Source organism: Sciurus vulgaris (assembly GCF_902686455.1).
Source record: "Sciurus vulgaris genome assembly, chromosome: 14".
NCBI classification, from domain to species: domain Eukaryota; kingdom Metazoa; phylum Chordata; class Mammalia; order Rodentia; family Sciuridae; genus Sciurus; species Sciurus vulgaris.
In genome coordinates, this window is record NC_136475.1 from 27098025 (window position 1) to 27209634 (window position 111610).

At 48.2% G+C, this 111610-nt stretch overlaps 4 protein-coding genes across 4 annotated transcripts; 3 read left to right on the forward strand and 1 right to left on the reverse strand.

The window, feature by feature from the left end:
- The first annotated feature begins 15102 nt into the window (after positions 1-15102).
- On the forward strand, positions 15103-43141 carry VAX2 (ventral anterior homeobox 2). The gene is made up of 3 exons (XM_079110027.1): positions 15103-15398; positions 32331-32518; positions 42449-43141. The coding sequence occupies exons 1-3, from the start codon at positions 15152-15154 to the stop codon at positions 42890-42892; spliced, it is 879 nt and encodes a 292-aa protein (XP_078966153.1). The 5' UTR covers positions 15103-15151; the 3' UTR covers positions 42893-43141.
- Positions 43142-45312: 2171 nt separating this feature from the next.
- ATP6V1B1 (ATPase H+ transporting V1 subunit B1) lies at positions 45313-69277 on the forward strand. The gene is made up of 14 exons (XM_079110026.1): positions 45313-45521; positions 51874-51929; positions 62367-62465; positions 62662-62755; positions 63227-63304; positions 64197-64336; positions 65222-65323; positions 65900-65997; positions 67053-67176; positions 67445-67595; positions 67836-67918; positions 68606-68710; positions 68890-69019; positions 69103-69277. The coding sequence occupies exons 1-14, from the start codon at positions 45404-45406 to the stop codon at positions 69264-69266; spliced, it is 1542 nt and encodes a 513-aa protein (XP_078966152.1). The 5' UTR covers positions 45313-45403; the 3' UTR covers positions 69267-69277.
- A 10492-nt stretch (positions 69278-79769) lies between these two features.
- On the forward strand, positions 79770-87379 carry ANKRD53 (ankyrin repeat domain 53; the record flags this gene model as incomplete). The annotated part of the gene is made up of 5 exons (XM_079111536.1): positions 79770-80039; positions 80335-80534; positions 81223-81387; positions 81828-81948; positions 83900-87379. Coding segments are annotated over 5 exons (1458 nt in total), but the record flags the coding sequence as incomplete, so codon positions are not given.
- Positions 86947-94456, reverse strand: TEX261 (testis expressed 261). Its single transcript, XM_079110566.1, has 6 exons — positions 94282-94456; positions 93280-93359; positions 91750-91903; positions 88822-88889; positions 88066-88168; positions 86947-87884 (listed from the first exon to the last, which is right to left on the reverse strand). Exons 1-6 carry the CDS (start codon positions 94349-94351, stop codon positions 87769-87771), a joined length of 591 nt encoding a protein of 196 aa, XP_078966692.1. The 5' UTR covers positions 94352-94456; the 3' UTR covers positions 86947-87768.
- Positions 94457-111610: the final 17154 nt, after the last annotated feature.

Here is a 111610-nt window from a genome sequence, read left to right on the forward strand (position 1 = left end):
AGAAAGGGGAGGGAGGGAGGAAAGAGAGAGAGGAAGAAAGAAAAAGAGGAAGGAAGGAAGGAAGGAAGGAAGGAAGGAAGGAAGGAAGGAAGGAAGGAAGGAAGGAAAGGAGGGAGGGAGGGAGGGGAAGGGAAGGGAAGGGAAGGGAAGGGAAGGGAAGGGAACGGAAGGGAAGGGAAGGGAAGAAAGAACTCTAAGAGTAAAGGGCATGAGCTGGGTTCAATGGTGCAGTCCTGGAATCCCAGCTACTCAGGAGGTGAGGCAGAAAGATCACAAGTTCAAGGACAGAGTAAGCAACTTAGCAAGACCTGTCTCAAAATAAAATTAAAAAGGTTGGAGATGTAACTCAGTGGTACAGTATCCCTGAGTTCAGTTCCCAGTTCTGGGAAAGATGAAGATGATGATGAAGAAGAAGGAGAAGAAAAATAAGTATCGATAGTAAAGAGGCATGGTGTCTGCAACTTTTTCTCAAATGTCTCAATAACAATAATTTTAGCTATATAGAGAAAAAGTGGCAAATGCAGCTAAAAGGCAGGTATACTGGAGTTCTCTCTATCATTCTTGCAATTTTTTCATGAATTTGAAAGTATTTTAAAATTGCTTTAATATTAAAAACAAATGAAATATAAAACTCAACACCCAGTATATTAATTAGAAACACATGTATACAACACAATGCATATTTTGTGAGACTATAAACAACAAAGACAAACACAGTAAGCGTTATCCGGTGATTTTAGAGGAGGAGCCAGACACGTAGGGAGAAAAAGAATGGAAGTGTTCAACCTAAAGTTTTTCTGAAAGACTAGCAAGGAGGTCTGGCAGAGCAAACCAATAATTTCTCACATCGCACTTCTGAGAAACAGAAAAGCTTTATAGTTTATCTCCATACTTTGGCATTGTTTCCATTTTATGACATAAAATACATCCACATGTTCTTTATGCAGTTTTTAAAGTGGGGAGAAAATGGAGAAATATCCATATAATTTATTCTAGGCTATTAAAAGTGAGATCAAGCTATAGTCACTAATAAGACCACAACCTGTGGTTAAGCTTCAGGAATAGAATGACTCATTATTGCGAAAAACGTATAGTTAGCTATCAGCTATACTTTTTCTGGAGGGAGGATTAAAGAAATGGACTTGCATATACATCGGTCTAATTATTTTGTGAGTTTTACAATTTTTAAGTTAATCATGTAATACATGAATATGTTCTCTTCATGGCAAAATTCAAATAATATATGCATTGTGTTGATGATTTAAAATATATTTAATTGTGACTTAGAGAAGACATTGTTTCTTACAGGACAATTTGTAGTTTTTAAAAAGTTAATGTAAACTCCCTTTCAATATAACACAATGTACACCAATGATTATGGAATTATGCCTCTATTAATGCGGTAACCTTTTCAAATAATACAAATGCCCAATGGTAAGGTTGTCTGTTTCCAATTTCCTTGAGCAAAATGGTGAAGAGTCTCACGTTCCCGGAACTTCCCTCCTGTACGAACACTCTGAAAATGTGTAGGCTACTACAGCGGGTATCTTTTCAAAACTCGAGGCCTGTGCACGCTAAGATTCCTATGTTTCTCCCTTGCTTCTACCTCCTAGAGCATGGTTTTCACTAGGAAACCTTACCCGATTTTCTCCAGGCTGGGGAAGGAACTCCCACCCCAGGCTTCCATTGCCTCCTCTTCCCTTCTAGGCTCCCAGCTTTGCGCAGTAATTCTCAATCCCGAGGCCTGTCTCGGCAGAGATCTGGGGTGCAGAGAAAGTGTTTTCAGGTGGGGGCTGATTCTTTGTATCTGGAAGTTTAGCTAGCACCACACTCTGCCCATAATAATTCCACAAGAAATATCTGTGCAAATTGCTTTGGAAAGCAGTTCGGCAATATATTTAGCAGCCTAAGCCGGACGCGGTGGCATGCCTGTAATTCTAGGTAGTTGGGAGACTGAGGTAGGAGTATCGCAATTTGCAGCCAGCCTGGGCAACTTAGTGAGACCCTATCTTGAAATAAAATTAAAAGGGCTAGAGATGTAGATCAGTGGTATAGAGCGCTTCCTAGCATGCCCGAGGCCCCGAGTTCCGATCCCGGGTAAGCAGAACAAGAAAAAGAAGTCCCTATCCCGGTGAGCCAGTAAGGCTCCTGAAGAAATTATCCTTCCCGAAAGAGAAAGCTATATACATGAAGGTTTTGATTTGTGCATTAGTTTAATGCTTAAGAACTGGAATAAATGACAATTGAATGGTTAAAGAAATTACATAGTTAAACCTAATAGGGTATTAATCGGCCGTTGAAAAGTCTACTTTTGAGGATCATAGCACACGGCAAATATTTAGGTGTGAACTCAAACAGAAAAGGTTGGATACAAAACTGCACGTTCGCCAGGACTCAAATTGTGCGAAATAAGGATGCACATGTAAAAAAGAACTGAAAGGGTCTGTGCGGGGGAATAGTGAGGTTTGTTTTTTTGTTTCCTGTTTTCATTTCTATTGTTCTATTCTTAAGACCAGTGTGCAAAGATTGGAAGCAGCGTTAAGAAGTGTATCAATCTTGCTTACAGGATTTGAAAACAGAAGACAGTATTGTCAGCTAGAGGAATGCGTTTCTAATGGAGGATTTCTAGCTCCTCAACCGGCCCCTGAGACTGGGGGCCGAGAAAGGCATTCCCAGTGTCCTTCAGAGCAAAGTCACAGCCTCCGAGTCCACCTGGACCAAAGTGCAAGAAAGGGCTCTCCTGTCCACCACCCATGAATCCGCGTGGGCGACCCGAGTCCATTGAGGCGCAGCTGAACGTCGGTTGGTTGTTGGGGGTTTTCTCCCGGGATCAGTCCCTTTGGACTTATTTCCCCCTGAGCAACCTGCAGGTCCCCACCAAGACCAACCCGCCGGTCTACCAAACGGAAGAATTCGGGAGACATCTGGAGGAAAGCGGCTCTCCCAGGGTGGAGCCCCTACCGCGCTTTGTTTGTTTGGGTGGCTCGCGGCCTCCCAATTTCCGGCCCCGCCCCTTCCCACTCCACCGCCCGCTTTCCCCCAACTCCGCTCACGCTTCTCCGCTTCCTCGCACCCTGCCTTCGTGTCTTCTACTTCTCGCCCGGCCTCCTTCCTTCTCCTTCTCTTCCAGCCATCTTCATACCCACCCTGCCCCTACCCGTCACCATCTCCCCGGCAAATTTGCAAATTTCGCCCCCGCAGAACAGAGTCGGTGGAAAATCAGCCTGATCCATTCTGAATGGGCCGGGATTTGGAGAAACCAAGCAACTGGGATCCAGTTTTCCAGGCTGCAACATCGGGGAGGGAAAGCCAAAGGCTGAGGCTGCGGATGGGAGAGGCAGATCCCTGAGGGAGGAATGACAGAGGCTGGGAAGGCTGAAGGTGGCGAATCGAGTGGGGTCACCTCCACCCAGAGACCTTGAGAGTGCTCATCTATCCGTCCGTCTGTTTTGGGGGGTTTTTCTTAAATCATCCACTAAGAGTGGAATTTCCGAGTGCAGCACCCACTTCGCATCCCACATCTCCAAGTTTGTTCTCCTTGAGAATCCAGGAGCTCTGTAAGAAGGGGTCAGGGAGAGAACCCAAGTAATTGATAAATATTCTACTTAAAACTGTTCGAGGCTCACAGTCTCACACACACTTCACCTCTCTTTCGGGAAGAGCGTGTCTCGCTCAGCTGTCCTCCCAACTGTACCACGGTGCATGTACAGGATGCACAGAAGAATGGACAATGAGTTGCGATTATTTTTACACAAATGGTATCACATTCCATGATTTGTTCCATAGGGAGGTCACAGATGCCAGGGACACGGAGAGAGAAAATTCCTTTGCACTGTTCGGTGCGTTTTATTGGACTGTTTGCCGAAGAGAAGTTTCACCTTATCAGAAAGAAAAAGGTATTATAAAAATAAAAGGAAACGGGATTAAAATCTAAAAGAAAAGTAGGTAAACCCTGTTCTGCAGACTGCGCGCGCTACAGTCGGAAGCTCGACACGTTGCTTGAAGTCGCAATTTCGAGTTCTCCTCGCCACCCATTCATTCCTTGGGCCAAGGCCCAGGTCCGCGAAGTCCTTGCCCTGCGGTCGCCAGAGGAAGAGAGGTGGCGGACCAGCCCTCCGTGCGCTCTGAGCGCGGCTTCGCGATCGCAATGCCTTGCTGCGGTTCCCGCGTGGGGTCTGGAACCCGCCTCTCTCGTGGACCTTGACCCCAGCGAATCTCGTCGCCACGTTTAGCTCTCCCTGACCTGATTTTGAACCCGCTAATCCCGTCCCGAACTCTCGCCCCGCGGCGATCCCTCGTCCCGGCCCGGCGCGCTAATTCCAGCTGACCCTGCGGCCCCGCCGCCTCTCGCAGCTCGCGCAGCTTTGAACAGCGGCGAGGGCTTCCGGCCTCCGAGCAAGGGCGTGATCCCGCGCGCAATCTGCACCTCCCCGCGTCGCCCCCAACCCACGCTCCAACACTCTCGACCTAAACCAACAGTCTCTAATTACAAACATTCCGCCCTCTCGCTTTCTCTGGGTTCATTTGTAAGTTTGTGTAATTAAATTTGTTTCTTTAAGAAAACGATCGGCCTCACAAAGATCAAAATCTTCGGTAACACACTAAGCTGGCGATGCTGTGGCGCTGTCGGCACTTTCGCGGTGGCTTCTCAGCAACGAGGACCTCGGAAGAAAAAGCGAGGAACCTGTTCGCGAAGCAAGCTCCAAAGCCAAGTCTGAAAAGGCTGGAAGTAAGTGGGCAGCGCGAATTCATTCCTGTTTTCGAAGTGGAAGTGGATGTACGTCCCAGATGAGACAAGAACTTGGGGCATCCAGGGGTGGGGCTGAGGATCTGGACAACTACTTGTCATTTTATAATCCTTTATACTTTTTTTAAAAATTTTTTCTCCGATGCATGTTGTCCTTCTTTAAAAAGCTAAAAACGATGAGTATTTTTAAAAGTTGGTTAAATTTTTCCACATCACACGCTTTTACACACACCTGACACATCCGCTGAAGGCGTGGGTCTGCTCGTTGGTTCGCAGTTGTTTCGTTTTGTAAGCCACCTGAACAGAGCACAGACAACGTTTCTCTCTGGCCTTCAGAAGGCCACTGCGTCTTCTTCATGACAGCGCTTCCTGATAGGGAGTATTTTTCAGAGGTTGTTTTCTACGAATGAAAACAAACCTGAACTTAGAGTCACCAGCTGGTTTGTGCATATCTGTATGAACCGTCAGGTGGAGTGGCCCGGTAAAATCCATCTCCATATATCCAACCTTGACACCAAAACGGGTCTAATATACAGGAGAAGGTTGACTATCTCCAGTGATGTAGGTGCTACCACTGTGGGGATTTGAGTGTGTTTGGCTCACATCTGTCCCCTAGTGCCTGACAAGCTGCCCCTGCACATAGTAGGAGCTCCATAAAGATTTATTAGATTTATAGACCAGAATATGCAACCACTCCTGCAGAACTGCTCTCAATAGGTATAAATTCCTAGTGTCACCTTGGGGTGAGGGGGTTGGCTCTGTAGGCTACAACCTCCAGGGGCTTCAGCTAGTGGCCAGCACCTTTCAGTAGTCCCACAGATCCCAACAAGTCACCCAGCACTCACTCAGCTCCTCACCCTTTCGTTTTGGAAGTCCTTTCCCAGGGTGAAAAGATGGAGAATCCCTTCAGCCCACTCCACCCACCCTTCTGCTCCCTGCACCACAGCCTGAAATCTCTGGGTAATCCCCTCCTGTGCCCCCGGGCACAGGCCAGGCAGCAGAGAGGCCAAGGGCACTGTGTCCAGACCCACTTAGGCCAGAGAGCCAGAAAGTCTCCAGTGATAAAGAGGTAAGGGGAAGACACCGGAGTCAAGGTGACCGAGAAATGGTGCCAGAGAACTCTCTTCTCCCTCATCTTCGATTACCAAGCTCAGTCTGGATCCACCTGCAGGTGACACTGATCACAAGTGATCATTTCTTGGAGCAACAGGTATGTGGATTCTTCTGAGCTGAAATATGGGAGAAGAGTGGTTGATAACCTTGAATATGCAGTGTTCCCGCAAATGCAAAGGGTACAATAAAGATAAAACGGAGCCACGTCTACTTAGTAAGTCACTCTCCAAAAGCTTTCTGAGGTACAATGAGAGGACAATAACAGAAGTGTGGAAATGAAATGCCACTGTGAACCCATTCTAATGCCAACATTCATATTTTTTAATTTTTCTGTATTCTTTTGAACTGAGTTCCACAAATTCAAAAAGGTATCAAAGGACATGAACCCCACCACCACCAAGGCTGACCTGGAGAACAGTCCCAGCAGTTCTCCCCCCATAATCCCCTTCTGGCCTCTCTGGTGTACCTTGTGTGAAATGCCCAAGAAGGAACATGTATCCTCAAACCCCTATTGCCTCCCCACAGGGTCTCTGATTCCTGAGTGGGCACTTGGGGATCTCCAGCTAAAAAGAGGGCAAAATCTCATTTCCATGCAGAGACCCCAGTAAATTATAAATGGAGAAATCTCCACACAGTGTCTGTGCCAGGTCCCTGAGTTGGATGATTGAAGACAGGGTTTTAGTTTGGGCCTCACAGCTCACTGTCCTGTAAGTTCAAGGTTCATTTTTGGGAAGCAGAAGTTCGAACCAGACGAGCAGAGTTGCTGTCCTGAGGCCTTGGTGGCCCATGACTTTTCTCCTAAACCTTCGCCTGAGACACTCAGGCATTGCATTTGAGGGCTGGAATCTAAGACCACATCCCTCAGGCTCAAAAAATTGCCCTCTTTCTCCTTGGACATGGCTAACCAATGGCTAACCTCCTCAATCTTCATCTTCCTTGGCCAGAGAAGGACAGGGACCAACAGATGCTATAGTGTTCTTGGCTATAAGTGGAAACTAATATAAGCTTAAATTTTCTTTCCTCCAGCACCTACAAAGTACTCTACACAGACTAATTTACTCTTCATAACAACTTCAGAGGTTGGCACTGTTATCATTCCCATCTAATGGCACAGAGAAGTTAAGAGACCTATTAGCAACTAGTTAGTGGCAGAACCAGGCTTTGAATCCAACCTAACCAAGAACCATGACTCTGAACCATTACCCCAAAGCCTGTAATTCCTACAGCAGTAACAATGACCCCGCCTCATTGGACAGAATTGGAAAGAAGACTAGGGACACATAGCCATCAGATGATACTTCTCTGAGCCTCTCCAGGGTCCTCCACTTGCTACCTTTTCTGGCTGAGCTATTGGTTGGACACCCAGAATCAGGGAAGCACAAAACACTCTCACACAAAAAGTGGAAATAATTCAAATGTCCATCAATAATGAATGAAAAAACAAAATGTGATATAACCATACAGTGACTATTATTCAGCCATAAAAAGAAATGAAGTACTGATACCTGTTTCAATATGAATGAGCCTTGCTGGGCATGGTATTGCATACCTGTAATTCCAGTGACTCTGGAGGGAGCCTGAGGCAGGAGGATTGCAAGTTTGAGGCCAGCCTTAGCAATTTAGCAAGGCCCTAAGCAAGTTAGTGAGACCCTGTCTCAAAATAAAAGGGCTAGGGATATGGCTCAGTGGTAACGGCACCCCCAGGTTTAATCCCTAGTGCCAAAAATTAATTTAAATTCAAATTTAAAAATATAAATGAATCTTGAGACATGCTTTAAAAGAAGCCAGGCACCAAGATCACATATTATAAGATTCCATTTAATGAAGTTGGAGAATATCATGCTAAGTGAAATAAGCCAAGCCCCCAGAACCAAAGGCCGAATGTTTTCTCTGATAAGTGGATAATGATACATAACAGGGGGTGAGGTGGATGGGGTAAGGGAAGAGTGGAGGAACTTTGGATTGTGTAGAGGGAGGGGAGAGGAGGGGGCAGGGTGAAGGAAAGATGGTGGAATGAGACAAACATCATTACCCTATGTACATGTATGATTACACGAATGGTGTGACTACATCATGTACAGCCAGAGAAATGAAAAGTTGTACTCTATTTGTGTACAATGAATCAAAATGCATTCTGCTTTCACGTATAACTAAACAGAACAAATAATTTTAAAAATTTTTAAAAATAAACATATGCTATATGTAAGCAGCATTAAAAAAAAGATTCCATTTATATGAAATATGCAGAGAAGGCAAATCAATAGAGACAGAAAGATTAATGGCTGCTTAGGGCTGACGAGAAATGGGAGGTGGGGACTATGAGTTTCTTTCTGAGTTAATAAAAATGTTTAAAGTAGCTGTACACAATGGCACATGCCTGAAATCCCAGCACGTGAAGGCTGAGGCAGGAGGATTGCAAGTTCAAAGCCAGGCTCAGCAACTTAGTGAGGCTCTGAGCAACTTAGCAAAGCCTCAAAATAAAAATTAAAAAGGGCTAGGGATGTGGCTAAGTGGTAAAGTACCCCTGGCTTCAGTTCCCAGTACCAAAAAAAGGAAAAATAAGTTTAAAGTTTATAGCAGTAACCGTCACACATGTAAGTACACTAAAAATCTTGAACTATATACTTTAAATGGATGGACTGTATGAAATATGAATTAGAACCCAATATAACTGTTACCAAAACAAAAACAAACAACACCCATAGTTTTAAGACCTTGAGGTCACCCGCCACTGCTCAACTGCAGACTTCCTAATGGTTCCTACTGGGCACCCATATATTTAAAAGATTGCTAGGTGATGCCTGGTTGAGATGCACAAAATCGGGACAAGTGTGTGCGTGTACGAGCTCACACGTGGAGGTGCAGGGGGGCAGGAACTGCTGGAGCAAAGGCCAGGAAGTGATCCTATGTGGTGATTCAGGAAACAGAGGTGGCAGCCTTGGCCAGGGGTTTGGGTGGAGTAGGGGAGGAGGCAGGCCAGGAGAGGTGAGCGACTCCTGACTTGGTGATTCTTCTTTTCTCCAACCAGATTCCTCCCAGAGCAGGTTGCTGCTTCCTCTCCTCCTTGGGGGTGGTATCTGGGAATCTTTCTCCTACTTCCTCTGCATCCTTTTCTCCTTCAGTTCTCATCCTTCCTCCCTCTTCTCTGGATCCCTTCCTGGGCAGTCCCTTCCTTCGGTCCCTCAGAACTCCGCAGCAATTTCCCTCTTGTCCCTCGCTCACCCATTGTTCTCTTGTTCCTCCTTTCTTTGCTCACTCCTTTATTTCCTTTCTTGTGTTCCTCTTTCTGAACTTGCCTAGACCCATAGCCTCCCCCAGAAAAACCTTGAACTACATCCCTAGCCTTTATGATAACAATAATTGTTATCATAATTAAAATTAATATTTTGAGACAGGGTCTCACTAAGTTGCCCAGCCTGATCGTTAACTTTTGATCCTCCTGTCTCAGCCTCTCATGTAGTTGGTATTACAGCCGTGTGTCACCATGTCCAGCAGTAGTGATCCCTTGTGCTTCTCAGTCTCCCATCCACCCTCCTCATGTTCCTCAGCCCAGAGCAGAATCCCTGGAGTCACTGACATGCCTCCATCATCTGGTATTAGCTGAAGTGAGGCAGTGACTGAAATCGCAGGCAGCTAGTGATCCAGGAGGGGCCTAATCGACAGAATTTGAGGAGCCTCACCAAGACCCCAGTACCTCTTCTGCCACCAGAAAGAACTGCCTGTGAGCTCACTGTAGAAACTGCCCTGCTAGTCCACTCAGAAATAAACACATTTGTATTGTTTTACAAAATAACAATGCCCATTGTAAAAAAAAAAAAAATTCCATTAGCATCCCACCTTCTTTTAAAATGTCAACAACCTCCTACAGTGAGGAGGTGGGACAGTGGATCCTTCTCCAGCATGCTAATGCAGAAGTCTGGCTTCTAGGCACATAAGGCTGGGGTGCAGGCAGGAGGTCAGAGAAAGAAATGGGATATAGATCCTTTCTCTCAGCTGTCTTGTGCTTACTAAGCTATGTCTTCAGTGTCCCTCACCGCTCACCCCAAGTTCCTAGCATCTTTCAGCTGAAGGGGAATTCCCATTCTAACTGTTGATGGTCCTGGGAAATGAATTCTCTGGGGACAAAGCAAGTACTGCCCAGGATCTCCCAGTGACCTCTGGGAAGGCAGCAAAATCAGTAGAGAAGCAGGCAGGAGACCCACACAGAAAGTAGGTGAAGCTGGGCAAAGAAGCCCAACCCTTTTGAGCCTTCAGGTAAGGGTGGGGAGATGCACAGGCTGAGAGAACACAAGGGGCGAGAGAGACGCCAAGAGGAATAGAAGGAAGTGTGAGCCCATGAAGACACCCCTGAGTAGGAGTCTCAGGGTAGAGAGGCCTGCCTCACCCGGGCCTCAGAAAGACACAAGCAGCAAGAACAAAACTTGCTAGGCTGGGTCCAGGTTCAAGCCTGGAGAACTGGCCTGGTACAACTGTCAGAGCTTCTTGAAGAATACAAACAAGAAAAAAGGGTCAAACACAGCTGGACTCGGTGACACAGCCTCTAAACCCAGCCACTCCAGGAGGCTAAGGCAGAAGTGCAGGCTGGTGGCCAGCCTCACCAACTCAGTGAGACTCAGTCTCAACTAAAAAAAAAAAAAAAAAAAAAAAAAAGGTGACGATGTAGATCAGTGGTAAAGCACCCCTAATTTCCAATCTCCAGTACCCAAAGTGGGGGGCAGACACAGGTCTGCCCCATAAACACATTGGGAATTGAACACAGGGGCTCTCGACCACTGGGAGGTATACTCCCGGTCTTTTTAATTTTTGGTTTTGTTTTTGGCACCCGGGATTAAACCCAGGTGTGCTTCCCCACTGAGCTACATCCCAACACTTTTTATTTTTATTTTTTAAATTTTGGGACAGGGTCTGGTTAAGTTGCTGAGGCTGGTCTCAAAACCTACCTCAGCCTACCCAGTCGCTGGGAATACAGTCCTGTCCCTAATACGCCAGGCTCAGGCACAGGTTCTAAGCACTTGACAGGGACGCTGCACTGAAGGTTGTGGCCAGAGCTACCAGGGAAGATTATTGGGCTCCAAAGAAAGGTACTGGGTAACCCTTAAGAACCCAGGTAAGCTTTGTCTTCTCCCCTGCCCCTGCCAGGCACACACCTTTGCTCCCCTAGCACCAGGCCGGGCCTCCCATTTCTCACCCTAGAGCAGGGGGCTCCAGGTTAGGGAAGGCGGGTGTTATTTATTCACAGGCAGCTGGGAGCCAGCTCTCAACACCACTAAGGCTCAGAAAGTCCGTCTCACCGCTGAGCTGCCCAAAGTGAGGAGGAGGTGGGTGGATCCCGGTGAACATTCCTCAAGAATGACCGGAAGGGGCCCATGCCCTTTAGAGGCAACAGGGATTATGACTCCCAGCAAGTGAGGCCAGACAGGATGGCCACTTGCCCCAAGTTAGGCTGATCCTTGGAGAAACCTAGATCTAAGTAAGTGGTCACTGAATGGAGCTGGGAGATGGGCGACCTGCCCTGCCCCCTCTTTCCGCGTTCCTCCCACTAACCGTGGAGGATCTGCGTTATCGTGGATAAGGAATACATGGTGGTAATGTCACATGCCTCCAGTTCAGGACGTAGCAACTGACTGGGCCCAGAACCTATTCATTTCGCAAGGAGAAGACCCCTAGTTTCTCCAGACCAGCGAAAGCTAATATCCGGTATTGTGCTATGCTGTGCTATGTTTATCAGGCTGCGGCGGTGGTGTGGGACCAAGGAAGGATCCGCCAGCACCTGGGGTTTATCTACACTGAAGTTGCGCCAGGGCCAGAGCCACTGAATATAGGTCATTGCCCTGCCCGTCACCTACTGCGATCCTCTTCCCACCTCCTTCATGTTCAGGTTCCTCAATTTCCAAAAAGTGAGAGGAGGTAGAGAGGCTGGAGGAAATTCTCTGAGTCCCTAGGGTCTTGGCCAGGTGGGGATGTCAGTGAGGCTGCAGGTGGAGACTGATCCCGAAGGCGAGATCAGTAAACTTAGGACACTGGTTCTCTGGTCCCAACCACAGGATAAGAAATTTCCATCCCAGCGAATTCGCTCCAGACGGACTCTCAACGCCTCCGACTCTGCATCGCTCTTACGCTAGACAACTGGGTAACCCAGAGACAGACGGCGCTGTAACGTGGGCGCCCCCGCCACATCACATTCAGGAGAGACCGACACAACTCCACAATCTACTACCTGGCCCTCCGCCCAGCCCACATACGACCTAGCCAAGGGGCGGTATCCCGGCACTCGTGCACTGAGCCTGTCTTATCCAGGACCAGCAGGAGGTACGGCGGAAGGACGCGGTCTACTGGAATGGAAGGACGCGCTAGTGGGAACCCAGTGACCGTGCATTGCCAGCCTCCTGGGTAAGGAGCTGGGCCATAAGGGCAGCGTGCCGGGAAATCGTTGGGGGCGCCCGGGCGGCCTGGAGTTCGAAAGCCTGGGTTCAAGCGTCTGTCCAGACTTCTTCCTCGGCCTAAGGTCTCTGTTAGGCCAGGGGCGCTGCTTGGCCCGGAGACCCAGTCCCCACCCCCACCTCCATACGCACTCTGGCCTGCGTGCGCAGAAGCTCTGGCTTGCTCATTCGATTCCTGTGAGCGCAGCCCTACAGCTGGGGTTCGACTGCCCCGGCCTTCGGAGAACAGAGAGCCCACATTTCTGCCAAGGTCGAATCCCGTATCGCGAAAAAAGAACAAGAGAAAGGAAGAATAAAGGGCGCGAGAGAAAGGAGGCTGGGAACTCCCAAGACACCACATGCTGGCCCTGCTGAGCTTCCCCGCAACCAGCGACTGGAAGCTGTCGGAACTCCCAGGTTCGGGCTTCGCGGGACTTGACAGGAGGCCACCGGCCTCTCCCTGGAGAATGGCCCTGCTTACCGGTGAGTAAGCTCAGAAACTCAGCCACGGACCCCAGAAAAGCACGCTGGAATGGAGACCTGAGTCACTGGTACGGAAAACTGCCATTAGTGAAATAAAAAATGAAGACGGTGAAAACAGAATCCCGCAGGGTCTAGCAGGTGCTGTCCCACTTTCGTTTGCCCAGAAACCCAGGCCTCGTGTGTGGCAGGTGGAACTGTGAGGTCTGGGGGTGGGGAGATGGTGTTGAGTGCTTTCTGCTTGTAATACAATTTTATGTTGCACACGTCTTACTTGGATAAAAATAAACAAACTTGGGAGCCAGAAAGGAGAAAGACTAGAGTGCAGAGTGGAGGTGGCCGGCGGATGAGATGACCAGCATCCTACTGCCCTGATGGAGGTCACTGAGGAGCTTGGCTACCTTCCAGGGGCCAGGCTGGGAGGGACCCAGTACAGGGCTTACAGCACATTAGCTGCAGGAATCCCCTTCAGCCAAGCTTGATTTGGCTGGGTCACACTTCCCTCAGAGCCATTCTGTAATTCTATCAACCTCCTTTCTCACCTGTCTTCCCTACACACACACTCCAACAACCTGGTTACTTGAACTTATGAACTCTCAGCTCTCATAGTTCACATTGTTCTCCCTCTGCATACAATCGCCACCTATCCTGGGCACAATTCTTCTCTAGTCACCCACTCAAATAACTTGTGGCTGCATTTCCTTCTTCTCTTCCTCTTTTCCTTCCACCCTCCCTCTCTCCTGTCTTTTTTCCACTAATATGGACCAGCAAGCCTTCTCCTCTACCCTCTTTACCTTCTCCTTTTCCTGGGTCCCAAACTCTTAAAGAAGTAATTGAGAATTACCCAATTAAGTAATTGGTGAACCCTCCACCTACCTCTCTTTTGACTAGGGACATCTGGGATTGGACCTGTACACACAACCAGTGGCTCACATGCACACTGCACACACGTGTAGCCTCATATACCTGCTCACCTCTCACAGGAGTCATAGAGGCACTCAGCCATGCCACAGATACTTACACCTATGTATCCACAGCCTCACTCTCACAGAAACCTCAACCAGAACCTGGTACATACTGAAACACCTTCACTAGTACTTAGCACCTGACACCCCGCATTTCAGAGAAGGCAAGGGACTTCAAAGCTTAGAGGGTTTGTGGGGAGGGTACAGATCCTCTGGCACACACATATTTGCACGCACACTTTCCCAGGGCATTCTTTCTTTCATGCCCCTCTCTGAGTCAAAGAAAGGGAAATCCGGGCCTGGCACCTCCTGGCACTGTCTAGAGTGAAGATAAACTCGAAAGTACTGCCCACGTGGACGTCTCAGAAAGCCAAGCGCTGTGCCCAGGGTCCCTCACTACTCAGCTTTTCACAGCCAGACTCTGCCGGACTCCATCTGTGCCCACCTCCGCGCCCGAGAGCTTCTTGCCCGCGTCCCAGCGGGGACCGTTCCCAGGAGGCTGGACGCAGAGCAAGGGGCAGGGGGAGCTTCGCAAAAGAAAGAGCAAGGAAATGCCCGAGCTCTATCCCTGTTTCTAGGTGCAGTCCCCTTGAGTAAAACCCTCAGAGCTTCAGGGTAGACGGGGCGTTTGCTGCCAAACAAGATCTGAGTCTCATTCTTGACTCCCGGATCCGGCGGTCTGTTCGCACGTCACCCCTCCCCCACATACACACCCCAGGGTGCTGGTGTGTGGGTCTTCTCCGTGCCCGTCCTCCCAGGCTCATTTACCCCACTCTCGTTCTTGCTCTCCTAGAGGGGCAGGAAGGGGCTTGTGTTCTGTGTTCATGAGTGTAGGTGTGGGTATGAATCTGCAGGGTGGCGCACTGAACCCCCGGCCTGTGGCCCTGTCTCCACCCCACCCCCACCCCGCCAAGCGCTCGAGCAAGTCCAACCTCCAGTGCTCTGCTGGATCTCGCCTGGGCCGCCTTCCTCGCGCACTTTGGTTATTGATCCAGCTGAACCGGCGGGAGCGCGGAGCGGCGCTTCCCTAGGGACGAAGGGAGTGGGGAGGGGAGTAGACTAGGGAGATAGTGAGGGGAGGTTGATAAACTTTAGGAGGAGGTGTGGGGCTTTCCTCAGAACCCCAAGGCAGCCCCAGCCTCCCTCTGCCGGGCTCCGAGCCGAGCAGAACCAGGGGTGAAAGAGTGGGGTCACCGCCCCCTCCCCCTCTTCCTCCCCTCTCCGCCTCCCGCGCGGAGCAGAGCCCCAGTGAGCCGCCGAGAGTCGGAGAACCCTGACTCCTGCCCAATCAGCAAGGAGGGGCGGAGCAGCCAGGCAGGGGCGGGGCCGAAGGGAAGAGCTGTCGGGAGGGGGGCTCGAGGGGCGGGGAGCCGCGGGCTTGGCCAGCCCAGGCGGGCTAGGCTGCCGCGGAGGCAGTGGCGGCCGACATGGGCGATGGGGGCGCGGAGCGCGACCGCGGCCCTGCACGCCGGGCGGAGTCTGGCAGCGGCAGTGGGCGCAACGGGGACCTCAGCGGAGCTGTGGAGTTGCAAGCTGACGCGGGTGGCGGAAGCCCAAAAGAGGTTGCCGGGACCTCGGCCTCCAGCCCTGCGGGCTCCAAAGAGAGCGGCGCAGACAGTGATGGGCAGTCCGGGCCCGGCGAGGGGGACCACTGCCGCCGCATCCTGGTACGAGGTAAGGGGACAGCCCAGGGCTCTGGTCCACAGGGCTTCTACCCCATCCCTATTCGGGCCTCCTACCTTCCTGACGCCTCCACCTTCCAGTTCACATACTCATTCATTCATCATCCGGCCTTTCTTCAGCAAATATTATTTTGAGCGTCTATTGTGTGCTGGACACTGAGCTGAGTGCAAGGGACAAAGCAGCGAATGGAAGAAGTCCCCGTTTCTCCGCCTTACCGTTCTCATCTTCTTGGGCCCGTTCCTTCTCTCTAGGCCCATCTCGGTTGGTTACTGTAGTGGAGACAGATATGGGTCTGGGGAGCAGGATGCTGAGAGCCAGGTCTCTGCCCCGTGTCCCTCAGGGCAGGTATGGAGAAAAGCATCACATGCGCTCCGCGGGGACAGGACGTGGGGGAATCAGAGTGGACAACCGCGTGAGGAAAAGGCCCAGGCTCCGCTCGGCTGCCGGGGCACTTCCTCTCCTCCTGCCCAGCCTTGTTTCCCATCCCAGGCAATAGGGATCCTCAGGAGTTGCTCCCGGGAGAGGATACCGCTCTCAGGGGGTGGCGCGCGCCGTGCTTGCCAGCCTGTGCTTTGCTGTTCCGGTTCCCACTTCCTCGCGGCGCCTGGGCCCAGCTGGCTCTCGGCGCCGCCTTCCCCCGGCCTGGCCTTTTGCGTCCTTCCCTCTCTCCCTAGCCCCCCGCTCTCCCGTCTTCTTTCCGGGCCATTTCTCAGCGCGGCACTCGCCTTCCCAGCACTCTTCCTGCAAGCGCCCGGGGAGGCCGAGACTCCCAGGCCCCCAACACCAGTCTCTTACGAAGCTGAGGGGTCTGCTTTCACTTGATCTGGGCCTCGCCAATCGAGAAGGGAGGAGAAAGGAGTCTCTGGGAGCTCACCCCGAGCCGGTCCCCAGGCCCCGGCCAGAGGCTGCAGTCTGCTGCCCTCGGCCATCCTGGAGCCCGCTTTCGCGAGTAACCGCTTGCCTGAGCTCCGTCTTCGGGTCGCTAGCTCGGCTTCCTCTCGCTGCCACTTTCCATCCTCTTCTTCCTGAGCGCTTATCCTGGAAGCCACCGGGCTTCTGGAGGCGACTGACCAGAGCCTATTTCCACCTCCTCCTGAGTTTATCAAATCTGAGCTGTAGTCGGTGGCCTCCAGAGGCCCGTTGGCTTCCAGGACTAGGGTAGAGCAGGAAGGCAGCCTCACATGAAGGTGAGGGACAACTGTCTCCAGCTCAGTTGCAGGGATCTTGGTTTTGGAAACACTCCTGTAGCCTGGTGTGGTCACCAGGATATTGGGTGACACTGCTGCTCTGGGGTCAGGCTTGAGTCAAGGCAATACACCATCAGGTATTCCAGCAGGTGTGTGGACCTGTTGGGCACCTGGGATTAAATTAGATTCCATTCTGTAGGTTGTGGGATATTCCCAAGTGCAAGGTGTGAACAGTTTGGTTTCATTAAGAAAATCTGTAGGGCCTCCAGAGAGGGAGAACTATGTCCTTCCAGACCCACATACACTACCAGGGTAAGACCCCATCACATCACATCTCATCTATGGGTGAATATTTCCCTTTGCCCAGACAATCCTGAATTTTGAGTTCACCTACCATCCTCTCTGTTCTATTAACAGTGTGTGTTGAACAAATAAATTTTCTGTACACATGTCAATGAAATAGCTGCCAGTTGTAGACTTTTAGAAGGTGGGAGTCATAAGAGACCCTCCCTCCACCCTGTTGGGTGGGACCTCCCAACCCAGACAGAAATGGAATCTCCCTATATGCAGGGCAGCTTGTGTGTATCTTCAGGGGTGTACTTTTATAAATGTATCTACACACAGCAATACCATTACATTTATAAAAATACAGTGAAAATATTAAATATAAAACACAGAGGATGTATTTATGCACCTAACCAAAATAAAAGGCAAATCAAGTCTTCATAAATCCCTTTTGCCCTTCCCCATTTTATGATGTGGAGGTGATTACAGACCTGAAATGACCAGGATGTCATTTACCACTAATCCCTCCTAGTCGGGGTCACCTGTGCTAGTCATGGCTCAGGGTGGGGCTTTAATAAGTGAAACAGCCCTGGCTCTGGCAAAGGGAAGTCCACAGTGCCTTGGCCACAGAGTGACTGTCCCTCCCATAGACCCTAAGTTGGCCTCTGACGATACATTCTCCCAAAGTAACTCAGAAGGAGGGCTGGGGATGTAACATAGTGGCAGAGCGATTGTCTAGCATGCTGGAGGACATGGGTTCAATCCCCATACCAAAAAAAAAAAAAAAAAAAAAATCCAGAAGAAGGAAGATGTTTGCTTTTTCAGCCCTGGTTAATATTGAAGCAGGGCCCCACTCTCTCTGAGTCCTTTCTGCTTCCTTTTCATTCTGCACTCCCCTTCTTGAGGGCCCACCCCAGGGCAGCAGATCTGTTGAAGGAGTCCTTTAGCACTGGGCAGTAGGAAGACAGCTTGGGTAGAAGAATTATGCAAAGTTCATTTAGAATACTGGCCTTACAACCCTTTGAATCTGAACCAGTTCCTTTGTCTTTGTGCCTATTTCCTCATCTGTACAAAGGGACCCATAGCCCTTACCTTGAAAGGGCTTGCTGTGGATCAGAGTTGCTCCCAGTTAAACTGCAAACACCCAGCAGGACCTCCATAAATACTTGTTGAAGGAAGAAGGTGGAAGTAACTCCAGGTGACCTGCAAGCCATTTCTAGTGGGTGGGGCAATGGACCTATGTGTAGGAGGCCTCTTCCAACTCACCAGTCCACCAACCCTCCCCCCACGGAATCTCTCTCTGGCTCTGGGCCCAGGGACTGGGTTGTGTTGGAAAGTGAGCAACCCAGGGGTCAAGAATTGGCTGGTGGTAAAGAAGAATCAGTTCCACCTTGCAGACCACACAGGGCGGTCCTTCCCAGTTCCGTGGCAGACGCTGCTTGACCAAGACTCCGGCCTCTGATTGCCTCCATGAATATAGGAAGGCCGACTGTTTCTTCCTACCCTGCCTCAAAATGGAGGCTCCTTCTCCCTACATAAACGCAGGAGCGTGGCCACCAAAACCACAGGCACCTCACATTCTCCACCTCAGACACAGCGAAGCTTCCATCCGGACCGGCAGCCGCTCCACATCTCACATGCACAGCCTCTTGTCCGGTGAGGGGTGCGGATGGAAGGATCTTTTGTTTTATATTTGGAAAGGGCACAGCAACCGCCGACAGGAGGCACACAGAAGAAACAGGCCTCCCCAATTCGTGGCTCGAACCTCAAAAAAAGTGGCCAGCCGTGCGCTCGCCTTTTCGTTGGAGCGGGGATCCTAGTAGAAGAGGAGGCCCAACTCTAAATCAAAACTCCCCGCAACCGTACAATCACACTCGGACGCGACTACGTGCTTTCCACATTAATCTAGATATGAATTCAACAGCTCATCTCGATAGATCCGGGAATGCTCGTCTATATTTTTATGGACAACTGTGTGGCACTGGCACTTGCTCACCCAAGGCGATCCGCGGGCCTAGACGCCAGTCTGTGGGTCTGGAAACCCCATTCAAGAAGCACCTTCCCCTTCTGGAAGCGAGAGGGCCGGATAATGCAGGACCCCTCGAAGGAGTGACTCATCCACCCATCAGCAAAAAACGGTCTCGCTAGTGAATTGGTCCACGCGCTCGGTGGCTGGGGTGGGGGCATGGGGTTGAAGCCAGGCCTCTGGTTTGAGCTGGGCAATTCCAGCGATGGGGGTGTTGGGAGGAAGGACGATTGACCTTAGTGGGGTCTGGCCCCTAGGAGAATCCTCAAGCAATCCGGAATCGTGTTCCAAAACGTCAAACAATGGCGGGTACCCGGAGGGGCCCTACCTCCCTCAGACGCGTCCAAAAGCGCCACCCAAGGGGCCGTGGCCTAAGAGGTTCTGGCTGGGAGCTGACTTCGGAATCAGATGCCCTCATCAGCAAGAGGGTCTGGGCTCAGCCCCGCTGGGCATTGCTCGATTCTTACTTGAATTTCCGGCGGCCAGTGGGCCTAGAGAGACTCTGCCCCGGGCTGCGCCTAGCCCTGAGGAGCAGGCGTTTGGGCAACAAAGATGGAGGTCAGTGACATTTGGAATGAGCACAGAACTTCCAGTCCTGGCATCTGGGCCTCCGCGGCCCGCAGTACCTTAGTCTCAAATCTGAGTCTTTTGATAGATCCGATAACCCAGGCCAGACGCCAGGCAGGGTTTGAAAGATTTAAACAGCTTATGCAGAGGACCACGCTTAGGAATTTTTATATTTGTTTTTATTTTTATCTTTTAGTTTTAGTGTTTTTGGAGAGTATCAGGTTTCTTTTGCATTTTCTTGGGATCGCTTTGTTTTTCCATTTTATTCGGGCCCTGTCGTTTGATCTTTATTTTCTCCTTTATATGCTCACTGCCCTCTCCCCACCCCCAATCCCCATCTTACCCCACCCCCACACGCAAAAGAAGCAGACCGCAGCCAAATGCGTCTTGTTGGTGGGTCTTTTCTGCCCAGTCTTCATTTTCCTGTAACTGTGCAGAGGGGGTTGGGGAGATGGACGGCTCTTCTCTCGCGCTATTTCTGCCCCTACGTGGTACTCATCTATCTTTATCCCTCCCTCTTCCTTTCTCTCTCTCTCTCTCTCTCTCTCTCTCACACACACACACACACACACACACACACACACACACACACACACACCACAGATCACCCAGGTAGCCCCAGAGGACAAAATCTTCGGAAGCCAGGGTAGGGAGTGAGTGAGTGTCTGGGACAGAGGAGAAAAGAGGTCACAGCGGCGGGCATCCCCTCTTCTGTGTACCTGATTCGAGTCTTCCTCTTCGCACCCGGTCTGGAAGGAGAAAGGACATCTGCTTGTAAAGCAGGCCCAGACGCCATTTCCCCAATTATCCCCTGGCCCCAAGTCTCTCTAGTTGATACATTTAAAAAATTTCTATTTTAACTTTGGGAGGGATGGTGGGGGAGGGGGAACAAATGAATTTTGCCTTCTACTTCCTGTTGCTTAAAATAACGGTTGACCTGACAGTCCTCAGGGAGTCAGTAGTCAGTTCCTTGGCTGCGCATCCGCTGGGTTCGGTTCCCCAGTTTGAGATGCTCTGATAAGAAGACACTGAGGATGAGTGAGCCTGCCCCGGATCTCTCGGGACCCAGGCCACCCCATCTGGAAGGGCGGGTACAGGGGTCTCTGCCTTCCGCTGTCGGGTGTCTAGTGTGGCCTGGTGGCATGGGGCACTGAGGAAAGAGGTGGCAGCGGCAGGCGGGGATCTGGCCTATAAAACTAGCGTGGGCACACCCCATCAAGTTCAGGCTGCGCGCTGGGAGGGAAGGTTGGGAGAGAAGGGCGTTGTAAGGCCCTAGAGGAAGCTTGCAAAGGCCCGGGGACTCCTCGAGTCATTTTTTTCTAGTTGACTTATTCCACAAACATAAATGTTCCCCTACTGTGTGCCAGACTGATTCTGGCTACGGACTCGATGTCGGGGACCTGCGTGGCTCCTGAACGGTTCCCGCAGTCGAGCGAGGAAGAGCCGGGGCGCTGAAGTCAAGAGTGCCGCGAGCCAGGTTCCCTCTATGCCGCGCCGGACCGAGTAGGAGATGGACTGTCTGCCAAAGCCACGCGATAATCGCACGTGTTCTTAGCAGCAGGAGTCATTCAAGTATTTGTCCAATAAATAAAAGGAGACAAAAGCATCAACATCATGTATTTCCCTAGGTGTGAAGCGACCAGCGCCTTTACCCCAGAAGAACTCGTATGTTCTTTTACTTTTTTTTTTTTTACAATATCTTTATATGAAACGGTGATAATGGGTGAACACCTTGTAATTGTCAAAATATAAAGTTGACAATACCTTATATGTGGAATTTTGCTTGAGCAATTCGCAACTTTGGGAACCACTGAAACACAAAACCTGAAAAACCTTCGTCTTCCTCCCCGCGGGGCAAAGTAGTTAGCCGTCCAGGACTGGGAAGGCCACTTAGAGGTCGGGTGGGACTGGAGCGCCTGGGAAGCGCGGGGTCGCCTGCGGCTGGAGCTTAAGTGCCCTTGCTCCGGCAAAAGTAACCACAGAACAGAGAAATAACTGGAAAAACTTGCGTTCTTGCTTCCTCCAACTCACAACACCTGCAGCCCACGTTTGACAAGGCAACGGAAGCTACGGTCTCTCTGTTTTGCTGAAAGCGTTGACCCCTCCGAGGCTCCCCCATCCCAGGCGGCCCATCGTGTCCTCCCGCCGAGCACGCCAGCCAGGGTGTGGCGGAGGACACCCCACGAGGTCCAGCCTTGGTTAGGGCTACGTTTAAAATATAGAAACGTAGATAGAGGATTTAAATTTTAAAAAGTAGTAAGTTCTCACGCTGGCGCGGTGGCGCACGCGGGTCGCCCAGCTACTAGGCAGGCTGAGGCAGGAGGATCGCGAATTAAAGAATTGCCTCGGCCATTTAGCGAGTCCCTGGTCAAAATAAAAATGGGGATGTAGCTCGGTGATAGAGCGCCCTTCAGTCCAACTCCCGGAAGCGGGCGAGGCGTAGGGAACAATACCTACTCCATCCAAAAAGCAAACCAGAGGCGGTAGGAGGCTCCCAGAAATAGCCAGGTGTGTCTTTCCACGCGGGTTTTCCACGCTCATATATACAAGCATAAATAAAAGCAAAATTATATTACATAGGTTATTTTTCAACTTACCTTTTTAAAAATGTATGTTTGTATATGAGCACGGAAAAAACAGTTCATGCTCTCCCTTACTGTAGGGTAAATTTTCCTTTGGTTGGAGAAAGCTGAATTTCCTTAACCTCTGGAAGAACCTTCCAATTGTTTTTCCTCAACAGGAACACTGGGAAATGAATTCCCAAGTCAAGGGGCTTTGTGCCCTTTCTGAATAGAATAAGTTCCTAACTTCATAAAGTTTACAGCACAATCAGAAAAACGTTTTCATTTAACTGTAAAACAGGTAATGAACTGATCAAAACTTTTTAAAGTCCTGGCCCAGTTCCCACATCACTCAAAGGCAGTCAATTTTTATTGCTTTCTAACATGTTCTAGATAATTTTTATGCTTATGTGAGTCAATGTGGCTATTTTTTCCTTCCAATATACCTTGGGTCTTAACTTCTTGTTTGTTTTTTACAGATGCATAGTATTCTCTTTATATGGACTGGATGGACCATAATGTATATGATGTAACTTTGGCCCTATTGGTGGACATTTAGATTTTTTTCTTACCTGTTGATATCATCTATAATGCTGCAATAAATAAACTTATTCCTTGTTTACTTCCACATGTACGTGTATATCTATCAGAGAGTTCCTAAAAGTGAGTTCTTGGGTCAAAAGGTATCTGTATTTATAATTTCGGAAGTATCAAATTGCCCTCCATCAGACTTAGTGGTTTACACTCCTACCAACAAGGCCTGAAAGAGCCCGTTTGTTCCACTCTTGCCTACTCAGTTCACATTACATCTCGATAGATACTTTCAGATGATTCTGTAAAAAACATTTAGTAATTTATACCCCTAATCATATATCTTTTCACCTCCGTCAACCTTACAGGTGATAAATATTAACTCACTGGCATGTTAATTTTACTTCTTTGATAGTTAGTTAAGCTGAACATCTTTTCATGTTTATTAGCCAGTTGTATTTCTTCTGCTATTATCTACTAATTCATTTCCTTAGACCACTTTTAGTTTTCAAATATACTTTCCTTATTGATCTGTAGAAATAATGTATTATGGATAGTATCCCACTGCTTTCAAGATGTGTTGCAAAATTTTTAGTTGTGATTTGTTTCTTAATTTTGTTTATGGTATCTTTTGTTTCCTGAAGTATAAAATATCTTTTTAATTATAAAGCAATTCATAATATGTAATGTTAAAGCAGAAGTTTCCTAATTTCCCTCAAGGAATACACTTTTACTCCCAGGTTTTACCTTCTAAACTTTCCCTAGTATTGAAAAATATAAATATACAAGTTATATATTGCCAAGAAAAAGTATCTTTTTGCAAACTGCTTTTTTCATTTAATACATTTTGTGGAACTTTCTTTTTTATTCTAATTAGTTATCATGACAATAGAACGTGGAACTCTTTCTTTCTAGAATTGCTTCACTCTTTTGAACACTTACACAATATTCCATTATGTAGCTATGATATAATTCATTTAACCAGTCCCCTATTAATGGATATTTAGGTTGGGTCTACTTTTTCACTATTACAAGCAATGTTGTAGTAAACATCTTTGTATCTTAATTTGTGTAAATGATCTTTTAAAATCTCATTTATGAAACAATTTGGAAAATGTAAAAATGTAGAATATTTTACTACCTTAAGAATAATTGTTAACTGTTTTTCGGTTGTGACTGTTGTAATTAAGCTTCTTTTTTTGTTGTTGGGGGCAGTACTGAGCTTTGAACCCAGGGCCCTGAACATGCTAGGCAAGTACTTTACCAAGCTCAGTCCTATAGTTAAGTTTCTTAAGAGTCTTTTAAAAGAGACATGTATTTAAATATTTATAGGTAAAATAATATTATTTCTGTTAAAAATTATGTCAATGCAGAGAAAAGTAGGATTGTTCCTAAGTTTATAATAGTTGAATTTGGGGGATATGTATATCAGAACTTAATACACCGTTCTTTCTAATTTTGTTTGGAATTTGTTATACTAGAATGTTTCAAAAAATAGAGAACAAACAGGGCATGGTGGTGCAGGTCTCAGGTCTGTACCTAGTGACTTCAGAGGATGAAACAGGAGGTTCTCAAGGCTGGGGATATAGCTCAGAGGTCACACATCCCTGAGTTCAACCCCTAGTACTGGCAAAAAACAAGGGATCATTTCATGTATACATGTCACGATTATAATTACTAGATAAGTTCCTGGAAGTAAACTTTGAATATCCAAGCGTACACACTTAATGTTATAATAGGCAGTTCCAAAATTACCCAAAAATGTAGATTTACATTTCCAGCAACTGAATAGAAATATGCTATTTCTTCACATCCTTCAAACCTGGGATATACGCAGACATTCAGAGGAAAATTTTACCAATTAAAAAAAAAAAAAAACTTATTATGGACTAAAATGTACCAAGCCCCAGTACTGCAAACAAAACAAAACAAAACAAAACAGAAAAGTTATTATTGGTGGTATTTTAAATTGCTAGTGAGGCTAACTAAACATATTCTAATATATTTATTCTTTGTTTTAGTTTCTTTTCCTGTGAATTAGTTACTCATGTATCTTTTACTTATTTTTTTTTTTACTATTGAAAATGCTATTTATATAATAAGGAAATGAACTCTTTCTCTGTGACATGTATTGCAAATATTCCCCAGGTCTTTTTCCTTTTTAAAAAATTTTGGTTTTGAATTTTTTGTTTCTAAATTGAAATTTAAACTGTAATCACATCTAATGGTTGTTTCCCTTTGGGCTTCTAGATTTTAGTTCCTGACTGGAAAGTTCTTCTCTCTCCAAAGTTAAAAATACTGTACACACACACACACACACATACACACACACACACACAAATGACACAGTATTTGCATAGCACATTCTACTTTTTATCTATTATTATTATTATTATTATTATTATTTTAGTGCTGGGAATCAAACCCAGGGCCATGCACATGCTAGGCAAGCCTCTGAGCTATATAACAAGAGCTACCCTCTCAGCAGCCCCCTCCCCACAACATAAAAATTGTATAGTGATCACATTATATGTGTGGATAGGTCAAGAAAGATGTTGTCTCACTTAAAAGTCAACACATTTAACCTCCGGGGGACTACCTGGTGCTAGGTAGAAATTCAAGTCAAGGAGGGCTTTATGGGAGTCCATCTGGAGAGGCCCAAGGAGGGGTTTTACATGGGCATGGAGGTTGGGAGCATAAGGTAAGTATTATCAGTTCAGGGGGTCATCACCTCTTCCAAAGACTTTGGGGACAAAATTCATTCTCTCCTTTCCTCTAAACTCACCCTTCTTCGCAAAAGACCTGAGGGGGCAGCAAAATTCAGGACTCATTTCATTTAGACTCCAGCGTTTTCACCCTCACCGCTGCTGAAGGAGGTCCTGGAATGGAAGCTACCCCTCCTTCCTCTGCTTCCCCCAGACTCCACCCAGGAAAGAAGCAACCCAGGGAAAAGAGCAATTCAGAAGGGGCAAATTCAGGGAAGAGAGTCAATAAGAATGGGCTAGATTTTTCTGCAAAGACAACTCCAGTCTCCGAGACTTAACCAAAACAAGTGCATTTCCACTCACAGGAGAAAGCTGTCCTACTGGGCAGGGGCTCATCTTGGAACTCAGAAGCCAGGATTGACAATGCTCATCCTCCCTCCTGTACCCAGGACCAGCACTGTACCACAGTAGGGCAGAGGGAGGGGGCAATGCACACATGATGCTGATTGGCTTGGGTTATTTGAAGGAGGGACAGTAATACCCCCTAATTTGTTTTATTGTTTTCTCAGAGCTTATCACCATACCTATTTTTTAAAATTATTTTTTATTAAAAATAAATCATTTTAAATTTATTATGTCTCCCTTCCCACCACAAGCTCTAAGGAAACAGAAACTTATCTATTTGCTCATTCCTGTATCCCCAGACCCTAGAATAGTACTTGAAACATAGTAAGTAGTTATTAAATGTATGTTGAATATATGGTTGTCTTTATTTATGTAGATGGGATAATACTACCTATATTATTTTATAAGTGACTTCCTTATACTTAATGTCAGTTTGTAGAATTATTGCCTCATTCTTTTTAATTGCTATATTTTATAGTATGAATGTATCATAATTTGATCAGTCATTTCCCTTGTGGGAAATATTGAGGATGCTTTCAAATTTTTAATATTTTGACCAATGCTACAATAAACATCATTGTCGTGTATATCTTGGAGCACATTAGTGGATGTTGGTCTAGGACAAATGCCTACTAAAATATAATCACTGGAACAAAAGCTATGTGCATCTTTCATACTGATAAATGTAATCTTAAAAGGTTGTAACAATTTATGGTCCTACCAGCTGGGTATAGGAGCATGAATTTTCCTACAGTGCACCATTGCTTTATTAATCACTTTTATTTTTTTAACCATGGATTGAACCCAGGGGCACTTAACCACTAATCCACTTCCCCAGTTCCTTTTTTGTTTGTTTGTTTGTTTGTTTGTTTGGTGCTGGGGATGGAACCCAGGGCCTTGTGCTTACAAGGCAAGCACTCTACTGACAGCTATCTCCCCAGCCCCTCTTTTTTCTTTTTTTAAAGACAGGGTCTCGCTAAGTTGCTTAGGGACTCACTAAATTACTGAGGCTGGCCTTGAACTTGCAATCTTCCTGCCTCAGCCTCCCCAGTCACTGTGCCACTGTGACTGGCTATTAATCACTTCTTAATGATTTTTTCCATCTCATGGGAGATAAATGGCTTTCCATGGCTGCTTGAACTTGCATTATGCTGATATGAAGTTATGCCCATCTTTTCATGTTTATTGGCCACTTGGATGTCTTTTTCTGTGAATGATCCAGATAAATTTTTGAGCATTTTTTCTACTAAGCTATTTCCCTTTAAAGAAAAAAAAAAAATCACTATGGGAACCAGGCACAGTTGTACGTACCTGTAATCCTGGCAACTCGGGAGGCTGAGGCAGGAGGGTTGAAAATTCAAGGCCAGCTTCAGCAATTTAGGGACACCCCCAACAATTTAGGAAAGCTCTGTCTCAAAATAAAACATGAAAAGGGCTGGGGATGTAGCTCAATGGTAAAGTGCCCCTGGGTTCAATCCCCAGTACAAAAAAAAAAAATCATTTCTTAAACTGGGGGGAAAAAAAATCATTTCTTAAACTGGGGATATAAGTTGGTGGGAGAGTTTGCCTAGCATGTGTGAGGCTCACAGGAGAGGAGAGACACAGACAGAAAGAGTAAGAGAGAGAGAGAGAGAGAAAGAGAATTATAAGGGAAAATTGTTTATGTGTGATTGTATTGCATTTTGTATATTCTGGCTATTATTTGTGTGCCTCCTTCAAAAGTTTTTCTTCAAGCAGGGCATGGTAGTGCATGCCTGTAATCTCAGCTACTAGAGAGACTGAGGCAAGAGGATTGAAAGTTTCAGACCAACCTGGGCAACTTAATGAGACCCTGTCTCAAAATTAAAAAATAAAAAGGACTGGATATGTAGCTCAGTGACCGAGTGCTTGCCTAGTATGCAAAAGCCCCTGGGCTCAATCCTCAGTACTGCTTCCCCTTTTATAATAGTTTGTTAAAAAAAAAAAAAAAGTATTTTCTTCAAACTTTTTTTTTTTTTAATTTTACCTTGGTTTGGGTGCTTCTCTCATACCAAATTTTAGTTTTAACACAGTCAGATGCATCCTTTGTGTTTTCTTTACAGATTCCAGTGTTCTATCTTGCTTAGAAAGCACCTAACTGTCTATGATCCACATTGTAATCTATTTGAAACTTGTTATTTATGGTGTGAGACAGGAGTTTAACTGAATTTTATTCCAACTAGATGATTTATGACCATCAATCTACTTACCTCTATTTATCAACTAGCTCCTGTCCCATTTAGAATGTTCTTTATGGTAAAGTCCATCACTCTGTGTGTGTGTGTGTGTGTGTGTGTGTGTGTGTGTGTGTGTGTCTAATGGCGTGGCCTTCATTCCCTGTTTCTCAATATTTAGTCATTTGAGCACCATCTCCACTTCTGTTATTCAATGTATTTACTTAATATTTTAGCCTAATGCATTTTAAAACTAAATACTTATTTTGACTCAACCCTAAGCATGTAAAACCATGCATTTAAATTTTTTTCTAGTAAGCATTAAAATAAATAATTTTTGAAATGACCAGTATTTATCATATGATATTTTACATCCTCTTACAATCCACAAGCAGAATGCAGAGCCACTTTGGGGAAACACTACTGCATTCTTTTCAATGACAAATTTGTCCATTTCTACAATAACACATCACTCTAGCTTTATGGCATATTTTTGAAATAATTTTTATTTTGAAATAATTATGGTTACCAGAATTTGTAAAAATAGTATGGAGAGGCCCCACATATCCAACCACCCAGCAGCTTCTCCCACTGAGGACATCTCAGGCGCCTATAGCATATTACCAAAAAAGAGGAAACTGATATGCACACAGTATAATTAACTGGACCTTCCTCTGGTTTCTCACATTTTCCTTGTGCTCATTTTTGTGTCCCTATATATAGTTTTGTGCCCTTTTATCATATATAGAGACCCAAAGAGCCACCATCACTTCTGAAATATAGAACAGCCATGTCCTCACAAAGGAGCTTCCTCAGGCTATTTATGGTTACATCTTCCCTCTGTCCCCACACCCTGGAAACCACTGATCTGTTCTCTACCTTCATAATTTTGTCATTTTGATGTTATTTAAGTAGAACCATACAGTACATAATTTGGGGACACTGACCTTTTTCACTCAGTATAACTCTGAGTAAATTGTGTGTATCAATAGTTCTCCCATTTTATTGCTGATAGTACCCATTGTGTGAATTTATCAGGTTTTTTGTTTGTTTGTTTGTTTGTTTGTTTGTTTTACCTACTAAGAACATCTGGTTTGTTTCCATTCAGGGGCTATTACAAAGAAAGCTGCAACTGGGGAGTACGGTGGTGCACACCTGTAATCTCTGCTACTTAAGAGGCAGAGGCAGGAGATCATAAGGTCAAGGCCACTAAGTGACACCCCTTTTCAAAATAAAAAGGGCAAGGCATGTAGTTCAGTGCTGAGCACCCCCGGGTTCAGTCCCCTGTACCATGAAGAAGAGAAGAGAAGAGAAGAGAAGAGAAGGAAGGAAGGAAGGAAGGAAGGGAGGGAGGGAGGGAGGAAGGAAGGAAGGAAGGAAAGCTACTGTGTGCATTTTGTATAGGTTTTTGTGTGACCATAAGGTTTCATTTCTTACCAGGTGCCGTGGTGCACGCCTATAATCCCAGTGACTCAGGAGGCTGAAGCAGGAGGATCACAATTTCAAGGCCAGCCTCAGCAACTTAGTGAGACCCTGTCTCAAAAAAATAAAAAGGACTGGGGATGTAGGATCAGTAAGAACACACCTGGGTTCAATCTCCAATACCAAAAGAGAAAAATAAAAAGATTTCATTTCTCTGGAATAAATGATCAGGAATTCCATCACTGGGTTGCTATGTGTATGTTTAACTCTTCAAGAAACTGCCAAACTAGTTTCCAGCATGACTATACCATTCCACATTCCCACCAGCAAAGTACAAAATTTCCAGTTTCCCAGCCTTTGGTTTTCAGTATTTTGGGTTGTCTTTTCTAACAGATGTTTCACATTGTGGCTCTAATTTACTTTCCCCTAATGTCGGTGATTTGGAACATCTTTTCATGTGCTTATTTGTGTGTTGTGTTTTGATATCTGATGGCAAGTCTGAGATTGTCTTTCTTGTGTGGTGACCCTGAGAGAGACCTTAAGCTGAACTTGGTCACTCCCTGTTGCCTCTTGTAGTAAGAGGAAAGGATGGGTTTGAATATGGACTGGTGAGGGAGTCCACTCAGGAGCTCCAGAGTGGGCTCTGGGCAGGTACCTCCCCCATCAGGTGTGGCAGCACCGTTCCCCCCGTCTGTACCCTCAGGCCACATGTCATAGAACCATAAAATGCCTTTTCATAAAATGCCTTCGGGATGGATTCATTTGGGGCATTGTAAGGAAGTTCCGAGTCTGGTCTCCTAACTGGTAATGATGAAACCCAAGCAAAAGGGACTTATCTGGTCACAATGAAGTCACAAATATTACTCTATTTTTTTAAATGTGGAAATAAGAAGCCAGTGGTCCCTACACCACTCGAAGAGCAGAGCCCTTATCTGGTGGATGTGCTGGACCTGGCCTGGGTTGGTAGAGCGGGGACACCTCTGAGCAGTCACTGTGTTCACCATCCTGACTCACCTTCTCCCTGGGATTGACTGTGAACACAAAGATGCTTGAGAACCTTGGAGATCAAGGGCAGGACCTGTGAGCCAGGATCCCTGAGGAGACAACACCCACTGGCACTACTGGAGGCAGAAGAGGGTCAGCTCATGGGCTGGGGTAGGAGGGAGGGGGTTCAGATTTCCCTCTAGAGCAGGGATTCTAAAGTTGACCACAGTCCCTGTGAATTGGGAGGAGCCTCCTGGCAGACAGCACATCCCAAACGCAGCTCTTTGTCATGTTCTCCAGGGTAATGAGGTACCCTTCCAGAAGATTCCATTTTTACCAATGCCCAAAGTTTCCTCATTGTAACCTATCAACTGATTAAAGACTGTCAAATAGGATATTCATGAAGTAATTCTAGTTTATTGAACACTGTCAGTGTGACCTTGAGTAAGTCAATTAAATCATACTCCTCTATTTCTGCATCTGTAAAGTGGGGAGAATAGTAGTTTTAATGGCATTAAAATAGGGTCTGGCCTGGAACAAGTACTGCAGAAGTATCAGCTGTTCTTAGGACTAAAATGTGAGCAGACACTACTACCACTACAGCTTCTGGCTACATTGGAAACACCAACTGTGAGCGCCCCCTGGAGGGAATTTGAATTCATGCAACTGTGAAGGGCTGTTGTTCCTGGGCTTCTGCAGCGCTGCCTTGAGTTGAGCTTTCTGTTGCGGTTCTTCCTTTGTGATGGTAAATCACTGTTAGTCTGGCGTTCTTCTGGAGTGTTTGGTAAATCCTACAGGGTATGATGCTGCATATTTTCACGATCTGATTTTTTACAGTATATTCTAATGACTAGATTTCAAGTCGGCAGTGTGTGTGGTTTAAACATGGGTCATCTCTACCCCTATAGTTAATGTATAAATATCACCACTACCTTCCTCCAAATATTTTACTTTTCTGAACACTTTGTGATGTTATTAAGTGGGAATATGTAATGAATGTGGGCTGCAAGCAGGGTTTCCAACCTCTCTTAAATGGTCCCCCCAGTACTGGAGATCCTGCACATAGAGGTAACTGATCCAGAGCCCTGGAGTGGCACCACTATACAGTTACACGGGGAGTGTTTGAAGTCCCCTCAGGAAGGTCCCCAGCATCTTGGTGTGGTGGCAGTTGTCCTCGCGCTCCTCCTGGGGATCCCAGCTCCCTGTTCTGTCCTCTACCCCATACCAGCTAACCTCTTCATGAACCCCAGCAGGGTCTGTGGGGCAGAGTGCACACACACACACACACACACACACACACACACACACACCAAAGTTAGGATCTGGTTCTGGACATCTAGTAAATCTTGCCTCACTGATCACACCCAATACAATCCATTCCATTTTTTCCCTCCATGCTTGAAGACTGAGTATATGTCTTTCCACTGGTTTCTTAGTCTGCTAAAGGAACAGAATCCTGACTGGGCCAGAGTGAGTCCTTTCCACGCTGGCCATGACAGTAGTCCTGACTTTTTTTTTTTTTTTTTTTTTTGGTACCAGGGATTGAACCTAGGGGCGCTTAACCAATGAGCCACATCCCCAGTCCTTTTTCATATTTTATTTAGAGACAGGGTCTCAATGAGTTGCTTAGGCCCTCACTAAGTTGCTGAGGTTGGCTTTGAGCTCTCAATCCTCCTGCCTCAGCCTCCTGAGTTCCTGGGATTATAGGCATGTGCCACCATGCCCAGCCCCCAGTCCTTTTTATTTTGTTTTGAGAGAGGATCTTGCTAAGTTGTCGATATTAGTCTCAAACTTGTGATCCTTCTGCCTCAGGCTCCCGAGTGGCTGAGATGGCAGACCATTTGTACAGATGCCCGTTAGATGCATATATACCCATTAGATGCAACATTCTGCATTAAGCCATTGAGGAAACGGGGCCCAGAGAAGGTGAACAATTTGTCAGAGGTCACACAACCAGACCCCAGCCTGAGAAGTTCCTTGTTAGGCTCTTACCAAGATCCTTGTTGGTAACCTAACCCAGCTAGTGATCTAACCTGACTCCCTTTGTGGCCCCTGCAGATGCCAAGGGGACCATCAGGGAAATTGTCCTGCCCAAGGGCTTGGACCTGGACCGGCCCAAGCGGACGCGCACATCCTTCACTGCTGAGCAACTGTACCGCCTGGAGATGGAGTTCCAGCGCTGCCAGTACGTGGTGGGCCGTGAGCGCACTGAGCTGGCCCGCCAGCTGAACCTCTCAGAGACCCAGGTAAGAGGCAGGCCCAGCCTCTCCACCCTGTCCTGGTCTCCCGGGAATTCCTTGGGGTATGCGACCTGGGCTGCTACAGGCCAAGCTTTGGAGGTGTTCAGACATGCACAGGCAGAGACCTAAAGCTCTAGGCAAACCAGAGCAAAGACAGTATCAAGAAAGCTGGTATTTGCCAACAGTAGGGGGCCTTGGGTGGAATATGGGAAAAGGCTTGAGAAATGGGGGGGGCACTAAAATGCAGGGAGTGGTTTAGGAGGGTGTCAGCACGTAAGAGGAGCCCCAAGGAGGGACGTGAGGGGTTGGCATGCTGGAAACAATGGTTCTGAGAAGACGCCATGGTGGTGGCGCTCACTCCCACAATCCCAACTACTCAGGAGGCTGGGTGGGGAGGATCGCCTGAGCCTGGGAGTTCAAGACCAGCCTGGGCAACACAGTGAAACCCCGTCACAAAAAACAATTCTGGGAAGAAATGAGATATGACACAGTAGGTCTGGGGAACTCCCACTTCCCCACCCTCGGTCACCTTCCCTTCTTCTCAGTGTACCTTAGTCCCTATTATGCACAGCGAGGTCTGAGCACGCCCTTCACCCAGAAGGGCGCCATTTTAACAACAGTATGCTTAGCCCTAGGAAAATTTTTGTAAACTGAGCACCCACCCCATGTGAATGGAAACATTTCAAGCTGGCACTAGAGCTATGAAATAATCATCATAGTACTTGGTACTCACACATGCCAGGCACCAGGTGCTCTGTGTGTAAGTTAACTAATCGCTCACAACAACCACATGATACTGGTGTATTATTCCACTTGACAGATGAGGCGAGGCCATGCCCAAGGTCATTCAGCTAATAATTCCCAGAACTGGGATCTGGACAATCAGTGTGACACCTTTAGGTATAACTTGGCCCACCTGCATTGAGCTTATCAAAGAGTCATTCAAAAGTCAGGCACATGGCACAGTCTGCCATCCCAGCTGCTCAGGAGACTGAAGCAGGAGGATCACAAATTTGAGGCCAGCCTTAGCAACTTAGCGAGACCCTATCTCAAAATAGATTTAATAGGGTTGGGGATGTGGCTCAGTGGTACAGCACCTGCCTAGCATGCACAAGGCCCTGGGTTCAATCCCTCGCACCAAAATAAATAAATAAATAAGGACCCAGAGACCCTTAGTTTAGCTATAGCTCTAGCAGTTTGATCTCATGTATGAGGGAGATGAACCAACACACAGAGTGCTAACAATGGACAAGAAAGGATTTCTAAAGGGAAGAGGCAGGAGGAGAGGAAGCCGACTGAGTGTTCTGGGTTCCTTCCCAGGAGCACTGCAGGAGACTGCATGAAACCTCTCTGTGTGCTGCTGCTGTTTTTCCCTTGGCCGGGCTCTTCTTCCCTCAGCAGAATCCTCCAGCTCTTCAACTCACACCAACAGAGCACTGCCCAGCAGGGTGGTCTGATGGACCTAGCTGTCCTGGTCCCTTTGAGGGTTGAGCAGGCTCCTCCTGGGTAAACCAAGGGCTGCAGAGGGAAGAAAGGCAAGGGCAAGGGAGGATGGGGAGCAGCTGCTGTCCTGCAGGGCAGGTCATCTCCTCCTGGTCTTGGTTTGCTCCTGCTGCCACTGCAGAGTTCCCCAATAAGCCACTTGGGCCCTGCACCCAACTGGTTTGGGCCAGGGGCTGAGAAGCCAGGCTTGCGCTTAGAGACGAGGCTGCAGTAGCTGACCAGGCCAGAGCTCCTGGGGAAGTCAGGGGGACACCCCCATCCCTGCAGTTTAGGCCTAGGTCAACACCTGCCCTTCCCTTTGCCCTAAACGCCCTCTCTCTACTAGTTTTGCTCTAAACTCTCCCCTAAAACTGTGCTCTCCAGGTACCTCAGATGCCCAAATCAGCAGCTCCTTCTGGGTCCTCATCCTTCCCTTGCCTGGCACCTGACCTCACATCCAGACTTGACACTCGAAGGTCATCTGAAGCCCCTCTTTTCCAGCAGGCCTTCTCTAAGGTTTCTTGACCTCATCCCAAGAGAATTTTCCACAGCTTGACCTTAAAGTGTGTGTTTGTGTGTCTGTATGTTGTGGTGGCACCAACCGGTATGCACTGCCCAAGGACAAGAACATGTTTGAAAGTCTTGTCCCTTCTGCAGGCTCCCTTGGGGAGCCCAGAGCAAGCTAGCCTCATGGTGGGCCTCAGCAAATCCTCAGCTTCTTGCTTACTGCTTACACCCTCCTTTCTCTTCCAGGTCCTGGGATTGCATAATGGTATAAATGAAGTGCAGCTAACATTTGCTGGGAACTTCCCATGCACAGTACCCTTCCTGACAGGTTTTGTCCTCACCACAACCATGGGAAATTGGTGTGAGGTGTTTCTTCTCACACCAACTATGGTGTAGGTTCCAACACCACCCCAGCCAGTTCTCCGAGTCTCTGACACCAACTGAATGTCTACTGATCCCATTCTGACACAAATTCCCACAGTTATCACAGACCCCACCAGTCAAGGGCAGACATGTAACTCAGTTCCACAGCAGATGCTAGTGAAAAGTCCCAGGAACCATCTGTGCTTCTGACCCAGTGGCCCTGAATTGGGGGCTTCCACATACCCTTCTTGAGGTCCGATTTCACTAGAATGACTTGCAGAGCTTAGAATGACACTTCACTTCTTTGTGTAGTTTATTATGAAGGATACAAGTCAGTCTAGGAATGGAACCACCACCTGACCCATCTATCCCACTCCTCCATATTAATCTTAAAGATGCCAAGTCAGCATACTCTAGCATACCCATGTTTATAGCAGCACAAGTCACAGTAGTCAACTGTGGAGCCCACCTAAATGTCCATCAGTGGATGAGTGGATAAAGAAAATGTGTCATAAATATACAATGGAGTTTTATTCAGTCATAAAAAAGAATAAAATTATGTCATTTGCAGGAAAATGGATGGATCTTGAGAATGTTATGTTAAGAAACTCGGAAAGTCAAGGGTCTTATACTTTCTCTCATATGTGGAAACTACACAGGAAAAAGGAAAAGAAAGTTTGGGGGGAATTCAGGAAAACTGAAGGAGACCAGCAGAGTAGAGGAAAGGAACCGTAGAGGGAGGGAAAGGGGAAATACTGAGGAACAATATTGACCAAATTATATTGTTATATTGTGTGCATGTACCAATAGTAACAGTGAATCCCACCATTGTGTATAGTTATAATGCACCAAGAAAATATGGGAAAAAATTTAAAATAAAAATAAAATTGATTCTAAAAAAGTAAAGGATATAAGTCAGGTAGAGCCAAGTGGAAGAGGGGCACAGGTCAAGGGGATGGAAGGGGAGGGGCTTCCATGTTCTTCAGTCCCCCACCCTCCCAGCACCTCAATGTGTTCCCCAAACAGACCTCCAATCTCCAGCCTCCTCCCTTCCTTACAGGATTCCCACCTTATAATCGTGTGTTGAGTCTTTCTGGGACCAGCCCCCATCCTGAAACTCTAAGGAGTCCAGGAGTCACCCACAAGAATAAATTCAGGTGTGGTTCAGTATGAATAACAAAAGGCACTCCTGTACTCAGAACACTTGAAGGGTTTAGGAACTCTGTGCCAAACCAGAGGCAAAGACCAAACATCCCTTTCATTTTATTTTATTTTCCACTGGGGATAGAACCCAGGGATGCTTTACCTCTGAGCTACATTCTCAATCCTTTTCATTTTTTGTTTTGAGACAGATTCTTGTTAAGTTGCTGAGGGTCTCGCTAAATTACTGAAGCTGGTCTGGAACTTTCAATCCTCCTGCCTCAGCCTCCCTGGTCCCTGGGATTACAGGTGTGCCCCTCTGTGCACCTGGCCAAACATTTCTTGTTACACTGCAATAGGTCTTTATTATTTTCACCTCGAATGGAAGGAAACTGAGGCACAGAAAAGCTGAAAAACTTGCTCAAAATTTAAAGTAGGCACATTCATTTGCTCATTTAATCTTTAAAAAGAATTGGCTTTGTGGGTAATGTTATCCCATTTAAGAAAACTGAGCCTCAGTGCAGTTAATTAACTTGCCTAACATTATTTAGCTAGAATTCTATGGAATCCGTAGTACATTCCCCAGTAGTTTTGTTAAAAAATATTCTTAAGTGCCTACTACATGCCAGGTGCTATTCTAAGGTCCAGGAGATGTAGCAAAATTTCAGAGTGCTGTGAGGGATATAAAACGAGGTGCATGGTAGAGACTCAGAGGAAAACTTTTATCCACATAGTCAGGGAAGGACTCTTCAAGATGACACTGAGCTTAGACCTTAATGACAGGTAAAAGATAGCCAGAGAAAAGTCAAGGCAGAGGGTAACTCTTCTTGGGACCTGGCATAGAATGTTCTAGAAGTGTCAGAAGGCCAGCATGGCTGGAGTAAGAGGTTAATAGGTTAAGTATGTCAGGGCAGGTCATGTAGTGCTTATAGCCAAAGGTAAGGCCTTGAAGGGAAAGTGACATGAGATGATTGGCATTTTACAGAAATCACTGGACACAGAATGGACCACAGGGGACAAACGTGGGCAAGTTAGTGGCTACTAACATGGTACCTTGAGCAGAGTGGTGGTAGAAGAGAGAAGTGGAATAATCTGAGATGTATCCCAACTTGGAGATAGAACCCAACTCAGCACACGCATGGGCGGGGGAAAGGAAGTCGTTTGGCTTGAACACCCGAGTGGATGGCAAAACCCTTTATGAGGTTGAGAAAGCTGTGAAGGAGCAGGGCAGTGGGGGCATAATCAAGAGATTTCCTTCCATCACTTAAGTTTGAGATCCAAGTGGAGATGTCAGGAAGGAATGTCAGATTTTTTTTTTTTTTTATATCAGGGTCAGGAGGCTGGGTTTCCTCGAATTTACCTGAGAACTTCTTGGTCAAGGGCCCTTTCGAGGGAAGGGATAAGAGATTCCTTCAGGTGTGCTCAGACAGTGAATGGACTACGAAGGGATTAAAAAAGAAAAGGAGGCCCAATCTTGTGCAAGTCTAAGGAGAGGAACTGTGGTGCAGCCAGGTCCGGGAGAGTCTGGATACGGGGGTTCTCTGACCCAAGGGCTTCAGAGCCTGGTGCTGTCGGACCTTCTCTGGTGCTACACTGAAGGTGCTGTCTGTTGCTCTCCAAATGCTGGCATCTCCTTCTGTCTGTCCTCTTCTCTACCCGCTGCCAGCCAGCATCTCTACCCCCTTCCCTATATGCCAGGAGGACCCAGGCATGGTCCTTATTTGATCAGGCAGAGAAAAGTGAGCTTGCCCCAGGTCCGTTCTCATTTCTAGTCTCTACCTTAATCTCTGTGTGCCCAGTTATGTTGAATCGTGTGCTACGTAAAACTCGGAAGCCCACCTGCAAGACCAGGTGTGCACAACAGTGAGGCCCTTCCCTCCGCGCCCAACACCACCAGGGCTCTGCGGGATGAAGTCCACGCAATGTAGGCGCAGTGAACAAGACGCTCTGCCTTGGCCTTGCCTAGACCCTGTGTCTGTGTAGGGAGAGGGGTCTCACACGAGTTTCTCTCTTGGAACCGTTAGAACTCATACCCGTCCTCGTCCCTCATGGTGACATATGCTGAAAGCTTCTCTCGGTGATAAAGTCAGAGAACAGAGACAGTCCCACTTTGTCATTCTTTCTCTTAGGAAGTAACCTCCTAATATACTTGGCTACCATGTTTTGTTTAAAAAAGAAAGTTGGAGTCGGTGCTGTGGTGCACACCTGTAATCCCAGCAGCTCCGGAGGCTGAAGCGGGAGAGTCACAAGTTTGAGGCCAGCCTCAGCATCTTAGTGAGACTTTGTCTCAAAACAAAATCAGAAGTTTTGAGGATGTAACTCAGCAGCACAGCACTTGCTGAGCAAGTGTGAAGTCCTGGGTTCAATCTCCAATACTGCAAATACTATTATCACTCTAGTACTCCTACTATTATTATTATTATTATTATTACTATTATTATTATTATTATTATACTTCAATTTCAAACCAGGCATAGTGGTTTACACTCAGGAAGCTAAGCTGGAAGGATCTTGAGTTTAAGGCCAGCCTAGGCAACATAGTAAGACCCCAGCTCAAAAAAACAAAAAGAAAGAGAGAGAGAGAAACTTCAATTTTACTATGCTAATCATTATTAACCCATGGAGTCATCACACACACACACAAAAACTATGAGAAGACATTCATATGATCCCCATTTCACTGATGGGGAAATGGTGGTGCCCCTGCCCAATGTCATCAAGCAAGTTAGAGGAAGAACCAGAGCTGTCTGACTGGAGGTTCTTATCCACCATTATTATCTGTTTTCCTGCAGTGCTGAGGATTGAACCCAGGCCCGCTTGCATGCTAGGCAGGTCTCTTCCACTGAGCTACACCCCAACCCCTTATTGTTACTACTATCAAAACACTTATTATATCATGACCCTTGCCAGCCTGTCCATGTACCCCATGACTAGTGTCTGAGATCCAAGTGGCTTGAGGTGGAGTTTCATTTACTCTGTTTATTCAGTACCTGGCAAGGCCTGGCATGTATCAGATGCTTGATATTTATGTGCTGTGTGAATGAATGACCAGAGCACCAGGGTCAGAGCAGGAAGTAAGAAAAGATGTGGCTGAGGAGGAAAGAAAGGTGAGAGGCCTGCTCAGGATTCCCTCCCTCAGCTGGCCTGGAGGATTTGGGCAGGGCCAGGGGCCCAGGAGTAGGCTGAGGACAAACTGCCAAGTCCCAATACTGACAAGATTAGCTTGGATAAGAGCTGTTCCATCCTTTTGGCAATTGTCCGCAGCCCTGTGTCTACCACCCCTGCCCCGGAGGGCTGCTTCTGGAACAGCAGAGTAGATGGTACCTTCCCAGTGCAGGTCACAAAGCCCAGGGCCATCCTAAACAGTCACCATCATCTCAGATTCCGGACGTGCCCACAGTGTCAGGAAGCAGTCTTTACGAGATTATATAATTTCCAAAGGAACAATAAAGCTTGGAATTTAACCCCGACAACAAGCCCAAAGAATATGATAAATAATCTCTCAGAAAATGCCTCCCTAGTCCTGGAAACCATCCCCCTACCCTGGTGTGCAGACTTTGGTCACAGTATGACCCAGTAAGAGATTAGGATGTGGAGCCACCAACCATTTGCTGGAACCAAAATGGCAGGCTGCAGAGAGGCCACAGCAGAGCACTGAGAAGGAAGGGTGCGTGCTGTCCTAGGGGGTGCACTGCACTCAGGATAGGACCATGGCTCCGCCACCATGGGGGAATTCAGGAATGACTTCTTGGAAGAGTGAGACTGAATTGAGACTTAAAGGACCGGTAACTTTGAATTTAACCCTAACAACAGGTGGAGGGCAGGGGACGAGTTCAGAGGGCTCTCTGAGCCTGTCCCTTCTCAGTTTCTCCTGTGTTTGCTGAGCCTTATGAACCAGCCCCAAGGGACTGATGGTGGGAAGTAGAGAAGCCGGTCTTCCCACCCCCACCCCCACAGCCGGCAACACCCGCAGCGTGCAGGAACCACCCAGGGCTTCCCAAGTACTCTCGGGCCTCAGCCCCAACAGCAGTTCTGGTGGAATGAGTGCTGGACAGAGCCTGGGCAATAGGATTTAGAAGGATGTCCCCGGGTAATTCCAACAGTGAGACAGGGTGGAGAGTCCTTGACCTAGCCCACCCATGCCAACAAACGACATGCCAGGTCCCAGCCTCTGCTTGCCTTCCCTCGGCCTTCTCCTCCCCGCTTCCAGGGACACCTGCCCAGGAGCCTCGCAGACCCAGCAGCAGCCCACACCCACCTCTCCCTGCTGCACCCAGAGCTGTGGGAAGATGAGTGTGTGGGAAAGCACCTGCACAGGCTTTGTCCTTCTGCATGGGGCACGCCCCTTGTTACTGCCACTTCCTTGTACCTAAATGCCCTCTGTGCACTAGGAATGGGTTGGCTCCCCTCCCCTCTAGACCCTCAGCTTCCCAGGGGCAGGAACCAGACTTCTGTGCCTGTCTTGGCTCTTTTGCTCAGAGGCACCAGAGTAACTAAACTTCCTAGGTCCTCCAAGTTGAGGGACCCAGTGAGGCCTCCCCACGGCTTCCCTTCAGGGACCTCCACTCCATGGTTCCTGCTCCTCCTGCTGGAATATGCTGCCCCAGCTCTGGGTGAGAAGCTCCTGGGACATGAGTCTGGGTGCCCCAGTGGTGGCACTGGTGACATGGTGGCCTGACATATTTTCCACCTACTGAGCAATTGCCAGTCTCCCCTTCCTGGAGGAACTTCTATGAGTGATTCTTTCTGAGCTTCTGACTGACTTGCCTTTGGTGTGGGGGCACTCCCTCCCTCCCAGAGGTGAGAGGGAATCCATTGTCACCATTAGCTTTGCAGACCCAACAAAACTGACCACTCCTGATCCCCTTTTCTTGGATATGCTAAGAGAAGGGCTGGGGTGCGGGGCAGTGGTGGCAGGACCAGGTGCTCCTTCTCTCAGAGGCTTGGAAATAGGTCTCTGCCCTTTTTTGGTGGCTCTCTTTAGAATTTTAGTACTCTGTTCCTTCTTGTCCTCAGCTTTGAGTATGTGGCCATCAGAAAGACCCCTCAACATCCTGCCTGGTGTCATGTTGAGAAGTTTGACCTTAACAGGAAATGGGGACGGAGAATCTGCTAATAAGACCAAAAAGGGCCATGACCAGACTGGGCTAGGAAGCACTTCCTCCAGAGGCCATGGGGTCGAGGCTGGAGGCAGCGGTGGACTGCAATTGACCTCTACCTCACAGGGTCACAGAGGTCCCACTTTGGCCTCCTCTGGCCGTGTCCCTCCTATGGGATAAGGATTTTGCAAAGCCAAGGAGTTGTGCCTGTCAGGGGCCTGCACCCACCTTAGCCCACCCCCAGATATCCAGGACCCCAGATATCCAGGACTCCTGTCAAGTGACACTTCCAGGACCTGCCCACCCACAAAGTCAGTCCTTCTGAAGGCAGGCATTATTCAGAAGTCCAGGCCCAAGAAGTGCCAGTGGGCTGTTTACAGTGTGTGAACAGGGTGGGGTGCCCCCATGTGTATGTCAGAGCTGGGTCAGGCCACGAGCCAAAGGCTTCCATTTTGCCTCTTGCCTCTGCAGCTATTTGGGTTTGGACCTGGGGTAGAGTCCTTTGCAGTACTGGGTTTCTCACCTTGGAATCACCTGGTGAGCTGTAAAAACTCCCAGCACCTGGATTCCAGCTACCCCTATTCTGAGCTGATTGGGTGAAGCTGGTAGTGAGTTTATAGGTGGCTTCCTAGGTGGCTCTCATGGGCGACCAAGGCCAAGAGGTACTGATATGAAAATGGCCAGGTCAGAGAGGACACAGGAAGAGAGGAGCTCCACTCTGCGGAGTGGGCTAGGAAGTGCTCACTCTAGGAAGGAGGCTTCTGCCTCCCCATTCCTGCTTGGGTGAATGGAGATGGTCAAACTGGAAGAGGGAATGCAGGGAGAGGGCCCTATTTGGAGGAGTAGAACTGAACTGCATCTTTGAGTGTGGAGTTTGGGGTGCTTTTGAGACATCCATACAATGACATCTAAAACAGAGTTGGATACCCAGCCTGGACTTCAGTTCAGAGGCCAGAGCCTGAGGCAGCATATAGATGGTAGCTAAAGCCATGAACTTGACTATGAGCCAAAAATGTGTAAGCTATGAAGGGAACTCCAGTCTTGGGGTACCCCCAAATTCCATCCTCCACCTGCCAATTCATTCCTCCATTCCAGGCCAGAGTCAGCTTTAGCAATGAAGGGGCGTTCCAGTGTGGGGACAAGGATCCCTAATCAGTTCACCCAGAGCAGACTGGCTGCGGGAAGACCTTAATGACATCTGCTCTTCTTTCCCCTCTCTCTCCTCACCCCTGTGTCTCTGCCCCTGCCCCCACACTTCCCCTCCGTTTCCCCTCCCACCTTCCCTACTTTGCTTTGCCTGTCCCCTCTTCCCTGCTGACACCCCCTCCCCACCCTCCATCCCAAGGTGAAGGTCTGGTTCCAGAACCGCCGCACCAAGCAGAAGAAAGACCAGAGCAGAGACCTGGAGAAGCAGGCTTCCTCCTCGGCCTCCGAGGCCTTCGCCACCTCCAACATTCTACGGCTGCTGGAGCAGGGCCGGCTGCTCTCGGTGCCCAGGGCCCCCAGCCTCCTGGCACTGACCCCTGGCCTGCCTGGCCTGCCTGCTGGCCATAGGGGCACCTCTTTGGGTGACCCCAGGAACTCCTCCCCACGCCTCAACCCGCTGCCCTCGGCCTCGGCATCTCCCCCGCTGCCGCCCCCTCTGCCGGCCGTCTGCTTTTCCATGGCCCCGCTCCTGGACCTGCCTGCTGGCTATGAACTAGGCTCCTCGGCCTTTGAGCCCTACAGCCGGCTAGAACGGAAAGTAGCCAGCCCTGGCGGCGGTGGCAGCAAGAACGCTAACACTTAAGACTCCCACCCCTGTGTGACACTGAGTCCCCAAGCACAGCACCACCCCAGTCTCCTGAGCCCAGTGGACTGCACTGAGCAGGCCGGAAGAGGAGGGGTGGCCGTCACAGCCCCTCCCCACCTGCCCCAGCTCAGAGACTCGACCAAATGGCCTTGGTCCCCGCAGCTCGTGTGTGCGTGTGTGAGTGCAGTGTGCGCGTGCGTGTCTCTCACTGAAATAAAGGAAAACAACGACAAGAAGGGAAACAGGCCCTGCAGCCCACCTCGGTCCATTTTGTCCCTGCCTGCTGTGATGGAAAATGGGCTCAGAGTGAGGGGGACTTACAGGGGAGGCAGTAGAATCTGAGGTTACAGGTGGGTCAGGGTATCAACAGACCCTGACTCCCACTTCCAACAGAGCTCCAACCCAGGCACCCCAGAGTCCCCAGGTGCCAACATCAGTGCTTTCATTGGTTAAGCGTTATTCTTTGCAAGCTCCTCTTTCAAACTTAAAAATACTTGAGAAGGTGGCTCATATCTGTAATCCCAGCAATTTGGGAGGTGGAGGCAGGAGGATTGCACGTTCAAGGCCAGCCTCAGCAGCTTAGCGGGGCCCTAAGCAACTGTCTCAAAATAAAAAAAAAATAAAATAAAAGGGTGGGGATGTGGCTCAGTATAGAGCAACCCTGGTTTCAGTCCCTAAACCCAAAATAAAAATACTTGAGAGGGGAAAATAGTGAAGTTCTTCAAGAGGGCGAACAGATCTGGAGAGAGGGAGAGAGGGCATCAAAGCTAAGCCCAGGCACAACCCCGGTGTTTAGAGGGGACTGCCCAGTGCCCAGTGCAAACATTGCAATATGAAACAGTTAATTTATTTTTCTTTTTGCTCAAGGCACTTTCATTTAACTTTAATTTTGTGATAACTGTAGATTTATACAAAGTTGCAAAAATAGGACAGCAGAGTCCCTTCACTTAATTTCCCCCAATGGTTACATCTTCCATAACTAGTTGAATATCAAACCAGGAAATTGATATTGGTACCATGTGTGCAGTTCCCTGTCATTCCATCACCTGAGTAGATTTGTGGAACCAGGATGCAGTCAGCATGCAGAACTCCTCCAACACTATAGAGATCACCTTCATGCTGCCATTTATGGTCACACACACACCCTGACCCCAACAGGAGAGCTTGTGACAGAATGGGAGAGGGACCCAAGACCTGAAATGGGTCCTTAGCTGGAAGATACAGGGTGAAATGTGAACCTGTGGGCAGGAAAGACAAGCACTGCCTGCTCCAGTCTGCTCTGGGGACACACTAGCTGCCCTGTGGTTTCAAATTGGCTGCCCTGACAGAGTCACCCAGACTGGGGTGCTGGGAGCCAGGGATCCCCAACGTTGCACTTCTGCCCTTCCCTCTGTTCAGGTGGTATAGTTTAGGGAGGTGCTTAGAAATCCAGGAAGTCCTGAGTCTGGAATGAGGCATGGAGGTGACCTGGCAGACCTTGGGTTGACCAATCCAGCCAACACCAGCCTCTACTCTGCCTTGTTTGGCACCTGGGAGACAGTCCGTGGGTCCCAGGGTAGCACAACTGCTTTAGCCTCCTGGCTCAGAGAGGGCTCCTAGGAAGCAGTGAAGCCAGGCTGTGGGCACACTTGATTTGTAACTCTGAATGCTGAGATGAGCAACACAGAGGCCTCCACGTGTGCTCTGTCCCGGGATGAGAACACCAGGGTGGGCCTGGGGATGCAGGCCTGGAGGGAAGGTAAGAAGGGGAACTGGAGTCCTAGGACCAGGCAGTGACATCTTGGTTTCTCGGGAAGTTCTCAATCGCTCAGCTCTGGGGGCTCAGAGCCCAGCAGCAGCAATAAGAGGCCTCTCCTAAGGGAGGCCAGATGTGTGGTGAATCCAGGGCGCTGGAGAAGCCAGGGAAGGCTTCCTGTAGGAGGTGGGCTAAAGCTGGCTAGAAGAGGATTCTCTGTAAAGGTTGAAAAAGACGGTGGTGGAATGGTGCAGGGGGCGAAGTACCCGGATACAGGCGGGGCGAGAGGCACAGGGTAAGGGAGGTTGGGAGGACAGCAAGGAGGGGGCAGCTTGCCAGAAGCTGAGTGTGGGAAGGAGACCAGGAAGAGATGTGGTGAGGGGCGTGGGGACTGTGAAGAGCACCAGTCGTCCCCAGGGAGGAGCTGCATTCATACTCCCTGTGGGCTGTGGGCAGAGGTTCCTCCGAGCACAGAGGTTAGAGGGGGCAGTGCTCCTCCCCTGCCCTCCTCCCCGCCTCACCATCCTCCAGCTCCCAGGTGGCTGGCCACCTCCCAGGTCTGCACAGCCTGTGTGGGAAAGCGTCTGGGATGGAACCCTGGGCTTCCCTGTTTACAGTCAACCTGGGGGAGGAGCGGGGAGGGCGTGGGAGGAGAGGGAAGGAAGGGGAGGTGGCGCAGGTGCAGGTTGGGCAGTTCACTCCAGCTGCAGCGGGGCCTGAAGTCTCAGAGCTGCCTCCAGACTCAGGCACCGACTCCCAGGCCACCTCACACCATGGCCATGAAAATAGACAGCAGGTCCGGAGGGCTCCCCAACAGCGACTGCGACCTGGGCACAGCCCGGGAACATATGCTGACGGTCACCCGAAACTACGTCACCCACCCCCGAGTCAGTGAGTATGAGCCCAAGCAGTGAGGCTGGGGTGGGGAGCTGCTGGGACCCCAGGTCCTGCTTCCCACTTAAGAAAAAGAAGAGGACTGAGACCAGGGGATAGTTAAGAGGCTGTCTGTTCAGTGGGAGCCACACCATGGGGGCAGGCTGTACGGAGACACCTCTGCAGGTGGAGGAAGGATGGAGGACCCAGAGGAGAGGACTGGGTGAGGGGTCCGGGTAGTTGTCATCATTGATCCTGCCTAAGACCCTAAGTCCAGAGAGAGCTCCAAAGGCCCCTGAGAGAGAGCACGCACATCTGGGCACCTGCTCCCCTGTGGGTATGCCTGTGTGTCAGGAGTGTGCACCAGAACAGTCAGCAGGAGGAAGTGTAGGAATGTGGGTGGGGTGACATATGTGGCAATGTATGTGAGTGTTCTTAGCATGAGGTGATAGTGTCCCTGCATGCCTCATGCCAAGGGCCGTGTGTTGAATGTGCCTTCTGTGAGAGATGTGGGCATGTGCTTGGAGGGGTGCGTGCCCCACTTTGCTTGGAGGGGAGGAAGCGTGCGAGTGTATGCGTGCGCATGTGTGTCTGTTAGGGTGAAGGTAGGTATGTCTGTGTGCACTTGGACGCAATGTGTGTGTTCAAGGGGACAGCACAGGGCAATGTCACGTATCTGAGTATGGCAGTTCGTGCGTGTACAGGGGTAAGGATGAGTGTCAAGTGTGGGAGCTGGTACGCGGGTGCTGGGGGTGCCCTTGGAACTTTCACGGAGGCAGCCCTGTGTGGCCAGCTCCTGTGCTTGTTCTGCAGGACCAGGGCAAGTCCAGATGTCTGGGGCAGAGAACCTGAAAAGGTCCAGAGGACCAAAGGGAAAAACCCCCGCCACAATTTCCTTGTCCAAGGTCACTCCCCCACGCCTGGCAGTTCTCAGCAAGTGCAGCTCACTGGAGTAAACCAGCCTGGCCCGCCCCTGTTAAGCAGAGCCAGAGGTTCCTACAGGGCATGTGGGGTGAGGGAGAGGAAGTAAATCTGACACCGGAGTCTTTTCCTTTCTCCTCCTCTTCTGCAGCCATCCAGTCTAATGGAGGAGGTGGGGGGAACTGAGAGCTGAGCACAGAGTGAGCAGGCCTGGAGACTGCTGGCAGCAGGACCCCAGGGTGTGGGCTCCTGCTGAGGCCTGAAACAGGTGCTGAGGGTGGAGCAAATTCCAGTTAAGAGGAATGACAAAGTTAGGTGAGGCCAGGCTTCTCAAGGAGACCCTGCAGGCCCTGCCTTGTGGGGGTTGCAGGGTAGATTCTCCCTAGGCCGAAGCTGGGGTCACCAAAGCCAGGAAACACACAGTGACTCGGCCCTCACTGGGCCCACAGCTGGGGAACCCCTTCCCATGAGATGACCTACCACCCCCGCAGATCATTCGCCCCACACCTGAGGGTACAGGAAAGCTGCCACGCTGGGTGGGTTGTAGGGTCTGAACCCATAAATTCTGTTTTCCTTCTGGAAGGTGCCCTTGCAGGTCCTGAAAGTAAGTCTCACCCTGCCTGGCTCCTCCTCCAGGCAGGACTGCCCAGCCAGGAGCAGCCTCAAGCCAGTTCCCTCCTAACCAGCTCCTTATTTATAATCAACATCCTGGAAGATCTGACCCAGGATGGGACCGAGGGGTGCCAGTGCCCCCATAGATACAGGCCTCCTGCATCAGTGGCTCCATGGTCCCCACCCAGGCTAATGTGTTTATACCCCATAGATAAACCAGAGCAAGTTCAGTGCAGGGGGCCCTCCTGGTTTTGCTCTGGCCACTGACTTCATTTTGCTGCAAACTGAGTATCCTCACGGGATGCACCCAGGACCAACCCCAGGCCATCCAGACACCTTCCTACCCAGCAGCATCCCAGGACTCCTCAGTGTGCTTCTCACCTGCAGTGTCTCCCACCCTATCCATCCTCCTCAGGTGACTAGGGGTGTTCCTCCCTGCGGCATGTGGACAGGCACAGGACCGGGTAGAGTTTGGAGACCCCCGGCAGGCTGAAGGCAGGTTTGCCCATCCCTCTCTGCTGGCCTCCCCAGCCTGGTCTCCTACCCTGGAACTCTAAGCACTCTCTCAGCCCTGAGAGTCTAGGAAGAGGCTGGACCCAGAGGGCCAGGGAGGTGAATGAGCTCGGTGCAGCTTGAGAAGCCCTTGCCTTCCCGGAGGAGGTGGAATCCTCAAAACTGAGGCCATAAGGTTGATTTCAGTGCCAGTGGCTACAGGAGAGGTTTGGCCAGAAAGAAGGAGCCAGGTAGAGTCTAAATGGGGAGTGAAACCAGCAATATCCACCCTGGGAAAGAAGGGTCTCTTTGCTTCACAGAGTTAAACTTGTTCCCCAGGAGCCGTGGCTCTGTTGGGGAGGAAGTGGCATGGAGCTTCCCTCCATGCCTGGGGGTAGAAGATGGTACGGGGGCCAACCTAGGCAAAGTTTTGGAAGGACAGGTTAGCTGCCGGTTGGAGGGATGGAGCCTAATCAGACCTTCCAGGGGCTTGAGCACCAAGCCACTGGCTTTGCTGCCCTGCCTCAGTTTCCTGGACTGAAAGGAGAGGAAGTTGCACAGAGTCCCAACCAGTAGGTTCTTGGGCTGATTCTAAGAACCCCCAGCTTCCAGCCTCTGCCCCCCTCCCCTAATCCTTCCAGCTGGGATCAGGGAGGAGGTGCAGGACCTGCTGCCCCAGGCTTGCCCCCACCCTGGCCTCACGCATGGGTGCCTGCCTCAGCCCTCTCCAGGGACGCTGCAGGTGTGGCTGGGCCAGCGCTAATTAGTGTGCCGGTCAGGATCCCCGCTGGGCCTTTGACGGGGAAGGCGGTAGGGAGGTGGGGGTAGGGAGCCACTCCTCCAGCCTGCAGTCCAAAGTGCAGCCTAAAGTGTCAGCTAGGACAATGGAGAGGGTGGGCAGAGCAGCTGGAGGGAGTGTCTGCAGAGTCTGGAAGGCCCATTGAGGGAGTGCCCCTCAGGTCATCTGAGCCAGCCCTCTGCCGGCAACTCTACAGCCCCCTTCCCTCTCCAGGGTCAAGGGGGACATCCCAGGGTTGTGTAGTGGCCATAATCCCTGAGTGCCACAAGATATTGCCTGAACTGTGGAGAAACCAGCTGAATTTCTGGGTCTCACTTTGCCTTCCACTCAATGGACATGACCAGAGTTGGGGTGTATATAAGCAAAAGGCCTGTCAGGCCATCTTTGTTGCTCAGCTACCATTTTATCTGAGTCCAAACTGGACAGCTCTAAGACATGATCTGTCTGATCCTGGGGGAGAGACACAACCCCTGTACGGGCTAGTCTGGAGTGCTGTGGGTTTTCAGAAGGAGAGGACCCACTGAGCTGCAGTAGGTGGCTTTGGGCAAGACCTTGAAGGGTGTGAACAGCCCAGTATGGAACCAAAACAGGTGTCTAGTGAGTTCTCTGTAATCAAGGCTCCAGGCTGGGAGCTCTGTCTCCATCCAGCTGCTCTCGGAATCCTACCTAGAGAGCCAGGTGCTGGGGCTAAAGCCTGGGAAGAGGACCTGCAGATGAGGCTGGTGTGCTAAGATGGGGGACTTAGAGACCTCAGGCTGGTCCCCATGTGGCCTGGACTAGAAGTAGGCATGACCTCCCACCCCATCTCCCAGAGTAGCATTGAGTAGTCGCCTCCCAGAGGGCCTGGCAGGAAAGCACTTAGCAGCAGCCTGAGGGAGGACTGTGGGTCCTCAGATCCTGTATCCTCTGCCACCCTTGTCCCCTATCTCCCCTCCCAGGTGGAGTTGCTGGATGTCAGGGTTAATGGGGATTTCATGTGACAGAGCTGTGAAGTCGGGGAGCTGGGGAGCTGGGTGTGAAGGAAGGGAGGAAGTTGAAAGAACTGTCTCCAGAGGCCATGGAATTGGAAATGACTCCCCTCGGCTTTCTGGCCCTGGGGCCCTGCCCTGCTCCCTTGCTCCCAGCCCACACAGCCTGTGTCTTTTCACCCCAGGTCTACAGCTTTCTTCCCAAACTCAGCCCTGTGGCAGGTCTAGTATTTTCTTCATAGAGTCAGCAAGGTGCTGGCTTGTTCTGGACTTATAAACACAGTGGCCTGTCCCCATGCCCCTGCCCATCCCCTGTGGCACAGTCCATTTCCTCCTTCTGCTTTCCTGTCCTGCCTCTCCTGGCCTCACTGACTCTAGTCTTTGCAGTCCTAACAACCCAGGTGATTGGTCAAAACACTACATGAGCAACAGGGTGTGTGTGTATGGCTGCATGGTGACTTTTTTCCTAATGGGGAGGGGGTTGGCCCAGCCTAGGAACCCTAACCTACCTCCGTGGTGGGGGGGGTCTCTCTATGCCTATCCCCCTTAGCACATGCATCCTCTTTTTTTTTTTCAATCTCTTCCAAGTCCATCTTCACAGGGAATTGACTGGACCTAAGAGTATGGTCCCTCGGGATGAACAACAGGACCCTCCTCTGGTCCAGGGGGCTGGAAAGGAAGGGAGGGTCACATGTTGGTTCTCATATGGGGTATATGAGGAAAAACTAATGGAACCAGTTAATGCCTTCCGTAGTTCATCCAACAAATACTTCCCGAGTGTCTGCCATAAGCCTGGCGCTGTTCTGAGAGGTGGGATACAGCAGTGAGCACTGCAGAGGATGTCCCTGCTCTCTGGGAGTTGATATGTCACTGGGCCCAGACTCAAGCCTGTGCAGGCCACTGCACTGCCTTGTCTGTGTCCCCCGCAAAACACCCAGTGAGGGACTCTTTCTTACCTCTGAGCTGCTCACCCCTGGCACATGTGCCCTCCCCCCAATCCCTGGGGCTGGCTGGATAGCTCCATTTGACTCGAGGGTTCAGCCCAAAGGGGCTGAGGATGGGAGGTAGCAGAGCTTGTTTGAAGGAAAGACTGCTGGAGGGGGGCGCTGGCCCTTCACCCCAGGATTTGTTGTCTCCAGGGCCTGGCTCCTGGGGCAGGAGGAGGGGAGGAGCGAGGGCAGCCCAGATGCAGAGTGTCTCTAGGTAGGGCTGAGCACGGTGAACGGGGAGGGTGCTGCCCTGGGCCAACCAAAGCCCAAGCAGAACTTTCCTTCTGGAACTCTCCTTGGGACCCTGAGTTTTGCCAACAGTGCTGACACTGGAGGATCCTTGTGAAAGATCTGTGCGAGCCTGGCCTTGCCCCGGGGGGTCTCCTGGTCCACGCCCTGGTGAAAGGAGCTTTCAGACAAAAATAAGGGATTTGACACAGAGGCCTGGAATGGGGAGGGTGTAGGCCAGGGACTACTGGGTTCCCTTTGGCACCAGGTGGCTCAGGCGGGGTTTGCCCAGAAGCATGCATGTAAGAGGGCTGGGAGACCGTGGGCTGATGGGAAGCACAGTGGGGCCTCAGCCCTGGCCCTGCCACAGACCCGCTGTGCCGCAGTGGGCCAGGCTCCTTTCTTCTGGGCTCCGTTTTCCTCTGAGGTTTGCAGCCTGTGAGGGACCCCGCACCCCCGCCCATCCCGCCTTGCCAAGTTCTTCATCTCAGTTGTGTCACTGGGGCCCCACAAGAATCCCAGGGTAGGACCGTGATACCGCTTTGCCATGGGCAAGGAACTGTCCCCAGGTCCCTTGGCTAGTCCCCGGCAGAACCAAAGCTGGCCCGTCCAAGGCTTTTCCCATCCTGGCACTGGAGTTTGGAAGAGTTTCCTGATGTCTAACGTAACCCCACCTTCTTAGCTGAGCCCATTTCCCACCTGGGGGGTCTCTCAAGCTGCTAGAGACATTTCTCTTCCCCCTACCACCCCAACGCCGCTCAGAGCACCCAGCCTGAACCAGGGAGTCCAGGGCCTCGCCAGGGCCTCGTGAGCGAGCGCAGGAGCTCTGTTCTCTTTCTCTCCACAAAGCTTCTCCCCCACCCCCCGCAGTGCCCAATCAGTGTGGGGTGAACAGAGGGAAATGTGGCCTGGTGAGGGCAGAGGAGGGCACTTCTCAACCACAGCTGGGGGCCAAAAGCTTTTGGGAAATGTTGTGAGTCAGAGAGGAGGGAGCTCATGAGGTGGGGGTTGAGGCCAGAGGGGAAGCCCATCAGGGAGGATAAGGGTCTCCTCCCCAGGACCAGGGAGGACTCTGAGGCCTCTGCCCTCCCCCAGCCTCCTGCAGGTGTCCGAGGCAGCGGAGGCCCTGCGGGCAGGGGCATGACCCTTACAGCAATGGTGGCTGGCCCTGTCACAGCTAATGACCCTGATGGCCCAGGCTGGGGAGGAGGTGGGGGGTGCTTAGATGGAGGGAAGGCAGAGGATTCCTGTGTGTGTGTGTGTGTGTGTGTGTGTGTGTGTGTGTGTGTGTGTCTTGGAGGCCATGCGTGTGTTGGGGGTTGTCTGGAGGTAAGATCCTCACCATCCCCACCTTTCCCCAGCCTACAGGACGGTGTGCAGTGTCAATGGGCCCCTGGTAGTGCTGGACCAGGTCAAGGTAAGGTTCCTTTGCCTCTTTCCTGGCCCTAAGTCCATATCCCAGGGGTCCCTTTCCCCTCACTGGATATCTTCTACACTGCCCTTCCTCTGGATGACCCTGGGACTGACTGCCCTGTACTTTCTGACCCCATCATCCACTTCTGCACTCCTCCTTCCCTACCTGTGTCCCAGGCACCCAAGGTTTTCCTCTCTGCCCTGTCAGTGGGGGTTGTAAAAAGAGCACAAATACCCTTCTCTGGGCCCTGGGAAACCTGCTTCTACCACTGATGGGCTGGCGGACTCAGGCCTGCCAGTCTTCATCTGTCGAACAGTGGTGCTGACTTCCTCAAAGACCAGACGCTCCCAGCTGAGACTTCCACGGGGAAGAGCAGGATTTGCCCATCCATGCTGCCTAGCATTTCTCAGGAGCTTGATGGCTTCCAAAGGCCTTTGAACCACTTCAGTGTCAGAACCAGCCATGTGGGTAGGGAGTGAGGCAAATACGATGTCAGCTCTTTTGCATCCCCTGGGAAATGTAGCACCTAGTAGACACCTGCGAGATTGTTGAGCTTGAAGAGTCCTGTAGAGATTCAGGATCACTCGGCTGTCCTCCCTGCGCCACCCAGTTCCCGTCCTCCAGTCTCCTACCCATTCCCAGCTGGGCAAACTGGAAACCTGGGTGCACCCTTGACCCCTCCTGTCCTGAACAGCACCCATCCCGGCATTGGGTCACAATCTGGTCACGTTTCTTCTCCCTGCCCCCGTCCCATACTCAGTTCCCTCCTACTGGCCATGTGCTGTGCTTGATTAACCCTTAACTCCAGGAGCCCAACAGAACACTTCTACAGAAGCTATGGTAGTTGTTAAGCATATGTGTGTTTAAAGGAAAGGTGAGTAAATGAATGAGATGAACGAATGAATGAGTGTTAGCATGACTAGATATGGACCAGTCAAAGCCCAAGCCACTTATATTAGCTAAATCAGAGCCACTAGAATAGAGAGTCTGCAGATGGACATTGCAGCTTGATCTACTGTGGAAGGGATGCCCCGGGAGGAAGTGACAGCCAGTGTAGTTCCGTGTACGTCCGCTGGGGTCAGAGCCTTTGAAGAATCAGACTTCACAGGTTTTGGTTTTTATTATTTTAAATATTTTTATTATTTAAATTGTAACAAGGAGCACAATTTGATGTTATGTCCAAACTTCTGTGATAACAGAAGTTAAAAGACAAAGATAATTCTGTTCTTTTATTGAAAAAAAAAACAAACATTTGATTTGCTTTCCTTTCTGTTTCTCTCTCTTTTCCTCCCTTCCTTTCTCTCTCTCTCTCTTTTTAATGCACTGGGGATTGAACTCAAGGGTGCTCTACCACTGAACCACAGCTCCAGTCCTTTTTAAAACTTTTGTTTTGAGACAGGGTCTCACTAAATTACCCAGGCTGGTCTCAAATTTGCAATTCTCCTGCCTCAGCCTTCCTAGAAGCTGGGATTACAGGTGTGTACCCTTCATTTGCATTTTTTATTTTTATTTTGGCACCAGGGGTTAAACCCAGGGGCATTTGACCACTGAGCTACATCCCCAACCCTTTTTTAAATTTTAAGACAAGGCCTTGCTAAGCTGCTGAGGCTAGCTCTGAATTTGGAATCCTCCTGCCTCAGCTTCCCCAGTTACAGCTGTGGCCACCACACCTGGCTTTTGATTTACCTTTTTTTTTTTTTTTTTTTAAGAATTGGTATAATTCTTGTACGCATTTTTGAGGTACACTGTTATAATTCAATGTATGTGTATAGTGTACAATAATCAGATTAACATAGTTAGCATTTCCATCTCCTCAAACATTACCAATTGGTTTGTTGAGAACCTCCAAACTCTTCTCCTCTAGCTGTTCCAGAATGTGTTAATTAAGACTTCTCATGTTTGATCCCAGCTTTATTCCACTCTTTTGAGTTCCCTCTCAATCCTGGATCCACAGCTTTAGCACCACTGGGGAACTTGGGAAATACAGATTCTTGGGCTCCACCTCAGACTGACAGGGTCAGAGGCTCTAGGGTGGGGCCCCAGGTCTGCTCTCACAAGTCCTGCAGGTTTGAGAACCATCTATCCGGGACCGTAAATTCCAGTTCCCTCATCTAATAAACAACGACAGTGAGGAGTAAATCAGAAAATGCACTTTTAGTGCATTGAGAACAGTCAGCAATGACTCTGCCTTCTTAGCAATGCTAATAAGCCCAGTTAAACAGTTGTGCTGTCCCCCTGTTCCCCACCCCATCCCACCACACTCTCCTGCCACACTGCAGGTCTACAGGGGACACAGGGCAGCATGGAGACTCAGCACCTACCCAGACGTCCATCTCTCAACTCTTCCCCACTAGGGAAGAGCTAGACCTATCACTCAATGGTTACTGGATGCATCTGTAACTCTGACAGAGCAAACTGCGTTGGGGGGTGGAATGTGCCTGGAGAGCCCTCAGCTTACAAAGGGAGGACAAAAATCAGTCATTTATAGTCTCCTAAGTGTAGGAGGAGGGGAAGGCCCTTCTATGCCCTGCTCCAGCTCCCTGCCCCTCTTTCTCATCCAGCCTTGGCTTGGGCAAAATGCCACTATTCTGTCTCTACAGCGCCACCTACTGCCTGTATTGACACACAGTCAATTACTCTTGTTTCCATTCTTTTCAAATGGAAAAAACAGTTGGGGAAGAATTTGGGGTAGATCAGAGGTTCTTAGCCCAGGGAAGAAGGCTCTTGAAATTGTATGTAAACAATTGAAGGTATGTATGCTTGTGTCGACGTGTTTTTCTGGAGGGAGTTTCCACTATTTTCATCTGATTTTTCAGGGCCCGTGACTTAGAAAAGGCTCAATCTGATTTGTAGAGTGTAAAACTGACCCTCCTAGATCATGAAGCATCCACATCTCTGGCCCTGATCTCACAAAAGCACGCTCGCGTGCACGCGCGCGCGCGCACACACACACACACACACACACACACACATTCACAGACACTCTCAATAGTTCACACACTTGCAAACTAACACACATTCACACTGCCAAGCCCACATACAAGTCACCGCAAGCACTGAAGAGGAATCTGAATATCTGACATCCTCCTGCATGGGGGCTATTCTAGAGAGATCTCACTAGGACAGCGGTTCTCGTACCACTGAATCTCCTGGATGGCTTGTTCATAGACAGGTTCTGGACTCCACACAAAGCTTTTTGTTGTTGTTGTTGTTGTTCGTGGTGCTGTGGATCAAACCCAGGGCCTTGTGCATTCCAGACAGATGCTCTACCACTGAACCACATTCCCAACCACACAAAGTTCTGATGCAGCAGGTCTGGGTCAGAGCCCAAGAATTTGCATTTCTAGCAAGTTCCCAGGTGATGTTCATGCTGCTGGTCTGGAGACCACACTTTGAGAGCCACTGCTCTGGAGAATCTCCTCACTCTTATGTTCTGTGGTTCAAATCCATCTTTACTTGACACTTAGAGTAAGACCCACCTGATCCACCAGACTTGATCCCAGACATCTCTGTCTACTTTCAAAAGATCGCATCACCCCTGCAGCCCATTTCCAGACAGGGGCTCCCATATTGGCCTTGCCATTGTTGGGAGGACAGCCCTGGAGGACAGCCCTCCCTTGCAGGAGTCCTGGCAGACTAGCTCAGAGCTTCCCAGGCTTCCATGTGTATGCAGCAGCAATGATGGGCATGGCCCCTTGCTGACTGAGGACTAGGTGGACTGTCCAGCAGAAGGGATGGGTGGCACTGAATCATCCCCACTCCCTGAAATCCTCTTAGAAGTCAACAGTGAGAGTTGATAGGATCAGGCTTGCTCAGGATGCAGCTGGGAGATAGGGTTCCTTAGAGCATAAGCTGCTGCACCCTGCAATTCTCCTCTGCACTCTAACTAGTTATGCGACCCTCCCCCTCCTCAGCAAACACCACCTGCCCGCCATATCAGCTTCGGTGCGCTCTTCCTAAAGGTTTCCGTGTTCACTCCCCGTGCCTGGCATGAGGTGGTGAGCCAGGTGTGAGGGCCCTGACGGTTGGTCTTGTCTGGCCCTGATCTCTGATATTTAAAGTTCACTTTCTCTGATTTCATCCTTCAGGGACACACAGTGCACAACTATCCCCTCCACTCTCCTCTTCCCCCACCCCCTCACCCTCATAAACCCAGATAAAAATGAGCAATTTTTATCGCTCCCCCCTCACCCCCCGCCTAGTCTTACTGGGTCCATTGCCTGAATTTGGGCCCTTTGCTCTCTCCAGTAATCTTTCTCCTGAAGTCGACAATCCACCATCACCACCAATGATGTGACAAATAAGGAGGCCATTGGCCATTTCTGGGAAAGGGCCGCACCCTGCCTACACCGAATTCAAGAGAAAAGGATTCAGGGCTGGGACTTCGGAACTCTTTGGCGAAGCTCTTGCCGCCCTTGCTCTTGGGCTCCCTCTTGTGGCTGAGAACCCAAGACGCCTGGGTACCAGCGGCTCTTACCACTAGGATTATTCTCCTGGGGTGGGTTTCCTCCCCTCCTGGGCTCCCACCCTGCGGGTTAGAGGACCAACAGCATTGCCAGGCCCTGGGTTCAATCACCTGTACCACGAAAAGAGAAAAAATAGATTTGTATTGTTTATTCATAGCTTCTGAATTTCTCTCATCTGTCTTTGAATTATTCAGGAAGAAAAGAAAGTTTCTTGTAACATTTTTAAATAGGATTTGTCTTTATATTTAAATTTTGTATATGTATTTATGTTTATGATGAGGTATTCTAAATAGATGCCCAGTTATGTTAACTTCATTTGTTCAATATGTTATCCCCCTGCCCCTGTGAATCAATATGCATTTGTTCTATCACAGTCCTGTAAAATCTGAGATCTGTTTCTGGACTCTAGCCTGTCCCACTGGGTCATTGTCAGCCTTGCATTAATTTACTGCTTGACTCCAGCAGCCTTATAGCAAGTTTGTTTTTAAATAACGGGTTGTTTTTTTGTTTTGTTTGGTTTGGTTTAGTTTGGTTTGGTTTTTAAATATGATTAGAACAACTTTTTGTATAAACATGCAGTGCTGCGGCTGGAACCCAGTACCTCACACATGTGAGGCAAGCGCCCAGCCACAACCTCATCTCTAAATAACAGGTTTAATATTTGGTAAGGTAAATCCTCTCTGATCTTTTCCATAACTATTTTTGGCTATTCTCAGATGTTTAAAATCATTTTATTAAATTCCAAAAGAAACAATAATTCATTGGGGATGGGCTTAATTTATATACCTTTAAAAGAATTCACATCTTTATGACAGTAAGTTATTCTGTTTGGGAAGAAAATCTTGTTCTCTTTTGAGGCTTGTTTTATGTTCTTTGATAAGCTTTTGTTCTTTTCTTGTACTTTTTACATTTATTACCAGATATTTTATGTACTCTAGCCTTACTGTGAATGACATGTTTTTCCTCTACTCCCTCTTCTAGCTGGTTATCATTGAAATAGAAAAAAAGATTGATTTTTATACATTTATCTTGTTTGTAGCCAAGTTCTCTTATTGGTTCTAGTAGTCGTGTGTGTGTGTTCTAATCAGAGCCTCTGGGTTTTTCTAGATTCGCAATATCTTCTGCAAATAAGGGAGTTTTATCTCTTTTTACATAAGCACACTTTTATTTTGAAACAATTTCAGTTTTATGCAAAAATAAAAATAGTAAAGAACCATCCATATATTCAATTGTTAACATTTTACTCCATTTGCTCTGTGTGTCTGTGAATATGTGGGTGTACGTAGTTTTTTTTGAATTTGAACTTTTTGAGATGGGGGGCATCTCACTAAGTTGCCCAGCTGGCTTCAGACTTGAGATCCTCCTGCCTCAGTCTCCAGAGTAGCTGGGTTTACAGGTATGCAGCACAGTGCTGTTTTTAATTTCTTGAAAGTAAATTATGCCCAAATATTCCAGTGTATGTATTTCCAAAGAATAAAGCTATTCTCTTATATAACCAAAGCAGTGGAGTTATCAGCTTCAAAAATTTACACTGATATAATACTTTAATCTATTTTCCATAATCCAATTTATCAGCTGACCTAATAAGGTCTTCTATAACTTTTCCCTCCCCTAGGATGAGGTCCAGCCTAGGGTCATGTATTGCATTTAATCATTGTATCCATTTAGCTTCCTACAATCTGGAACATTTCCACAGCCTTTCTTTGGCATTTTTTTTTTTTTAAATACAGCCCCATCTCACTACTACCCTTAAAAAAATAGATCATTCTCCATTTATGTTCATTGTTATATTTAATTCTTTTGTCTCATTGAGTAAACTAAGACTTCTAAAAAACATACCGAGTAACAATAGTGAACCATTAACTCTGCTAATGATTTTTATTGGAAATGAAAATGGCTTTAAGGGCTGTGGCTGTAGCTCAGTGGCAGAGCGCTTGCCTCGCACATGCAAGGCACTGGGTTCCACCCTCAGCAGCGCATAAAAATAAATAAATAAATAAATAAAGATATTGAGTCCATCTACAACTAAAAAACATTTTTAAAAAGAAAGAAAATGCCTTTAGCTTTTCAACATTTATAAGGATATTGAGGTTGTTTTTCATGGTGTTCAAGTAGTTTGCCTTTCATTCCTGTTTTACATAGAATTATACAAGAAACAACTGTTTTGGAATTGTATCAAAAGGCTTTCTGTTCCTGTTTACAAAAGCCCAAGTGGTCTTCCTTCCTTCCTTCCTTCCTTCCTTCCTTCCTTCCTTCCTTCCTTCCTTCCTTCCTTCCTTCCTTCCTTTCCTTTCCTTCCTTCCTTCCTTCCCTTCCTTCCTTCCTTCCTTCCTTCCTTCCTTCCTTCCTTCCTTCCTTCCTTCCTTCCTTCCTTCCTTCTTTTGTACTGGGGATTGAACCCAGAACTGCTCTACCACTGAGCTGCATCCTCAGTCCACTTTACTTTTTATTTTGAGGCAGGGTCTTGCTAGGTTACTGTTACTCAAACTTGTGATCCTCCTGCCTCAGCCTCCCAAGTCATTGGGATTACAGGCATGAGCTACCATGCCCGGCATCAGGGTTTTTCTTTTCATTTTCATAGACAATTCCCACTACGAATTATGTTGTCAAACGGTGACAAACACACTGATCTTGGCGCTCTAGCCTTGCATTCTTGGAATACACCCAGCTTCTTCATGCTTGTTTATTTGATACACTGCTTGATTAGACTAATAATTTAATTAGAATTTCTGCATCCATGTGAATTAGAGAAATTGGTGTACAGTTCTCTTTTGGCACTACCTTCATTGGAGTCCGATGTCGCAAAGTTTCCCATTGGATTGTTCTTTTTCCTTCTAATCTTCATTCTTTTGCTTTTTCTGTTCTTGCTTTGATTCTGCTCTTCTTCCTGGCTGTTGCTCCCACCTAGTGCTACGTGGAGTGATGATGGCGGGTGTTCTTCTTTTACTCCTTGTTTTAAAGGGAATGCTCTATGCATTGTATCATGGAGTATGATATTTCCTACAGGTTTTTCAAACAACGCTCATTTGGTGATTAAGAATTTTCCCTTTTATTCCTTGTTTTCAAACAGCAATTTCGTTCTTTGCTTTTTGCTTGTAATTACTAAACTTTTTGTTCACAATTATTAAAAATTTGAGAATTTTTTAAACTTTTTCCAAAATTTTTCCGATAATCATAGTTTTTTTATTCTTTAACCCATTGGTAAAATGAACTGCATTAATAGATTTTCTAATATTAGACTAACCTTGAGTTCCTGGAATAATTCTAACTTATCTGTTTGTGTGTGTCTTCATTTTTTAAATTATTATTTTGGTTTGTAATTTGGTCTTTTGTACACCGCTGGGCCTGGTTTGTTAATATTTAGTTTCACATTTTGGCATCCATATTCATGAGTGAGGTTGCCTACAATTTTCCTGTAATTATTTTATTTAGGTATCAAGATTATGTTTGCCTCTAAAAATGAATACAATGCCTTTTCTTCCAGGCTTTTGAAGGGCTTAAGTAAATTTCAAATTATTTTTCTTTGAGTGTTATAAGTCACTGGTATAACCATCTGAGACAGATACTTTTTCATGGAAAGACTTTAAATTATTTATTAAATATCTTAAAAATTATAGGATCAGTCAGGTACTGTGGAACATGCCTGTAATCCCAGTGACTCAGGAGGCTGAGGCAGGAGGATTAAATTTGATGCCAGCCGCAACATCTTAGGCCCTCAGCAACTTAGTGAGATCCTGTCTCAAAATAAAAAGTAAAAAGAGCTGGGGATAGAGCTCATCAGTAGAACACCACTGGGTTCAATCCCCAGTACCACCAATACACACACACACACACACACACACACACACACACCCCTAGCATGATCATGTAATGATCAGTGTAAGTTGCCCTGGGGATTGAACCCAGGTGCACTCTATCACTGAGCTCCCGCCCTTTTTATTTTGTTTTGAGATAGGATCTAACTAAATTGCTCAGGCTGGCCTTGAACTTGGGATTCTCTTGCCTCAGCCTCCTGCAATTATAGACATGTGCATCCTGCCTGGCTTTTTATTCATTTTTATTTGGTTTTGATTTGTGTTCTTTTAGGACTTCACTCATTTTGCCTAAATTTTCAAATATGTTATATGAATTATTTCAAAATTCCTTTTATTATCTCTTTAATATTATCAGCATAGCCGGTTATAATTTTTTAATTCCAACAATTATTTATTTGTGACTTTTTTTCTTAATCAATTGTCAGTTTTGGTGGGGGGTACTGGGGATTGAGCCCAGAGGAGCTTAACCACTGAGCCACATCCCCGGCCCTTTTTACCTTTTTATTTTGAGACAGGGTCTCGCTAAGTTGCTTAGGCCCTCACTAAGTTGCTGATACTGAACTTGAACGTGTGATCCTCCTGCCTCAGCCTCCCTAGTCACTGCCACTGTGCCCAGCTCCATTTGTCAATTTTATTAGATTTTCAAAGAACCAATTTGGCTTTCCTGTTCTTCCTTATTACATGTTTGTTTTATATTTGAATAATTTCTGCCCTTTTATTATTTCTTCTACTTCTTGTGGGTTTTTAATGTTTTTGAGGTTTGTTTGTTTTTTGGTACTGGGGATTGAGCCCAGAGGCACTGAGCCACACCCCCAGACCTTTTTATTTTTTATTTTGATAGAGTCTTGGTAAGTTGCTTTGGGTCTTGCCAAGTTGCTGAGGTTGGTCTCAAACTTAAGATCCTCATGCCTCAGCCTCCCTATCTGCTGGATTTACAGATGTGTGGCACCACTGGCTCAAGTTGCCTATTTTAGTCTCTTCAATCTCCTTTCTTTCTAATAAAAGCCCTTAAAATTTTAAGCACCCCACAGGTATGCTGATGCATAATATTCATTATTGAGCATTACCAAATATTTTCCAATTCTGATGGTAAGATCCTCTATACTTAGAGTGCTTTTATTTTCAAACAGATAAGGTTTTTTCTATTTTTCATTACCAAGTTCTCACATTGATTATGGTCAGAGAACATGGCACAGCTTTAGGTATTCTACAGGTCATAGTTGATGTGATATCCTTTCCATTCATTTTTAGATAATCTGTCATTTCAGTTTTGACTTTGCAAGAAGTAATTTGGAAAAGCACTTTAATTTCCCAAATAGTAGCAAATGGTGCCAGGGTGTTCTTTCTACCACTGCTTTTTGTTGGATTAAGGTTCACTCCCTGAATTAAATCAGTGACAGGGAGGTGAGGTGGGGTTCCTGGGGTGCCGGGGGCTGGGTCCGGGTCCTCCTCCGGCTGGAGGTGCAGCTGTCTGGGTACACTGAGGACCTGTGTGATGTGGAGGGCACTCCTCCAGCCAGCTTCCCTGGCAAAGCTCCCTGCCCTCCCAGACGCAGGTAAAGCCTGGGACCCTGTGGTCCCCAGAGTATGCCTAGACAGCAGAACTTGGGGACTCCCTTGGGCAGATTGCCCATTTGCTGCTGTGTCCCTGAAAGACAGCTGGATGGGGTTTTAAAAATTGAGTTATCATTCACATACCATGAACTTCACTCTTTTAAAGTGAGTTCAGTTCTTTTAATATATCGTATTTTGTTTATCCATTCATCAATTGATGGCTATTTGGATTTTTTTCACTTTTTTGCTAGTATGAATATGAATAAAGCAACTTTTTTTTTGGTACCAGGAATTGAACCCAGGGGTGCTTAACCATTTAGTCACATCCCCAGTATCCACCCCCCACCAGAAGGTCACAAAGCTATTAAGCTTCAGAGTTTTGAGTCTAACCTGGTCTTCTGACTCCAGATTCCCTTCTCCTAACCATCAGGTATATTCCCTCCGAGACCAAATCCACCTCCCAGTCCCTCAAGTTCATTTCCATGAGTGTCTGACCCTAAGAGTGCAGGCAGCAGCTTGAGACTGGATCAAGGCGGGGTTGGGGAGGTAACGTGGGCTTTGCCCCAGTCTCACTGTGGCTCTGGGCTACTCTCCTCCCCTGCCAGTTTGCCCAGTATGCTGAGATAGTCAACTTCACCCTCCCAGATGGAACTCAGAGGAGTGGCCAAGTGCTTGAGGTGGCTGGGACCAAGGCCATTGTACAGGTAAGTGGAGTCAATAACCATTGGCTGGGTGAGTCAATGAATGAACTGGCAAAGTTCCCACACTATCTTACCAGCTCTGAAGGCAGGATTTGGCCTATCTGCCTGAGAACACCCTGCCCAGAGCTGAGCTCAAGGAGAGTCTAGAATGGGAAGCACCAGTTTCTCCTGGTTAGAGTAACTACCTTTTGTTCCATAGGTGTTTGAAGGGACCTCTGGGATCGATGCCCAGAAGACCACCTGCGAGTTCACAGGGGACATCCTACGGACTCCAGTGTCAGAGGACATGCTAGGTGAGGGATGGGGTAGGGCAGGGGCGGGTGCTCCTCTGCCCTCCCAACCCAGCTTCTCTGACCAAACCCTTAGCGCCTGGCATTGTCATTGCCTGTTTACATGTCTTTCCCGTGAGCTGTTGGAGGCCAGGGGTTGTATTTCTCGGGTTCTGACCTCACCTTAGGGCCCGACAACAAATGTTCCAGGAAAGCAGGACCCTGTCTGAGGTCAGACTGAAAGAGACTGCTAAGCCCTGTGTATCCCCTAATGCTCTCTCAAGACCTGCAGGACCTGGCTTGGTTTTCCCCTTATCCAACCCTGGAATCGCTTCAACTAGAGTCATTGTCCTGGGTCAAAGCCTTGCTTACTGGGATAATTGAGAGTTGATGGGAAGGGGAGCATGGGCAGTGGAGGTGACGGGTGGTGGGATGGCATGAGGTTGAGAGCTCAGGTGGCCCCAGCAGCCTCCTACACCCTTTGCCTACTCTCAGGTCGGGTTTTCAATGGCTCCGGCAAGCCCATTGACAAAGGGCCAGCGGTCATGGCGGAGGACTTTCTGGATATCAATGGTGAGTAGGTGGAAGTTCTGGGTAGCTTTTAGGACCCAGTCCCTGACATCTTCCCACTCCCAGATGTCACTTCTGCCACCCTGCCCTTGGAAGTTCTGCCCAGACACAGGCCAGAGCCACTGCCAGCACTTTCTCCAGGGCACAATTTCATCACAATTTAGGTGTGATGTGAGAGCAGCAAAGGCCTCTTGTCCCCAAGTTGGCCAACAAATCCAATCGGCCACTGCCCTCGGCACTCCATGCCCAGCTCCTGTAAATGCCATCATCATTGCATAGTGTTCCACAATGCCCCAGACCATCCCTCTCCTTCCTCAGGTCCCTGTCCTGGTCCTCAGATCTGGGCTGAGGTGCTTTGCAGCAGCAGACCCAGCCCTCCAAGGCTCTCACATAGTCAAGTGGAAACTTTCCGCAAATCCTGCAACCCCAACCCACTGGTTAACTCAGGGAGTGATGTAGGCCCAGGAGGCTGGTGGCTTGTCTGAGGCCACACAGCAAGTCAGTGGCAGAGCACAGAATGCACATGGCTTGAACAGGTGTCTCTCAGGTCGCCCTCAGGTCCCTGCACAAGGACTGCAGGTGTTGAGGAGGGTTCTATCTTAGGCCAAGGGCTCCTCAGGCTGAGTTCCGACCACCTGCTTCTAACATGCCAGGGCAGTGCTGTCCAAGGTAGCACTGGGCCTGCGGCTGCTTAAACTTAAACCCATTCAAATGAAAGAGAAATTCATAAGAAAACCGTATTTCATGTGTGCACTAGCCACATGTGGCTAGGGACATACTGGGCATCGCAGCTAGAGCACACAGGAACTGCGCTGCTCTGGAGTCTGGGCGGGAGTGGGAAGGGCAGGGAAAGGTTGGAAACCCTGAACCTGGCTCCACGGTTGTCCCCTTCCAGGCCAGCCCATCAACCCCCATGACCGCATCTACCCTGAGGAGATGATTCAGACGGGCATTTCTCCCATTGATGTCATGAACAGCATTGCCCGTGGTCAGAAGATCCCCATTTTCTCAGCAGCTGGGCTCCCCCACAATGAGGTGAGGCCTGCAGAGCCAGCAGGCAAAAGCGGGGATAAGGTTCCTGGGCTGCCAGCAGGGAGGGCTCCTGTGCCAAGTAGGGAGACCAAGTGTCCCCTGGCAGCTCAGGGACTCAGGGCTGCACAAGACCTCCACAGGCAGTCACTGACCCCAAGCAGCTCTCCACGGCTGCTCTAAGAGGGACCCTCACTGCTTGAAGGAGCCTATTCACAGCTCCCAGTGTTGAAAGCCAAGCCTCTTCCCGCTTGTCCTTGCACTAGTCTTTTCCCCGACCACACCTACTTTACCACCACCACCAGGTGTGAACAGCCGGTGCCTCCCAGAGTGGCTGGTGTGACAAGGTTTCTAGACTTTTCTTCCCACCACTCCTGAATGCCTGAATGTGCCTAAGCCCACCCTCAAAATAATCTGCTGATCAGACAACACAAGTGCCTTACTCTTCACACAAACACACACACACACACACACACACACACACACATATTCTGGTTTGAGACTTAGGATCCAATAGCCCCATACACTGAAGGCCTGGGGCAACTCAGGCCCATTTAATTCCAGCCGGCTCTGGGGAGGTCTAGGGGCACTGAAAGACGAATGTTCCAAACCCATGCTAAGGCTGTGGCCCTTTGGGCCTGTTCATTACTCTGCCCTGGTCCTTATGACAGGCACCTCTGTCCTTTGGTAGCTTCAGAATAGCTCTCTTCCCCAAGAAGGACTGTGGGACCCAGGCAGCACCTCACCCCTCTGGGCTTGGACACTTGCTAACAAAGGCCCTGACAGGAGGACAGATGGGAAATCTCTCCATCCACCTCCTTCGTGGTGCCCAGTGGGGTGGGTGCTGGGCTCTGGCCCTGACAGCCTCCCTCCCAACACATTCTGCCTCAGATTGCCGCCCAGATCTGCCGCCAGGCTGGGCTGGTGAAGAAATCCAAGGCAGTGCTGGATTACGATGATGACAACTTCGCCATTGTCTTTGCAGCCATGGGGGTAAGAGAGGCAGGGCAGATTTGTAAATCAGAAGCTGTGAACAGGCAGCCCTGGATCCCTTGGTCTCTGGAACAAGCTTAATCTAATGGGGGAGGCACAGTCCTCCGAGAAGCCATCAGAGTCCGGGCCAGTTTGGTGGGAAAGGCAAGAGTGGGACTGAGGGGGTGAGGGTTCAGTGACCAGGACAGTGTGGCCCTTTGGGCAATCCTGAAGGCCACATCAGCTCTGAGGTGGGCCCAGAGTGGCTTAGAGGAGGAAGCCAGGGAACTCGGGGAGACAAGACAGCTCAGGAAGGGGATACCAGGGAGCCCTCAGAGGACCCAAGGGGAGGAAAGGGAACTGGGCAGGGCAACTGGCCAAGGGAGAATCAGGGTGGCATTGAGCTGAGCTGGACCTGAACAAGTTTGAATTTCTCTGGGAGGGGCATCTGATGAGGCCTTCTCAAGTCCCAGGGTCACCCCTGTGACTATGGCATCTTTAGCCCCAGCAACTGTTAGCAGTCAGTTCTCAGGTTTCCTCGGAAAGGAGGGTCCAGGCGCTACTCTCAGGCTGCAGCCCTCCCCGCTCTCTGTCCAGGTGAACATGGAGACAGCCAGGTTCTTCAAGTCCGACTTCGAGCAGAATGGAAGCATGGGGAACGTCTGCCTCTTCCTGAACTTGGCCAACGACCCCACGTGAGCCCTCCCCACCCAGGGAAAACCCCCTGTTTCCTTCCATACCCAGGCTACCAGGGCTCAGAGCATCCCAGAACCACAGCCATGGGACAGAGCTGGGAGCATAACTCCAGGTTGTGCAATCAGGGAAACTGAGGCCCGGGAGGAGCTAGGGATCGCCCACCAAGAGTCCCAGGGAGCCAGGCAGGATCCCACCTGCCACCTGCAGTCCCTCTGCTCTTCCCACAACCTGCATCCAGCCACTATCCTAAGTCAGGGCCTGTCACCCTGCATCACTTCCACAAAGTCGCCTCTGAAGAAATTGTTTCCCTAAGTCTTTTTTTTTTTTAAAGAAAAATTGCTATTTTGAAAGTTTAGAAAATAAGACTTCAAATATGAGGAGAAGTGGATGAAAACAAAATTCTCATAAGATATCCTGGATGTCACGGGTACCCCAAACTAAGGAACAGAATTCTGAAGGCTGTGATGACATTACCAAGGGGAAGACCCAGGGGACCAGAGCCTGAGAACAGAAAGCGCCCAGTGCCAGGAGGGTATTGTGCTCCACGTGGGAAGGGCAGGCTGCTCAGGAACAGGGAGAGGCATGACGGGTAAAGTGGCCATCCTGAGGACACACCGTGAGTGCTCCAGCTGACCCAAGCATGAGATGCCCAGGGGAGAAGGAGCTAGAGCAGGCACAGGTGCCCCCACCCCACCCACAGGTGATACCCCAGAGTCCTTCACCTTCAGACCATGGCGGACAAGTCTGCTCTCATCCTCACCCAACACTCCTACCGCTGCTTGGCCCTCTCCCACCCAACTACCCTCCTGGTCTCAGCCTCTGTCCCCTGCCCTCCCTTGGATAGCAGGCGAAGGGGGTGAGGACTTGATGGCAAGTGCCCACTCCCGGGAACAAGGATCTGACCTGGGGGCTGGGGTAGCAGCCCATCTTATCCATTACCTTGCCACTATGCACAAGCCAGCTTCCCAGTGTACCTTGCACTTAACCCTAGGGCTCTGTAGGGCACAGACCTGGGGCTCCAGCCTCTCTAAATGCCAACCATGCCTGCCTCCAGGATTGAGCGGATTATCACCCCACGCCTGGCACTGACCACTGCTGAGTTCCTTGCCTACCAGTGTGAGAAGCACGTGCTGGTCATACTGACTGACATGAGTTCCTATGCAGAGGCCTTGCGGGAGGTGAGCTGACCATCCAGGGGTGTCAGGATCATCCCTGCCTTGCCCTAGACTTGACCCCTTGAAATCAAGGGATCATTGTGCAAGTAAGAAGGGAACTCATCAACCCAGGCCTGCCCTCCTCATGTGCGGCCCAGGGTTCAACTGCAGTCTGGTTTTTTCTCTCCTGCCTTCCATTCCATTCCTCACGAAGTCACTGAACCTTCCACCCATGCTTCCTCATTTCAGCCTCTTGCCCTCTTTCTCACCCCATTGCCCATGGATCTTGCAGGTCTCAGCTGCCAGAGAGGAAGTGCCTGGGCGCAGAGGTTTTCCGGGATACATGTACACAGACCTGGCCACCATTTATGAGAGAGCAGGCCGTGTGGAGGGCCGGGGTGGATCCATCACACAGATCCCCATCCTCACCATGCCCAATGATGGTAGCCTCTTCCCCTGCCCTCCAGAGCCCCACTTCCTCCCTTTCCCACTGGACTCTCACAAATCCCACGCTGCTTTGCACAGAGGTGCAGTAACTCTTCTCCTCCATCAGGGCAGATGCTGTCCTTTCCTACACCCATTTCTACCTCTTCACCCTTAAGAGGAAAATAGGACCTGGGTGACCCATGAATGGGTGGAGTCCAGGCCCCCAGCCACACTGAGACCAGTGCATTTTCTTGTAGATATCACCCACCCCATCCCAGACCTGACAGGCTTCATCACAGAAGGACAGATCTACGTGGACAGACAGCTGCATAACAGACAGGTACTGATGCCTCCCTCCCCACTTCTGCTCTCCATCCAAAAGACATGGAAGAACAGATGTCCACTGCTCCTGCGCATGAATGAAGCTGACCCAGTCAGGAGATATGCACCCAGGAGGCCTGTGTGCTCCACAGCCTGAGTAGGATCCAGCCCACCTGGCTGTGGGAACTTGGGAAAATAATCCTCTCAGAGCCTGGGGAGCCCCACCCCTACTGGGGACTGAACCCAGGGCCTCCTGCATGCTAAGTAAGTGTCCTACCACTGAGATATATCCCCAGTCCCAGGTCTTCTATGATATGGGAATAATAACACACTGATGCCTTGGCATCAGTTGGCATAATAAGAAGCATCTGGCAGATAGTAGATATTAAATAAATACCAATTCTCTTCCCTTTCCAATTATTTGCTTTGCTGAGTAAAACACACCAGGTGACTGATACAAATAGATTGAAAATAATGTGTCTTTTATGAAGTAAGGTCGCATCATCTTCCTCCCTCACCATCCTGTCTAAAACCACGTGTTTAGTCACCTGGTCTACAATATATGGGAGATCAGAGGGTCAGGGTGTGACCGCTGAGCTCTCTGTAAGATGAATGAGGAGGAATCTCCCAGAACAGGGGGAGGGGAGACAAGCAACTTGGGCGGGGTGGCCCTACTGTCTGCCACTCGCTTCCTCTGTTCCCCCAGATCTACCCCCCTATCAACGTGCTCCCTTCCCTGTCGCGACTGATGAAGTCCGCCATTGGGGAGGGCATGACGAGAAAGGACCATGGGGATGTCTCCAACCAGTTGGTAAGAAGGAGAGGGCCAGGGGCCGTTGGGTAATCTAGTTTCAGAAACTGGAGGTTTCTGGACGCCAGGCTTTTCTCTGGCAAAATTCCTTGCAAAAAGGGGTTTCCCAAGCACAGCCAGATTTGGAGGCTCTGGTGCCATGCCTGTGGTGCCGCCACCGCCTCTGCTCCCTCCTCCAGTACGCCTGCTACGCCATCGGGAAGGACGTGCAGGCCATGAAGGCAGTGGTGGGGGAGGAGGCGCTCACCTCCGAGGACCTGCTCTACCTGGAATTCCTGCAGAAGTTCGAGAAGAACTTCATCAACCAGGGTGAGGCGCGTGGTGGGCGTTGAAGCAGAACCTCTCTACCCTCCTTCGGTCCCATGCGCATATCACTCCTGCTCGGTCCCTAGGGCCCTACGAGAACCGATCGGTGTTCGAGTCGCTAGACCTGGGCTGGAAGCTGCTGCGCATCTTCCCCAAGGAGATGCTGAAGCGCATCCCGCAGAACGTGATCGACGAGTTCTACTCCCGCGAGGGGGCGCCGCAGGACGCGGTGTCGGACACTGCGCTCTAGCCCGGGCGCCGCCTTGCCCTTGGTGCCGGTGGCTGCCCACCCTTTCCCACTCGCCATCTCCTCCTCGGTCATTCCCCCGCTGCCCCCAGTACCCGAACTCGCCACTTCCGCGCCCACCTTCAGACCTCTGCAGGCTATGGGGGCTCCCTCTGTCTCCCTAGAGTCCCAGCACTGGGAAAGACCACAGGGAAAGCCCTTATCCTACTGTATTTTTATTTTTATTTTATTTTATTTTATTTTTTTCTGTAGTCGTGCTGCTGCTGCTGGGGACCTAACCCAGGACCTTGTGCATGCTCAGCAGCAGCTCTACTACTGAGCTACACCCCCAGGCCTGAATTTTTATTTCAAAAGCCCCCAAGAGATGAAGTAACTGAGATGAATTATCTTAGGCGAAAATAAGATTGACAAGGAAATTTGATAATTGTTGAAGATGCAAACGATGGATGCATGAAGTTCCTTAAACCATTCTCTCTCCTAAAAGAAGGGGCGGGGTGAATGAGGAGGAAAGGAAGGAAGGAAGGAGAGAAGGGAAAAGAACAGAGAAGGAAAAAAGTATTAGTGCCTCAACAACTGACAATCAAATTCCTCTTAGGGAGTTATTTATCTTTGTTAGGAACTATCTTATGTGTTTGACTTTTAATAGTTCTGCTCCAGAGATACTGAGGAGGAATTTGGTTTGCTACAGACAGGAAGGCAGACGAGTTGTTAGGGAACTACCCGGAGGGACATGACAGACTGTGGGTGCAGAAGGCTGAGGAAAGACCCCTAAGGAAGAAATTGGTGAAGGGCATCCTAAAATTCAGGATGCCTGGGGCATCTTTGGAAGTGGCCTGCTCTTCTGTGATGTCCTCTCCTTCTGTCTCTCTGCCACAATTACAAGGAAGTCATAAATAAGTCTTTAAAAAAAGCTTTGTCCACAGGGCTGGGATATGTCTTTATTTAACAACTTTATTGAGATATAATTCATACGCTATTCAGTTTACCTCTTTATAATGACTTGACAGCTTTTAGTATACTTAGAGTTGTGCAACCTCGACCACCATCAATTTTTAGAACTTTTTCATTACTCGGAAAAGAAAGTGTGTACCCCGCCCGAGCCATCTTGCCTCTACTCCTCCCTCCTGGGCCCTCCTGGCCTTAAGCAACCATTCATCTACTTTTTAGCTCTATGGATTTGCCTGGACTGGACGTCTTATATAAACGAAGTGGTACAATATGTGTTTTTTTTTTGTGACTGGTTTCATTCTCTTAGCAAAACATTTTCAAGATTCATTTGTGTTATAGTAGCTATCAGTACTGCATTGATTTTTACTGCCAAATAATATTTCATAGTGTGAAATCAAATCTTTTGTTTAGCCATCAGTTTTTGGACATGTAAGTCATTTCCATTTTTTTGGCTATTAATAATGCTGCTATGAACATAATGTACGAGTTTTTATGTGAACATGTGTTCGTTTCTCTTGGGTATACACCTAGGAGTAGAATTGCTGGATCAGATGGTAACACAGTTCAGCTTTTTGAGGAACTTCCAGACTGCTTTCCAAAGTGGCTGCACCAGTTAACATTTCTGTCAACAGTGCACGAGGTTTTCAATTTTTCCACATCCTTAACAGCCTTTGTTATTATGTCTTTTTATAGTTTTACTTCTTCTTTTCAAACCAAGATGACTTTCTTTTCATTTTCTTCTCTAATTACCCTGGCTAGAACCTCCAGTATAATGTTGAATAGATGTAACAAGAGTAAACATGCTTGTCTTGTTCCTTATCTTAAAGGGTAATGAATTGGTTGTTCACCATAAATATGATGTTACCTGTAGAGTTTTCAAATAATCCCTTTACCAAGCTGAAGTTCATTCTAATTAAGTTTTGAATATTTACCATGAGAAGTTCGAAACTTTGTCAAAGCTGTTTTTTGTCTGCTGAGATGATCCTGGGTTTTTGTCCTTTATTCTATCAATATGGTATGTAACCTCGATTTTCAGAAGTTAACCCAAAATTGAATCATTAGAATAAATTCTACTTTGTCATAGTGTACAATCCCTTTTTACATGTTATGGATTTGGCTTGATAGTCTTTTGTTAAGGGTTTTTTTTTTATATCTACATTCACAAGAGATATTGGTCTGTGGATTTTTTTTTCTTGATATGTCATCTAATTTTCATACCAGGGTAATACTAGTTTCATAGAATGAGTTGGAATTGTTCACTCCTCTGTATTTTTAGAAGCATTTGTTAATAAGAATGAACATTTGGTGTTAATTCTTCTTTAAATGTTTGGCCTGAGCTTTTTTTTGTGGGTAGTTACTACTATTGCTGCTGCTTCTACTAATTGAATGTCTTTAGTTTCTAGTTGTCTAATCAGATTTTCTGTTTCTTCCTGAGTCCCTTTTGGTAGTTTTTTTCTTTACAGGGAATTGTCCATGTCATCTAAGTTAGTTAAGTTTCTAGCCACTAGTTATTCCTAATATTACCTTGTAATGCTTTCTATTTCTGTAAGGTACGTAGTAACATCCCTTCTTTTATTCCTGACTTTAGCAAATTTTAGTAAATCACTTTTTTCTTGGTTGTCTAAAAAGTTTGCTGACTCTGTTAGTCTTTTAAAAATGTCGACTGTTAGTTTGATTTTTCTCTGTTGCTTTCACTCATCTCAAAGCATTTTCTAATTTCCCTGAGTGATTTCTTCTTTGGCACATTTGTTGTTTAGGAGTATGTCATTTAATTTGTACATATGTGAATTTCCTAAATTTTTTTCTGTTACTTGTTCCTAATTTCATTTCAGTGTGGTCAGAAAATATACTTTGTATGTTTTCAATTCTTTTAATTTTATCAAGTCTTTCTTGGTGGCCTGGCATATTGTCATCTGCAGAAGGCTTTGCATGCACTTGAGAAGAATGCATTCTGCTGTTGTTGGGAGAATAGTACTATAGAGGTTTGCTTGGTCCAATAGTTTTCTAGTGTTGTTCTAAATCTCTATTTCCTTGTTGTACTTCTGCCTTATTCTATCCATTCTTGAAAGTGAGGTATTGATGTCTCCAGCCATTATTGTTGAATCATTTATTTCTTTCAATTCTGTCAGTTTTTGCTTCCTATATTTTGGGACTCTTGTTGTTAGGTGCATGTATGTTTATAACTGTTAGATGTTTCTGATAGATTGGCCCTGTTATTATTTATAAAATGGCCTTTTCATCTCTAGTGAGAGTTTTCTTCTCGGGTTAAAGTCCATTTTGATATTCATATAGCCACTTTAGCTTTCTTTATATTTATAGATAGATATAAAGAAATTATATATTTAGTTGCCAACGAACCTTTATTTATTTATTTATCTATGGTGCTGAGAATCGAACCCAGTGCCTCACACATGCTAGGCAAGCACGCCACCACTGAACCATAATCCCAGTTACTTTAGCTTTCTTATGGTTGCTATTTGCCTGATATCTATTTCCATCTTTTTACCTTCAACTATTTGTATCTTGGAATCTTAAGAGACTCCTGTAGATAGCATGTAGTTGGATATTTGTTTATTTATTTTGTACTGGGGTTTAACCCAGGAATGCCTTACTACTGAGCTACATCCCCAGCCCTTTTATGTACGTATGTATGTATGTATGTATTCATTCATTCATTCATTTATTCATTTATTTATTTAGTTGCTCAGGGCCTTCTAAATTGCTGAGGCTGGCCTTAAACTTAGAATCCTCCTGTCTCAGCCTCCTAAGTTGCTGGGATTAGTTGCCAATGCAACTGACTTGATAATGATTTTTATCCATCTGACTGTATTACTGATAGGGATATACATATACTATTTGACTTTAATTTTCTATATGTATCATGACTTCTGTCTCTCTATTCCTCCTTTAATGCTTTCTTTTGGATTTGAATATTTCCTAGTGTAATTTTTTTAGTTGTTTTCTTATTGGTTATTCGAGGGCTTACCAAATTCATGTCAGCTTATCAGAATCTATTTCAGATTTGTAGTAACTTAATTCTAATGAGGTAATGAAACATTATTCTTATACTTGTTTGTTCATTTCTTCTGCTTTTGTGAGGATTCAGATTATTGTACAGGGTCACTTCTAGCCTGAAGAACCTTCATTACTAATTCTATAAGGCAGGGCTTCTAGCAACAGAATCTCTAAGTTTTTGTTTGTTGGGTAAGGTCTTTATTTTACTTTTTTTTTTTTTTTTTTTTGTACTGGGGATTGAACACAGGGCCGCTTAACTACTTTAACCACTGAGCCACATCTGCAGCCCTTTTTTTTTTTTCTAAAATTTATTTTTAATTTAGAAAGGGGGTCTCACTGAGTTGCTTAGGGCCTCACCAAATTGCTGAGGCTGGCTTTGAACTTGAGATCCTCCTGTCTCAACTTCCCAAGCCACTGGGATTGCAGGCATTCACCACCATGCCTGGCCAATTTTGAAAGACTGTTTTCATTTTTGTTTTTGGATATAAAATTCTTAGCTGACAGTTTGGTGGTTTTTTTTTGTTGTTGTTGTTGTTTTTTATTGCCCTCTGAAATTCATTATTTCTGATGAAAAGTAAGTTGTTGATCTTATTGGAATTCCCTTGTATGAGTTATTTATCTTTTATTTCTTTCAAAATTTTCTCTTTGTCTGAGTACAATGGTTGTTGATATATCTATTTTTATCTTATGTGGAGTTTTTTGAGCTTCTGAAATGTATAGATGAAATTAATAGTGGGCTGGGGATATGGCTCAGTTGGTAGAATGCTTGCCTTGCAAGCATAAGGCCCTGGGTTCAATCCCCAGCACTGAAAAAAAAAAAAAAAATTGCTGTCATCAAACCTGTAAAGTTTTCAATCATTATTTTTTTTTTTAATTTTTAGTTGTAGATGGACACAATACCTTTATTTTATTTATTTATTTGTATGTGGTGCTGAGGATCAAACCCAGCGCCTCACACATGCTAGGCAAGAGCTCTACTCCTGAGCCACAACCCCAGCCCTTTCAGTCATTATTTCTTTAAATATTTTTCTCACTCATTTCTCTCACCTGTCTTTGTGGTATTCACATTATGTGTATACTGAGGTGCCCATGGTCTTCCCCCTCCTCTTCTTTTCTCTTTTCTTTCCTCTCACTCTTTTTTTTTTTCTTTTTTTGAGGCTCTGTTCATTTGTTCATTCCTTTCCCCCTCTGTTCCTTGTATCACCTAATCTCTATTGTTTATCAAGCTTTCCGATTCTTTCCTCTGCAAGTTCACATATGCTGTTGAGCTCTTGTAATGAATTTCTTTGGTGACTGGGTGCCAACCCAGGGCTTTGTGCATGCTAGGCAAGCACTCTACAACTGAGCTACACCACCAGCTCCCGGTTATTTTCTAAAAGAATTCATCTCTATTGATATTTCCTGTTTGAGGAAATGTTATTATCATACTTTTACTTTTTAGCATGGCTTCCTTAGTTCTTTGAATATACTTATAATGGCTACTTATCTTGGTCTGTTATGTATGGGCCATTTCACAAGCAGCTTCTCTTGTTTGATTTCTTATTTCCTGCTTATGGGTTATCATTTCCTGTTTATTTACATATCTCATAATGTTTTGTGGAAAACTGGATTTTTTTAGGTAACATGTTTTAGCCACTCTAGATTTTTATTTCCCTGCCTCTCTCTCTCTGGGACTTGTTTTTGTTTGCTTGTTGATTTGTTGTGATTTGGAAGGGCTCTTTTAGCAGTCTTCCCTCTCTCAAGATGAAGCTCTGAAATGAGGGCTACAGGGCGCAGCCTGGGGCATGCACGCAGCCACTCTGAGATAGCAGTGGTTTAAGCAGGATCCTCTTTCCCCGTTGCTTTCCCTGACCTATTAAACAGCCTGCCTCTATTGGTATGATAACGGGCTTTCAGCTTCTGCTCATCAGCAGCTTACTGCGTTATTTTCTATTTTCTATGATGCCCTGGGGAATAAACTTTTCCACAGACTGATCTCTTTACAGAGGTCATTTTTGGAGCTGACCTTTGAGGTTCGTTCTAACTGTAGGTGGGCTCTTCTGAACTCTTTCCCTGCTTCTGGTAAACTAGCTGTCCTAGAGTTTAGATTGTTTTCAATTACTAACCACCAAAAATCTCCATTGTTATTAGAGGGTCATTAGACTTGAACGCACACCATTACAAATAAAGTCATTTCCACCGAGCAGGGTGGCCCATATTTGTAATCCTAGTGGCTCCAGAGGCTGAGACAGGAGAATCATGAGTTGAAAGCCAGCCTCAGCTACTTAGCAAGGCCCTACACAACTCAGTGAGACCCTGTCTCTGAATAAAAAAAAAAAAAAAATATATATATATATATATATATATATACACATACATACATATATACACACACACACACACACACACACATATACATACAGGCTGGGCTCTGGTTAACTGCTCCTGAGTTCAAACTCCAATACCAAAAGAAACAAAAACAAAAACAAACAAATAAAGCCATTTTCTTTGATGGCGATCTTTGGAGTTCTTAGGGACTGTGGATTGGCTGGACATAACCTCTGTGATCCTTCTGTGGATCTGAAAGCAAGGACAATAGATTCTCTCAATGTCACCCTGCTTTTTGAGCAGGGTTCTGGGCAGGAGCAATAACCTCTGGTCCTCTTAATTTGCCTCTCCTGATATTCAGCCTTTGCCCTATGAGCAAGTTGGGCCGAGTATTCTCAGATTGTCATGGGTGGAGCATCTGCCCTGTCAGTAGAGGTGAGATAAAGGGATTCCCTGAATCCTTCAGCTGCACTCATGATGAATTTAGCCTGTACCAGTTGGAGCTGGGAAGGGAAGGGAAAGGTGTCCTGCTCCTACAAACTGAGGAGGAGAGAACCGCCATTTTTTTGGCCATATCACCCACATTAAAGCTTCATCATTGCTCTGAGATGGGGGTGGCGGGGAGGGGAATGAGTCATGGCTCAAATGCCAGAGTCAGACCATTCTTACTGAGACTTAGGAGGTTTTCTTGAACGTTTCTTTATTTTGTGTATGCCTTAAGACAATGCCCAGAGTCTTTAAATAGTTTTTAAAGATAATTTCCACCAGTTACGGTTATTTCTTGAAGATCAGGTCTATGGAGCTCCTCATACTACCATTTCAGAAATGGAAGTTGGGCAGAGATTTAAGACAAACTTATTCAAGATCTCAAAAGTCCCAGAGACATCAGAATTATATTTTGGGTCCCTTCTGGAATCCTTGGAATTAGCGTGCTACTCAGATAGTAATCTGAATAAATAACCTCCTGGATGTGGGAGCTTCATGCTGCTATGTGAGATGCCCCACAGAGGGAACAAGACACTAGCCCAGCCAGAGCTTTGCTGGTCATTTGGAATTGCTCTGAAGCTGAAGAAAAGAATCCATTCAGATTCAACATGTTCTTTGAGAGTACTGGGGTAACAGATGGGAAGCGGGCACACAACTGGGAAATGTGGTGTAAGGAACACAACTTGTAGCCAGGTGCAGAGGAGTACACCTGGAAATCCACCATCTTTGGAGGTTGGGACAGGAGGACTACAAGCCTCAGCAACTTAGTGAGACCCTGTCTCAAAATAAAAAAAAAGAAGGGATGTAGCTCAGCAATAAGTGCCCCTGGGTTTGATCCCTAGTACCAAAAAAAAAACAAAAACAAAAACAAAAAACAACGAAGAAAAAGAAGGAGGAGGAGGAGGAGGAGGAGGAGGAGGAGGAGAATGGGAGGAGGAAGAAGGGGAAGAAGAAGAAGGAGGAGGAGGAGGAGGAGAAGGGGGAGAAGAAGAAGAAGGGGAAGAAGGAAAGACAAGAAGGGAAAGGGGACTACAACTTGCTTCTCTAGTGTGCCTGTGGGGAGCAGACCTGCCCACCCCCACTGATTAGTGAACAATCCTGATACCTTTCTTCTTCCAAATCTTGAGCCAAGAGGCAAACATTCCCTACCTCATCTGTTGACACCTGTCTTTCAAATTTCCTTCCTCCCCCAAATGGGTGTGCCCATTCCAGTAAGACATTATTTCCCCTCTGTCTTCTGCAATTACAACTGGATATCCAGGTTGTTGACCTGAAAATCCTATTTCCTACCCCATTACCTGAAGAGCCAGAACTCAGACCCTCCAATGGAAGACTCCCACCTGTTGGCAGCCAAGTCCCATATCCTGCTACCATCTTTGGGCCAGTACACTGCTGGGTCACACAGTGAAAGTTAGAATCAGCCTCCAGACCAGTTCCAAGTGTAATACTTCAGTTTCACTTACTTGCAGCCCCAGCAGTGCAGGGACAGGTCCCACTGTTCCCTGGAGCTTCGCAGTGCTCTATTCCGCATGGCTTCCTTCAGGGATCATCCCACTGGTTCCAATTAGTTTACTCAATGGAGAATTTAACCTCAAGAGCTTTGCACTAATCAGGCTTCAGTTGAACATGACAGAAACTCAGTCCAAACTAGTTTAAGCTTCAAGAGGGGAGGCTTAGAGGGTTGGTGGGGAGAGGGCATGGAGGAGCAGGCCTTTAACATTGTACCTTTCTGGGTTCTGCCCTACTTCTCCGAGTGCATTTCCTCCCCCAGCCTTCCCCCTCCCTTGCCCAGGACTGTAGAACCAATTGCTCTGAAGCCATACCCTTACCTCCCCCTTCCAGTGGAAATCAAGTCTTTCTCTGGCCATTTGTGCTGTCTGCCCTCTCCATGGTCCAGGCAGCTTTATACATGCTAGGAAGTGCTATACCACTGAGCTACAACCCCAAACCCAGGCTTTGCTTGTTTAGAAGGTGCTTGGCAAGGGTTCTGACTCCTTCTGATTCCTGGGGTAACAAGGCAAATGGGTTCTCAGAGGAGGTTTCCCTGGAAAGGGGGAAAGGTGCTTCTGAGTGAAGAATTTCCATCCCTCACTGCAGGTCACTGTGATCATAGAAGATCCTCATTCCTTCTTCAGTTTTCCCAAAGCAAACATTTGGGATGTTGGGGTGCAGAGGGGAGAAGGTGGTAAGATGGGAAGTGAGGTTAGGTATGCCCAGAGTTAGTCCTGGAGCCTCGGGAGTCCTCTCAAGGAGAGGTGAGATGGTGCACAGCTCAGTGAGAGAAACTGATTCAAGCAACAGTTAGTACTTGATTACTAGTAAATGTATTGTGAAGTCAAAAGGCAAATGGGAAAATATTGGCAAAGAATATCAAGGGTCACTGTGCTAATTAGTTTTACAGATCAATAAAAAACATATTAAGACTTGCAAGGTGGCACTTGCCTGTAATCCCAACTACTTGGGAGGTAAGGTGGAAGGATTGCCAGTTCAAGGCCAGCCTCAGCTATTTAATGAGGTCCTGTCTCAAAATGAAAAATAAAAATGGCTAGGGATATAGCTCAGTTGTAAAGCACCCAGAGTTCAATCCCTAGTCCCTAACAACAACAACAACAACAACAACAACAACAACAACACAGTGCGGGATAGTGCTTCTCTGCTGGCACTCTTCTTGCTGCTTGCGGTACCTTGGCTACCTGTGAAGTACTTACTGTGATCCCCATTTTGCTGAGGCAGAAACTAAGGCACAGAGGTCAAGTGTCCGGCCCACACTGCTGATACACAGTGTGCCTGCTTCACTGCAGGTGGAAGGGAAGTGAATATAAAACCTTTCCGGAGGGCAGTTTGGAAATCCGTATTGACACTTAAAAAATATTTATTCCCTTTCACCTAGTAATTCTACTTGCAGAAATCCATCTAAAGAAAACAACCAGAATTGAGCCATTTTGCTTCCTGCAGCACGTGTGACATGTAGCACATCCATTAAGATCTGGGCTGTGGGTGCGTCATAACAGACGCTTATTACGTGGAATGACAATGGGAGGTAACCAGAACGCCAAATGAAGAGATACAAAAATGTACACGTGACGTGTGCATTGATCTCATCAGAACGTGATTTCTGCAGGTGGATTCTGCTAGATGATTTTTAATTTTCACACTGTGCTTCTGTTTCAGCTTCTGTAATCAGAACGAAAGCTAAGTGTGGTTTTTGCTGTGCTGGATGTTGAGTTTCTAGGGCGGTGGGCCCCCGGCGGCTAGGGTGGGGTGTATTGGGGTGTATTGGCTCAGAGCAACGTAGTCGGTTGGGAGCGGGCAGTGGGCAGGGGTCCTCCTAGGCGCCCGGGCTCTGTCCCTGCATGGAACAAGACCATCGACCTTCGAGGCTGGAAGAATCGGTTACTGACACCCTGGAAGCGGCTGCCAGCAGCGGAGTAGCGACCCGGGGGAGCGCGGCGGAGTCCACGCGCCGCCACACAGGGACCAGGGCTCCAGGCCAGAGTTCCAGATCCTCGGCAGCTTCGGTTGCCCGGAGCTCTCTGCGTTCTGGACAGTGGCTGGGGACCCAGGACCCAGAAGCGCAAGAATGCAGAAGATCGAGGCAAAGGGCAACTCCACCGGGTTCCATCGAGCGGCCATCAAAAGCCTTCCTGAGGTTTACCAGGAGTGACTCCAAGCGGTCCAGGTGGGCCCAGGGAGAAGGCGAGCGCAGCGCCTCCCAGGTGGGGCATTGCCACCGAGGGCGGGGTCTGAAATTGCGGCCTGAACACCCCGGGAGCAGGGCTGGGGCCAGGGCCCGACCCCTGGGAGGTGCCTGTTAACTGTCCTCTCCACATCCACCCTTCGTGGGACTGCGCAGCCCAGCCCTGCTCACTCCCACCTAACGCTGACTCTAGCACCTTGGAGTTGTGGGAGCAAAGGGCCAGTGGGTGCTATTTTGAGCTGTTTGCCGCTGCTGTGGGCGATGTGGAATGGCTGAGGTTCTGTCTGAACCAGAAGCACCGGGATATCCCAACCGACAACAAGGTAAGACCTTGGAGTGTCGGGGCAGGGACTGAGTGCCCATTCTGCACAGAGCTCCTCACACAGATGGCCTTTTTGGTATGGCCGGTCCTATTCACCTTCTGTGGGAGGCCCATTGTGGCTCAGGGAGGGAGACAGAGTAAGCTGATGAGCAGGCACTGGGAGTGGGAAAGGGCTGTGAGCCAGTCCTAGGGGCACAGGGAAGCGGGGAGAAGTGACCCCAAGAAATTGCTGTATAGGCAGGTTGTCCACCCTGGAGTCTCAATCTTGCTCAGCTTTCTCTTACCGGCCCCCACAGGGCTTTGCTGCCATCCACTTTGCAGCCCAGGAGGGCAAACTTGACTGCCTGCAGGTCTTGATAGAGGAGTACCAGTTTCCAGTAAACTTGCCCACCAAAAATGGTCAGACCCCTCTACATCTGGTCATTCACAAGGACAACAAGCCCGTGGCCCTCCCCTGCATTGACTACCTGCTCCAGAAAGGAGCAGCCATCAATAGGTGAGTCCAGCCTGCTTCAGAAGGAGGCTTCTTCTGGGCAGACAGGAATTCCACCTCTAGTGGTCAGCTCAGGCAGGCCACTAAACCTTCTAAGCCCAGTGCTTGGGTTTCCAAACTCATATGAATATTGAAATCACCCAGGAGGCTTAATGCCTTTGTTCCCATTCAAAGGCTGTTATGGGATGGGATTGAACCCAGGGCACTCTACCATTAAGCTACATCCCCAGCCCTTTTGAATGTTTTTTTGTTTTGTTTTGTTTTTTGTTTTTTGTTTTTTGTTTTTTTAAGACACTCAGTTGCTGAGGCTGGTCTCAAACGTGCAATCCTCCTGCCTCAGTCTCTAGAGTCACTGGGATTAGACATGCACCACCATGCCCAGCTCAAATGTTTTGATTTAAGGGGTCTGTATTGTGGCCTGGGCTTTGGCAGTCTGAGAAGATTCCCAGGTGTTTCTGACTTGCAGCTAAGTCTGGGAACCACTGCCAGTGTCTTCAACTGAATATTTGGGAGGAGGACATGCTAGTGCATGAGCACACATTAAATTAACAGGAGAGAGCAAGGGACACAGCCAGGGTCACCCTGTGGGCTAGCAGCAGAGCAGGGTCTGGAAGTTGGTCTGCCCACTTGATGAGCAACCAACCTGTCCTTCCTTTCTTGCCCTCTTCCCTCTTGGTGGGGCCTTTCACAGCAAGACCAAAAGCGGCTCCACACCTCTGCATCTGGCATCCCGTGAAGGAATGCTGAGCTGTGTGAAGTTCCTGGTGCAGAATGGTGCCAATGTCCATGCCAAAGATGGCACTGGCTGCAAGCCCATTGACTACTGCAAGATATGGAACCGTCGTGCCTGTGCCCGGTAAGGGTGTGAGAATAACCCTAAGCCTGCATCCCCACCCTTCTCTCCCAGCCCCTCTCCTGCTCCTCCTCCAGGGCCCTCACCCAAGGCTGAGCCTTTAAGAGGAAGGTCTGGGAAGCCAGATGGTGAGGGGATAAGCCTGCTGAGGAGGCCCCCCGCCCGGGATATTATTGAGGGTTTTGCCAGGCGTCACCCTCTTGGGTTAAACACTGCCCTCCTTCCTTACCTGGGGCCCCTGGCCCCTCAGCAGTGGGAGTGGTGACCAGGCCATCAGACACTTTCCTCTTTCCCCTCAAGGACATAGTTAGCCAAAGGACCCCTGGACAGGGGCATACTCTGGCAGCTCCTCCCACCCCCTCCAAGCCCTCAGCAGTCACCAGTCTTCCAGCCCTAGTGGAAGTCCAGGCTCTGTGGAATGACACACCCCATCCTGGCACCAGGTTCTTGAAGGATGCCATGTGGAAACGGGACAAGAAGGATTTTGCCTGTGAGATGGGGAAACTGAAGCGCCTCAAGGATCAGCTGCTCATCATGGAACACGACTACCTACTTGAGTGTCAAGTAAGGGGGAAGCTGGGCAGGACCGGGTACTGACTGCTCTGCAAGCTTGTGCGCAGAGAGGCAGGGACTCTGCATTGTGGTGAAGAGAGTGAGAAACACTTCCAGCCATCCCACCAACTCAGGAGGCTGAGGCAAGAGGATCGCAGATGCAATGCCAGTCTGGGCAACATAGTGAGATCCTGTCTCAAAACAAAACATAAGACGGACTTTGGATATAGCTCAGTGGTATAGCACCCTGGGTTCAACCCCCAGTCCCAGGGGAAAAGAAAGCATTCCCACCAAGACAGAGCCTCCCTCTCCCCCATGCTCTGCTGAAATCTCTCCCATATAAGCCATCCTTTCAGGTCAAAAGTTATTTCCGGTGTTGGGAAGCAAATATAGCCGAAAAGAGCAGGTATTCATGAGCCCCCCTCAGGACAAGGCTCTCTAATGAGACCAGAACCTGCCTAGCACTGGGACTCACACTCTGTTAAAAAATTATTCACCCTTCCTCCCAACAGACCACTACAATAGGCACCTCCAGACCCTGTGGCCCCAGAGACCAACAAGGTGTGGTCCCCACTCTAGTTTAGAGGCTAGTGAGGAGGCAGGTAATGTTCCCATGGGAGTGTAGTGGGGTGTCAGGAAGGGGCTGGAAGGATGCTTAAGAGGTATCTTTGAAGGTGGGCAGCAGTTGGCCATATGAAGGAGTAGGGAAGGGCTAACCAGGCAGAAGAAATAGTCATGTAGGAAGGCACAGGGACACATGGGAACATAATATATGCAGAGAATGGCAAATTCGGGGATCAGATGTGAGTTAGAGACTGACAAACTAGAGATCTGGCAAGGGTCAAGATCAATGAAAGACTAGCTAGAGAAGAAAGGGGATTTCAAGGAGGAATAATTACATAGGCTGAACAACAAAAACAAAAACACAACTCAGAGAATCTAGAAAGATGCTGGGAATCTTAGGTGGAGCCTGAAGTGGGAAGGGCTGCAGGCCCTACTGACTCCAGCTGCATTTCTCTCCACTGTTCCGCACCCCTTTGTTGTGTCACCCAGCCTTCCCAGTATCCACAGGGAGGCAAAGCCCATCTGTTTCTCGTGGCCCTAACCCTTCCCAGAGTCCCTTATAGATCTCCACTTGGAGAATCTGTTATTGGCCTCAATTGGATCATGTGTCCTTCTTGTTCCAATGACTAGAACTAAAGGAAAGCCATATGCTGATTGACGGAGGTCTGGGGCAAGGCTGAGGGAATTATGATTGGCTTAGCCTAATCAGAGCCTACCCCTGCAGCTGGGTCAATCTCCAAAGTATCTGATTGCTTAGCAACAGACTGGGACTGAGACACTGAGAGTACAGGGTGGGGAGATTCTGTGACAGGTGGAAGGTTCAATTCCAATGGAGGCAAGGACAGTTTGACAAGTCATTGCTGCTCAGCCTGAGAGTCAGCCAACTGTAGCCTCCCTTGCTTGACTTCTCGAAGTTTCTCTGAGAGTCCTGTCCAGATTAGCTCTGGCCTATTCCAGGTTTAATGATGTAGTTTGGACTTCTCATTTGCTTTTTCCCCATCCAACCAGAGACTCATGTGGCAAGACAGGTAGCCACTATCGTACTGGGGATTCCTTTCTGGGAAGGGGGCTTATGTCCCCATAAGGCTTGAGGTTTTCCTTAGGGCAGGGACTGTGTCCCTCTCCTTTCTTCCTTAAGTTGGAAGCTCACCTAGGTCAAAGTATATGTCCCCCATCAGGTTAGAGGTCTCCCCATCAGCCCAGAAGCTCCCTTAGGGCAAAAGTTGTCTCCATCAGAACATTGGCTCTCACAAGGCAGGAGTTTCTTTCAAACACAGCGTTTCTCTGTCAAGGACAATAGACCTAAGGTTTCAAAGGCTGGTAGCCAAGGGCCTCCTTCTGACCTCCTTCCACCCAACTGCTAGAGTGGGCCACCACCACTGTTTTCTTGTTGTTGCAGAAAGAACACCAACTTCTGAGAGAGGATGATTTCAGGAAGTGGCTGCGTTCCAAGCTGCAAAGCCAATGCCATTCCCTGGTCTGCAATACCAAGGAAGAGGAGGCCGATGTCCCACCTTTGTCTACTGCCCTCTCCAAGATTCAAAAATCCCAGATTTCCATGAGCTGCCACCCTTCCTTGGAGGGACACCTGCAAAATATACTACACCCTGTGGCGCCTCCCAAGCCCAGCTACAAGAAGCCCAACATCAGCCGGCCCAGCGTGTGGAACATTAGCACTAACCCTGCCACATCACCTACCACCGAGATCGGAAACCCGCAGGGAATCCGCCTGGGTGTGCACCCAGACCCCTGCCAGGAGCATGACTTCCGAGACTTTCTGAAAGTGACTCCAGACCATCATGGTGGAGCGTGGCTGCAGACGGTGGACGGCCACTGGGTGGCGCCTGTGCCCAAGCTGCCTTACAAGGTGATAGTCCGAGTTCTGTATCCAGGGACACAGCCATTCAGGATGAAGGTGCCCCAGGGCCTTTATCCCATCAACATACTGGATGTGCCCAAGAAGCGGCACTTCAGTGAGGACACCTTCCAGGCCAATGCTCTGGTCATGAACCTGCGTGAGACATTTGATGAAGCCTTCCTGGCAGCCACTCAAGCTCATCAGGGGCTCCCTGCCCTACCTTCCTCCCAAGACTCCCCATAAAGTTATTTTGGTGGCCTCTCTACCTGAGGCAACCCCATGAAGGCTGAGGTGTGGTGTTTCACATTGTGGGTGGGGAGGAAAGGGGAGGGAGTGCTGTGGATTTCCCACTCTCCAGCTCAAGGACAGGAGGCACCTCTATATCCTTCTCTGAAAGCCCAGGCTCCAGGCCTCCTTTCTCTCTGAAGAAATCTCTTGGATCCCCCCAGGAATCCAAATTAGGGCAGAGCTCTAAGGTTCAGAGTGGGGGTCAGTCACTATGCTGGGGCCTAGCAATGTAAAAGTGACACTTTGGTTCCCACCCCAGCCCAAAAAGGACAAGGCTTCCAAGACAAGAGGAACTGCAGGGAAATTCTGCTGCTACAGGTGCTGAGCCTCACTCTTCACCTGCAGATTCGGCCTGGGTGGAGGACAGCTAATACGTCACACCCTGGCATGCCACATGCCACATGAACTGCTATCCCTTACTCCTACTACCAGAGGTTTCTGCAGTTCAGGGAGACGTAGGCAGCACATCTGGGGAGAGGATCTGTGGCTTTGATGTGAGAATATGAAAACACCTGTGCTTCCTCCAGGAAGCCACTCCGGGTCCCCTGCAACCCCCTTGTGCACATAACAATTCATTCATTAAACAAACATTTATTGAGTGTTTTCTATGTGCCAGGTGCCAAACCAGGCACTGTTGATACAAAAATTCAAGGACAGTTCCTGCCCTCAAGGAGCTTACAGTCTAATGAGGAGATAGACCATAAAGGAGGCAAATAAGCCCAGAATGATCTGTGTGGTGTGCTGGAGTGGGGCTTGTGGAAGACAGGACAGTCAAAGCTCCTTGGTGGAAGTAAAATCTAAATTGAGACTTGACAGAGAAAGTACCAGAGTGAGTGGAAGAAAGGAGAATCGAAGTGGCACGGGAGCCACAGCATCTCTGCACACAGGAGGCTGCAGCCAGAGTGCAAGAAGGCCAGTGACAGGCCAGAGAGGGAAGCAGGGGCCAGAATACCAGGAGTCTCACAAGCCATGCTAAGGGGTCTGGACTTCATCCTGAGGGCAGCGAGGAGCCATGGAAGGTTTTAGGCCAGGGAGTGACTTGATCCAACTGCATTTTAGAAAGATAACTCTGGCTAGCCAGGGGATAGAGAAAGAGTTGGAGGCTGTCATAATAAGGTAAACGTTGACAGTGGGAGTGGTGGTTCAAATCAAGACGTTAAGAAGACAGACTTGACCATTTTTAGAGATTGGACATGGAGGCAGAAAGAGAAAGTTTCCCGTTTGGATCCTGAATGATCTTGGGACCAAGGCAGGTAACCCCACAAGGGAAGTTTTGCAGAGATAGCAACAAGTGCCACCTGGGCTATGAACTTCAGTGCATAAACCCAAAAGGCAGCAGAACTATGATTCAGATCAGGAGGGATGCTGGGGATGGAGGTCAACTCTTAGTTCCTTGGCAGAGTCCCTGAAGACATCAGCCTGGATAGGCTTCCCCACGGAGCACATAACAGAAAGACCCCAGCATGCACAGGAGACTAAAAGCAGCAGCCAGAGAGGAAGAAGGACAACCAGCCACAGAAGTGCCAGCCAGGAAGTGTGATTTAGGAAGCAGGGGGTGATCAGCCATGTCAGCTGCTGTTAAGATCCAGTAAGATAAGGCATAAAGCGTCTGCTGGATTTAGCCCATGAAGGCCCACGGCCACCCATGGGAGAGCGCTGACCAGCAATAGAGTGAATGGAGAGAGTGAAGCCACATCATCAGGGTGAGGAATAAAATGGACAGCAAGAGAGAGCAGGGCCAGCTTTTAGCCCATCAATGAGGAGGATGCTGGCCTCATGCCCTCTACCTTGTCTGTCCTCCTCTGCATAGCAGAAAAGGGCCTGGGAATCTCACCTGCTTCCAAAGAAGACCAAGATGTGCTAGTCCTCCCAGGGAAAGGGGAAGGCTGGTATTTTAAGAGAATGGAAATGCTAAAGTCAAGGAAATGAAGGGCTATGCTGGGACTTCGGGCATGATATAGAGAAAAGATTTCTAAGCAAGTGTCTCCCCAGTGGCTTAAAGGTACCACATGTGCAATACATCTCTGCACCTGCAGTCTCACTGTGAGGTAGAGGACAGTGATGGCTCTCATGGGGACTTCATTCCTGTATGTACTGTTGAGCACTTGCAAGGCACTGCAGTTGGAGTGCAAGGTCAACAGATGCTGGTCTGTGCCTGAGACCTGGTCTGCCTTCTCAGAAGGCAGAGATCATCTCTATGGAAGCCAGGAGCACATAAAAGAGTGCCAGACCTTGTGTGCTCTTAGAGCGACAAACAGCCTCTCCCACCAACCCCATTTCTTAAAAAACAGGCTAGAGCCCAGGCTGCCTAGAAGCCAATTTTTATTTTTCTTTGAGCCTGGAATAGAATTCAACCAGAAACCACCCCTTTTCTCAGAGGAAGACATATAAATAGGATTCTGTAGATGTTATTCTGAACATTTAACCCAGTTCTAAACTATCTCCTAGCCCTAGCGTGCCAGAGCCTCAGGGAGAAAAGATGCAGACAAGGGAGGTGCATAATCCGGGCCAGGTTCTAGTCCTCCGCCCTCTTCCCACTAAGGGCCACAAGAAGAGTTCCTTTGTGAGGATAAGACCCAGACCCAGAAGAGGAGTCCCTGGAGCACACAACTAGTCTAGTCCAGGGAGAAGGTTAGCAGGAAGAAAGGAAGGTGAACTTTGGGGGTATTAAGGCAAACAGTGCCACCTAGAATCTTTATTCAAATGGGAATCAGCAATTGGACAAAAATCACAGTTCAACAGCAAAAACCATTTCTCCTGGGTACCAAGACACGGCCCCTCCCTATGGCCATCTGCAGAACTTGTCACCAGCTGCTTTCCAGCTTCACAGACCCTGCCCTGCCTGAGCCAGAACCTCCCAACCCTCCTGGGAGAGCGAGGGGAGGGCCTCCTGGCTAAGCAGGCTCTGCCACCCTCCCTGGTGCCTTGTGAGGAGACCGTCCTGGCAGCATCAGATCCGAGCCAAGCTGAGTACCCTGAGGAGGGTGGGATGGAGCTTCAGAACTGAGGGGAGGGAAGCCAGGGCCGGTGGAAGGTGCCTTCCAGGCTTCTGGCCCCTACCTAGAACAGAGGTCCAGGCGCCTGACTCTCCTTCTTGCTCCCACATCCCCTCCCCACGGGGGTCAGTATATCTTCTGACGACTGGGTAGAATGGCCTCTTTGATGAAGGAGAAGACAACCAGGATCCCTAAGCGTTTGCCCCGTTTGCCTTTGGTGAAGTAATTGGAGACCACGTCATCTGTGGAGACACAGGAAGGGAGGTATGAGCGTACGAGAGTGAGAGTGTGTGTGGGTGTGTGTGTGCACGCACACACACAGCTCTCCCAACCCAGAGCTCATCATAGGGCTGGCTCAGGTGATTCCAGTCAACTCGGGCCTTGCTGGCATCCCCCACCTGGCCCTTACAGATCCCTTCTCACCTCCTGGCTGCATGGTGGAGGGCAGGACGTTCTCCCCAGCCGAAAGCGACACAAAGAATGCAAAAGGGATTATCCACAGGCAGAAAGTGAAGTAGGCCAGGACCTGGCAACAAGAAAGACTGAAAAGGGGGTGTCCAGCAGGCAGCAAGAGGCGGCTAGGTGGTCACTGTGGGTATTAGAGAGGTGGCTAAGTGCAAAGAAAGCCTGTCCCTGATCTCTGTAAGGACCAGGGGCCAGGAAATAGGGTCAGGACATTCTCAAGACATGGAGATGACTCCATAGTGAAAGGTGGAAATTAATGATGATTGAATGTGGTCACATTCCCAAAGAAGTAACCCGTCCTGCCCTGGGGCTTCAAGCTACAGCTGTAAGGTATGGACCAGTCCGGGGAGAAGAAAACCTTGGCAGGCTATGGAGGACACTAGGGCTCAAAGCTATAGCCTACCCCTAGCCCTGTGAGGTCTGAGTCAGACAAAGTCAGCCCAGTGTCCCTTCGGGGCCTCAGATGACCCCATTGGAATACCAAAGGACTCACTGGGGAATGCAGTATCTTCCCCACTTCGGCGATAAGGATCCCTTCTGTTCCTCAGTCACCCTGCTTTCAAAAGTCATCTATGTCATGTTTTGTTTTTTAAAAGACATATGATCCCTTAATATACTCAGCTTTGGATCAGAGCTAAGTTTACAAAGTAAACCATGCAACTCCCCCTGCTACCCCCATTCTGTTACTAACTGCATATGCTGGGCACTTCTTACCTCTGAGAAAGGATAATATTCTTCCGCAAAAAACTGAAATGCTAGGTAATGATTCACCACCACTAGTCCTGTTAAGGGAATGAAGAGTCAGTCAGCTTAGGGGAATGATGAATGACAACAGGATTCATAAGCTTCCTGGGAGTTGGGGGCCCTCCTCACTTTGCACCCAATTCAGAGTGTGGCTTTGACTCAAGTGTATCACTGTCTAGAACGCAGCTGTCCATCTGTCAAGATGGGAGAATCAGCCAGGTGTGGTGACCCACGCCTGTAGTCCCAGGGACTCAGGAAGTTGAGGCAGGAGAACTTTAAGTTCAAGGCAGCCTCAGCAACTGAGCAAAACCCTCAGCAACTCAGCAAGACCCTGTCTCAAAACAAAAACTAGGCAGAGGATAAAGATCAGTGGTAAAGCACTCCTGAGTTCAATCCCCAGTATCTTCACCTCCCCCTGCAAAAAAAAAAAAAAAGATGGGAGAATCAACTCCAACCTGCCCAATGCAGAGGGCATCGTGTGTAAAGTAAGAAGCTCTAGCATGTTAATAAAAAGAGGATTCTGTGTTACATAAGCCAAAGCATGGTGACAATGAAACTGGGGTTTTTTTTGTTTGTTTGTTTGCTTGTTTGGTGGTGGTTATCTTTTTGCAGTACTGCGATTGAACGCAGGGCCTCAAGCATGCTAAGCTACCACTGGGCTACATCCTCAGCCCTTTTTTCTTTTATTTTAAGATAGGGTCTCACGAAGTTGTGCAGCACTTGCCTTGATTTTGTAATACTTCAGCCTCCCAAGTAGCTGTGATTATAGGTGTGTGCCATCACACCCAGCACGAACCTGGTTTTTATTGAATACAGGTTCTAAAGAAAGCTCTCCTATAGGCAGTAGGGGGAAGGAAGACCTGAATGTGCAGACCACATCCCTAAGAAATTCTGCTCCAAACTGGGAAGCATATAAACAGTCTCCTCAAGTAAAGGGGCCCTCATTCCTTGGGATTAAAAGGGGATAGTTTGTAGACACTTTGAGGTATGATCGTATGGTTCCTCTGAACACTAGGGAGGGTGTCCTTCCCCATCCTGCTCCAGAGTGAGGTGCACTAGTCTGATATGTTTTGGTCCCACACACACCTCTTTAGTGTGCAACTAAGTTTATGAAAAGGAGCAAGCAAGCAGATCCGGGAGAAAGGCTAGTCAAAGGCAGATGTCCCTAACTATTCCCATGTTGAGATGAAGGGCAGCACTAGAAAGAATGTGTCCCCTGAATCTGAACCCCCTCATATACACCTCACAGCAGCTACCATGCCTCTTTTTTCCCCCTTGCCTCTCCCCTCCTAAGATGATGACCACAGCTCTGCTTGCCTAGCCATATGCAAAGGCTAAGGGATACTGGAAGACAATGCCCTGTGCCCACAAGATCTTTTGGAAAATCCCAGAGACTTGGAAGGCTCAGGCAGGAGGATCACAAGTTCAAGGCTACCTGAGCAACATAGCAAAATCCTGTCTCAAAATAAAAATAAAAATGACTGGGGTATAACTCAGAGGTAGAGCTCCTCTGGGTCCAAACCCCAGTACCATTAAAAAAAAAAAAAAAAAAAACCCAGGTGCAGTGGCATATGCTTATAATCCCAGGAGTCAGGAGGCTGAGGCAGGAGAATCCCAAGTTCAAATTCAAAGCCAGCCTCAGCAACTTGGCCCCTGGTACCAAAAAAAAGTCTTTCGGAAAAACTTTCTTGGACATCTAAATGGCAGGCTGTAGGCTAGAGGAATGACAAAGGAATCCAGAGGAGTCCCATAGGAGTCCCACAAAAAAACCCCAATGAGCAAATTTTACTGTGAAATCATACCAGGGCACTTAGGGAAGGGATCAGTCCTAGTTTACTACTATGCCCTCCCTGGGGGTAATAGTCTCTTTCCAAGTTTCCCACAGAAATAGAAAAGTAACTCTAAAACAACCCCCAACTCCGTCTGATACCTTGACCAGTGATGACTAGCAGAAGAGACAGCAAACATGGTGACCAAAAACTTTCTGAAAACTTCTCCATGAACACCTATAAACATCTATAATCACCTATTATGTGCCAACTGAATTTCCCAAAGGTCATGTCAGAAACATCACTTCCAAACAGATCGAGTAGCTAAGGCCCAGAGATGACTAACCCAGGTTAGAAAGTGGTGACAGGCAAAGGCAAGAAGGCAGGGGTCCTCAACTTCAAGGCATCTGCAACCACCGAGAATTTGACTTGAAAAGGCAGTCCCCATGAGGCATGTGCACCAGGCCCTTATCTGAGGGGGCTCATAGCCCTTTGAGGCTCCAGTCTTTTTTTCTTTCTTTTTTTTCTGATACTAAGTTTGAACCCAGGGGTGCTTTACCACTGAGCCACATCCCCGGCCTTTCTGAGATAGGCATTTTATTTTGAGATAGGGCCTCACTAAGTTGCTCAGGGCCTTGTTAAGTTGCTGAGACTGGCTCTGAACTTGTGATCCTCCTGACTCAGCCTCCCCAGTTCTTGGGATTACAGATGTGGACCTCTGTACCCAGCAAGGCTCTAGTCTTAATCATGACTTGGGTCAAAAGACTGGATGGGAAGCTGCCTACCTCTCAGGGCAGGGCCTCAAGATTTTCAGGCCAAAGTGATTTCTGAGGCCAGGACTACTCACTTGAGAGCCCTGCCTCTGCCAATCTACAACCTCTTCTCCCTTCCCAAATCCTTCTTCAAACTTACCTCTTTGGAAAAGTCCTCCCAGCCTAAACCCTCTACCCCCAACAAATTCCAGACAATGGGGCTAAGGCAGACTCAAGGGGCCTCAAGACTGAGAAGTCCATCTTCCCAATAACATTGCCTCCTGGAGGACTTTGGTGGCTTGCTTCCTTCAGTACTCAGAAGTGAGATGAGCACATTTGATCATGTCAGCTGCCTCCCCAATTCTGTCCCCTCTCACCGCATGACAGGATGAAGTTAGGCGAGGTCAGCATGATGAAGGGGAAGGTCTGGAGGAGGCCAAAGTAGACCAGGTTGGTGAAGAGGCCTACGCCAATCATGCTGGTGGGAAATCGCTCAAAGACATAGAGCCCAATCAGCACAGCTGTGGAGAACTGAAAAAAACAGAGGCACGAGATGCAGGAAGCCTTTCCAGGCGAACTGCCCAGGCGCTCTCACCCCAATCAGCTCTGGGCAGCACTAGGTTCATGCTTCAATCTCCTCATATAGTCACAGGCCTGATTTCCCCAGTTAGACTCTCAGCTCCCAAAGGGCAGCTTCTTTAAATGCCATTTCTCAAAACTTTTGTTTTGGTCTTTTTTCTTTTTGCAGTGCTGGGGACCGAACCCAGAGCCTCACACTTGCAAGGCAAATGCTCTACCACTGAGCGACATTCTCAGCCCCTGAAGTTCTTTGACAGCAACCCACAGTAAGAAAAACATTCTATACAGTGACCCCAACATACACATACATATATGTGATCAGAACTCAAATTTAATACTAGTCTTTTCTATTCTTTTTTCCCTTTTTTTGGTGCTGGAGATCAAACCCAGGGCTTCATGCTTGCTATATACACTCTACCACTGAGCTACACCCAAAACCCCTATTCCATTTTTTTTAAATGTTGATCACAACCTACTGAACTGATTATGTAGCACAATAATGAATCATGCCTGCAGTTTGAGAAACATGTTCTGAAGGATGTGTAGTTATCAGTGCTTAACAAGTGACAGTTGGCTGAATGAAGATCTAATTCCTGTACCAACAACCACAAGCTAGGCCTCTGAACTCAGAGTTAATAGCTACAGTCTTGTTCTCATCACTAACTCCAAACCCCAGGCCGTGCCCAGAATGGAAGCAGCTGATGACACCAGGAGGTTTGAGTGGCAATGGTCTCTTCCTGTCCAGATGTGCCTTCAATCTCTCCTGCAGCTGGAGGAAATCTGTCTGCAAGTAATCACTCCTGTGGCCTTGACATCAATGGCAAGGACTGTATCCAGGAAGAGAAGCTTCCCATGAGGCGGGGGTGTGGGGGTGTGGGGGGGTGTTCTCCCCTTAGGACAAATCACTCAATCCCATTAGAAAGATGGCATTGAACAAGCATTCAAAACTGTCCTTGAGGTTCCTCTAAGTTCTAAACGCTGGGGGCAGAGCAAGACGCCAAAAACAGTGAAAGACAGCCAAGCAAAGGCAAAGTCACAGGCCTGTCAACAGAGAATGTTCACTGTGCTGTCACCTTAGGAACAGAGAACAAGGTCTGCAATGAAACACTGCCACTTGGGGAAGGAGGCCAAGGACGATCTGGGCCCAGGAGTGCAGACCCAAAAGACAGGTCACAAGACAGGGAGGCAGGAGGAATACTCTCTGGAACCAGCAGACAGGACTCTCCTCATCCAAGCCAAACTTTCCCCACTAGCCATATGCAAAGGCTAAGGGATACTTTTGAGCAAGACAAGAGCAAAGGGGAATAGTGGGGAAAGCTGCCACTTACCCAGATCATGTATTTTATGATTCTGCTGGTAGCCACTGTGTATTCTTCTATCAGTTCTGCCAGGTAGTAGAGGCCGGCCGCTGGGGTAATGGGGAGAGCGACAAGCAGGGAGAACATCAGCCAGGGTCACTCCTGCCATCCTGGTCATCCCTCTCTCAGCAGCCTGTTCCCCACCAACCCTCATAGACTCTAGAAAGTACAGAACAAATCAAACAACCCACATGTTGCCCTTCCAGGTCTGGAGAAGCAGAACCTTGTTGGGGCAACTGAAGAGAAATCTCGTTAAAAATGAATGGAAGCCCGCATTGGATTCCTCAGCACAATGCTAACCTCTGGCCCAGAGAGCATAATTTCATGCACTCATTTAACAAATCCCTTCAGGGCACTTAATATGGGTCAGGTGCTAGGCTGATTGCTGACAATATAGCAGAACAAGACAGACAAGAGCCCATTCCCCACCAGCTTGAGGGGAGGTAGGAATAAGCAGGGGGAAAAGTCAGACTATCCCAAAGTAAGAAGGATACTTTAGGGCAAGGACAGAGCACAGCTGGATCACCAAATCCCGGAGGGGTTTCCGGAGGAGGTAAGATCTCAATTGAGATGGAGTAGGAAGGGGACAGAGGGGACAGTATCAAAGGCGATGAGCAGTGAGTACAAAGGGGCAGAGGCAACAGGATAACAGCAGGTGTCGGGGGAAAGTGGGGCGCGGTGAGCCCGCGAGGGTGGGAGCGGTTAGCGGTTCGCGGGCGCCGGCAGGGCACTTAAGTCAGTCTTTTCCCGGCACTGCCAGGCGGACTTTGTGACACCTGGCAAGACTCACGGTCAGGCCCGATTGCTGGGCTTAGCGAGAGTGGCAGGACACGGAGGGACCGGAGGGAAGCGGCGAGGGTCGGGGGCGCTGAGCAGGGACCCCCCAACTTGCTCCAGACCCCCCGCGATGCGACCCCTGGCAAACAGATGCCGGGGCGGGAGCCCGCACGGGCCAGGGTCGCGCACTCTCACCGACGGCCAGCGTGATGAAGGCCACCTGGATGAAGAGCGACAGCCAGCTCAGCACGTACATGAACCACATGGCGCCCCCACCCCGCCCGCCCCGCGGCCGCCGGGACGGGCCTGCGCGTTTGGGCTCCGGCGACACAGAGCGGCCGCCACCGCCGCCGCGTCCCCGCCCCGCGGACGGCCGACGGCTGTGCGCGGCCGCCGAGAGGAGCCCGGCCCGAGCGCCGCCCCGGACCATGTCTGCACTAGCGCCGCCCGCCGGCTCGGAGGACCAAGCGCTGCTGCCGCGTCGGCGCCGCGCTCGCTCTCAGCCAAGTTTCTCCATCGCAGCCCAGGAGACCATGAGCGGCTGCAGCGCGCCCGACAGTCGGAGTGCAGGTTGCCCACTGGGTCTTCTCTTAACAGTCGCGGTAACAAGGAGTTGCTGATTGCCTAACAAATGCCAGTCTCCATGTTCATGACAGGAATTGATCCAATGACGCGAATCATTTTCTGGATGGAAGTTGGAGTTACCTTTCTCCAGGTCTCACATCTAGGAAGCCACACAATCAGGAGTTGGAGTGCCTTTAATTGGTCACCCTCAGATCTAACTCGCACTTTAGAGAGGCTCACTTCTTTTGAGGTAGATTCTGTGTCTTTGTGTCGCCTGCTCCTTGCTCAGTGCTGGGCACGCAGGATGCTCACTAGGCGCTGATTGCGCTTACCATCCTTCTGGGAGGGTTGCTGAAGGAGCTCGAGGAAGGACACAGTTCTTGTTAAGAAGTTCCCCATCTAGTGGCGGAAAGAATTCTGGTATGCTCCTTCTATCAGCATCACATTTTTGATGTATAAAAACAAATACATAAAAAACATAAAAATAAAAACAAATACATAGTCTTCAAAAAATGAATTAAAATTACCATAGGATCCGTCAATTCCACTTTTGGGTATATAAGCCAAAAAAGAAAAAGAAAGAAAGAAAGTAGAGACTTTGCACACCAATGTTCATAGTAGCATTCTTCACAGTAGGCAGAAGGTGGAAACATAAATGTTCACTGATGGATGAAAGGATAAAGAAAAGGTGGCATGTATAAACAACAGAATATTCTTTAGTCTTAAAAAAAAAGGTAAAATATTGGGCTGGGGATATAGGTCAGTTGGTAGAGTGCCTTGTAAACACAAGGCCCTGGGTTCAAATCCCCAGCAACGCAAAAAAAAAAAAAAAAAAAAACCGGTAAAATTCTGGCATATGCTACAGCATATGTGAACCTTGAAGGCATTATGTTAAGTGAAAAAAGCCAATTTTTGGAAGGCAAACCGTGAAGATATTATGCTAAATGAATAAGCCAAGTATTGTATGATCCACTCATGAGAGCTTCCTGGCGTAGTCAAAATTACAAAGACAGCAAATAGAACAGTGGTTTCCAGAGGCTGGGGACAGAAGCCGATAGGGAGTTATTGTTTAATGGATAGAGTTTCTGTTTGGGAAGGAGAATGTTCTGGAGACGAACGGTGGTGATAGCTAAAGAACAATAAAAACACTTAATACCACTTTAGAAAAAGGTTAAAATTGTAAGTTTTGCATCATGTATAATTTACCATAATAAACACGTTTTCCTAGGAAGAGAAGGGGTGGAGTTCAAGAGTGGAGGTGATCATTCCAGTTGTATGTCTTTTTACAACCTTAAAACATTGAACTATGTAAATACATCACCTATTCATAAAGTTTAAAAATACAAAATGTTCATAGTACACTAAACCTACTAGGATGTCTCAAATCTCCTGTTGTTACCCAGTCACTTTGTGAGAAAAGCCACTATGTGGTACCTAACAGGGAAGTGGGCTAACCTTGGATCATGTGACCTGGTCATTCCTGATTGGTCCAATAGAGGAGCTTCATGCTCTAATCTTTTCTTCTGGGCAGTTTGTATTTGAGACACGGAAGTATCAGTGAATAGAGGCATGATAAATTCTCAATTGATCTTTAACTCTCTTCAGAAGTGAGAAAATAAAAAAGTATCCTCCATCCCTCTCCGGAAACCTGAGGCTCCAAAGGCTAGGTGCATTTGCCCTAGACCGAGCCAGCCAGCACTGTTATTCTAGATCTGGACGCTTTCACTTCCCCACAGTTTTAGAGTACAAATTGACCATGGAGAACCAGGTTGAAGGAACCAAATTTCCTCTGAGAGCAAGAAGGGAAAGCCACAATTTCCTGAGAGCCATGAGAAGCAAGCAATGACAAGTGCTGTTCTACTGCTAAGGACAGGGTTCTACTAACAGGACAGGGCAGGGCTCAGGAGGCTCCTTGGGACCATGCCTAACAAGTAGTCAGGTTGGGAACAGCAAGCCCAGGTCTTGCTTAACAGAGAGAGAGAGAGAAAAGAGCAGGAGGGACCCACACTCAATTCAAGGGACTCATTTCAACAATGACGGGGTCTGTAGATTCAGAAGTGACTGACCAGATTGTTAATTTGATCTTTGACAGACCCTAGTAACTACACATACTCCTTTAATTTTTACATTCATACGTTACCAGGTAATATCTGCATGTGTGGGGACCAACTCCCAAAAATCTCATAAGGAAGCCTGAGGAAAGCCACCAACATCAACATCCTCTGGATCTTTTCTTTAGAAATCAATAACTGAATTACTTCTTGACTAAGAAGTAATTACTTTTTGACTAAGATCAAGGGAAGAAGATAAGACATACTAGCAGTTCCAAGGTTCTTGCTTTGTGCCACCATTCTGAGGGTGAATTAACACAGCTAGGATAGGAGATAGTACTGAGGCAGGAGTATAGGGTTAACAGTTAGTGACAAGAGTCAGGTGTGGTGGTTTATGCCTGTAATCCCAGCAACTCCAGAGGCTAAGGTAAGAGAATCACAAGTTTGAGGCCAGCTTGGACAAGTTGGGGAGACCCTGTCTCAAAATTAAAAATGAAAAGGGTGGGGGATGTAGGTCAGTGGTAGGGCACCCCTGGGTTCAATCCCCGGTACCAATAAAATAAAATAAGAAGAAAGGCACTACATGCTTTATGCTTAAGATGAATGGTAAAACCCTACACAACTACTTTCATTGTTCAAGAGAGCAACAAGAAATCATCAAACCTAAGGTAAATATGTCTGGCCACAACACCTTGATCTAACTAAGTAGGACCCTCATTTAATTGCACTGCTGTGTTAAAAGACGTGCCCAGGAGGGTAGGCAGAAGATACCTAACACAATTTTAGGCACATTTTGAAACATGTAAACATTTTTGATGGAGTTTAAATTGGCACAGATACAATAAGAGATTGACCCATAGCTTATGGATATGTTAATTTTTAGCCCCCAAATGCATACATGCTGTTCACCCCTTGATTTCTCTGCTATTCTGCCTATGAGGCAACCACATTTCCTGGATACTCTGCCTATGGTGGAACCACCTGGATAAACTAATTGGTGCAACAATGATTCTTGAGAACCTTCTCTGTCGTAGCCATGTTTGATTTCTATCCTGAATAAATTTAAAGACCTGCTGAGCTGGTGACAGTACTACCATTGTCTTCATCTTACAGACGAGAAACAGAGGCACAGAGAGGTTCAAAGTCACACACCTAGTGCTAAAGGAGGTGTGAATCTGGGAAGCCTGACTTCAGAAACCATGTGACTTTCCTTTGTGTCTTCAAGTCACCAGTCTTTGCAGTCAGGTGATTCTGCCTGTCTACTCAACACATGCCTTTTGGACAGTGGTCTAGGTCCTGTCTTAACTCCATGAAGGATTCCTGGACTCCTGGGCTTACCCTTTTTTCCCTCTGTCTTTATCCTTGCAGGAACTAATGAACACTGATGGACTAAGGAGTCCAGTTTTAGCCACTTCTGGTTTGGTCTCCAGTGTCTTCACTATTTCATCTTCTCACATTCCCTCAAAATTCACTGTGTCCAAGGCTTGGATGGGCATTTAGACCGATGTGTGGTCCCAGGGTCCATCCCTGGGGTCTAGACAGACCACAGTTTTGTGGAACAAGACCAAGATCCAGTAGTCAAAAGTTCCCAACACCTGGCTGTGTTGGCTACTGCCCTCTAGTGGTCATCAGAAGAGTTGACGTGGGCCACAGCCAGGCTGGTGGCCTTCTGAAAGGAGTTTTGTAGAGATAATTGGGGCCTTACTGCCAGTCTTAGTGAAGGCCAAGTAGGGAGGCCCTGAGAGCACACACTCACCCAAGCACCCACATCACACCCATCACTTACACATTACACACAACTGTGGTCAGGATTCACCTCAGCTTCTGGGCCTCTGCTGCCTCTAGCTAACCAGGTTGAAAATAATGGTTGTTGTGCAGGAGACCCCATCAAGTCAGACACAGGCAGGCAGGCTTGGACACACAGGCCCCTCTTTCCTCCTAATCCCTTTTTCTTGTGTGGTTCTTGCCTAGACCCGACCTTTCTCTGCCAGCTCCCAGGCTTCCTCACAGGAGGTGGGGGTTGGGCAGGAGATTTAAGGAGACATGTTTCCTCCCATCCCACTCCACACCCGATACATACCACGTCACCACAAGATGTCCTCCTTTGAGGTCCCCACATCCTAGCGGGGATTTTTTCCTGTAATGGTCCATGTAGTCAGCAGGTTTGTTTGGTATTCCACAGCAGGTTAGCCAGAACGAAATTTTGCTAAGAGACAAAGCACACACCATGAAAATCAATGAGCCCTGCCGTGTCCACAGAATCTGTATGTCTGAGTAGTCTGGGCTTCCCGACCTTGTTTCTGCACTATGCCTCTGCCCCACTCAAGCAGCTGCCCCAAAGTCTGGGTACCCCTCCCCCATCCCTGTCACATGCTTGGGGCCCCAACTCAGGTGTCTGAGTTAAAGAGCTCTGTCTAGTGACAAGTCCTCAAAGGCTCTATTAATTACCTCAGCTTTATCTTCAGCTAAGCTGCCAGGCCTGAGAGGAGGAATGACGAGAAAGAATCTGATGGGGGATGTAAGACCCCAGCAAATTGTTAAATCAAAGTTCTAGACACTAAGAGATCTCCAAAATAAAAGGATTTATTGAGCTGTAACAAATGCTAGTCTGGAAGAAAGGGAGAGTCCTGGGATAAATTCCCTAAGCTACCAGCAGCACGGCTAGGTAGCAGTTGGGAAAATGTCCACGAGATCTAAGTCAGAGTATTTTATATTGAAAATTTTGGGAAAAGAAAGAATAAATTGCTTACCCTGAAACTTCCTTGGCTGTAGATAAGAGGGGTAGAACAACACGAAGCAAAGTTTTGGAGGGGGCAGTAGGATAGTGTATAAAGAGAACTTGTCACTCCTGGATTGCTTGGGGTTGTAAGCAGAGCATGATGGCACCTTGATCGTCATCCTCATGAGTTTTGTGTCAAGGTTTCAAAATACACTTAGGGAGGTGGAGCAGGATTTTTGCTTGATCTGAAGGAATTAGTCGGATAGTTTCTCTTACCTCTTTTCTCTAGCCTGTAACTACATTTAGGACTTGTCAGAATTTTTCTCTTACCAATATATTCTCTCTCTCTCTCTCTCTCTTTCTCTCTCTCTCTCTCTCTCACACACACACACACACACACACACACACACACACCAGAGCTCCTGAGCAGCGCTGTTCAGGTCCCATAGCCTGGTGGGGGGCAGTAGGGTTGGGAAGCAGCTGCCTGGTGGAGGTCCAGCTGGCCTGGGCTTGGGCCTCCTGGAGACAGCCTTATTAGCCAGGACAGCAGAGAGCCATTCACAGTGGCTTCTGTCATTAGCATAATGTAGATTACTGAAACCCAGGCCTGAGTGTCTCCCTGCCTTTATTCAAGCAGCTCCTGGTGGTCTCCCTGACAGGAACTCCCAATAAGAAGAAAAGAGAATACTCTCTCTGACCAACTGGCTTCCTTCCTAGGGGGATGAAGGGGATCAGTAGATCAGAGAAGTAAGAAGGTTCTGGACCAGGAAGTAACCAGTTCTACTTTCCCTTTCACAAACCAAGCCCAACATCAATCTATAGGTGAACAGCTAGTCCACCTCTCTGCCCACTCATTATTCAAAACCCAGTTCAAATGCCTAAGAAAGTCATAAGAATGTGGGTATTGCCATGTCCCCAGGCACAGAGAAGTGTATATGGTGGGCAAGAGCCATCCTGCCTATAAGGCTGGCCCCTGCGGTCGTACTTCTGCCAGGTCACACTATCCCCCTTGAAAGGGTGGACCCCTGACCCAAACTTGTCAAACGGTCTCTTTCCCATAGCTGGAGAGGGGCCCTGTGAGAAGCTGAATTGGCCTGTGTGCAGCGTGTGGCACTCAGTCATCATAGTGGCAGCTGTGAGCCCCGTGGCCACCACTATGCCACGTGGGTGACAATAGCAGTTTGTGTTGAGAAAGCCTGAGCTGATGTGCGTGAGCAGGGGATGGACAGTGGTGTGGTCTGCGCCTCCTGGTCACAGTTCCAGGTCCTTCCTGTCCCAGCTATCTCCCCCTACTGGCTTCTATGACACACTGCTGAGTATCTTTTTCTGGCAACTTACTGTCCTAACTTTCCCCAGGGAGGAGGTTTCAGGGCTGAACAGGTGCCACCCCAGAACTTGAGCCCCACATGTTCCTAGTCGGCTGAATGAACTCATGTCTAAGTGGAGCCTGATGGTTCTCAGCCCCAGCTATGAGCAAACTCGGTGGGATGAGGTCCAGTGTCAGCAGATTTTCAAGTTCCCATTTCTACAGGGTTTCCACAGGGCAACTAGGATGGAAACCGTTACCCTAGAGAAAGAAGAGCACAGAATGCATGGACCCTGTAGAGTCCTGAGCCCCACGCCGACCCACCCCTTTTAGGTAGGGTACAGAGTTGTTGGCAGTTGGGGGACATCCCTGTCCAGCTTGCCCTTCCTCACTTTCCTTCCAGTCTCCACTCTGCAAAAGCAAACCCTTGGAGCTTTCCAGCCCTACCACCTACGCAAGATTCTCCAGATCATGACTTTGAAACCGAAAGGACCTCGCCCATCCTGTCCCCTTCCTCCCAGATGAATCTCTTCCACGCCTGCCCTTGTTGCACTCATGTGCTCTTCTCTCCCTTTCTCTTCACCTACCCGGTTCTTACCCGTCTTTCAACACACAGTTAACATCCCTGCCTCCAGGAAGTCTTCCTGGTTGCTCCAGACCACTCTAAGCCTTTTCCTCTTTGGCCTCCTGTTTGCAACCTGAGTCTATAGTCCTCACTGAGCTCACTCAGGGCCTCCTGGTGACTCTCTTGCTTTTTTAGTTAACTTTCCAGGTGTTTCCTCAGCAGCCTCACCAGCTGTGTGCAAGTTCTCACTGCTGCTCACCCACAACCTGCCCAGATACCAGGCTTGGCATGAGGCAGATGCTTAGAAATCTCCCAGCTCCTTTCTGGCCCCCCTGATCCAGAGAGTCAGCTGAGGGCATCCAGTGAGATGGGAGCAGGCTCTCTCCCATTTATACATGCAGATGTGGCCAGTGGGAGATGATAGATTGGGTTGGGGGTAAGATCACCTCTTAATTTCATTCCAGTAGGGAATCTCTGTGCCCAGCAACCAGATGAGCTGCCCATCACAGACTGCCTACTGCCCTCCATACACCCTCAGAGTGGGCAATGGCAGGGATGTGAGTCTGAAGCCATGCCAGTGTAAGAGGCCAAGATCAATGTGTGGCTGTGGCTGGTTTTAGGGACCTGACCAGCTAGCTACATGGCAGTGTGTGTGTGTGTGTGTGTGTGTTGGAGTGATGGGGACAAAGCTAAATGCAAACGTCTGCTAGCCAATAGCACAGAATGGCACTCCAGAAAGCCACTGGAATCTCCTTGCTATGGCCATCTGTGACCTTGATAAGAGCTGAGCTGGCAACTTCTCCCCCAAGGGCCTCTGGGTCAGCTGGGGAAGAGGTGCAATAGACTTCAGAGACCGCCAGGGAACCAACCTTGAGACTTACACATACCCACACACATAAAGTCTGCCCAGAAAGGCACTACACAGAGAGACCCCCTGCGGTTGGCAGTGTGGGGACCATCTGGGGTGCACAGGTAGCCATGCGGGTGAAGAGGCACACAGGGACTTGCTCACACGTGGAAGCAACCAGGATGGTACTGGACTAATCTGTACACCAAATACACACAGATCAGGAAAACCCACAGATGCAGGACCCAGCACAGACCTGGGCTTCACATCTGATGTCCTCTGTAGACACCCAAATCAAGCCTTTGTCTGATTTAGTATGGCAACAACAGTTTTCCCCACCTCCCTTTTCTTACATCCACCTACCTTTCCTTGAGGTCACTTAAAGTGGAGGCCCAGCCCAGTTCCCCCTCCCCTGGGACTAAGGGGTTCTCTGTCCAGGGCTGTGCTTGGCAGATAGAAGTCAAAGTCAGAAGGAAGCCTTCCCTGCCTATGCTGGGTCTGGAGCCTCCACACTCAGGAGGAGGCTCAGGGCAGTGAGGGTAGGTGAACACCCCCCCCTTGCTTTCCCAGGTCCAGCCTTAGTTACAGCACTTGCCTGGAACCGGCCCAGTCAGCCCCCTGGCTCCTGAGGGGAAGTCTGGGCTGAGAGAGCCTGGTCTGGGGTCTCCAGGGTCCCCCTCAGGATTCTGGTCAGCCTATCCCACCATCTGCCAGTGAGTCCTGTAGGTCAGGGTACCCATGGATGGCCTTGCTTCTGGCCATTTGGAAGTAGCTTCAAGGCCAGTTTCAGGCTGTGGCCCCAGGGTGGGGCCTGGCTGTAAGAATTGCTCTCTCTGGGCATCTCATGGAGCTGGGCACCACATGCCACAGTTGGATCTGAATAGCTGGGGGTACCCGGTGGGGACAATCCCCAGCTAATGTTAGAACAGAGCAAGCCCCTGTGCTGGGCTATGGGACTGGACTGAGGGAGGGGGTCAGAGCTGGATCTCAGAGCCACGCTGGGCAAGTCAGATCTTACTGAGGGCTGTTCCCCCAATCTGGATTGTCAGATGCCACACCAGATGTGGCATCTCTCTTTTCCTCCTGTCTGCACACCACACCCATGCACTATCGTGGAACTCCAGCTCATCCCACTGTAGCCCTGCTTTCTGCTCTTGTCCATAGCCCTCCTCCCCAGTCACCAGGCTGTCCCTTCATTATTCAGATCACCTCCTCAGAGGGCAACTCCTGACCACACCCAGCTAAGTAGCAACCCATCCCACCTCCCACTTTACCTTTCCTTGAGAACTTATCATTACATGACAACACAGTAGATGTTCCCGTCTGTCCCACCAGAATGCAAGAGCAGGGACCGTGGCCTATTTAGGCCCCGATTTCCCAGTGCACACAGCAGGCATGCACTAAAATGTGCTAAAGGAACACGAGAAGGCATGCCACTGACAGGCAGGTCCTAAGTAGACAAACGTGCATGAACATACACTCGGCACACACCTGCACACACCACACCAGCACTGGTGAGCAGAGGCATGCAGCTTCTCGTGTCTCTCTGGCTCAGCTCCCCAGAGCCCAGGGGAAGCGTTATCACCCATGTTCCCCCAACCAGGCAGCCTCCAGCTGGACTCCACTCAGCCCTCCTGGTGCTAACTTGGCCTGACACGCCAGCTGCACATGGGGCCTCCCATGGAAGCTGTGGCAAGCCCACCACCATTGTGGTGGCTGCTAATTGGCTCTGTGTTGGGCCTTGGGTCACCGCTCGGTCAGCCATGGCTGATACCTTCTTCCCACTTGTCTCAGGAAAGGCGCGGCTGTCCCTTCTGCTTAGGCCTCAGCAGGCTATTGAACCGCACATGCCCAGCCACGTGGGACCAGCCTGGCCAGCAAGCTCCTCTGATGGTGGCCCCCACCCTACTCGCTCTTGAGAGAAATAACCCAGCAAACAGGACTGGCTTTGGGGTGGGCAGTTGTCTCAGGGACATGGTGTGATAACAAGTGTAAGAGAAAGAGCCCAGGCCAGGTATCTATGTGTAACCTGACTCAGCACCTGAAATGCCTCTACTATAGGGACAGACTCCAGTTCATCCTTGCTCACCTTCAGGGTTTCTCTTAAAGTGCACATTCCCTACTTAGGGGCAAGAGGAAGGCACAGGGTTCTGGAGGGTGGGAAGAGGAAACACCATTAATTGGAATGTTACAATCAATTCTCACCTTTATTATATCCATCCGTCAGGTCCTGCGTACGATGCTGTTGTGCCCCTTGGCTCCTATGACAAGGGATTTTCAGCAAACTATTTTCAGAGTAGAAGCAGCTGCCCTCACCCACCATCACACCCACCTCTGGGATCTCAGGGCTCTGGGGATCTCAGAGTGGCTATTCCTTGGCCAAGGCTGCGAACTGCAGTGGGTGCTGGCTTATCTGACTTTCCTCCCAGTGGGAGTGGAGGACAGACAGTGCCTGGGCCACAAGAAAGCTTAAGGCCTGACTTCATGCAAAGGGAGGCTCACTCCTCTCCTACTTTGCAGGCCCCCAAGTTGACCCCCTCACAATTTTACCAGGGCCCAAGCATTTCAAAGGCCCTACTCTCCTCCTGGTGTGGGACTAGAATAAATACCTCTCGCTCTCCAAGCCAGCCTCAAATCCTGCCTCCTCCAGAAGGTCTCCCTACTGCCGTCATGCTTGATACTGCAGTCTGTGCTTACATCGTTGCTCCATCGGCACTGATCAGGGGCCTACAGAGCTCAGGGCAGATCTGGGCTGTGGTGCGTCGCTCCTGCTTTTTCTCCCCGGGTACCCCAACTGGTGGGGCAGGTCATGACTGCAAAAAAGACCCCATCAGGTCAACAACTCCAATGGCCTCCCTCTTGTCTGCTGGGGAGCGCACACAGAGACTGAGTGACACTTCCTGGTCTGATCTAGCCCTGGCCAGAAAGGGCTAGGACAAGCTAAGGCCTTGCAGAAACAGCACCTGTGGGAAGATTCTGGCTGCCCCAGGGAAGAAGGTGGGAGGAGGGAGTGGAGGGTGCCAGCCTCATTCTACTGTCTGCCAGGGCTCAGCTTTGTCTGTCTTCCTCAGGCTTGGGCCTCCAGCAGGGACAAGCTGCCTCCAGGGAATGGATCCCTTGCTTCAGGTGGTTCAGCCCAGAAGGGAAAAAAATGTGTTGGCCTAGGGCCTCAGTGTGAAGCTTCTGGGGAGTTGTAAAGCTTTGTGGCCTTTGAGTAGGACCCAGCCATTTATCAGTCAGTGGATTACTAAAGAAAAAAGAGGTCTGGTGTGGTGACACACACCTGTAATCCTAGTGACTCAGGAGGCTGAGGCAAGAGGATTTCAAGTTTGAGGCCAGCCTCAGCAACTTAGTGAGATATTATGTGAACACAAAAAATGAAAAGGCTGGGGATGTGGCTCAGTAGTTAAGCACCCTAAGGGTTCAATTCCCAGTACAAAGAGATAAATAGATGATAGACAGATAGATAGGGAAATTGAAAGAGAATAAAAATTGTACTTCTATTTGGATTTTCTTAAAATGTGCCCAAGGGATCATTGAGTTGGTACAGGCCTTCAAAGACATAAAGTGGGTGACTCCATCGATCTGTTTCTCCCAGAGTTTTCCAAACTGGAATTTAGAGAAAGTCTGTGATATATGTTTGGCTGAGGGTGGGGGCATGTTGGAAACTTCCCTGAGAGACAAGACCCTCTTGACTCATAACCTTGCTTCTTTAGTCAATAAACGAAACAGATCAGGAACGGGTTTCTCTCCTTTCTGAGCCTTAACGTCCTGATGGGCATTATGATTCTCCAAGCTAAGTGTAGGGCAGGTGGATTTTCAGCATCCCCAAGAATCGCAGAAACCTTTGTTGTGAAACTACCAGTTATCTCCCAGGAGAACACTATTGGGGAAACACTGTTGAACTGATCTGTGTAGTCATATCTCATTCTGTTATTTGCAGTAGCATATAATTCCTGCCCTCCTAAATTATTGGAAGACAATTTTATGAAACTAAAAACATGCCAGATGTTGTGATCAATTCCTGTAACCCCGGCTAATTACCCTCCCCATCAGGGGAGGGATACTCTTCAGGGTTGATGCCAAATATAGACTTTCTCTTCATTTCCCAGGTTCTTCTGTAAGGCTCAAGGGCCACAGATAAGGAACCACGACTTTATGACCCTTTTATACAGTATATAGATTTTCACTGAAAAGATACTTTATCTATTCCGTGGAATAGTACCCAGTAATTAAAAGGAATGACTACTGAGACATGCAACCGTGTCGTTGAATCTCGCTAGATGAAAAAGGGCTACATACTGGTTGCTTCCATTTCTAAACGTGTGTGTGTGTGTGTGTGTGTGTGTGTGTGTGTGTGCACGTGAGAAAGAGAGAGAGAGAGAGAGGGAGACAGAGGCACTAGGGATTGAACCCAGGAGTGCTCACCACTGAGCCACAACCCAGACCTTTAAAAAAATATATGTTATTTAGAGACAGGGTCTTGCTAAGTTGCGGAGGCTGGCTTTGAACTTGTGATCCTCCTGCCTCAGTCTCCAGAGCTGCTGGGAGTCCCAGGCGTGTGCCACCACACCCTGCAATTTCTTTTTTTTTTTTTTTTTGTTTTTTAATTTCTTTTCCCCTTAACACCCTGCAATTTCTAAATGTTCTGGAAATGACAAAAGTTTGAAACTGGATAACAAATTAGTGGTTGGCAGGAGCGGAGGGAAGGGGGAAATGTTGAGTATAAAAGGACAGCTGGAGCGATCCTGGTGGAGACCGGAGTGCTCTGTGGGTTGACTGTGGTGGTGGAGACCCAAACCAACACGTGACAAAACTGCGAAGAATGAGGCACGCACATACACAACTGGAGAAATGGATACAGATAAGAATGGAGAAATCTGAAAGATGGATGGATTATGCCCCTGTGTCAACATCTGGGTTGAGGTTTTGTACTATAGTTGTGCAAGATATTACCATGGGAAAAACAGATGTCTCTGTGACATCTCTCACAACTGCTTCTGAATCTATAATTGTCTCAATAAAATTACAATTGTTTACTTTAAAAAAAGAAATATAGACGGTGCCGTGGCCCATACCTGCAGTCCCACTACTCTGGAGGTTGAAGTGGGAGGATAGCTTGAACCCAGGAGCTCAAGGTCAGCCTGAACAACATTGGGAGACGCCCTATTAAAGAACAAACAAAAAAGAAACTCAAGGGCTGGGGGTGTAGCTCAGAGGTAGAGTGTTTACCTAGCTTGTGTGAAGCCCTGGGTTCCATTTCCAACACCACCAACAAGAAAGGAAGGAAGGAAGAGAGGAAGGAAAGAAGGAAGGAAAGTTGATTCTTATAAAGGAGGACCATGGGTTCCTTACATGTGTGATGGGCAAGCAGGAGCATGGGAGAGATGGGCCCCCTCAACCTTCTGCCGCTCCCTCCCCGAGGCCTCTTTCAAAAGAGATCTGTTCTAGGAGAGTACACCTCACTTCCCTGACATCTCACCCCTTCTCTTGGGACACACCCTCTTCATAGCTCAGAAACCTCCATATTTAGGACTCTAGCGAGGAACCAGAGAGCTGAATCCCGACAAAGGAATGGGACAGGCTGGTGGGTGGAGGTCAGTGCAGAACAACTGAAAGGCTCCTGGGGCCTAAGGAACTCAGATGTCAGAGACCGGATGTCAACAACCAAAGGCCTGATGGGAAAAGAGAACATGTTAGCCAAGGCCAGTAGGAGCCCCTCCTCATCCTTGCCATGGTGCTGTGCCATCCTGAACTTCACATGGCACTCAGGGAACCCAAGAGGAGAAAGACAGGTGTTGGACCTCAGTTGCAAGTGAAACGGCAGTAAGTGAAGAGATTAAGCTTTCCGCTATTAAGGAGAATGGAGAATTGTGACAGAAATCAAGTTTAATTGTAGGAACATAGTTACATTTTTACAACCCTGAGTTTGTAGACTACAAAAAAATTGAACTCATTACACAGGTAGACACTTTCATAAATGTACTTATACACCGATAGACAGATACAGACCACTGACATGCTCATGTGCATACAACCTGCACCCTGTGATGTGCTGGTAAATGCTTAATAGGTAGCTTCCTTGAAATCAGCCATAGCCAATAACCTGATGTGTATCAGCTATTGATTTCTATGGTGTAGATTCCCTCAATGGTGATTTCAAGCTACAAACATATCTCTTAATGGAGTTGGAGAGAGGTACCCAAAATTGGGTCTTTGTGAGTTGGTATGAGCCAGCTCCAACACAACACTCAAACTTCAACACAAGTCACATTTGCACTTTGACACATCTGCCCAAAGGTGCCTAGCTGTGTAGGATTGCTCAGGTTCCCTGGAGGATGGAAATGCTAATTTAATTCTTTACACACATTCCTACAGAAACATACATAGATGTTATCTCGAATACATGCACCTGCAGACAGTTATTTAGAACATATACAAAGATGTGTTCAAATACATAAATAAATATGTGCATGTCTACATATAGATTCACACAGGTCAAGACGTGCACATAAAACTCCACGCAGACACCCACCTGCTCAGGAAGGAGGAAGGAATAAATCAGCCTGACTTGCTCGGGTTGCTGCCCTGGTCTGAGGTACCGCACCCTTCAAAACAACTTCTGATCAAGACAGATAAAGCCCTTTTCCCCCTTCTTTTCCTTCAAGTGGTTGAAGAGACTTGAGGGGAAGACTGTATATGCCAGTTAGTTACACATGCTTCCGCACTCTGGGGTCCACATGTGCCCTCCTTCCCACCTGGATTGCTCTAGAAGAACACTTTCCTTACTTCCCCAGAGGCCTCTTCCTCCTCTCGCTTTCCTTGTGGGACAGTGAACTCCAGCCTTTCTCCGCTCCCTTGTCCTTGAATGCAAGCGGAAGATGCCGGAAGATGTCGGTGTGATTCCACTCGGATCCCTCCCTGTGGTTCCTGCTTTCCTCATGCCCTTATCACTTCCTGTTCATCTCTTTCCTGGGCCATTGCTTAGCTTCTAAGTGTCTCCATGTTCCAAACTCTAAGTGTCTCTGCTCCTATTTAGCCCATTATAAGGAATCTTCCAGACTCATTACTCTAAAGAACAGTGCTGAGGTCACATATGTATTGGCAACTCTTAGGGCTAGATCCTGTTGAGGCCTCCCTGATTAAAACAGTTAGGGACCACCGCAGGGACAAAAGGCATATATATTCCCAAAGCCTTAACTCATGATCTATTGCTCATTAAAGTATTATGAAAACTGGATGAGTCTGAGCCCAATTATGACAGGGACTTAAAGTGGGGCCTTTGCTAATAAGCACTGATTTCACCTGGACCTGCTGATGACTCACGGGTAACTAAAAAAGGATCAAGCTTGGCATCTCTGCCTTCATTTTGTATCTGTCTCCTTTATTACCTTAAACTGTGGGTCAGTTTTCTGCTTATCCCTGAACACAGGCATGGTAATCATCTAAGGAGTGTTCATCTGAAGGTGGTAATTGCCCCCTTCAAAGCTGAAGACATCAAGAAAAAAGAAACTAAGGTGTTTTCAAGATTTACAGGGACATTCTACTACTCGCTTTTACAACTTCCTGTTCCAGGCCTCCTGGGACAGCACCTGGAAGTCTTCAGACATTGTCATAGCCTTCCAGGAATAGTGAAAGCCTTGTAGAGAGAAGATTGATGGTAAGCAGAAGCAATCATCTCATGGGAACCAAATTCCCCGCTTCCAGGATCACAGGTCTGATAATCATCCTGCAAAATGCGTGGAGATTGCCCCCTCAAGTGATAAGGACTTCTCCCTTCTCTGAAGCCACAGACAACCCCCTCCCAGCAACTCTATAAAAGGTTTGTCCTTCCTGATTACCCACCTCAGTGCTCTTTCCTTTTCCCTTGAGATACAACCCTCCAATAAGTTTTGCCTATGTGTTTATATTCCTGACTAATTCAGTTTCATTTCTATTGTCACTGGGTCAGAGGTTCTCCAACATCATGCTCCAATATCCTGACCACATGACCAACTCCTGCTTCCTTAATTCACAATTTTGCTTCTCCTTTATTTGTCTCCATGTCTTTCTCTTTCCAGTGGTTTGCAAATCGTCTGCTGTGGAGTTTGCTTGTTCTCTCCTTCAGTTCACAGTAGGGTATTTACTATACCACATGTTTGTGGCACAGTACTTTGTTTACCAGCATTCTTGAAACAATTTATGGAGCTCCTATCATGTAGGCACTGAAGTTAGCCCTGGAAATACAGTGTTGATTAAAAAGAACTGTTTCCTGAGCTAAGTCAGTATAATACTATTGAGATCTTGGGTCTAAAAGTCCTTTGCTCCAAAATAAGTGGATTTGGCATGAAAGATATTTTTCCACTGTCCTCCTTACCACCCCTATCCTCCTGAAACTAGGGACTTCCTAGCTTCATGAGGACAAAGTAGAAAAGATAGAAGACAAGACTGTAGCTTACAGATCCTTAAAGGAAATTATCAACCTGGTGAGCTTCATAGAAGCCGCTGCTGGGATGTTGCAAGCCCAGTGCATAGGAACTTTAAACTTTTACGAAGTTATTGGAGGTTAATGAACACGTTCCTGTATTGCAACACCTTTATTTCTTTCTTGTTATAGTAACTAACCACACCCACAATAAACACTATTATTTCTGTGAGGTTAGGCTAATTACTTTGATTTCAGAGCCTCAGTTTTCACTGGTAATGTGTGGTTGGAAATCTCTATCACTCTTGTAAAATTTTAGGATGATAAATAAATTAAGGTACATAAGGAACTTTAAAGAATTATAATGTGCACTGCAATTGTATAGTATTATTAGTCTCATATGCAATGCTACTTTCTTCAAACCAATCACATGACCAACATTTCAGAAACAAACAGTGACTTTTAACTGGTGATCTCCTGCCTCAGCCTCCTGATTCTCTGGGATTACCACCATGCCCAACCAGGAGAGGTGACTGAAATACTCTGGTCTGGATGGATAGGAAATAAGACACACAACAGTGTTGCATAACAGAACATACTGCAAGCCACAAAAATAAGCCACGCATGTGGTTTAAAAATTTCTAGTATCTGTTTTTAAAAAGATAAAGATATTGACGAAATTAAATATGAATATGTTTAACCTATATCCAAAGTGTTACCATTTCAATATGTAATTCATATAGAAATGTTTTGTGAGCTAATTTACATTCTCTTTTGACACTAAGTCTGTTTGATCCTGTGTGTATTTTACACTGACAACACATCCCATTTTGGACTAGCCACAATTCCAATGATCGAGAGTCACATGGATACTGTGTAGGGCAGGAAATACAAATTTAATGTAAATAAAAATGTTAAGATCTGTGCAATCTTTAGGGTTTTCCAGAAGTTTTTGCTATTTAGATCTCCAGGGTAGGTGGAGGTTTATCAACTTCATTCTGTAGATGAGAAGCAGGAGCAATTATGTGTAATTCTTCCAACATCCAGCTACTAAAAGATGAACTCAAT

What these genes read in the sequence shown, in the direction of transcription:
- VAX2 (XM_079110027.1), top strand. Translation starts at nt 15,152, where the DNA reads ATGGGCGATGGGGGCGCGGAGCGCGACCGCGGCCCTGCACGCCGGGCG. An exon ending in CCGCCGCATCCTGGTACGAG is followed by an intron (nt 15,399 to 32,330) that starts GTAAGGGGACAG and finishes TGGCCCCTGCAG; the next exon opens with ATGCCAAGGGGACCATCAGG. An exon ending in TGAACCTCTCAGAGACCCAG is followed by an intron (nt 32,519 to 42,448) that starts GTAAGAGGCAGG and finishes CTCCATCCCAAG; the next exon opens with GTGAAGGTCTGGTTCCAGAA.
- ATP6V1B1 (XM_079110026.1), top strand. Translation starts at nt 45,404, where the DNA reads ATGGCCATGAAAATAGACAGCAGGTCCGGAGGGCTCCCCAACAGCGAC. An exon ending in GGACTTTCTGGATATCAATG is followed by an intron (nt 63,305 to 64,196) that starts GTGAGTAGGTGG and finishes GTCCCCTTCCAG; the next exon opens with GCCAGCCCATCAACCCCCAT. An exon ending in ATGCAGAGGCCTTGCGGGAG is followed by an intron (nt 67,177 to 67,444) that starts GTGAGCTGACCA and finishes TGGATCTTGCAG; the next exon opens with GTCTCAGCTGCCAGAGAGGA.
- TEX261 (XM_079110566.1), bottom strand. Translation starts at nt 94,351, where the DNA reads ATGTGGTTCATGTACGTGCTGAGCTGGCTGTCGCTCTTCATCCAGGTG. An exon ending in CTTCATCACGCTGGCCGTCG is followed by an intron (nt 93,360 to 94,281) that starts GTGAGAGTGCGC and finishes CCATTACCCCAG; the next exon opens with CGGCCGGCCTCTACTACCTG. An exon ending in AATATTATCCTTTCTCAGAG is followed by an intron (nt 88,169 to 88,821) that starts GTAAGAAGTGCC and finishes TCTTGTTGCCAG; the next exon opens with GTCCTGGCCTACTTCACTTT.